The 144,179-nt window shown below is 35.1% G+C and overlaps 1 protein-coding gene and 2 non-coding genes across 4 annotated transcripts; 1 reads left to right on the forward strand and 2 right to left on the reverse strand.

Moving 5' to 3' along the window:
* Positions 1-1,891: 1,891 nt before the first annotated feature.
* Positions 1,892-121,206, forward strand: ADGRL4 (adhesion G protein-coupled receptor L4). 2 transcript variants are annotated; one of them, XM_030866033.3, is made up of 16 exons: positions 1,892-2,259; positions 3,610-3,759; positions 64,712-64,864; positions 74,550-74,696; positions 75,163-75,233; positions 76,179-76,358; positions 76,465-76,648; positions 78,083-78,199; positions 81,826-82,031; positions 87,592-87,765; positions 88,978-89,181; positions 91,240-91,460; positions 91,590-91,656; positions 117,577-117,668; positions 119,234-119,402; positions 119,767-121,206. In XM_030866033.3, the coding sequence occupies exons 1-16, from the start codon at positions 2,238-2,240 to the stop codon at positions 119,827-119,829; spliced, it is 2,220 nt and encodes a 739-aa protein (XP_030721893.2). In that variant the 5' UTR covers positions 1,892-2,237; the 3' UTR covers positions 119,830-121,206. The 2 variants fall into 2 exon arrangements, with proteins under 2 accessions (XP_030721893.2, XP_030721894.2); XM_030866034.3 differs by lacking the exon at positions 64,712-64,864.
* On the reverse strand, positions 23,217-23,323 carry LOC115858411 (U6 spliceosomal RNA). Its single transcript, XR_004041643.1, has one exon. It is a non-coding gene; the product is annotated as a U6 spliceosomal RNA (small nuclear RNA).
* LOC115858392 (U6 spliceosomal RNA) lies at positions 75,339-75,446 on the reverse strand. Its single transcript, XR_004041627.1, has one exon. It is a non-coding gene; the product is annotated as a U6 spliceosomal RNA (small nuclear RNA).
* Positions 121,207-144,179: the final 22,973 nt, after the last annotated feature.

Below are 144,179 nucleotides of genomic sequence, written 5' to 3' on the forward strand. Positions count from 1 at the left end.
TTTTAAACATAGGTACAGTGTTTCAGTTTATAACGTATCTTAGGAGATAATATATTTCTATATTTATGTCTTTTGAATGATGAGTATACACAATGACTTCATAAGTACAATGCAATGACTTTGGAAAAACTAGCTTCCCATAAATGGAGCCAGGTCTTCCGAACACCTCGAATTTTATATTATAAAACTGGGCTTGTTACTTTTTCCCCTTTGAAACCACTCTTCATCCTATCTTTCCTCTTTTTGTGAATGGTTCCAACCTTCTGCTTATACAATTAGAAAATCTTCACACTGTTTTAAACCTATCCCTCAACCTTAGCAAGTCAACCAGATGTCAATTTTCTTTATCTAATCCTTTCTTCAATCTGTCCCTATCTCCCTCATCCCAATACTCCTATCCTGGTTCAGGCATTTGTAGTCTATTTCCTGGACTATTCTGGCTTCCCTGCCTTTGTTGTCTCCATAACATCCCTCATTTAGACTGCTGCCAGAGAGTTTTATTCACTGAATCACTGTCTAGCTTATTAAAAAAAAAAAAAAAAAAAAGGAATTTAGGGCATTTAAATCACCTTTCCAGACTTCCTTGGTAGCAATAACTGATGACTACTCATTTTTGCAATACCCTTCTCAGGGTGGTACCACTATAGAAGGAATATAGCAGGGTGACTGAGGGCACCAACTCAGAAGCAAAATAGCCTGGGTTTGAATCAAACCGGTCAGCTAGACTAGCTGTGTGACTCTGGGCAAATCACACAACACCTCTGTTCCTCATTTCCCTCATTTATTGTGGGACCACACTCAGGAGCTTTTTGTAGGAATTAAATTAAGCTAGAAAGGGGTCCAGGAAAATGCAATAGAGAGCCAAGGAAATATGTCTATACATAAGTACTCGTATCATTGTGACTTGTGTCATTGTGACTAGTTTCAGCTGTTGCCCCACTATTTATAATCTTTTTGGAGTCCAAGGGCCATGACTTGATCATCTTTGTGAGCGTACTCTCTGTGCAAAGTAGATTCTTAGCAGATGTTTGTTCAATTAAACAGAACGTATATGAAATGTGACAAAGGTGTGCCCAACTGTTTTTAGGTGGAATGACTTGTGTCAGTGACACAAACATCCGTTATTTCTTTTCTTTAAATCAGCTTTATTGAGGTATAATTTCCATGTGATAAAAGGCACAATTTTAAGAGATGAGTTCTGCCAAATGCATGCATTTAGGTAACCAGCCTCCCAATCAAAATGAATAGTATTCCCATTACCCCCCGTTTCCCTCTGTGTCTTTCTGCAGTGAATCCTCACTCCCCACTCCAACCTCAAGTAACCACTGGTCTACTTTCTGTCTTATAGATCAGCCTTGCCTGCCAGTTATTTTAAATCTTTACACTAAAAATGTTTCCGTGTTTCAACCTGAACGATCCGTATCTATGTAATCAACTCATATGTAGTAACATGAAAGGAAAGCTATACACGATGCACCAGGTGTTCTGGGGAGGGCGCTGGTGAGGAGAGAGGTAAATTATAGTTGAAAGTGGAAAACAGCATCTAGTACTTTATAGCCATTTAATTCTCGACACTTGGCTTTTCTGTTTGCTTGTTTTTTACTCAGTCATTTTAGACACGATTCTAACCTGTAGGCTCTGTAGGCAAGACAGAGTATCTTTATTCTACACTCTGGAACCCTGAGTCCCCATAAGGTGCGGCCTCAGTGCTGGAAACCAAGGCCCTGTTGTTTGGATCCAAGTTTCCAGCCTACTTCTGGGCCCAGAGTTCTTTAGGGAAACGTGTTACTGAAAAAAGAAAGAAAAAAAAAAAAAGCTGTGTCCCGGAATTGAGGTTGTAGAAAGGACCCCTGATAGGCAGTTCAGCAGGTTCTCTCGGGGCGCGGTACGCTCCACTGAACTCTGGAACGCATTGTCTTTGAGGGCGACACCCTGAACGCTGCCCGCGGGAAGGGGACAGAATCCCCCCGAGGGGTGCGCGGAGCGCAGCGGGCCGGCAGCCCCGAAGCCAGGGGTGAGGTCAGGGTGGCCTGGGGGCCGGGCCCGGACGTGGCCTGCAGACTCAGCGCTGGACGAGCGCACTCACACAAAAGAGGCCGGAAAGTGGCGGGAGGAAGCGGGCGCGTCACGGGGGCCGCAGCCGGGAGCCTGGCGCGCCCGCCCCGCCGCGTCCCAGGTACACGGCCCGCTCGCCCCGCCGCTCCGCCACCGCCACCGCCACAACCGCGGCGCCGCCAATGAGACTCCTTCCGCTCCTAGGTGAGTGCCCGCGCCCCGGTCGCCCGGCTGCCCCGGGCCGGCACCTGTAGGGAATAGGCTATTTCCAAGGTGGAACTCACGTGCCGAGTGCATTTGACCAAGACTCCAGGGGGAATTGACACAGTCCTTCTCAGGATGTTTTTCTCTTTGGCCTTTCAACTCTGGAGTTCGATATTCAGTACCCAGGGACCAAGTCATCTTTTTATTCCTGCTGACAAAGTCCTCAAAGTCCCAGACTTTGACCTTTCTTCTGATCTTCCCCCAAGACATTTGGGAAATCCAAACCATTAACACTTGTGGGAGGTTTCCTGGCCTTTCAAGGGGACTGCTGGCCCAGACTTTGGGTTCCTTTAAAATACCATTTCGATGATACTGTGCGGAAAGAAAATAAATCACATCTTTGAAGCCGAATTAATTCTGGTTTAGACAGTATATACAGCCCTATGTGAGGCTAGGATTTAGAAATGAATGTTTAAGAATCTCTTGTTACCAGATGAGGACAATTTATCTCGGATGACTGTTTTCAGAGTAATGACTTGCATGATTCAAAACTGTCCATCCCAAGCGTGTTTGTCTTGAGAAGGCCTAGGACAACAATAAAAAAGGAACGTCCTACCCTTTTCCTTATCGTTTCCTAACAGCCCACAAAATACCATTGCCAACTTTGTTTTCAAAAACTCTGAAATAAAGGCTTGTTCTCTCTTATGCTGCATGTTATTGGTCATGTTTGTCTGGTGTTCCATTTCTGGAAGATCGATCTTTGACCAGTATGTTGAGTTGATTTTTTTCCCCTCTAATGGGAGAAAATGTAAAAGAAACTTTATTATGGAAAAGGCAGAATTTTAAAAGATAATTAGAACACAGAAAAAAAAATAATTGCATTTGTCCTCCTGAATGGTATGATATGTTTCTCTTCATCTTAAAATAACACAGATTTGACTTTGAAAAGACACAAATGCTCAGTTCACCTTGACTTCTTTCTGCACAGAATCATTCCCAGGGGAGGGATATTACTTTACAATCATGTAGCTACCTTTAAAAGTATCTCACCTCAAGGTGAAGGGTCCAGTGATGTAAGAATGCTGTTTTCTTTATAAAGCCAGGTTGCTTACTACATTTTAGCTTGGTTGAGGTTTACATGATAAACACTGAGACTGAAGAAAAACGTTACATTTTTTACTCACTTGGTCATGTCCTGTTATTTACCTAAATCCTCCTTTGGGAAATTCTCATAATGCATTTATCTAAATGGAAAGAAAGAAGGATAGTAATGTGTATGTCATCTAACTCAACAGTGGGAGAAGGTTTTTCTTTTTCTTTTTGAAAAAGTGTATTCTCTATTTTCTTTAGTGGGTTTTTCCACTTTGCTGAATTGTTGCTACACTCAGAATTGTACCAGGACACCTTGTCTCCCAAATGCAAAATGTGAAATACGGAATGGAGCTGAAGGCTGCTATTGCAACATTGGATTTTCAGGAAATGGTGTCACAATTTGTGAAGGTAGACAATCTTTATTACCTCTTTTGGAGTATATTGTAAGATTAAATTCTGATATGACTGCTTTTTTCTTATCGAGAAGTTAAGTTGTCTTACTTTATACTGTTTGGTTTCATGCTATTGATAAAAAAGCTTAATTAACGAAACGATAAGTTTAAACTTCCCAGGTCAAAATTTATACTTGATTATGGACTTTTGATGACTCCATGCATATCTTATTTTGGGTAAAGATTGCCCTTGAACTTAAGCTGGAAAACTAGGTTCTGAGAGCAGAGTCAATACCTTCGGGAACAGAAGAACAGAGAATTCATGAAGTCCAGGCTATATCCGCATGTGTTGCCCTCAGATACCTTCCTTAGTACTTGCCTATCTAAATTTGAGAATACCATTAAGAGATTCGAGGTTTTCTCCTGCATACCCTGGATATATACCCCGGAGAGAGAGAGAGAGAGAGAGAGAGAGAAAGAAAATTTTAAAATATATTCTTTTCTGAAAAAGTAGATCCCATTTATGGAACTTTAGGCTAGAGCCCAGAGCAAGAATGCCAGGAAAGTTCCTTCTAGGCTACAATTTAGCCCATTGACTTGATGAACAGAACACTATCCCATAATCAAATTTAAGTGATTTCTTGCCTGTGGTCTCCATCACCACCATGCCTCTTCTTTCCTCAAGCTTCACCCAGTCTTTATTTTCTCTTTCATTTTTAGTAGAATCTAGTTTAACTAGGTCAATAGAACAACATTCTATGTAGGAGAGAGTGAGGAAAAAAAAAGTTCCAAGCTATGTAAATTAGTTTTAAAATATAATTAAATGGAAGTCTCAGACTCGAACTGTGTGGTATTACACTCCTAAATGTATTTAAGATAACATGGACTTTTTCTAATTAAGCCAGGATATTGTACATTGTTAATATTGCATGTGTTTGCTTATAGCATAAACAAGTTGCGTCTTGTGATTCAATTTGATAGGCTCTTAAAAAAGATTAAATATGCAGTATATAGTAAGACCAGACCTCATCACAATTAGTTTAATGCTTAAAAATGTGGAGCAAAGCTACAGTTGCTTAATGGTGCATTAGATCAGGCATTTCTGCTTGTACATACAGCCGGGATTTGTAATTTACTATTCTACAAGCACTACAAAATTCTTTCCATAAATAGTCTTAGATTTTTATTGTGTATTTAATTGAATGGCATTATGGCAAGTTGATAGTTGAGTGACCTTCAAAATATGGCATCAAACATATTAGTGTGCTTTTCCACTAATCATTACAAATTGTACCAGAGTACTTCATAAGCAGTGTTGCCTTTTTGTTATTTAGATACTTTTCAAGTGTCATGATTACCATCATTAACATCAATAATTTTTCACAATTTGGACCTTCAGCAGCCAAGCAGTTCATAATCATGTTTTTAATGATTTCTTTTAAAAACACCTCTTCCATTATCCAATGCAATTGTTTTTCCCCCTGCTGTTTAGTCAATAGTCAGCTGAAGGGCAGAAAATATTGTCTGTTGAAAATAAAAATATTTCAAGAGCTTTGGCCCTGAAATTTCTTTTCACACAGAACACAGTTTGTAATGGGAATTTTTTTTCTTTTCAAGTTCTTCTTAAATTCCCTTCTTATTTGAAGAATGGTACATATACACTTGTGTTAATATTCACAATCTGATGTTTATAATATCCTCTTAAAACTGTTCAAACAGTGGTTTTCATCTTTTTCACATTTTATTAATCCACTGACAAATTTGGGACACTTTTTTCAGTAAATATATTTAATATGATTTTTGGAATGAAAACATTGTGTTTTCAACTGCTGACTCGTCTAGATTATATTTTGGGTTTGAAGACTCTTGTTGGCTTTTTTCATCTCTAAGGAGAGTCTCCATCTTTCCTTATCTTTCTTTAAGATTGTTAGTAGGTCTCTAAGAAATCACTGGACAGAATTTTTGTTACAGAAGATGCCTGCTTCTTGAGGAGTGAAAATTGTTGTTTTTTGGCATCATTAACATCATCTTCATCATCTTCATAAAATCTGGCTCCCTCCAAGGCATGCCAAATAAATGTCATGATAATAACCCAACCTTACTCAATGTATTCTGTTCCAAGAGCTAGTTTTGAACAAGTTATTTAGACTTTGGATTACGTGATCCCACAGAAACAAGTTTTAATAGTAGTGAATTTATTTCACTTAATTATCTTTTTATTGAACAAGTATTTGTTGAGCACTTTCATCATCATCATTATCATTATCACGATCATCATCAGGATAGTTAAGCTGTATTGTTCACTTAGTCCAAGATATTAATTAGCACAACATCTTCATCCGTTATTATTCCCATTTTATCTATAAGGAAATACAGTGTTAAGAAGGTAAGTGAAAATCTCAAGTGACACAACAAATAAGTAGTGGAGCCAAGATTTGAGCCCAAGTCTGTCTAATTCCAGTGCCTGTATTATTACTCACTGTGTTTGACCATAAGGCCTCTGCTTAACAGATATTGCTATGCCCTTGGGTTAAAATAATCAATAAGAATTGACCTTGATTTCTAATATATCTGAGGACAGTTACAGAACTATGTTAATAATTTGATACAATGTTATAAAAGAGGTAAGTTTGAGGTGTGCAGTCAACAGCAAGGAAGTTTTCCAAGTAGAGGTGACATTTATGCTCAGAATTGAGAATAAATAGATTTTAAGACGAACAAAGTGACAGAGAGAACTCAGGCAAAAGGAATCAGCAGTAACAAAGGCCTAGAAGTTGAACATGTGTGTGTTTTTTTTTAAGGAGCTCCAAGTATTTCATGCTGGATATATATCACAGGTATCTTAGTTGAGGGGTCAATGGCAATTAAGTCAAGATGTCAAAGGTATGGACTTTATTCTGTTAACAAAAGAAAGCCTTTGGCAGGTATTAAGTAGCTGAGTTACATGATAGATTGTATGTATTAGAAAGATAACCCCATTAGGTAGAGTAAGAACGGATTAGCAAGGGTCAACTCACAAAGGCCATTTACCCAACCTGTAAAACCAATAGTACAGTTCATTATACTTTATGCTCTATCTACCCAATGTACTTTAATCTTCATATCAAGCAGTTGAAATAAAAACTACAGATGCTGTCTTTTACTTACAAACAGTATTATTACTGGTTATAACTAGCTTCTGTTGAACTCCACACTACAGCCTTTTGCATATGAGAGAAGCAGGACTCTGAAAGCTTAAGTGAGTTCCCCAGTGTCCCAGGCTAAAGTGATACAGTTAGGACTCAAACCCTGGAATCTCAGCCTTCTCTAAATTACCAAAAATGTCAGCGTATTACCAGTCACCTGGTAATTAGTTTAGTACAGATTTTTAAACCAAATTGGTGGAACAGTATCATTTTAATAGGAATGTATTTATTACCACTTTATTGAGGTATTAATGGGAATTTATTACATACTTATCTTTATGCTGACATGTAAGTGTATTTTAAGATAGGAGGTGAAAAAGTGTGGAGAAATTTGGGGGTACCTTTAAAGGCTTTTGAAATTGTTGATGATGTTTAACTATAAAATGTAGGTTATTTTAGTTCTTTAAACATATATTACTATTGCCGTTCCTTATGGCTCTCAGTACATTTTTGACTACCTTCTAGTGCACAGTAGTTACAAATATAGGAAGTTAAAGATCCCTCCTCCCCCAGGTAATTATGAAAGTGTTAAAAAAGGGAAGGAAGGTTAGAAGGGCTGAAAGAATCTTTGGCTACACCTAAAACACTATATTGCTTGAGTTGGAATAAACTGAGCTGTGAGAAGCAAGAAGCAGGAACCAGTGGAAGGATGCAGTGCATTGCATGTTTGGGTGTAAGGATGGGGGGTGGTGAGAAAATAGTCTCCCTACTCTCATATCAGCACATTAAGTGGGGCTGTTTTTTGGGAAGTTTCATGGAATGAGAATGGGTAGGAGGAAAACAACTGCCCCAGGTAAGGAGAGGAATGGTCAGGAAGGATGTAATTAACTACCAGTACGCATGTATAAAAATCTTTTCAGAGCTTGAGACATGCCTATTATGCCTATTATGAACAACATCACAAGCACTTTACAGAAAATAATGAAGTCTTGGTGCCTGACTCAGGGAGACATACTGTATGATTAAAAAGTAGTTTTTCATTATTATCTAATAACCATACATATGCTTGTAAAATTCAACTGGAAGAATATCATAATAAACTAGAGAGCAGTATGAGGCTGGTAAAGGTAAAGAGAAGTGTCACAGTAGCTATCTAAAGAGCAGAATGTGAGAGAAATATTAATTAAAATAGTCCACTAGCATGAATCTGCCCAGGATAAAATAGAAGTGTTGAGGACATGTGATTGCTTCCATAACAATTTTTTCTTTAGTAATAAAGAGGATGCTCATCAAAATGGGCAAACCAATAGTCATCAGAACAGATGCAAAGCATACAAAATGTGTATGTCATGAATATACACATTGTTAACACAATTAGATATACTATCTAAACTATGTCCTACAAGTAATAACTGTAGCTGTAAATATTTAACAAAATGATAATATCCGTAATAGAAATGTGAACAGAAAAATAACTCTTATGTACTCTTCTTTGCATCACATCTCAATGATATTTCATATTTAATAATGATATATACATATAGTCAAAGCTATATAACATACATATACCTTTTCACTTTTATGAGGTATAGTCACATTCCGTATGTGAATGATTTTTCAGAACAAACATGCCAGAATAACAAACTAATTGGTATCACCCATTTCTCACTCAAGTAAATATCATTGTCTAAGATGGTTTAATTATGAAAATGATGCTACCAGTGCTTAAAATTTTATTAGAACTCTTACTTTATAATTTATATGTGTAATATAATAAATTAAATTTAAATAAATTATTTAAGTATATATATACAATGAGAATGAGATTTTGAGAGTGGATTTAATCTTCAGAAACAGCTAAAAGAAACTTTTAACCAAATCTGATGGGTGAAGTGGAAGATTAATTGCCAAAATGGTTTTAAGAAAATGGTGTGTGGTTATAAAGTAATATGAGATGAAATATTTTTCATGAGTAGCATGGAACAAAGATAGTTTTTTAAGTTTTGAAATGTTTTGATATTGCATATAATAGCGAGATCACTAGAATAAATGTACTGACTTTCAAGTTGTTAATTCTCATTGGGATGCTTAAGTTCTGTTATTTGCTTAAAGATAGTTGTATTATTTTCACGCATTCATTTCATAAGCATTATCTGTTCTTTATGAATCCGATTCCAAAGGGCATTGTTAATATCTCTAGCTCTAAAAGTAACAAAGATAAACCCAACACATTGTTGAACTAGATTCTAAGTGTATACCAGCTTACTTAGAAATATTTTCGTTAATACAAATATTTTATGAAATAAACCTTACAGTGTAGGACAAAAATGTCATAAAATGTATCAGTGCATTTTGGCGAACATGTCAAGCATTTTCTTATATGATAAACATCATCATTACCTTTTTAAAACATCATCATTACCTTTACTTATTTCAACAATTGGAATATTCATTTTGGCCCTGTCATTTTTGAAACCTATTCTAGCTTTGAAAATTTAGAATATGGTACCCTTAATAATTTAGCATACCAACATTTTATTTCTGTTACCAAAAGAGATGGTCCATCAGTTTAGTTCTGTCATGATCTGGCAAATTAAATAGTCTGGTTACCAAAGTTAGTCTATTTATTGAGTGAGACAGTTGGAACAAAAACAAGAAAAGTTAAAGTTTATAATCATCTTTAAATTGTACTGATATTTAACTTCTGTGGAGTTACATACCCAGAAGATAGAGTGCATCAAAACTGCCTGGATCAGGTCCCTCTAGAAAAGCGATTTTTCACAGCAGCTTCTAAATCATTTTTGTCTTAAGGCTGCAAATGGGTATCTTTTGAATATTTGTTTTCATTTCTCATCTGGCATCATCAGCTCTCCTAGTAGTTCATCTACAACTTTTCTTATCCTTTTACATTTATTACATTTTGTGGTATTGAAACTTAGGAGTACAGAATTGAGTAGCAGCCAGGGCTAGCATTTTCTTTAATTTTTCCCTTTCTCTCTCTCTTTTTCTCTCTGCCTCCCTCTCTATGTCTTTTTCTCTTTTCTTCTTGTTCCAGTCCATAGAAGGAGGTGTCTTCTGGTTTTTAAGGAATGTTTAAGGAATATTTGAAGATTTAGAAATCTATGTCTCAATAACATTACATCCACATCTTCCTTCATATGTAATATGTTACTAAAAACCCTTGAGGAAGCAAAATTTCTTTTGTAAAACAAGTGTATTTTTACATACTCCAGAGGAATTTCCTAGGAAAATGAATACTAATACAAACTTGAAAAAGTATGAACTCTAACATGCTTCTAGATAGCTGTGTATCAAATTTTTTTAAAGTGAGGTACATATTTCCTTGGGCCTTCTTGTACTGAATAGAAACTGTAACCTGTTTAAAAACTGATAGTCTATATTAACCCAAGGCTTACATTCCAGGATGCATGATTTCTGTGAACTTCATCCAAATAAATAAAATACCTTTGCCAATTTCAGAAATTCTTTTCCTTGTAACTAGAAATATGACCTCTTTCGTCTGTTGACAAGAAGGGTTACACAATAGAGAGAACAAACTCAAGCACAATATTTAAGTAGAACCTCCTCAAAAAATCTACTCTATAAGATTACAAATTCTTTTACCATATAAAAAGAGAAAAATAAAAGAATAAACCATTATAGAAACCATCTTTAAGCTAGTATCTTATTTTTAAAAAGAAAAAGAAAAAAGAACTTGTGTCATTTGAGTTTTGCTGATCAGCTCCACAGTTTTAAAACTAAAAACTTCTCCATATCTCCTCCCTCTATTTGTATAGCTGATTCACTTTGTTATAAAGCAGAAACTAACACACCATTGTAAAGCAATTATAGTCCAATAACAATGTTAAAAAACTAAAAACTTCTCTTATCTAACTTGACAAGGTCATTTTTTGCAGACTAAGTTTCAGGAATCATTTTTCTAAGTCATCCTGTTCCATGTTTATTTCACTGGACAGATATGACAATGAATGAGATACAAACTAAGAAGTATCCTGAGTTCTTAAAGAAAAGTTTAATATGAATATATGATTTTGGATTTTCCCAACTAATCTATAATGAAATGTGAAAATGTTTCTTCATGTAGAAGTCTCATTTATTTTTGATTACTTTTTAATCAGTATTATCTACATGGATTCATTGCATATTTAGAATCAGAAAAGTAATATCAGATAACTAATGGCACAGAGAATTAAACAGAAATAGTAAAAATCAACACAGAACTTCTGAGTTCTAATATCAATAATCAAAAATACTTACTCAAATTTCTGTCTTAAATCAATCCTAGGTAAGACTTACTATCTGATTTGACATTATCAGAGTGATGGGTTTTTTTTTCAAGTGAAGACTATCAATTTGTTTTTACTGTAGGCTAAAATGTTGATTCATCATATATATATATTTATATATATATACGTCATATAATACGTGTTGCTGATGATAAAGCATCAATAGCAATACAATTGGATATCATTTTTCTAGCATTAGTTTTCATTTTTTTCATGCAAAGTGAACATGGCAGTTGTACCATCTTATATTTTATGTTCAGTCATATCTTTAGGAGCTGCTAGGAAATTTAAATTAAGTGAAAATTGTGCTCTAAATGTGGAATTTTCAGACATTTTAGACCTCTGTTGCTTTTCAAGAAAATATTGGCATAAAGAAGAACAAAGGAATTTGGAGATAGCACCTTTAACACCGTAAAGTGACTCAATGAGTCTCAATTTTTTCACTTTGCTTATTAAAATTCTATTATTTTGTCAATATTTTAAGATTGCTAACTTCATTTTGCAAAATTGATGATATTTCTTTTGTTGTTGGAATGTCAATTTTCTATAGTCCCAGTTTTAATAGGGCATTAGCATACTTCATAGCCAACTCCCAGTTATTTTGGAAGCAAATTAACCAGTCTTCTGATTATCCATTTTTGCATTATTTCTCTTCATGCTTACTTAGTCTCTTTAATGCTTAAATAAGGAACTTCAGATTTACAGCTTATTCACAAAAAAAGAATAATAATAATGATATTAATTTGAGTGCTTTCTCTGAGCTACCATCTATTCTAAGCACTTTACATAAATTTGTAAATTTAATCCTCATAACAACTCTGAAGTAAAAGCTAGTATTATTCTCAATTTATAGGTTAAATAATTTTCCCAGAGAAAGTACCTTCAAACAGTCTTCTCATATGATCCTCAAACTACTATGTGAATTAAGTCTGCAAATAATGAAATTGAATCTCATTAAGAAAAAAATGAATTATTTTGGTTCTACCCCTCCTACCTCAATTCTGCTTTTTTTGTGCTACATTATCAAAACAACTGATAAAAAGAAAAAAGAATGTGTGGTGTGTATATTTATGATACCTTAGGAATAAGTACAGAGAAGTTAAAACTATTTACAAGTTTTAATAGCTTGATGAAAATCATAGGCCAGGAACAATTGTTTAACTCCTGCTTATCTATCTCTTTCAAGCCCAGTGAATTATTGAAAATAAAATCAGTGAAATCAAAGGAGGCTCATGAGACATCTACAAATTAAGAGTGAACTTCTCAAAATAGAATCCAGTGCTACGAATGGGGGTAGTTCAATGTACACAGAGAAGGCTTCAGTGAAGATGGTGTCTTTTCCCTGTGGTGGTCATATTCTTTACCCTTCCCAGAAAGGGAGTGGAAATCTAAGTGATTGGTTGAGACATTATTTTCCTAAAGCTGTACAGATTGGTCTCCCTATTTCCCATTGGTGTTTGCTCCCAAATAAAGCCAAGAAAATACTCTCAAAGGAAACTTTGTCATCTGCCTGTCATCACTTAAGGTGCAAATTAATACCACCTTTCTGCCCACTCCCCATCTATGCTACCTGGAATAATGCCTGAAACTTGCCCCACCCACGTATGCAGCAAACCCAGAACTCTTGCACTAAAGAGGTTGTAATTGTCAGGCAAAACCTGGGTCATGGTACCTGTGATAATCAACATTGTTCTTTAGTTATAAACATAAGGGTCTTTTAAGGATAACCAGTCATTGGAGAAAAGCCAAAAATACAAACACAAAGATGAATAAATAGAACTGGCCTGAAAAAGTTACTTTCTAGGGAGAGAAAGTTTGAAGGAAAAACTCTAGTTGATACCTTCAAAGAGATTCTCAAAAATTTTGCATCCTAACAAACAAAACAAATAGAATAGGCTTCTGTGTGTGAAAGAGCTATTATACCAGAAAAAATACTTTCTTCTTTGGTATATCCCATAACCTTTGTGCTACTCAATTCCTTGTACCTCCTTTATCCTTTTATTCATTTCCTTTTGTAGAAATCCATCAAGACAATAAACTGGTAAAATTGTCAGTAATGCAAGCAATTCTTAAAAATCACCAGAAGATTGAGACTAAAGTCTCTATTCCTGGGTTTTCTCTCCTATGAAAATGATCACACACCGAACAGGGAAACTACAAATTTCAAATTTTCTTACACATCAGTAGAAGATACCCCTGGACTGCATAAGTCAGGATATTCTTAAGTTCATCAGCTAAGCACAATCCCCCTTTTTATAATAACCCAATTTCACCCCCTTGTGATCTTTTCCATTATCTCTGCCTACAGCTCTCCCAAATTCCTCCCCTAGTTTATCTCAAAGGTAAAACAGGGTAGTCAATGTGTCTTTTGACCCTAATTCCATGATTTGCTGGTAATTTTTCACATTATAATGTCATTAATATGGGGATAGAGCCCATACTTGGTACCCAGGAATAGTGCATTGTTGTTGAAGAACCTCTGCTCCATTTGATTGAACTCAAACTTTGTTTTTGACTTACTTATAAATTCTGTGGTTATAATATTGTAATTATCTGCAATTTCCAACCTATGTTGTTTGTTTTCCCTGAGTAATTTCCTGAATTCACTGGCTAATACTCTTGAGAGTTCATACAAAAAGATCTATTTTTCTCCTCCAATAAAATATATTTATCTTCTGATCTATGTTACTCCCAAATTGAGACAATAACGTGCAATAAAGCAGCAGAAAAATAATACCCAGAGACTGTAGAACTAAAAGGCAAAGATGGAAAATACGAGAGCAACATGGAGAACCTAATATTCATCTAATAGAAGTCTTATTAAAGTAGGATCAGACAAGATTTAGCAAAGGAAATAACAAAAGATATAAGACAATTTCCCATAGCTTAAGAAACACCTGAGTCTTCAGTTAAAAGAGCCCTCTAATATTCAACTGTCTTTTGCGTAATATGTTTGTGCCTTGCTTCTCAGCTTATGTTTAAGGAATACCTATTGATATCATGCAATAAAAGAAGAGTATAGTTTACTTCATAACCTGTCATTTTTATTTATACATTCAAAATGTTTATTACCTTTGTGTACCTAAATAATAGAATATATAGACTTCTTCATTCCTGTAGCATAGGTGAAAACCTTCTCAAATCATGGGGACAGAGTGAGAAAAAGTACTTTTCAAGACGACAGTTGAGTGGCTCTTAGCATCAGGAGAGTGAATAGATGCGAAGCAGCCAAAAATCAACAATGACCACTACAAGAAGAGTTTCTATCAATCCTCTGGGCCTCCATGTCTACATCCATCTACTTTCATTTAACCCTTTTCTGAGACTAATTCTAGTTTAAGAAAGGAGGGGTATATTTTAGAAATACTGTGATATTACCCCATCATCTAAAAAAATAATTACTACATCAAAGTCTTATCTTCCAGGTGCCCATTATTGGATCCCTTTCTTATATCCTTGTATCTCAATAACTGGGAGCAGCCCTGTAATTTGAATACTCCTAGTATGCCATGCCCGAGTAACTAAATTCTCTGATAATAAATTCTCATATGACTGTGATGAGGTCTCCAAGCTTGTTATGTATATTCTAGTCCTGTTCAACTGGGACTGTTATGGTAATGGTTATTAATGTCTCTCTCAGCTTTAAAATTCTTTGATTCTGTTATTGTGAGACTTTTATTTGGACTGTAGTCAATATACAGTTCATCTACTTTTTGGGTAACTAATGGATTTTCGGCTCAATTTAAAACATGAAAATGAAACAGATATGGATTTTGGTCTCTTGCCTCTAACTATCCTTCTTTTTACTGCGATCTCTGGAGCTGGCATGACCAGTGCAGGTGAGGCTTTCATCTACTGCTTGTGCTACCTTCTCCCTATTCATGGCCATAACACCATCATGATATTCTTTTCTGCTGAACCAGGATGTGACCTCAAAGTTCTTCTCCAGGCAGATGTTACAAATCAGTAGAGGCAGGCACATAAATAAAACTTATTTTCCATTATTTCCATTATTGTTTTCTCTGGTGATTTCCTCCTTTGAAAGGAACTTCTGGACGAATCTTCAGTGAACCCCCTGTATTAGAGTGCTAAAAAGTAAGGTATTACATAGAAAATGATCAGCAGGAGAAGTGCTATATCAGAGTCACCTGAATCATAAAAAAAGAAACAAGAAGGCTATAAACCTTGATTTTTATATTTGGTCCCCTCTGGGAAAGGTTTAGTCACTGTTGTATACAGTTGAGAGAACCCCTTTTGAATAAAATGATACACATATTCGTTATGTGGGGAGGAGGGTTATGATTCATGTGATTTTATACGTACCATTTAATGAATAATCTGGAACAAAATGCTACAAAATAGAACTTGTCCTTGTGTTGCAATTTCAAAAGAACATTGATGATTGTTTATTTTTAACTGTGATGAGCCAGGGATGTTGAGAGTGGACTTGATCAGAGGGGCAGTCTTCTCAGCTGGAAACCTGTAGCTAAATTTCTCCATTCTGAGGATTTCATATAGTTCCAGGCATCAAAATACTTTGTGTCAGACAATAAATGGGACAGGATAATCAGCTGTGTGTGTGCTCAGGAAATAAATCAGGCACTTTCAATGTTGGAAAAATTATAAACTGAGATTCATTGTCTAAAACTCAATACACGTGTCACTTTCTTTGCAAGGCCTTTCTTATTTCTATATTTTAAGAATAATTGTTTGCTTTTTCATCTTCTCATAATTCATTTTTTATTTTTGCATCAATTCATGATATCGGAATAAGTGTTGATGGAGTTTGCCTGCTTTTTTTTTTTTTAACATCCTTTTTGGAGTATAATTGCTTTACAATGTTGTGTTAGTTTCCTCTGTATAACAAAGTGAATCAGCTATATGCATACGTCTATCCCCATATCCCTTCCTTCTTGCGCCTCCCTCTCACCCTCCTTATCCCACCCCTCTATGTGGTCGCAAAGCACTGAGCTGATCTCCCTGTGCTATGCAGCTGCTTCCCACTAGCTATCGATTTTACATTTGGTAGTGTATATATGTCCATGACACTCTCTCACTTCATCCCAGCTTGCCCTTCCCCCTCCCTGTGTCCTCAAGGACAGGAGTAAAGACACAGACATAGAGAATGCCTGCTTTTTAATAGTGCCTGGGGAATCCCAACAGTGACTGCTGTTTGAGGAGAGTAACTAATTCTTATTCTTGAGTGGATCTTTGGAAACTACCAAAATTCCTTGGATCCAATCTGTAAAATACTATGGATTGTTTTTGAGTGGTTACTCTGATTGGTTGGTGCCCCATTCTTATTGTTCCTTGCCTATGCTGAATTTATTAAGACATTGTGGGTGGTATTCCTGCTTGCATGAATCAGCACTTAGATTTGCTTGAATTCTATACATTGTAAGAGACCCATATAGCAAGATTACATTAGGTATAATCCCATCCCAAATATTTAGCTGTAAATAAAGACTATCCATTATAGCCAGATAGAAAATGTGCATGAATGATCAGTTTGCTTAATAAACTTCACATTGGTTTTCTCCAAACTGTCTTTCCCTATTTCATTTTGAGTGATCAACTGTGCAAGACTGAATTTCCATTAACTTATCTATTCCTCTTTTGAACATTTTCCTGAATTAGGAAGCAGTATGTCCTAAAGCAGGGACATTTGCAATATTGGCACTAATACCTTGTGATGACCTCCTGTTTTTGAAGCACCCTGGTCCTAATCTTCAGAGTCCCAGGAGTCACATTGACTATGGTATTTTTTTTCTGCATCTGATGTGTCACATATGCTGTTTTCATAGAAATCCTAGTAATTGTGAAATTATTAGCACTTAGAAAAATGATATTTTCATTTCTAAGCATATTAGTACTTTGTTCTTTCTTTAATTTCAAAACAGAATTTTATTCTGTGTTGTTGAAAATATCTGTCTCACATTTATCACTCTTTCCCATGAACTAATCTTTTTAAATACAACATTAAATGAAGCTGTAATTAGTATGTACAAAGTGAAGGACAAATTTTATTTTGTTTTTTATCAAACTCTAAATTTGATTAAATAGAATAAATTATCACATGAATGAATTGGGAAGAAAAAAATATTCTTAATCTCTGTAACTTTAAATTACTTCATTAGAATTTTAATACCTCCAATATATAAAGATTATGAAGAAAATATTGTCTTCATCTACAAAAATGTTGTGTTTAATTTTAAAAAATGTGTTGTAACCCTTCCTAAGAGTTATTCACTTCCTTGATTTAGGAAACATTCTTTTCATGCTCTCTAGCAGTGCTGAAATCAACTAAAAGAGCATATGTTTAGGAGGATGTGGGAAAAATGTTTTGAAAAACTCTGATGTATTATCTCAGATAATTTCTTCTTCTTGTCTTCTTGAGATATGATTTTATATCCCATATTTTACCAACCATCAAACTGGTGCCAAGAATCTGAATTTATAATTAATCGATTTTTTAATTTGTTGGTCAGCTGTATGAGATAATACCACTATGTAGTGTACATTATACAGCATCTGTATAAATGTATCAAGCATTTTGAATGTTAAAAAACAGAACAAATCATATTTGTCTGCCTTGAAAGTTGTGATTTTCTGGATATTAAAAAATTAAGGCAGTATTACTGATACATTTCAGCTGCTTTAACTATTTTGGTCCATTGCCATTGAGGGAAAAGGTACCAGGACTTAAATTACTGTAGTCTCATGTGTAGTTGTGGGTAGAGTGAGAATAAGGATTTTAGGAGGAAAAAAAATTCTGTTTAAAGAAATTGGAATATAGAGAAAGAACTCCAGCACCTGAATAATAGACGATGGTATCTTATATTCAAGTCAAAGAGTTTTCATTAAGAATGAGATTATTTTGAGTGTCATTGGCCTGAAAAGCTCGATTCCTGCCAAGTCCCTTTAAATGGAATTTACTGCACGGTAATGGTATTTCCCGTATTAACGTGATTTTTCCCACAATGTTATGTTCTGATAATTTATATTACCAAGAAATCTGGATTAATATACAGTATCAGAGATTCTCTTTATAACTGTTTAAAAGTTCCCAAACAAATTGCTAGAAGATAGAATGCCGGACTGTTCAAAGCCTGTACTTATTTTAAGGAGTAAATTAATACTTTGGTCCTTCATTTGCCATGGAAAAAGATAAAGACATTCTCTAGGAAGATTAGAATCCAGCCAAACATTGTAGGCTATATATAGCATACAAAGCCTTGTGCCATTTGTGAAAATGCTATCAGGGGGAAAACCCAATGAGTGAGTTTCTGTACTGTAAGTTTTAGGGACACAGATTTAATTTAGAGATTATGGTTTGAAAATAAAATTTACTGTAAGAGTGTTTTTAGCTGATAAGAAATTGATTTTGTGACCTTGTTACGCATTAATTGAAATATCTGGCAATATGCCTTGACAAGGTTAAGGAACCATACACACTTGGAACCATATCATTCCTTCATGTTGAACTTGCTAGTTAACATTCCTTCATGTTGAACTTGCTAGTTAATCACTTTGTTACCAATCACTTTGTTACCATTACGGGGAAGGAAACTACCTTTTGTGTGGGGTCTGAATAATCTTCTATGGCGTAACAAGTGGTTTTTATGTAATTGACATTATATTTAGTTGTTTCACTATATTGAAGTTGCAGTCATTTAAGAGTGTTATCCTTATAGATTAACGTGGTATTTTGTATTTTCTAATACTTTAAAGGTTATATTTATAAAATCAAAAATAAGAATGTGTGCCCATGAGCACAGACATAAAAATTATTTGTTATTTAAATTATTCAGTGAATTTTAGAATGTAGTTTTTAAGAACTTACAGTAGAATGAAGGTAGTCAGGTTATCAGTGTTCTACATGTCTTACATGCTAGCTTATTTAACAGGTGTTAACTCAGGATATATTTACAGAGGAAAAAATGAATTGCAGAGGAGAGTTCAAACAAATTGTGAAATTTGTAAAGTCTTACCAAAGAACACCAAAATATATATATTTTTTCCTTGAGATTCTTTGGGTTGACTCACCAGGTCAGTTATATATGCAATAATTACGCAGAAAAGTGGGCATCTCCACTTTATTTCTCTTTTGTGGATATAACCTCAGAACTAAAATTTGGGTCATGTTTCTTTAGTGATATCATGCTGTTAGCCCTCTGCAGATCAAGAACACATACTGAGTCTTAAAGAATTTGTAATTAAAAATGTCACTGGAGTCATGTTTAACATTTAAGTGGAAAGAAATGTGCTGTTTTTTGTACATTTTTGATAATTAAAGTTGACTTGTGCAGACAACTAAATCAATTTTGACGAGACTGAACAGAAGTTGAGGTGGTCCTGACACTTGCTTGATAGTTTTGTATTTGTGGAAAAATTTTGATATTTTGAAGTAAGAGAGTTCTATATCCTTTGTGTCAGAAAGGTTCTTATGCTAGGTTTCCTGGTGCCGTATGGAGGATCTGTTCTAAAGATAATTTCTGGACCTTTATAAACACAGAAATCTATTGAGAATACTAAAAATAGTACAACAAATCTCTGTTGTATATGCAATGCAGGAAAGCAAGCAGATGCTTGATTATAGTGTTGTGTTTGTTCAACGAATGTTATGTTCCCTGCAGCAGTTTCATAATGGAATACTATGTGGAGAAGACTGTTTTTTTAAATATGTTTTGGACTTTGAATTTCAGTTTATTAGTAGACAAATATGTCAGAAAATTTTCAATAGAGGCAGTAATTGTTGTTTTATAGTCAATAATCTCTTTATACTTATCCTTTTAAACAATCAGATGGTTGCTTTAAGAATAAAGAAGTATGAAGTTAATATGAATTTAAGCAAGGTTTTAGATTATAACCCATAATACACTTTATTGTGTTTAGAAAAGAAAACTTAAGTCTTATTGATTATTGGAGATACAGTTTTCAAAAAAAGATTCCAGCGATTCATAAATTATGATCCAAGGACTTACTACTACTAATGCCTTAATATTTGCAGATCAGTTCCTTTATTAATTGAAAAGAAATTGTCCTTACAACAATATTAAAACCGAATGACACACTTACAAATATGACACACTTAGAGAATAGAATTTAAAGCAAAATTTTGACATACGGTAAGTATTCAAATCTGGAATACCAAGTACAAATAATAAATACAGGAGGGGAAAAAATGGCTATAGTTTATTTCAAAGTAGATTACAGCAGAGGAAGGATTATAATGGAGACCTGCTTTGAAAATCTGTACCTCAACTTTTTAGATTCAGACACTATTGACACTTTGAACCAAGATCGATCCAAAGAAGCAGAGCTATAGAAGAAGCAGAGCTTCTGAGGAAGGCATCCCTGGGATCGAATCCTGGTTCCATCATTTGCTAGCTGTCATATTTGGACCAGTTGCTATGTCTTTGGTATATAAATAGTCTTATCAACTTCAAAATATTTTTGAGGATAAAGGAAGATAATAAAAATATAGCATTTAGTTATGATACTGGCCATATAGAAAGGCCTCAGTAAGTGAACTGTTATTAATGTAAATCTGTCAGTCACTTTCTGCCACATTGTTTTGGATAGGTTCATTCTTTTTCTACTTTCCCAAACTATCCAGAAAATCAGATGAAAATCATCTAGGCAGTTATGTTATAACAAGGTGCTCTTCTGCTTTTCCTAAATTCCACGAACAGCAACACATATGAGCACTTAACCATATACCTAGAATAAGGGTATATTAGTCCCTACTTGCTAATAGTTTATTAATCCTCAACTTACATTTTAGGCTTTCTGTGTCTGAAGGGAAAAAAAATAATCATTTACTTATTAGTAAGCTTTCTTTTTTTTTAAAATACATCTTTATTGGAGTATAATTGCTTCACAATGTGGTGTTAGTTTCTTCCGAACAACAAAGTGAATCAGCTGTATGCATACACATATACCTTCCCTTTTGAGCCTTCCTCCCACACTCCCTATTCCATGCCTCTAGGTGGTCACAAAGCACCGAGCTGATCTCCCTATGCAGCAGCTTCCACCAGCCATCCATTTTACATTTGTTAGTGTATGTATGTCAGTACTACTCTCTCACTTACATCCCAGCCTCCCCTTCCCCACTGTGCCCTCAAGTCCATTCTCAATGTCTCCATCTTTATTTCTGCCCTACCACTAGATTCATCACTACCATTTTTCTACATTCCATATACATGCATTAGCATACGGTATTTGTTTTTCTCTTTCTGACTTACTTTACTCTGTATAACAGACTCTAGGTCTATCCACCTCATTACAGATAACTCAATTTCGTTCCTTTTTATGGCTGAATAATATTCCATTGTATGTATGTGCCACATTTTCTTTATCCATTCTGTCGATGGACATTTAGGTTATTTCCATATCCTAGCTATTGTAAATAGTGCTGCAATGAACATTGTGTTACATGTATCTTTTTGAATTATGGTTTTCTCAGGTATATGCCCAGTAGTGGGATTGCTGGGTCATAGGGTAATTCTATTTTTAGTTTTTTAAGTAATCTCCAAATAGTTCTTCATAGTGACTGTATCAAGTTACATTCCCACCAACAGTGCATAAGGGTTCCCTTTTCTCCACACCTTCTCCAGCATTTATCCTTTTTAGGTTTTTTGATGATGGCCATTCTGACTGGTGGGAGGTAATACCTCATTGTGGTTTTGATTTCCATTTCTCTAATGATTAGAGATGTTGCACATCTTTTCATGTGTTTGTTGGCCATTTGTATGTCTTCTTTGGAGAAATGTCTATTTAGGCCTTCTGCCCATTTTTGGATTAGGTTGTTTTTTTCTTTTGATATTGAGCTTCATGAGCTGCTTGTATATTTTGGAAATTAATCAGTTGTCAGTTGCTTCATTTGCAAATATTTTCTCCCATACTGATGGTTGTCTTTTTGTCTTCTTTATGGTTTCCTTTGCTGTGCAAAAGCTTTGAAGTTTCACTGGGTCCCATTTGTTTAGTTTTGTTTTTATTTCCATTACTCTCGAAGGTGGGTGAAAAGGATCTTGGATTTATGGAAAAGGATTTATGGCATAGAGTGTTCTGCCTATGTTTTCCTCTAAGAGTTTTATACTGTCTATCCTTACATTTAGGTCTTTAATACAATTTGAGTTTATTTTTGTGTATAGTGTTAGGAAGTGTTCTGATTTCATCCTTTTAATGTAGCTGTCCAGTTTTCCCAGCACCACTTATTGAAGAGGCTGTCTTTGCTCCATTGTATATTCTTGCCTCCTTTGTCAAAGATAAGGTGACCATACGTGCATGAGTTTATCTCTGGGCTTTCTATCCTGTTCCACTGATCTATATTTCTGTTTTTGTGCCAGTACCATACTCTCTTGATTACTGTAGCTTTGTAGTATAATCTGAAGTCAGGGAGCCTGATTCCTCCAGCTCCGTTTTACTTTCTCAAGATTGTTTTGGCAATTCAGGTTCTTTTGTGTTCCCATACAAATTGCAAAAATTTTTGTTCTAGTTCTGTGAAAAATGCCATTGGTAATTTGATAGGGATTGCATTGAATCTGTAGATTGCTTTGGGGAGTATAGTCATTTTCACAGTGTTGATTCTTCCAATCCAGGAACATGGTATATCTCTCCATCTGTTTGTATCATCTTTAATTTCTTTCACCAGTGTCTTATAGTTTTCTGCATACAGATCTTTAGCCTCCTTAGTTTTTTTTTTTTTTTTGTACTTAATGTATTTATTTGAAACTTTGTACATGTCTTACTAAAGCATACTAATATTTTGTTAGAGTGTGATAGGCAGTATAGCAGGCACCTCTGTGCAGGGGAACAGAACATCTTTTACAAATATACCATGTTTCACTGCACTTTCCCCTGGAAGAGCAGACTCTTCACTTTTTGGCGGCACTTTTTTTTTTTAGTCCTGTTGGTATTATTTCCTCTAGAATATTTTCTTTTATTTTACCTGTTAGTCAACAAGGTGAATCTTTGCGGGGGTTTCTTTTAGAAATGCCACAAGGAGGACCAGGTGCAGACTACCACTATGGTCATCAAAAAATATGGAACGCTTCACAAATTTGCGTGTCATCCTTGCGCAGGGGCCATGCTAATCTTCTCTGTATCGTTCCAATTTTAGTATATGTGCTGCCGAAGCGAGCACTCCTTAGGTAGTTTTATTCCTAGGTATTTGATTCTTTTTGTTGCAATGGTAAATAGGAGTGTTTCCTTAATTTCTCTTTCAGATTTTTCATTGTTAGTGTATAGGAATGCAAGAGATTTCTGTGCATTAATTTTGTATCCTGCTACTTTACCAAATTCATTGATTAGCTCTAGTAGTTTTCTGGTGGCATCTTTAGGATTCACTATGTATAGTATCATGTCATCTGCAAACAGTGACAGTTTTACTTCTTCTTTTCCAATTTGGATTCCTTTTATTTCTTTTTCTTCTCTGATGGCCATGGCTAAAACTTCCAAAACTATGTTGAATAATAGTGGTGAGAGTGGGCAGTCTTGTCTTTTCCTGATATTAAAAGAAATGCTTTCAGTTTTTCACCATTGAGAATGATGGCAGTGGGTTTGTCATATATGGCCTTTAGTATGTTGAGGTAGGTTCCCTCTATGCCCACTTTCTGGAGGGTTTTTATCATAAATAGGTGTTAAATTTTGTCAAAACTTTTTTCTGCATCTATTGAGATTATCATATGGTTTTTCTCCTTCAATTTGTTAATATGGTGTATCACATTGATTGATTTGCATATATTGAAGAAACCTTGCATTCTTGGATAAACCCCTCTTGATCATGGTGTATGATCCTTTTAATGTGCTGTTGGATTCTGTTTACTAGTATTTTGTTGAGGGTTTTTGCATCTATGTTCATCAGGGATATTGGTCTGTAATTTTCTTTTTTTGTGACATCTTTTTTCTGGTTTCGGTATCAAGGTGATGGTGGCCTCGTGGAATGAGTTTGGGAGTATTCCTCCCTCTACTATATTTTGGAAGAATTTGAAAAGGATAGGTGTTAGCTCTTCTCTAAATGTTTGATAGAATTCACCTGTGAAGCCATCTGGCCGTGGGCTTTTGTTTATTGGAGGATTCTTAATCACTGCTTCAGTTTCAGTGCTTGTGATTTGTCTGTTCATATTTTCTATTTCTTCCTGATTCATTCTGGAAGGTGGTACTTTTATAAGTATTTGTCCATTTCTTCCAGGTTGTCCATTTTACTGGCATATAGTTGCTTGTAGTAGTCTCTTCTGATCTTTTGTATTTCTGCATTGTCAGTTGTTACTTCTTTTTCGTTTCTAATTCTGTTGATTTGAGTCTTCTCCCTTTTTTTCCTGATGAGTCTGGCTAATGGTTTACCAATTCTCAAGGAACCAGCTTATAGTTTTATTGATCTTTGCTATTGTTTCTTTCATTTCTTTTTCATTTATTTCTGGTCTGATCTTTATGATTTCTTTCCTTCTGTTAACTTTGAGGGTTTTTGTTCTTCTTTCTCTAATTGCTTTAGGTGTAAGCTTGGGTTATTTGAGATTTTTTCTTGTTTCTTGAGGTAGGATTGTATTGCTATAAACTTCCCTCTTAGAGCTGCTTTTGCTGCATCACATAATTTTTGGGTTGCCGTATTTCATTGTCATTTGTTTCTGGGTATTTTTTGATTTCCTCTTTGATTTCTTCAGTGATTTCTTGGTTATTTAGTAGCATGTTGTTTAGCCTCCATGTATTTGTATTTTTTACAGTTTTTTTTCCTATAATTGATATCTAGTCTCATAGCGTTGTGGTCGGAAAAGATGCTTGATGTGATTTCAGTTTTCTTAAATTTACCTATGCTTAATTTGTGACCCAAGATGTGATCTATCCTGCATAATGTTCCACATGCACTTGAGAAGAAAGTGTATTCTGTTGTTTTTGGATGGAATGTCCTATAAGTATCAATTAAGTCCATCTGGTCTAATGTGTCATTTAAACTTTGTGTTTCCTTATTTATTTTCTGTTTGGATAATCTGTCCGTTGTTGTAAGTGGGGTGTTAAAGTTCCCTACTATTATTTTGTTACTGTCAATTATCCTTGTGGTAATTTTTCAGACACCTCCTGCTTAAAACCCCAAAGGTCAGAAGAATTTTGAGGCCCCATCTTCATGCTCTGTATTCATACTGAAAATCAAGATCGAGTGAGCTTTTGCCCTTCTGCTCCACAAGAAGTTTCTGTCCTCCCTGAACTCCCCTTAGGACACCTACATTACCATTTGACAGTTGTACCACCCCAGTCAAACTCCCCACCTGGCACTGTCCCTGGAGTGGGTCACTCATGGCCAGAGTGTGGCCGGGCACTTGGTTCCAGAAGCAAAAGCCCCTCGGGGCTAGCCCCCCTCCCCCCCACCTCACCAGGTCAGTGAAAAAACAATCAGAGTAGTGGTATTTCACTGGCAGCCTGCAAGTCCGGTGGACCCCGCCCCACCCTCTCACAGGGACCAGAGTGTGCCAGGGGCCTCCCACTTATTCTACATCTCTCATTCTTTTCACCATGCCAGACTAGAGTTAAGCTCTACAGGGTCTTCTTTCTCCTCTGATTCCACCAAGCCTGTTCCCTTGGTTGTGTTTTCGCTGGATAGTAGGTAGGGACAGTGGGAATCTCATTCATCCATTCATGTGCACCACTAATTAGATGACAAGGTATTTGGCTACCTGAAGAGAGTCATAGCTACTCCCACCATTTACCCAAGCTTCTTTGAATTTCTTCACTTTGACATTCAGAGCACTGGGCAGAAATCACATCATGTCAACACCCATCACTGGCCTTTGTGAAGTAAGCTTTCTTTAAAGAGCAATTTTCATTAAATTACCTTTGTACCAATCACCTGGTCAGCTTGGTGGAAGACTGAATTTAAAGTAGAAGCACATTTAAAAAGAATATTTAGGAACTAATTACTTTCAAATTTATATATATATGCCAATAAATTATTTTTATAATTTATTGGCATATATAATATAAAATGTTTAGCATTGAAGATGTGGTACCTAGTGGAAGATGTTAAGTACAGTAAGAAACATTTAAAAGTGTAAATTCTGAGAAAACAGTTTAGTCCACTTACTATGAATATTTATCATAGTTGAGTAATAAATTAATATTGCTTGAAAACACAGGATTTACATGAAAACTTGAACAAATCTACATATTATGAAACTCTAAATATTTTTCTTTGGCTTAACAAATCTCCCATTGAAATTAGCTATTTAAAAGTATATGAAGATTGTATAAAATGTAAAGGATGTTAAAAGACCCCCCCCCAAAATAAAAAAATAATAAAGAGAGAGCTTCTCAACCCTGCTTACATATTAGAATACACTCTGGAGCTTCTAAATTGCCATTCCTGGGCCCCATCCATGGCCAATCAGAATCTCTGGTGGCAGTGGCACAGAAGCATTGGGAGTTGTTTAAACTCCCCAGGTGATTCTAAAGTGCATGAAGAATTGAGAACCTTTGTGGTAGATGAAGCTTTAAACCCTTATGACTCTTAACCTTCTGGAAGTGAAGCTGCTGGTATGGGAAATGAATATAAGATTTTGCCTGATCCTAATGTTAAGCTTTTGCAACTTTCAATTAAAAAAGAAAAATAAAATGGAAACAAACAAATAAAAACCCACAAGCATATAAGAGAACCAGAGAAAATGCTCTGGGGACATTCTCATAGCTTATGGAAAAGTGACCTTAAGAATGCTTATATTAAAAAAAAAAAAATGCTTAGGGCTTCCCTGGTGGTGCAGTGGTTGAGAGTCCGCCTGCCGATGCAGGGGACACGGGTTCATGCCCTGGTCCGGGAAGATCCCACATGCTGCGGAGCAGCTGGGCCCGTGAGCCATGGCCGCTGAGCCTGTGCGTCCGGAGCCTGTGCTCCACAACAGGAGAGGCCACAACAGTGAGAGGCCCACGTACCACAAAAAAAAAAAAAAAAAAAAAAAAAAAAAAAAAATATGAGGATTATAAATCAACTATATTTCAATAAAAATTAAAAAACAAAACAAAAAAATGAACACTGATAAACAGATACACAGAAAAATAGATATTTCTCTATATGAGGTTTCTTTTTTTAATTTAAATATTTATTTATTTAATTTATTTTGGCTGCACCAGGTCTTAGTTGTGGCACACTCAGTCTTCATTGCGGCATGCAGACGTCTTAGTTGAAGCATGCGGAATCTTATTTACAGCCTGTGGCCTCTTAGTTGAGACATGCATGCGGGACTTAATTCCCTAACCAGGGATTGAACCCGGCCCCCTGCATTGGGAGCATGGAGTCTTATCCACCGTGCCACCAGGGAAGTCCCAATATATGAGGTTTCTTTTAATTATTATTATGCAATTTTTAAAAAAGACTTGCAGGATACTTTAGCTTAAAGCTTATTTGAATAGAGAAATATATCTATGTGTGTATATGAACAATAAGATCATTATATATAATAACAAGATCACATATATATGATGCTTATATATAATAATAAGATTCATTTGCCATTGAATAAGATCATTCTGAAAGAAATATAAAGAAAATAATTCTGCAGAATGGAAAGATGAAATATTTGGCACAACTTTGTTTCAAGGATGGGAATTTCAATATAATCTCTAGGTAGAGTCTTAAACTCTGAGAGAAATCAAGGATCCATGGAATAACCTCCTAGGACAGCAGCTATCAGGATTTTCAGTGCTTTGGAGAAATGACATGTGTTCATTGACAAGAACTCGTTGAGAGGAATGATTTGAATTACTCTATTATGATTCTGCTCTTCCAAGGCTGTTCAAGCATTCATCAAATTAACATCTCATTCTGAATGAGGATAGATTTGAGTGAAAATGTGTCAAGACACCTTTATTCAGTTCAACATTTCTGAGTTATGGTTTAACTTATGTCACCCCAAGATGATCAAGTATTTACTCACTGCATTTGAACCATCTTTACTTTCTTGGAAAACTTTCCAACAAATGAAAAGTAAGCTAAATACAAATTCATTTGATTAAGAATGAAAAGTCATCTTTCTGAAACTAAATCTCAAATAAATATTTTTTAAAAGTCAAAACAGGGCTTCCCAGGTGGCGCAGTGGTTGAGAGTCCGCCTGCCGATGCAGGGGACACGGGTTCGTGCCCCGGTCTGGGAAGATCCCACATGCCACAGAGCGGCTGGGCCCGTGAGCCATGGAGGCTGAGCCTGCGTGTCCGGAGCCTGTGCTCCGCAGCGGGAGAGGCCATAACAGTGAGAGGCCCGCGTGTCGCGCAAAAAAAAAAAAGTCAAAACAAACATCATAGCACTTGGCCAGTGGTGAAAATCTCTATCAGTCTCTCCTAAGTCTAAATTTAATCCTCTCTATTTTTTTTAAACTTGTCATTTCAAAATTATTGTCAAGGAGCTGATGATGAATTTAACTTTTAAAAAATGTGATAAAGTGTTTAAACCCTTAATATAATAACATTTATTTTTTTATTACTTTTATTTTGTAACTTGGCAAGAAAGTATCAGGATATGTCATAATTCTTCACTTTTAATTTTTTTAAAATTTTAAGTTCTAATACATTTGTAACTTTCATTCTAATTTTTCAATATTTCTAAATTACAGACACACAAAAAATACAGCTGCTATTAAAAATATTTTAAAGAATATGATGATAGCTTATCATAAATTTAAAAATCCATACTGTAATTAATGTAGATTACCTTTTTTAATGATAGAGCAATAAGGTTGAATCAAATCATGTGCTCGTTTATATAGTTTACCATTCATTAATTCATGCATTCATTCACTCAAAAAATACGTGTTGAGCACCTATGATGTGATAGGCACTTTGTAGGGTTAAATATAAAGCAGTGAATAAGTATATGTGGCTGTTATGGATTCTAGAAAGATAGAGAAACATTAAAACCACTATTACACAATGATTACTTAATCATTTGAGTGGTTCCAGTGATCATGGAAGCTTCATAAGGAGACAATGTTTAAACTGAGAGTTGAGCTGGGAATTAGTTTGATGAAGCATGTGCTTGAGGATAGAAATGGCAGGTAGGAATGAGCATTGTATGCACATATGAAAGCTGTAATGAACGATAAGGAAATACAAATTCTAAGAACAAATATAAGTTGCTGAAGTAGTTAGTGAAATGCTATAGTTGTAGAACATGTATCTAAAATGTAGGTCAGTGGTCATATTATGTAGGGCCCTGATGTTATCCATAGAAAAAAATGGATTCTATTTTCAGATATTCACCTTTTCTTCTACAAAGTAAATGAATTGAAGGCCAGCAAAGTGTGGAAGCAGGCTCAGCAAGTGGAGGATATCTCATGGGTCGGGGATAGTGAATTTTGGCTTAGTCAAAATTAGTGACCAAAAAGATGGAAGAAAACAGATAGGAGTGATATTTAAAATATAGACATCTATAGGTCTTGATGATGAATTGGATGTTCCAGGTGAGAGACAGAGAGATGTGAAGGATATCTCTTAGGTTTGTAGTATGAACAATTGGGTGGATATTGATGCATTTGATGAGAAAAGGAAATATATATGGAGAAAAATCATTAGTTTTGTTTTGTATGGTATCACTGTCATGCTATTCATACATCTAAGTAGAGACAACAGTACATTTTGGTCTGGAACTTAGAGAAGTCTTGAATAGACAGAAAATTTTTGGAATCATTAGCAGAATGTTGGTGTTAATGGAAACCATGGAAGTAAATATGATTACCTATAGAGATGACATAAAAGAGATCATCGAATGAAAATAAAGAAGAACTAAGCTCAAATCTTTAATCAGCAGAGAAAGGAAAATTGACGTAAGGAATTTAGAAATGTGGCCTTACAGGAAGGGAGAACTTGTGTGTTATTGTTAAAACTAAGGGAATGGGTATTGCAAGAAAGAAGAAGAGTTCACAGTTTCAAATGCTACTGAAAGGCCCAATGAAAATTAAAAACACTCAATAACTGTTTTAATATAGAGATCAATGGTGGCATTAGCAAGAACTACTTTGGTGAAATTTTGGTGACTGAATCCAATCGAGAATGGGTTGAGTAGTGCCTGAGAAGTGAAGAAATTATTTTAAGTAGTATAGCTGTGAAAGTAAACAAAAAAGCCAGTGTGGAAATTGACCAAATATAAAGGCTGTTGGAAAGAATTGAGCAGAAAAAGAGTAGAAGATGAGAGAAAAGACTAGAAGAAAGAATAGGTTCAATGAAGATAAAAATGGGTGGGATTTTGAGCAGAGAAAACGTGAGGCTAAATGAGGGTTTAGAACAAAAGATTCTGGCTTACTTGTAGACACAGGCACAGGTTTGTCATCTAGAGCATCCTCATATGCTATTTCAAATCCTTGAGTGGTGGGGGACGGAAGAGGGAATAAATGTGGCTTATCTAGGAAAATGACAGGAGTCTTGGAATATTGAAAAGGAAATGATAGAAACAAAGAAATTATCCACATAAATTAAGCAAGCAGTATTATTTGCCAGTGCCTAGAGCAGGATGCCAGATTACCATTCCAATGATGCCATGCTTCCTGTTTTCTCCCATAGATAACTGTCATGATTTCTGTCTTAATCAATTCTGGCTGCCATAACAAATGCCATATACTGAGTGGCTTAAACATCAAACATTTATGCCAGAGGCTGGAAAATTCACGATCAGTGTGCCAGCAGAGTAGATGTTTGGAGAGAACACTCTTCCTGGTTTACAGATGGCCAGTTTTTGTTGATACTCTCACTTGGTAGAGAAGGGACACTCTAGTCCCTTCATCCAATTAAAAGAGTGCCAATCCCATTCGTGAGGGCTCCACCCTCATGAACTAATTACCTCCCCAAAGCCGCACATTCACATACCATCACACTGGGATTGGGGCTTCAATATATGAATTTTGGAGAGATACAAATATTCAATCCATAGCAGTATCCCTTACCGACACTAACTGAACATTGCCTTGGAATTTTCTCAAAACAGTGTACTGATCAACAACTACCAGATAATTAGAATTGACATGGAAATCAATCCCATTCTAATTAATAATGGTGATTTTTTTGACTCTGTTCATGCTGTAAATTAGAATTTTTAGACTGCACATCCAATATATATATACATTTACTTATAAATTATAGCCTTCTACATTATGATCAATAACTGCTGAACTGTAAAAAGGAAAAGGTATTTATAAGTGAAGAAATGTTAACAGTTTTCCTGTATATCAATGGATTGTTTTTCACGTGCTTTGCGGTGCATTTCCCCCACTGTAATTTGGAAACAACTGGTACTGATGAGGTCCTCTTTGACAAGTATACCGTGATAGCCTGTCTTATATATACCATGTAACTATCTGAAGTCATGCATGGAAATTATAATTATTGTACTTTCTGTTAAATATTGATTTAGATATTGAGATTTGAAGCTACTTTTAACTCATGTCCTTGGTAGTAAAAAAATTCATCTAAGATTGAAAATTTACTATTAAAAATAACACTGACAGCTCCTTCCAAAATATCCCTTTTAAATTATACCATCATGCCACCGTGATTTATCTGTTTTTGTCCTGTGACACATATATTGAGATTAAAGTGCCTTCAAAGCATCTTATTGCTACAGAATACCTCCCTTATGGTCAAATACATTTTTAGATTTTCTATCCAATCTCTTTTGCAAAATACATTTTTTTCTGTTTTGATAATCTTCTGAGGTGTTAACTTAAATTGTTTATAGTCATTTTGAAAAGGACACCAGCTGCTTTTTGTTATGATGAGTCAACAACTTGGAAAATATTTGAATTTGAGTAGAAACCTAGTTCACATTTGGATTTCAGTTGTATTTTATTAGTTGCAAATATTTCATATCACATCTTTTGAAATTCTGAATAAAAGAAGAAAAAATAATGAATACTGCTTTTTAAAAAAATTGATATCTTTGTTGCAGATTTCATTGCCAAAAAGACAGTCACTTAGTCATATTTCTGTCATATAAAAACTTAAATATGAACCATATTTTTCACATATTGTTTAAGCTTTGCCACTCATGTCTTCTGCCATCTGAGGATGTTATTATGTGTAATTTTTGTTTTTCATCTTCATTTACATGAGTAATGAGAGATTATATATGATAGCTATTAACCATCTGAAATTACCATTGGAGGAAGCATATTATGTTAGTTGTGCAAAACAACTAAAACAACAAAAAGATACTGCTCTTAAATTTATCAAATCAGGAACAAACTCTAATCTTTTGTTTATAAATATTATTTTTGTTTTATAAAAGTGATATATATATATATACATATACTCATTATAAAAATTTCAAGCCATTTAAAAAGTACAAAGGAGAAAGCAAAACATCACTAAAATCCCCAGCCCCCCAAGTCAGCCTTTATGTGTTTAATGAACACTATTCTGGAGATCTTTCTATAGGTACCTATAAAAGGACATGATAGATAAGGGAAGTGATTGATAAGTGATAGATAGATAGGTAGATAGATAGATAGATAGATAGATAGACAATTATAACAGTTGGATTATTATTTTACTGAAAGGTGTCCACTCTCATTTTACTAGATTTAACAGAAGAAAAAGAATAGACTGTTATAACTGAAAGTATATAATATACTATATACTGAAAGATGCTGACTCATTTTACTAGAAGTTAACAGAAGAAAAGGAAATTGAAATGAAACTGAAGGAATTGCTGATTGCAGATTTCTTTTTTTAACCACAAGAGAAATAAATTTTAAAGTAACTGTGTAAATATAAGAAAAAATATAAATAGAATCAGCGTGCTGAGATAATTTTTTAACTACTCATTTTAATTTCAAACAGTACTGGTTTGCCTGTTGCTATAAAAGATTAACTGATTATCACAGTAACACTTCTCCCTTACTTTCCCTTTTTACCTGGTTTTTCTTGCTTATCCTATCAAGGCTTATACTATTGATATTCTGTTCTACTACGATGCCCATAGAAGTTTAGTCTTGCTTTTATGTTTAAAAGCTTTTAGTGCTTCCCTTGAGGAATTTTCACTATCGATGCTGCATTTCTGGGGATTAAAAAATATCTTCTCTAATTAGCTGAATTTCATCATTGAATATATTTTTTCAAGAAGGTTTCTGACCGCTGTGTCCTTTATGCTCCTGTATATTTGAAAAGGTTTAATAGCTCCTTTCATACTTGAAAATCTTGTCTGGACATACTATCTTTAAACCAAACAGTCTTTTCTTTAGAATGTTGTACACCATTTTTTATATCTTCTGACACTGACTGCTCTCATGTCAAAGATTCAGGCTAGTGTGACTTTTAACTTCTCATAGATGACATGCATTTTCTGTCCAGATGGATACATTCAAAATTTATCCAGACTATTTGCTAGAAGACATTTTCCTTTTCTATGTATTTTCCTTTAGTAGTATCCTTAATCTTTAGCTTGCATAATTAACGAAACGAGACAAAGATAATCATTATCTCTACAGACATAGAGGACAGACATGTGGACACAGGTGAGAAGGGGAGGGTGGGACAAATTGGGAGATTAGGTTTGACATAAATACACTACCATGTATAAAATAGATAGCTACTGGGAACCTGCTGTATAGCACAGGGAGCACAGTTCAGTGCTCTGTGACAACCTAGAAGGGTGAGATGGGGGTGGGGGGTGGGAGAGAGGTCCAAGAGGGAGGGGATGTAGGTTTACATACAGGTGATTCACTTCATTGTACAGCAGAAACTAACACAACATTGTAAAGCAATTTTACTCCAATAAAAAAATTTTTTTAAACAACTACATTTAAAAATATATATATATGACTTTAATATTTCAACACCTGTCACTCACTCTTATCTGAATTATTACTATAGTCCTATGTTTTAGTTTGATATTTTTTGTCCCTTAAATTAGGCACTATTATTTTGAAATAATAGTGGTCATATTTACAGAAATATTAAGAGCTATAACTTGCTCATTTTGTGCCTGGAACTATTCTAAGATCTTAGCTTATATTAACTCATATAATCCTCGTGATGCCTATCTTTCAGATGTGGAAACTAATATATTGCCAAGGATGACCCAGCTAACTAATGACTGAATGGAATTCAAAACACAGGCAGGCCAGCTTCTGAAATGTTCTGAACCACTGCTCGGCTGTCTCTTTAAGTGTACTATTGTATTTACATAGTAATGTTGTTTTAAATTTACCTGGTTATTTGTCCATTTATTTCTCACCATTCTGTCATGTTTACCATTCCTTCTTTCTGGGTTCAGTATTCTTTGCCCTGAGGTTCACCATTGGTGTCACATTTTACAGTATTTATTTGAAAATGTCTGAATTTTGTCTTGTACTTTAACGTAACATTCTGAGTTAACATAATTTTCTTTAAGAAATTTGAAGGTATATGGTATAGGATTTGTTTGATGTCACTGTTTTACAAGTCTGTTGTCATTTATCTTTGTAGGTCATCTATCTTTTCTCTATAGTTGTATGTATGAGTCAACTCAGGCTGCCACAACAAAATATCATATACCGGTGGTTTAAACAGCAGAAATTTATTTTCTCACAGCTCTGGAGGCTGAAAATCAGAGATCAGGGTGTCAGTATGGTCACGTTCTGGTGAGAACTCTGTTGCTGGCTTGCCGATGGTCACCTTCTTGCTTTGTCCTCACATTCACCTGGTAGAAAAAGAGAGAGAGAGAGAGAGAGAGAGAGAGAGCTCTAGGATGTCCCTTCTTATAGGGGTCTAATTCCATTGGACCAGGGTTCCACTGTCATGACCTCATCCAACCCTAATTACCTCCCAAAACCCCATCTCCAAACATCATCACATTAGGGGTCAGGGCCTCAACATACGAATTTGGGGGCACACAAACATTCAATTTATTACACTGTTTATAAGAGCATCTGTTTATAAGATCACCTCCGATGTTTCACAGTGACGTGTCTGGGCTTAGATTTCTTTCATTTATCTGGCTTGGAATTTTATTTCCTGTATTTAAACATTCTTATCTTCAATTCTGTAACATTTTATTTACTAACTCTTAAAATAATGACTCTTCCTCATTTAACCTCATTGGAATTCCAGTAGAATGTTCTCTTTCTATCCTTCATGTCTCTTAAACTTTTTTTCATTACCCATATCTTTGTCTGTATACACCACCTGTTAGGTAACTTCATCGGATCTAGCTGTACATCAATATTTTTTACAGATAGAGCTAATCTGTTGTGCAACGGTCTGCTAAATTATTAACTCCAACTAGTATTTTTTATTCTAGAACTTCTACTTGATTCTTTTAAACTTTCTTGAGTCCTTAATAGAAATATTTTTATTGCTTTTAGATATTTTAAATTTCATCCCTTATCACTTTATGTTTTAAACATAGTTATTTTATATATGTATTCAATAATTCCATTTGTAAAAGTTCCTAAATTTCTTACTTGTTGGTGCTGATCCTCAGAAATGGTGTGTGTGCGTGCATGTGCGTGTGCATGTGGATGTGTGTGTGTTTAGTTTTAGTGGTAGAACTTATTTTAGCCGCAGTCATTATGTGTGGGGTCCTGTGATGCCTGTGTCAAGGATCTTTCTATGGAGGAAGAATATTCATTTTTGCTCCTTGCAGCTACCATGCCCCCATCACTGCCACCTCAGAGTCACTTTCTACTATTTTGTCAGCTTGGGGTTCCTGCAGACAGAGAGGCATGTAGCTACAGATTCTGAAATGTGTTTTTGCCCCCCACATATTGCCTAGGTCAAGACAGATAATTTTTTGTCTCCCCTTTTCCCTGGTGAAGACCTTGGTAAATCCATCCTATCACTGAGTATGCAGCCCTTTGATGATCCTGACTTTATGCAATGGTTTTAGTCCTGGCTTCCCCTTGCGCAGGCTCAGTCCTTTCCTCCCAGAGAAGTCATTGAAAATTATCACCCCTAAAAAGTGTTTTGAGGCTTAATTTTACATCCTAGTTTTTATCTTTCTCTTCATTTTTGTCTCTGAGGATTTCTTGTACTTTCTAGTATTCTCGGTTTTACCTTTAAGAGTACATTTGTTTTCTTTGTCATATTTTATCTAGTATTTCTATTGTTGGAGACAGATGTTAAGATTATCTAGTCTTTATATAGTTACAATAAAAATTCAAAATTCTTTGTAAGGCATCTTATGACTATGAAGAAATCTAGCCTGAGGGAAAAAGCATCAATTCTGGGAATGACAGAGCAGAATGAGGAAATAACCTTGTAGTCACTCTACTGCTGCACTTTTTCTTTTGTGAGATAATTAATTACCTTATGGTTTAAGTCACTTCGAAATGGGTTTTCTGTTACTTATAGTCAGAAGCACCTTACACGATCTATAATCAGTTTGTTTGCTTTGATTTCTCAACCCTCCTGACCTTGATTGTAAAGCCGTATTGGTGTGAGCTGTTGCCTTACCTTTCATAGAAGAATGTTAAAGCAAGGTGTTGTCTGGCTCTAACAGAAATGCACACATATTTTGAAATGGTGCTTGCAAATATGGGAAATATAAGTGAGATTTTCAAGGTAAACTGCTTAAGTTTAGAATTGCAAAATGAATCAGAAAAATATTCAAAAAATAATATTTTATTAAAATATATGAATGCAAAAATTATATAAAGCTTAAAAAGAAGAAAATTATGCCACTATTTTCTTAGAAGACCCTGAACTCAAGAGAAAGCAAAATAGACAGGTGAGGTAGATTGCAAAGAAGACTGAAAATAGAGGTAAAAGGTGAAAGTGCAAAATGAATTATAAGATATGTACAACACAAAGTGAAAATAGTGAAATCTTCTGTAATTAAGGACATTAAGGGACATAAAAGAATGTTTATGTAATGATTTAAATAATTTAATTTTATTAATTTTTAATTTTTGTTTTGCATTATTATATGAACATAATTCATAACACAAGAAAGAGACATTTTAATAAATTTTAGCAGCCACTTTTATAAAACCAGGGAAAACTAGGATATCAAATAGACTTTTATTTGTTCCTCTAAGACAATATCCCTAGTCTTTCAGGGCTTTTATGAGAATTAAAATTATATTATGTGGCTCATATGTTTAAAGAGAGTAAAAGATAATCAATAGTACTGTGAATATTACTAATAATAACCGCTAACAATTACTGAGCACCTACTCAATACAGTTACTTTCATTTCACTCATATCATCCTTATCAGTCATGTGAAGTAGGTGCTCTTATTGTAACCATTTTATAAGTGAAAAAATTGTTATAATTTAGCTTTTATACCTGAAGCAGCAGTGGAATAAGCAGACACAAAATAATTTGAAACATCATGAAGGGAATGGGCAGGATATAATCATGGCTTCCTTGTAACCAGTCTTTGTATTAGTCACTTCATATTCACCTTTTTTACTTTCAACAGACATTTTTTATACTGTCTTCTTTGAAGTTTGCATGTTAATGTGACTGCTTTTGGAGAAAGGGCTTGTTGAGGGGCAGGAGTGAAAATTAGAAGGCTGTGGTAGAGAGGCTGATGCCTTTGGCAAGAATTCTGAGAGGTGTCACAAAGATCAACACAATTTTGGAAAATGACTATTCAACCAGAGACAAAAGGAGTACTCAGGGCTCCAGTAGTAGGCTACAGTGTATAAGCTGCTTACATGGAAGAGATTAACCTACTGTTCTCAGGCTTAAACAGTGATGGTGCAAGTGGAAAGGGGTTTAAACTCTAGCAATAGAAATTTAGGTTACATTAAGGGAGAGATTGTCAGGGTAAGAGGTGTCATGTACTAGAATGAGTACAAAGAGAAGTTGTCATATCTACTTTTCTGGAGGTTTTTACAGATAGTTTAGCTCCTCATTTATCTGGGATGATTTAAACATGAGAGGTGAACTAAGTGACCCTTCTGGTTCGTTTCCAGCTTTGTACTTCTTTAAAGAAATAAAATATTTCTTCAGAACTGCTCATAAATTCCATTAGGCTGCAGTTAATACTCTCAGTGGTAAACTAGTTACTAAAGATTTCATCTAAATTTTCTGACTTTACTATATAAATAAAGCTTTAACTCCTCAGTGGCTATAAAATTTTGTTTTAAGAATATTAAGTAAAACTTTTATTTTATTTTTTTCGGTACGTGGGCCTCTCACTGTTGTGGCCTCCCCCGTTGCGGAGCACAGGCTGCTGACGCGCAGGCTCAGCGGCCATGGCTCACGGGCCCCGCAGCTCCACGGCATGTGGGATATTCCTGGACCGGGGCACGAACCTGTGTCCCCTGCATCGGGGGGTGGACTCTCAACAACTGCGCCACCAGGGAAGACCTAAGTAAAACTTTTTTAATTGTAGAAGTTAGAACTCTTTTTCAGTGGAACACTCAAATGGACTTGATATATAGGTCTCTATTGGAGACTGTTATATTGGGAAAAGCAGTGTTTTTTAAACTAAATATTTATTGTGTTCTTATCTGAAAAAGTTGGAAAGAAACAAAGATGTCTGTACTCTTCAGAAGAAAGGCCAAGTGAAAAAGTCTACAGTAAATAAAAAGGATTGAAACTCACTATGAATAAGCATTGGAAGAAGAGAGAGCACATGGGAGAAGGGAATGCCTTCCAACTGGGGACTGTGTGCCCATGAGTAGTTGAGAAATTAGCAAGGCTGGAAAAAGGTTAAATCTGATTTATGTCCGAAAATATTAGTACTTCTTGTTAAAGTGAGGTTAAGAAGAATAATGTGTCAGAAGTAATATGTTAAATGGTTCTGAAAATGAGAGATATGAGTTTGAAAATCTTCAAGTATTTTGTAGATCTGAAATATTGGCTGCAAGGGTAAGGTGAGAAGAGAGATATAGCCAAGGGCTGGATCGTGAAGGAACATCAGTATCAAACGATGGGGAATGGACTGAAATATCAAGCTATGGGATTTGAAGTTAGTTTTGAAAACAAGGCTTTTTAAGCAGGGAAAGGCCATGATGACATTTATATTTTGGGTCTGTAGCTCTCATGACTGTGAACGATGTTTATTCTTGAGGGTTATGTTAACCATTTAAATTATCATAAAAGTTCTGTTTCTACTTTCTTAGGAAGGCCAGCCACATTTGAGAGATAATTATGTGAGCTATAGATAAGACTATGGTGTTTTCTTGGTTTAAATTTTAGGTGTATTTGGACCTGTGTTTTTGTTAAATTTTACCCATAACTGACTCTAAAAATTGCTGTTGCTGCTAGTGGTAAATGATAAGTACTGACAGTCCAAAATTTATATTAAAATACTTAAAATATTAAACATTATAAAATAAATATTAATTTATTCATTTAAAAATATTAATGTTAAAACATTAAAATGTAGAACATCAACATTAGATTATCAATCTAATATATAGAATAGAATATGTTAGGATAGAGATGAAAAAAAGAATAAGATCTTTGGCATTCGATTAATTTAGTCCTAACTCCAAGCTTTCCAGGTTTGTAAACTTTGAAAAGTCAACCTCTTTGATTCTAATTTTACAACAGGTAAAATAGAACTAATAAAATCTAACCCACAGGAATTTTTGTGAGGATCAATTGAAACAACACATGTAAAGCACTTACAGATTTCAGTACCTGGAAAGTACTTGATAAATGTTAGTCTGCTCTTGTGCATATTTATAAATACTCTAAGGTTTCTTAGGAAATCCTTCTCAAAGGGAAGAATATATCATATACGTTGAAGAGGAAGGTTATAAGAAAAAGATGATAATAAAAACAGAAACATCTGGCAACAATGGCCCGAAGAATTACACGGGAGAGGAATTGAGGCATTGATTAGTGCAGGCAATTCTCTACTTGGAAATTGTAGCTTTTCATCTTCCATGTTATTGTGGGCAAAGATAGTGCCTTTCACTTTTACAGTGTCAGCTGTAGGGTAGGCAGTAATTTTTTTTTTTTTTTTTTTTTTTTTGCGGTACGCGGGCCTCTCACCCGCTTTGTGTTGTGGCTTCTCCCGTTGCGGAGCACAGGCTCAGTGGCCATGGCTCATGGGCCCAACCGCTCCGTGGCATGTAGGATCTTCCCACGGGACACAAACCCGTGTCCCCTGCATCGGCAGGCGGACTCTCAACCACTGCGCCACCAGGGAAGCCGGGCAGTACATTTTCAATACAAACATAGTTGTGTAGGTAACAGAACCAGTGATGCCAATAGATGGTCTGCCCTGATCCTTTGTAGAGGGCAAGAAAATTCCCCAGGAGTGCCCCAAGCTCCAGAAATCTAGAACCTGATTAATAGCACAGAGATTAGAGTCATGAATATAGATCACAATGGGTACTTTTAAACTTGAAGAGAACTGGAATGCTGATGATATGTGATTTAGGGTCCAAGAACCAAGTGGAAGTCTTAACTATTTTGGATGGCAAAGAAGCTGATCCCAAACTTTTTTCAAATGGCCATTGTAATAGAGGATGTAGAGCAGAGTGGGAATTGTTATGGAAATTTACATGGTTGCAAAGTTTGGTGGGGAGAATACTATTAATTTAGAAATGTTAGTTATTTGTTAATTTCTGATTTATTTAATGAGTTTATTTTCTGGTCTAGTGGCTTATACTTCTTAGGTAATATTTTCTACCACAAATACATGATAGGGGTGACTGTCTACTATTTTGATTATGTTAGTCTTTGCTAATTAATTCCAAGTAAAGGTTATACCTGTGTTGTAAAATGTAATCACTAGTATAAATAGTCTATAGCCAAATTCTAGTAGTACCACAGGAAAAATAGTACTTATTCTCCAAACTACCCACCAATCCACACACATAGTATTACTACTATTACTATTACTGCTACTACCTACACATATATTTGTACATGGATCTGTTTCTTGGTTCTCTGTTTCTTTGGTCTCTTTGTCTATTCTTGTATTAGCACCACATGGTCTTAATTACTGTAACTTAATTACTGTAAGTCTCTACTGATAAAGTCATTTTCTTCTCTTCAAGAGTATCTTAGAAGCATTTAGCCTTTTGCATTTTTAAAAATCAACTTTACTGAGGTATAATTTGCATACAGTAATAGTCACCCATTTAAAATTTATATTTGATAACTTTGATAAGTTTATAAAGCCACATACCCAACACCGCAATCAGTATATAAAATATTTTATCACCCCCAAAAGTTCCCATATAATCTATCATAGTCAATCTTGTCCCCACCCCCAAACCAGACCTGAGGCAATCACTGATTGACTTTCTGTCACTTTAGATCTGATCTATCTCAAATACATGCATTCTTAAATACATACTTTTTTGAATATGACTGCTATTTTTAACGTAATGATTGAGATTTATTCAAGTATCAGTAGTTTATTTCTTTCTCTTTCTGAGTAATATTTATAATTTATTAATCATTCACTTGATGGACATTTGGGTTGTTTATAGTTTGGGGTATGAATAAAACTGCTATGAAAATCCATACTCTAGTCTTATTATGAACATATGTTTACATCTCTCGTGAGTGCCTAGAAATTGAATTGCTGGTTCATTTGGTACATATATGTTTATAAGAAGTTGCCAAGATGTTTTGCAATATGATTGAACCATTTTACTTTCCCACAGATAATGAGAGATCCAGTTGTTCCACATTCTCATTGACATTTGCTGTGGTCCATCACTTTAATTTTAGCTTTTCTATTAGGTATGTAATGGTAGCTCATTGTGGTTTTAATTTGCATTTCCCAAGATACTAGCAATGTTGCACATCTTTTTACATGCTTCTTGTCAATCACTATCTTTGCTGAAGTGTCTGTTCAACTCTTTTACCCAATATTATTGTTTTTTCCTGATTATTGCATTTTGAGAGTTTTTAAAATATATTATGGATTGAAGTCTTTTCTGAGATATATTCTTTGCAAATATTTTCTCCCAATTTTTGACTTTACATTATCTTAACAGTGTCTTTCAAAAAGCAGACATTTAAATTTTTGGTGAACTTTAGTTTATCAGTTTGATCATTTATTGATTTTGCTCTTTGTGCTGTATCTAAAAAATATTCTTATAATTCAAGCCACAAAAATTCATCCTATGTTTTATATTGTGGTCTATTTTGAGTTATTTTTTTTAATATGGTGTGAAGTAGGGGTTAAAGTTCATTTTTTTTTTTTTACATATCAATATCCAACTATTTTGTCACCATTTTCTTAAAAAACTATCCTACAAATAAAAAGTGTAACTTCTTCCCCTTACTTTACCTCCTTTTACTTCTTTTTATTCCAACCTAAATGCCCTTTTTTCTTTTTCCTGCCTTATTACACAGGCTAGAACCTCTAATTTAATGTTGAATAAAAATAATGAGAGCAGATATCCTTATTTTGTTATTCACCTTAAAGAAGAACATTCAGTCTTTCACCATTAAATATAATTTAAGATTTTTTTTTGTAAAGTCCTTTATTAGATTGAGGAAGTTTCCTTCAATTGCCAGTTTGCTGAAGGTTAGTTTAGTTAGGTTAGGAATAGATTTTGAATTTTGTCAAATCCTTTATCTGCATTAATAGAAATAATCAGATTATTTTTCTTTTTTAGTTGGTTAATACAGTGAATTATATTGATTGTTTTCAAAAGTTAAACCACATTTATATTGCTAGGATAAACCCATCAAACCCAGGTCATGATGTGTTATGTTTTGTATGTATTATTGGATTAAATTTGCTACAGTGGTGTTTAGAATTTTTACATCTGTGTTCATGAGGGATATTGGCATGTAGTTTTCTTGTAATGCCTTTATCTGATTTTGGTATCTGGGTAATGGTGACCTCATAGAATTAATTGGAAATTATTTTCTTGGATTTTCTGAAAGAGTGTGTGTAGCATTGGTATTTATTTCTTAAGTTTTTGGAAGAATTTACCATTGAAGCCATTTAGGCCTGGAGTTGTTTTTCTGGGAAAGCTTTTAATTACAAATTCGCCTTTACCAATAGTTATAAGGCTACTCAGATTATCTTTTTTAGTGAGTTTTGATAGTTTGTGTTTTTTAAGCAATTTTTCCATTTTATCTAGGTCAAGGATTTGCAAACATTTTCATAAAGACCAGAAAGTAAACATTTTAAACTACACAGGACAAAATCGAGGCTTTTATGTATGAATAGTATTTATGTAATTATTTAACATGTACTCACTTTAGATTATAAAAACCATCCTTAGCTCATGGGAATACAAACAAAACTAAACTAAATTAAAATGAGAACAGACATGAAGTGTATTTTTCACCTCAAATACTGAAGATTTTATCTTGAGAATTTTTAAAATATTCTATATCTGTATGTCATTTTTGCACATATGGGAGAAACTGCTGAAGCCTAACACTATTAAACATACTCCCTAATGTCCTGTTTTCCATCTGGCTTGTGGGAACAGAACTGTTGCTATGTGAGCAAAGGATACTGTTCTTCTGCTCTCTCAGATGGTTTGTTCTTCACATGAAGCACTATTCAGTATTTTGCTAAATCCTCAACATGAACTTTGCAGTTCTTTAGGATTCTCTCTCTCTCTCTCTCTCTCTCTCTCTCTCTCTCTCTCTCTTCTTTACCTGTTCTGCAAACTCTAGCCACCTTGGTCTTCTGGCACTATTAGCTCCATCTGCTCAATTCAGGGAATTCATGAGGCTGCTCTGGGTCATGGCCAATAAATTTTCAAGGCAGTAAGCTTGCTTCACTTTTTTTACTCATCTCACAGGGATTACTGTCTTTTGATATCTGTTGTACAGTGCCTTGAAAACCATTTATTCATATGTTTTTCCTGTTTTGTTGTTGTTGTTGTGTTGTTATTAATGTTGGTTATTTCTGGCAGGAGAGTAATAGGATCTCTGATATTCATTTCTAGCTCTTTGTGTTTTTATGTAGATTGAAAGAACCAGCATAACTAGTTCCACAAAAGCTAATTTTCTGTGGTTGGGATTTTGTTTCAAAATGCAGTGAATCTATATATATTTGAAATGAATATTTTGGTAATGTTGATGTAACCAATCCATGGACATGGTATATGCCTGCTTTACAATAATTTAACATTTCTCAGTAGTGATTAATGATATTTGTAGTGAGCTTGCAAATTTTTTTAGATTTATTTCTAGATATCTGTTACTTTTCTGTATTTTAAATTATATTTTGATTTTATTGCCTATTTCTATAAAAAGGAATGCAAATGATTTTTTATCTTGATGTTTTATCTGATGAGCTTGATACATTTATTTATATTTCTGATAATTTATCAAGTCATCTACTATTTTATTTTGTTCTTTTAATACTTATACCTTTCATTTATTTTTATTGCCTCACTGTATCGCCAGTACAATGATGAATAGATGTGGTAAAAGCAGACATCTTTATCTCATTTCTCTTCTCAAAGGAAAACTTTCTTTTCACCATTAAATTTTGTGTTTATTGTATTATCCCTTTTATTACTTGCTTATAGAAATTTTCATCAGGAATAGATGCTGAATTCAATAAAGTCTTTATGCTTTATCTATTAAGATGACCATGCTCTTTTTTCTTTACATTACTAGTGTGGTAAATTACATTGATTTTCAAAGTTAAACCATCTTTGTATTCTTGTAACAAGTCAGAGTTAGCCATCATATGTTATCCACTTTTGTATTTTACTGGATTAGATTTGCTGCTATTTTTTTTTTTAGCATTTTGGCATTATTATTTATGAATGAAGTTGATCTGTAATTTTTCTTTCTCATAATGTCCTTATCAGTTTTTCAGATTTTTATATTTTTCTGGCTTCTTAGAATTAGTTAGATAGTATTCCATCTCTTCTGTTCACTGAAAGAATTTTTGAAATGGCATTATTTCATTATATTATCCAGATGGTGCACCATACAGGCCTGGTGTTTTGTTTATTTTTAATTACAGATTCAATTTCTGTAATAGTTAATTTTATATTTTTATACTTATTTTGGTTTACAATAACACAGGTATTACAGAAAATGGAGAAAGAATGGTCTTTTCAGTAAATGGTGATGAAAGAATTAAATATCCATATGGAAAAATGAAAAGCATACCCTCTATTTACATCATACATAATAGTTAGCTCTAGTTGAATTGTAAATCTTTATAAGAAATGAAAATCAGAACAGCTTGTAGAAGATTAAGAGGATGTTAAGAAATTATGTCTTCAACAGGACAAAATAGTAGTAACCATAAAAGTAAATATAAATGGGATTAGATGAAAATTAAATACATTTTTTTCTTCAAATGACATCATTAATGAAAAGGCAAGCCATATAGTGGGAGAAAATACATGCAACACATATAATTTGTCAATGACTGTTACATAGGATATGTAAAGAACTTCTACAAAATAATAATAAGGCAAAGAACCCAATAGAAAATGAGCAACAGACTTGCATAGGCAGTCCATGAAAGAAGATATTCAAATGCATTGTGAGCATAAGAAAATATGGTCACACTTATTAATAATCACAGAGATTAAAAGTAAGTCAATACTACACACCTACCAGGATGGGTAAAACGTTTAAAGATTGTCAATATCAAATGTTAATGAAATTTTTGGACAATGGGAACTCTCATCAGTGCTAGCATGAAAATAAATTGATATAACTACCTTGGGAAACAGTTTGGCATTTTCTAGTATGCTTGAAGGTAAGCATGACCTGTAACTCAACAGTTCTACTACTTATGCACCAAAAGACATAAAAATATTCATAGAGAAATATTTCTAATAGTTAAAACTGCAAACAATCCATTTGACCATTATCAGTAGAGTGTATAACTCAATTGAGGAATATTCATATAATGGAATAATTTTCACCATTGTTTCTATATTATAATTGTCATATCATTAAGTTATCATGAGATATTTATTCTAAGCAATCATTAGTGTTTCCTTCATCATAGTTACAACTCAGAAACCATTTTGGTCCTATTAATGAGAGATATCCAGAAACATAGTAGTCAAGAGTTAGGATTACTTTATAATCATATAAAGAAGCTTCCAATTTCAATTTGGAAGCTCCCAATTTCAATTTGGTGCTAGAGAGAAAAGTTGATCTATTTATTCATTTTTTTTCTCTCTATGATTGTATGATTGTAATAGGATCTGAAAAACAAATGTTTTCACATGCCCACTGCAGTCTATTTTCTAGTCTTGTTAGTGTTTCTTCAACATATTAAATAGGTGACTATTGGCAGGAAGAATAATGGCCTGCAAAGGTATCCATGCCCTAATCCTTGAAACCTGTAAGTATATTATATTACATGGCAAGAAGAAAGTAAGGTTGCAGGTGAAATTAAGGTTGCTGATCATGTGACCTTAAAGTAGGACAATTATCATGTAGTATCTGAGTGGGCCCAATGTAATCTCACAAGTGTCCCAAAATGTGGAAGAGGAAGGCAGAGGGTCAGTGTCAGAGTAATGAGATGAGAAAGACTCAATTAGCCATTTCTGGCTTTGACAATGGATGGGGGGGCATGAGCTAAGAAATGCTGATAGCCTCCAGAAGTCAGAAAAGGCAAGAAAATAGATTCTCTGCTAAGGCTTCCTAAGGGGAACTCACCCCCAGCAAAATATTTTAGCCCAGTGAGATCCATTGCCATTTGTGCCATTACCACCAAGTCTGTGGTAATTTGTTATAGCAGCAATAGGAAATTAATACAGTAACTGAGTATGTTTCCTTGGGTATAATATTACATAAAAGTGAAAAGCATAACTGAGTACATTATTCTTTTTTTTAACCTCACAGGATTTTGGAGCCATATTTTTAAAGAGACACTATAATTTTTTTTAAAAAAAACCAAATGGCACAATTGGATTGCCAAGAAATACCTGGAAGAGTAGAAGAAAATAGATCATGGTACTCAAATTCACCTGTATCTACAGGGAGACATAACACAAGGTTGTGATTTTTAGCCCCAATTTTGTAGGTAATTATTAAATAATAATTTAAATCAGAGTACTTACCTCAAGAGTGCACGTGTGTGTGTGTGTGTGTGTGTTCAATATGCTGATTGAGCTAGAAACGAGAGTGTATTTTTCTCTAAAAATTGTTGTCAATATACTTCAATAATTAAATAAATCAAAGTTAAAGCTCATGGATAACTACCTAAAGATTTTGTCAGTTGCCCTAAGCTTAATTTTTAATTAAATTAGTCAAAAGTCTTCTTGGAGTTGTTGAAAAGGAGAATTATAGAATATGAACATATATGAGGAAAACAACATAAAACAAAAATCCTTTAGTAGTAATGGATATTTTAGCACATTTTACAAGTGGCGAGGGATAACAAGCAGGTCAATTTATCATAAAGATTTTAGATGGCAAAATTTGTTGAAAAATGTGTTTTACGTGTTTAACATTATATAAATAGACTTCCTTCCTTACTTATTTCTTTTGACATTTAACTATTTTCATATAAGATACATCTCACATCACTTAGGAGAAATTGATATATGTTACATTTTATTCAAATTATAGTTTCCATATGTTGTACTTGCTCATAAAATATCCCTTATTTGAAACTTTAAATATAGTCGTAAGAATACCTTTTAAAACAATATACATTTACATGATAGGTTTTAAAATAATATTTTTAATTATAAGTAGAACAGTCACTCAGAATCTTTCATTTCTTTAGAAATGAAGGCCATCTCTCTCTATATATAGCTGATATATAATACCTACACATATATGAAAGGAGTTACTAGATATTTGCTCTGTTACATGGAGCAAAAATAAACTCATTTTTAAAAGGCATATAAATTAGGGGATAAAAAGAGTTCTTGGTTTAACTCTAAGATCTGAAACAAAATTAAAGAATCTGTTTTTTTTAAATGCTTTGAAACCAGCTCATAAAGAAAGAAAAGAAGACTAAATTTGGAAGTAAATCAAAGGAATAAAGTGGAGCAAACTGGATATATGAAAATGAAAATGCTAACCATCTAAGAATGCGACCTGTCTGGCTTCTTTTAAAACCACAGAAATATGTGCTTTGCCGATGAATTCAGTCTGACATTCAAAGCTGAGAGGCCCACACCTGGTGGCAACAGGGTCCGCGGGCAATCTGACTCCTCAGCCAGACTTCCCACACTTTTGGTGAACAAGTGAGGTGGCAACAACAGCTGGAGTGTCGTTGTGGAACAAAAAACATTTGGGGGGAAACGTGCAGATGTATGCCGGCCATGAAACTATGTGAAAGGTCTTACAATTTGAGACATTAATTAGAAAACAGAACCGTTGCAGAGAATTTGAAAAAGATTTGGCAATAAGATTACATTCGTGAAACCAAATAGCCAATACCATCCTCCTCATCTTCAAATAATGCATTTTATTTCCCAGCATGTTCCATTTCTAATTCAACAAACTCCTATCAGTGTGCTAGTTGTGAATATGTACAGTTCTTACATGATAAAGGTTTGGTATAGGAACAAAACTTTTTTTATATAAGTTCCTTGTTCTGGATTTTATTCTTTTTAACATATTTATAATTTCCATTTGTTCTAAATATGCTACATTAGAAAACTTATGAGTCAGTAAGATTTACAATGAAACCTACTAATTCTGATCTTAGAATTATGCAGTAATGTGTTTCTGTTTACTGTCTTAATGAAGATTTGGCCATAAATATTAGAACTTAGCATTCATACTGATATAAAATCCAGTCAGACTTGTCATCCTATTGGTACAGTATGGTGATAAATACATGCTTTATAGAAACAAAGGTAGGATCCCATAACCTAAGCAGTGGGCTAAAAATAATTATTTACTTTCCTACATATTTACTCAACAGTTAGAATGCTTTGTTATCCATAGTATTTGTACAGCACCTTCAATGTACCAGTTACTCCCGGAGGACATTTGCTGTTTTATTTTTAAAGTCTTTACATTTAAAGCAGATTTAGGTTCATAGCAGATTGAGAGGAAGATACAGAGATGTCCTGTCCACCCCCTAAGCAAACACTTGCACAGCCTTCTCCATTATCAACACCCCCCACCAGAGCGGGATGTTTCTTACAATTGGTGAACCTGCACTGACACATCATTACCACCCAGAGTCCATAGCTTATATTAAGGTTCACTCTTGGTGTTGTGCATTTTATGGGTTTGAAAAAATAAGTAATGAAATGTAGCCACCACTATATTATCATGTAGACCATTTTAACTGCCCTGAAAATCCTCTGTGCTCTGCCTATTCATCCCTCCCTCCCAACTTCAATGGATTTTTAATGCTTACAGTTACTCTTCAGTGGACATTATTAATTCCGTTTTGCTGATGGGGAATTTAAAGTGTGGACAAGTCACATAAGATTCAAACTTTATTATACATGACTTTTCAGTCTGTGTTTTTTCTCAATCTCTTATGGCTCTTTTCAACCAGGGTTCCAAATAACAGCTTCATTGTTTTGTTTTGTTTTTTTCTTTTTTTGATTCTGTGCTGTCATCACTGTTAAACTGAAATGAACTTTACTTTCTCATTGGAGAATAGTTTTTTTGGCACTATATTCATTGGAGATAATATAAATCTTGCTTAATATTTTAGAGTGTCATCTCAGCTGTCAGATTTATAACCCAACTCTGACCCTCCAGTGTTGTGCCCTTCAGCCTGCTGCTTAACGTCTGTCTCTGTGCTTTCAGTATTTGCATCTATAAAATGGGGGCAATAGTTTTCAAAGGTGTGTTTTAATATTTAAATGACACAGTTAATGTAACTGCCTAGCACAATCATTATTATAATATCATTATCATTATATGTCATTATATATCATTATATATATCATTGTGTAATCATTATTATAAGAGATAGATGGAAATGGGTATAGTAGTTTTAATGCTTACAGTCTCTTGTTCTTTCCAGCTATTGGTTTTTAGAGTAGGCTATTTAAAAGAGGATTCTGGTTATACTTGTTATTGGGAAATCATTTTATTGTTTGCTACAGAAATGTTGGACTGTGAGATAAGGAAGTGCTCCATTTTTTTCCTTAAATGAACACTTTATGGTTTGGGTATCTCCAAGAATACTATAAAAACTGAAATGTTAGCACATTGTTCTATATTATTTATTTTTATGTTAGCCTACAAGTTTTGCCGGCTATGAACAGGAAAGTACAAGGAGTTAGTTTCCAAATATCTCCTTTTCTAGCACAGTTAAAATTGAATCATCAGTTAATATTTCACTTACATTTTATTCTTATAACAAAGTAGTAAATATTATTCAGATTATAGGGGGTTTTAGTCATATTTAAGTGTGATTATTTTTAAAAATTAAAAATTTTAGCCTTTACATTAAAAAAGGAACCTCCAAAAATATATATTTGCATTTTATCAGAACTGTGGACTGTACTGTTATAAGCATCAATTAGATTTCTATACTATGACTTAGGTGAATTTCTGTTTTTAAAGGTTAAAATACTAGGAATAAAATAGCTTCACAGATTAACATTCAAATCCATTACAGTCACTATCTGATTTATTGCTGAAAACAATTCTACAGAAATTTTAAAAGAAGTAATTATAATATCACCCCTTTGTAGGTGAGAATACAGAGACACAAAGTAGTACTGAGTGACTTGCCTGGAAAAAAAGCCACTGGTGGTAAATAAATGTTTATCTTCTTGATTTAAAGTCTTCATACTTTTTAACACACCAACAAGCAGAACTGTATTCTGATTACACATCTTTTCTCTTCCAGAATATCTGGTACAAGTCATTTAGCCAGAACCAAGGAGTTCCCATTTTCAATGTCTGTACAACAAAGGCATTAGGCATAACTAACTGCTATCACAGGCATCTTTAAATGGGCTTTGAAAGAGACAGTTTTGATACTGTAACAGAAAACATCACAGAAGCAGAAAACAGTATTTTATTTGATGAGTTTAACAATATCTGAACTAATAAATTAGCTGTCATCCTTGCCCCGTGTGGCAAGGATGGGGCCACACATGTGGAATTTCTGTATTCCTTTCTTTTAAAAAATAAAAACTATGTATATTATATATTCACACATACATATATACATATATATTAGTTATAAAACAAAATACATAAATGACATATTTTTGAAGAAAGATCAATATGATTTATGGGAAATACTTAAAGAAAAAATGTCATCCTGACATTGTCAAGATAAAGTTTATTCTTGGTTGGAGAAGACAGGGAAGAGAAAGGAATCAAAGATATCTTCAACATAGGACTGCAGGAGGACTCATGAAATGATGGTGTAGATGCAAAGAACTTGAGGGAGGCAGAATGGCTGTCATCTTTGAAGAAGGAGATAATATATGAAAACTTCCCATGTTTAGTATAGGGAAATGCTGAGAGAGATAAGTGGGAGTATCTTGTAGCTGTTGAATTAAAATGCAGAGAAAGTTCAAGGATGTAGGGGAAAAAAATGTAAATCCCCAGGGGTAATAGTTGAACACAGAGAGTGAATGATGTCTAAGGAGAAGCACAAAGGCTGCTTGCTGACTGAGGCACTTTAGGGATGCATTAAATGTTGATTACAGCATAGCCTGAAGTCTTGCCCATGTTCTGCTCTCCAGGCCCTGTTCCAAGATGCAGGGCTGGTTTCACACGGAGGAGGGGATGCTTCTTACAAATTGGTGCAAAGCTTTCATGTGCTCACTTACTCCCATGCCTACAAAGCCGTGTCCACTCAGAGAGGGCACATTTTTCTAATACGTACAATGGCGCCGTATCAAGGACATATATACAGTGGTGCCATGTAAAGGCTATACATGCAGCCCTGATGGCCTGGCTCCAGGGTTGTTGTGACTGCCAGTAAAAAAAAAAAAAAAAAAAAAAAAAAACATTGCTTGGACTTTGGCATACAGTAGGTCATCAACACATGGTGTCATAAAATGTGGAACTGACACTAAACAGAATCAAGTGACTCTAGCCATCTGTGCTTGTTCAAAAGATAGTTTAAGGGGCTTCCCTGGTGGCGCAGTGGTTGAGAGTCCGCCTGCCGATGCAGGGGACACGGGTTCGTGCTGCCCTGGTCCGGGAAGATCCCACATGCCGTGGAGCGGCTGGGCCCGTGAGCCATGGCCGCTGAGCCTGTGCGTCCGGAGCCTGTGCTCTGCAACGGGAGAGGCCACAACAGTGAGAGGCCCGCGTACCACCAATATATATATATATATATATATATATATATATAGTTTATGTAGTTAAAAGGCGAAACAGTCGATGGAGTGGATCATGACCAGCTTTTTAAAACATACTGAAATAATATAGAATTGGAAATATCAAACGACGGTAAATGACAGAAGGGTAAATATTTTTTATGAAAAAGTTGTTTCACTGTATTTATAAATATATCCAGTCATGGGGATGTATGCATTTCCTACCATAGGCAACTGTAAAAAAAAAAAAAAAAAAAAAAAAGTTTGCAAACCTTAACCTAGGAAATATATAGTAAAGTAGAAGAGTTATGACAGTATCAAATTTTCTAACTCCACATCCAGATCACAGTTGGCTTTGCAATCTATATGGTCTGGGATAGAGGTAATTATGTTAGATCACTCAATATGGGTGTCAAGGTATAGTTAATGTTTCAAGAGCAAAGAGTCATTGTCAGATTTATGGTCTATTCCAAAGGCTTATGGTTGCCAGAAACCTGATTTAAATATTTACTATGGCATTTGTGTGATAATTTTAAACTCTAGGTATTATTTACAACATATATAAAATCATAAACTGCCCATGGGCACAGATATAGTTAAAAAAGTCTGAATAACTGTTGTAAAATTTAATAGCTTTAGAAAAATCATGGTGCAAGCAGATGCTTTACAAAAAAGCCACATTTTTATTTCAGTGAAATAATTCATATGAGGATATGCCTCCAAGTAAGCATCTTTCTTAAAAGGTGTCAGAGATATTTCAAATAATTAGTAAGCAATAGGAGGTGGGATTCATCATTGTGTTTTTCAGGATGTCTCACTTATTAAACTATAGATGTTATCTAAAGTTAGCCAGTATTCTTCAAAATATGATTTTGAATGGCTGTAAATTATCACATAATTCAAAATATTTGTAATGGGTATTTAGGTGCTTGCTTATTCTTACCATTATATAACTTCAGTGAAAGTTCTTGAACTAAATTTTGTCGTATCTTTGAACCTTAGAATTATTACCTAGAAGGGAAATTCCTGGGGAAAAAGATGTTGTCATTTTTTCAGGCTCTTGATTTAACAGTGAATATACTTCTGTTAGCAAGATATGTGAGTGCTCCACCTCTGGTTCAGTATTCTCTTAAGTTCCTCTATTTTTTTCTTTACAGTTATGGGAAATTGTTGAAATGTTAAAGTAATGTAAAAAGAGTTCAGACCAATAAAATCAAAGGGAATACAAGTTGAACTCCATTACTTCTGTAAATTGCTACTTTTTGAAAAAAAAAAAAAAAAGGTCATGATACCAGGTTGCCCACCAGTCCATACACTGTTCTAATACACTGTTCTAACACTTTTCCCAAGAGAAAAACAAATCAAAAAATCAGAGTGGAGGCAGAATCGGAGTAAGATGTTATGGAAGATGTTCATGGATCTTTGCTTTTTCTGCCCTATTGCCCCAGTCTAGTTTTAAAACTTTAGTAGTAGCAAATAAGGAATACAGTGTGGGATAGTGTCATAACCAATGACCATGGACTATTTATTGATCACGAAATAACAGCAAATCTCTAGCTTTAATAAAAATGGTGGTAAGAATTTTTAAAGGTATCATGCTAAATTTATAGATGATAATTGACCTTCATTTGCTCTTTAATTTGAGTTTCTTTATCAGTAAGGATAAATATTTATTTGCAATTTTATATGTTGAGTTTCTTTTGTGAATTATATACTCATTTCTAGTGTCAGAAAGGTACAAAATATCCATTATAATTTCTGATTTCTTCTGTCCTGTGCATTATTTAGAAGTTTTTGGGGTTTTGTTTTTGTTGTTTTCTAAAACTTTAGATAATTTTAATTAAAAAATTTCATTAACTTTTAATGCTGTTGATAACTAATTTAATTCACTGTTGTCAGCAATACTATTTTATATTATATATTTTGAAAAATAATAATGGGGAAACCTAATTTAGCATGAAAGAATTGAAAAATAAGGAAAAAGTAAATTAGATTGAGGAATCTGAAAAATGAGCGTTAAACTCTTGCCTTCCCCCAAATTAAAATGTAACATAGAATTGAACATTAGACAAATACTGCTTTTCATTGTTAGTTTGATATCAGGATGAACTTGTTGGCTGATAGAGAAATAAGTTTCAAGTCTGTTGCCATTTCTTGCTCAGATATTAACACATTTAGGAATGGATAATACAATGAGAAAACCTAGGAGAAGTTGGTATTACCAATGTGGGCATCAGGAACAAATATTACTCAGGCATGAGAAATCTGTCAGAGCCTAAAACTGAGTGCTGAGAAGTTATATAAATGTTCAGTGCATTACAATGCAACAGAAGCAAGCAAAATCCTAGTTTAGCTAACAAGAAAATGCAGGCAAAACTCTGATAGCTTTTGCATTTCAGTAACATCTGCCACATCTAAATGTAGTGAATATAGAGGTGAAGGTTATGATCACAAATTAGGGAAGGCATCATATTATCATAACATATGTACTGTTGGATACTAAAGGTAATTCCAAATTATATTAGAATATAATGTGTAAAAAGATTAGAGTCAATTTTATGATAAAGTACTATGTATTTGTAGGGTAAATGTTTAAACTTTTAATAAGTGTAGATTGGCTATAGTTTTTTCCCAAAATATTTTATCACATTGATGAAGTGACAAAATTTATGACATCTTAAAATTAAGGAAACAAGGTTTCATAATAATTAAATCAGGCTGGCAGTAATGTGGGTATTTTTGATATTAAATGTGCCATCCCTATTTTCTTTGTCCTCTGATTTATTTTCAAGGTTGCTTTAATTTAAAGTTTAAGTGTGTTTATTATTAACAAAATAGTTGGATTGCAACTGTAAACTAATCTAACAAGCTGTGTCTTATAATGGGGAAATATGAGTCTTTTCCACTTAGAATAACAGTTGATATATTTGATTGATATTTTTATTCCATCAAAATTATTTCATGTTAGCTGTTTTATTTTTACTTATAGTTTCATTTTTTCTTTTAATTTTTTCTTAATCAGTTTACTTTTCATCCCCTTTCCTCTTGTTTTTCTTTTAAAATTAAATTGTAAATTCTCAGTCCATTTCCTTTCTCTACTCATAATCAAATTCACATTTTTGTACTTTACCAAAATTAGGTGCACATTTTGTACTTTCTTTTCTACAGTGTGCTTTACTTGCCACTGTACTCTATCCTCAGCCTGACCATGGTAATATGAACCCACTATATCCAGACTCTTAGGTTTTCCTTTCAGTAAATTTTTATAAGAATCCTAATTATCTTTTATATTGCACATTCATAATCATACAGTCATCATTCATTTGAATTTACATATTGCAGGTTTTGCTGTCTACCATTGTTACATCTCCATCTCATTTTCCCTTGTTGAGCTCTGTCTCCTAAATTCATTATTATTTGATTCAAAGGTATCTCGAATGTTTTCTTCACAGAGTGCATGGGTGATCTACTCGTTGAATCCATGTATTTCTACAAATGTTTTTCATCCTGATGAGTAAAAGATTTCTTTGCCTGGTTAGAGAACTAGAGAACTGGTCTCACAGTCATTTTATCTCAGTGACTTACACATGGTATCCTACTGTCTCTCAGTTATGTTAGCAAGAACCTGATACTATTATAATTGTTTTTCCTTTGTAAACTGGCAAATTCTTTTGCAACTGAGAGCTTGTTACTGAACCAAACTTGGGTCATCTTGCCCAAAGTGTAGCAAATCCAATCTGCTGACACCAGGTTGTGGTGAAGGAAAGTACAGCGTTTATTGCAAGCAAGAGAATAGGCAGCTCATGCTCAAAAGACCTGAACTCTCTCATGGCTTTTAGACAAGGGTTTTTAAAGATAGTGATAGAGGAGAGGGTCGTACGATGCACGATCAGGGCTTCTGTACACAGAAAGGCCCCCCCGCACAGTCCTGCTTGGTTTACGTCCCCTCTTTTCTTTGATACTCATCAATCCTGAGGGGAACAGGGGTAGGACAAGAAGGGGATAGAGAAATTAATTGTAAACTCAGCAGGGGAACTCAGTTTTAGGGGGACTCAGTTTCAAGTTTGTAAGATTTTTCTATCATGGATTTGATTTTCCCCGGAATATGTATCATTTAATGATTAGAAACAAAAATCAATAAAACTAGTTTCTCAAAAACTATTTCATGGCCATCACTCAAGCACCAGAAGGACTATATATAAGAGTATTATTCATTTTTACTGTTACAGTTGATAGATACAATGAAATGAAAAAACTTTAGAATAGTTAATTTATAATGTGAAATAAATGTATGAGGATTTTTATCCTACCGTTTGTATCAAACGAACAAGAGAAGTGGTTTCCAGTGTCTAGTGATTTATTTTTCTCCTGTTTGCCTACTCTGATTACACTTGGTTTTGCTTGTTTGCTCTAAAATGTGTGTGTTAATAATTCCTACCAAGAATGGACTAAAAAAGTGACAGTAGTATAAAATGAGAATATTTTCTTAAGTGCTACATTTCCCTTGGAAAATAAGTAAATGCAAAAGCAGCAACAGAGACCATCCTATACGTTTGTTTGTTTGTTTGTTTTTCCTGGCTTATATAGCCTTTGCAAAATCTGTTCCATAGTCAAAGGCACACTTCTTTCATAAAATTTTCAAGTGATACTTGTTGCTTCAAACAATGAAAAAAACACACATTTCCACTAAATAATTTTTTTTCAAATAATAAATACCCAGCACGGACAATTTATTCTTATGTAATTCTACTTTCTTTACCATGGTAAATTCTAACATTTTGCATTTGATGTGTCTGACTTTTCCTTTACTAAATTGGACTTATTAATTTTACAGTTATGGAAAACATACATTTTATACTATGTGTTTTATAATCAACAGTGGTAACGTAGGAAGTATATCTTCAGCACTGGATTTATTTTTTTCTCTGTCTTCTTAATAATTCTGCATATGTCAGTATGTTTATGTGGAAGGGTGGGTTATGTGTGTATCATACTCATATTCTGGGCTGCACTTGAAGAGTCAGGTGCAGAAGAAATTCCCAGAGAGGAAGAAAGATATAATTCCAAGTGTCTCCTTTGATACCTTTCCTTGTCTTGTATAGCGGTTGGTAATGGCAGTTCCAGCGTGGAAACAATAACTCCATTACTTTTCTTGACTGACTGAACCCATTCTGGTTTCATTGCAGCTCTCCTTTTTTTCTTTCCCTTCTGCTGACCTTTTTCTCCCCCTTACCTCCATGACTATGTGTTTACCTTCATATTACCCAGAAAAATATAAACCATAGGAAGTCCATAATTCAGGGGGCTCGTAAGGATGATTCTTCTAAGTTCATTAAAGAATGCTGGATATGAGAAGAGAATTACCAGTGTTACTGAAAACAAATGAGCCCAGGAAACTGCCTTGGGGAGAAATAGGAAAAAAAGCGTGTGAGTTGCCCCATCTTTGACTTAGAGGGCCTGTTCCACAAGTAATCACACAATGGTTATAGTCATTTTAGTGTTCAAATTTACGGAGCAATACTGGCAATCATGTCCAGAGGGAAAATGTGTATAAGAGTGATGCTGCTGTTAAAGTTCTCTGACTTTCAAGTTGTTATAATCAATTTGAGCCCAGCCAATAATATTTCAAGTGCTAGAAAAAGAAAGGGGAATATTTTCTCTTTTTTAATTATTTTTCCCCATCTGTGGTCAATAGATTGAAAAATGGAAGAAAAACTAAAATCTTATTCAGATTCTGGAATGCCAGTGACCTATAAAGCTAGTAAAATTCTACATTATTGTACAGGAAGTAATATAATTCTATGCTTTGTTGCCAAAAACATGTCATTACTAGGGTACTCAATATCACTCTTGAATTTGGAGAATTATATACCCACTACTTATGCCTTGTTTAGAAGCACACTTTACAAAATACACCTCACTCTACAATACAAAGATATAACTTGGTCTTTAGAGCCAGGCATTCTTAAATATAAAAACCACATCCAACAGATTCTCTAAACTAGCATGATGTAATGCATCTGGGCTTTAATTTCCTAATAAATAGAATGGGGATAATATCAATTATTGTGTTATTGTAATGATTAAATAAACTAAAATGAGCCATCTAGCAGAATGCCTGAAAAATGTTTCCTCTCTTCTTTCAGATTATTCGGTATAAATCATGCTGATCTAGTTTTTAATGTAAGCCAATAACTAAATATAAGCCAATAACTAAATCAGTAACTAACCATCAACCACAGGAACAGGCTGCCCAAAAACATATTGACAGAAGATATTTCTGGTATATTCATCTGTGTATTATTTTAAAGATTTGTGTAGTTTTCCAATAGGCTGGACTGAAGCAAGTGGAACCCCAAGGAATTTTCTGGTCAACACTGAGACCAAACACAGGTTAAGGGGCTTCCTTGGTCCTTTCTCTCTACCCTCACATCCTAACCTCTGGACTTTATCACTCAGTTGGTAGGAAGAAGCAAACTCAAGTAAGTAGAAGCTACAAAGAACAACAACAAAAAAAAAAGGAAGAAAGAAAAGAAAAAGGAATAACAAGAGAGTGTATAATGCCCGAGGCAAAGTTCATTTAAACTACTGAGATCAAAGCAGGAGGAGTCAGGAGAAAGGGTCCATCTAGAGATAAGGGCAAAGGAAGACAGCAGGCTTGTTCCCTGCACTGGAGCCTAGTAAATGCCAGGCTCTTGCTTCTGACTCACCCTCTGGAAAAGAAGGGAGTCTTGAGCTCCACCTTGTGTTTAAACAAGTTATGGCTTCATGGTTGACTATCCAACTGTGGATACTCCCATCTGAATGTCCTAAAGGCACCTCAGTCTCTCCATGCTTAAAAGTGAGTTCACTCTCTTAGTCCCAAAGTAAGCTCCTCCTCTGCTTCTCTCTGTCCTCGTGAGTCAATGTAGCCAACAAATCCCTCCAAGTCAGAACCTGGGAGTCCTCACTTCCTCTCCAACTAACTCATATCCAGTTAGTCTCCAAGCTGCACTAATATTTTAAAATCATTTTATTATGAAAAATTTCAAAGTCACAAAAATAAAAATAAGAATGTAAAGACCCAGGGACTTCCCTGGTCGTCCAGTGGTTAAGACTTTGCCTTCCAGTGCAGGGGGTGGGGATTCAATCCCTGGTTGGGGAACTAAGACCCCACATGCCGCGCAGCATGGCCAAAATAAATAAATAAATGTAACTTTGAAAAAAAAATACAACCTTAAAAAAATATATAAAGATCCACATGTTAGTCATTATCCAGATGACACAGTTTTCAGTTCATGCCTAATCTAGGTGAATCCTACCCACTTTCCTTTCTCTCCCCAGATCACTGACTTTTAACATGAAAATATTTCTGATCTAGCCCACCCTCCCCCCTTTCTCCTTGACTCTGTTTTGTTAGTTTTTCATGTCTTACAGCGTTTTAGCAGGTCTACCTGGATCTTAGCTAATTTTCCTTATATTTCAAAAATTGTTTTGAAATTCAAGTCCAATCAGACTTCTCCACTACATAAAATCTGATGATGGCCATCCTTTACCCACTGAATTTAGTCTGAAATTCTTAGCAAGTGTTTTCCCAGTTTAGACCATATCTGTCTGCATAGATTCTGGCCCTACATCCTCTACCTTCATGGCCGGTGTTCCACAATATAGTTCTCCTCTAAAGTATGATGCTTCTGCAGGCTTCAGGCATTTGGGTGAGTTCTTTCCTTTGTCTGAATGGATCATTGGGGCCCCTTTTGTTTGTCTGAATTCTTCTTACACTTCAGTGCCTGGCTCAAGCATCTCTTCCTCTTTTAAACCTTCTGTGTGAATAACCTTCTCGCTTTTATCCTGAAAACTTGCTGAGGAAACCGTCTCTTCTCTGAGTTACTAGTGTACCGCTAAACACCTCATTTATTTGTTATACCTACCGCATCCTAATAATTTGGGTTTTTGTCTGTCTTCTTCAGCAGCCATGGATCCTGTTATGTGACAGGCTGTGTGTATGCCTTTGTTCTTGTAGTGCTCAACCTGGTGTATTAGGCTTGAGCCAGTAAGAATTTTTGCTGAAGGAATGCTGAATATTTCTCCTTATTAACATTTTTTGATAATTTTTAAATAATTTACCTTCTCTTTAATGGTGTTATAATGAATTTTTCAAGTGACATCCTAATCTAAATATTTATTTTATAATCCCACAAGAAGTATAAATATAGAGTCACAGAGAGTGGGTAACATAACTGCTAAATTGATTTAAACAATGGAAATAAGAACACAAAAGAAGCAGACATATATTTTCCTATATTGTACCCATTCAAAGAAACTTTCTCCTTGAAACTTAATTATTATGGAGTTAGACACTGGGAAGTTTAAAGCTATTTAAATAATTCAGATTTATATATTACTTCAGAAAGATAATTTTTTTGCCTGTCTCCACTATCTTGGGGGGAGAGAGGCAGTTACTTTCAGATAAGTGGTATTTCAAGGAACAAGATTGGAGTCAGACCATTTAGGGAATTCGCCTATATTGTATATCCAGTCCAGAAGATTAGGAGATAGATAAGAAAATGTTTTTATTTCCAAATTCTTGATAAGGAAGCTAAGAGGTCAAGTGCTCAAAACTACATAGTAAGGAGAAACACAAAAATCAGTGTCAATCTTTGTTTTTTTTTCTTCCAGTTAATGTGTTACCCAAGACTTAAAAATATATTGGAGTCAAATACCATATCGATACATTAATTTGTTTTTAGAAACACAATCAGGTGATATAAAGTGGCTCATTTTCTTAGACTCGACCAATAACTCAGACCTAGTGAATTCTTTTCCTCAGTATTTTTGCATATCATTTTTGCAGTTATAGACCACAGGGATACAATCTTCATCATTCTCTGTATTACCAATAACTGATCTGAGAGCACAATTTCTTTTAAAATTAATATAAACTTCTCCCAGTATGCAGTGAAGGGAGTCAAATTTTGAAATAAAAATGGAAACTTTTATTTTAATAAGAACTCAATTACATGCTCCTATGTTAACTTGCTTTAGAATGTGAACTCTGACAGCAGGGCACAGATCCTGACTTTTTGATTAATTTTTACTTATTTCCCAGTGTAGACATACTCACATTTGGGAACTGGGAAACTCCATAAATATTTGAGTAACTGAATGATTGAATCAAACCCAAAGTGTGTGAAATATTTTTCTTTAACTTGATTTAGGTTCTTGTGTGTCAATTTGTGAGATACTCTCAGGTAATTTTAATAAACTAGTCTAATTTATTTTGAATGCATACATAGACCTATATGTTTGCTTTCTCAGTATATATGTGCATATAGTCATATAGAGTTGCATAATATCTCTGTATACAGAATCGATAAATTAATAATACACACATGTTAATAAAGTATTAACTCTTCAACATTTTATATAATGGCCATTCATAATTTCTCTTACTTGATTATCATATTTTCAGCAATTTTCCTTAACTCCTCCAACATTTATACACTTTAACTTAGGGGTGACAAATGCCTAACCAAGTGCTGAATGTGAAAAAAAGTTTTAAATATGCTTTTCAAATTTAAAAAATTTTAAATCCTCTAAGTGAAGTATGTACTTCCTTATATCATAAGCCACACCACCTTCTATTGTTTGACACTTGGTGGAGTCAGACTTTAAGTTACCCGCCTGCCTGGCCTAAACAAGCTTTTTGAGAGCTCAACCTTTGCACTTACATGTCTCCAAGTAGTTGGCCTCTAAGGGGAGCTCAAAACTCTTCTCTTGCTGCTCTATCTTTCTACTCACCCAAGAATAAATCAGGTCACATGCTGGGAATTAGAACTTTCAAAGGGGCAAGGGATTGAACCCAAAAGAGGCGCCAGTGGGAAAGTGGAAAGAGACCTGATGCCATAACATGAAAAACTATTAGGTGAGAGCCTTGGCCTAGCTTTGCTCTAGACATTGGAGAAAATGATCTTGCTTCTTGGGGACTGACCAGTTTTCTCATGAACTGGTTTTTCCAAGCAATTGAAATGGTCTTGTACCAAAAGTAGAGTCTGGGTCCCTGAACCATTGTGGGAGAAGCCACACCATCGACCTGAACACTAACCTTGGCTTCTGACTAAAGCAGCAAATAATCTTTTATTGTGCTGAATCACTACATGTTGGGATATATTTGTAGCAGTTGGCCTATTATAATTAATGTAATAAGTGAAAGTGATAGAACATATAAATATTAAAATAAAATTATGGAATAGAGATGTATAGTTTGAATATATTGCAAGGATAGGATTTGCAAATCTTACCTGACTGTCCATAGTAATCATTAAAAAAAAAACAGAGAGAGAGGAATTCACCTCTAGTTGTCTGTCATATACTAACTTCTATACTTATATCTATAATGTTTGAAAATGATTAAGTGGAAATAAATTTTACATTAGAGATAGAATACCAATAGTTTTTATTTTCCTTCTGAAATCTCTACCTCAATATCTTTTCTTCTCTCAAAATAGACCCATAATCCATTAGATACATTCTTACCTTATATATTTGCTTTTTAAAATGATTCTCACAGAGGCAGCAGGATGCAACAGTTAGGAGAACAAGCTTTGGACCAAACTATTGGCTCTGTAACTAAATGGCTGTTTGACCTTGACAAGTTACATTTCCTCTCTATGGCTTATTGTCCTCATCAGTTAAGAGAATAATAATGGTACCTGCTTCCTGGAACTTATGTAAGGATTAAGTGAATTAGTATTTATATAACACTTAGGAAAATCTCCAACCCTTAGGTATCAATATACATGTTCAGTAAGCTGTGTTTAAATTAAATGTTATACAAATCATCCTTTTAAAATAAATTAACCTTAGTTTGATTAAAATGGAGAATAGAAATTCAAGACATTTTCCAAACTCAACTCGTACCACTATCCCCCTATGATTTCTCCCTGTGTCCCTGATTAGGGTTCCCTCTACCTTCAGAAACATCTCAATCACCCTTAGACTTGCATGTTTGCCCAAAATTTTGCTTTCCTCTTAGTGATTTTCTTCTCTCTGTCTAACAAATACTTATTTACCTAAAATTAGCCATTTCGGGTCTGTTAGTTTCCTAGGGCTGCCCTAAGAAACTAGCACAAACTTGGTGGCTGGAAACAACACAGATTTGTTCTCTCACAGTTCTAGAGGCCAGAGGTCTGAAATCCAGGGGTTGGAAGGTCCATGCTCCCTTCGAAGGGTCTAGGAAAGAATCTTTGCTTATGCCTTTCTAGCTTCTAGTGGTTGTTAGGTGTCCTTGGCTTTTCTTGGCTTGTAGCTACATCACTTCAGTTTCTGGCTCTGTCTTCACATCGTCTTCTCCTCTGTGGCTCCATGTCTGAATTTCCTACATAGTATAAGGACACCACTCTTGGGGCCCTGCTAATTTAGAATGACCTCATCTTAACTTGATGATATCTGCAAAGGTCCTATTTCCCAATAAGCTCACACTCACAGACACTGGGGATTTGGACTTGAGTATATCTTTTTGGGAGACACAGTTCAGCCCACAGGAGGATCTAATGTCTCCTCCAGCCCCTCATAATCACTTCTGAGAAACACTTGTTTTCTATTTCATTTATTTGACAGATAATATAGATCTGATTTTTAAAAATGGTTTATGAACCTATATATATATCTTTTCTGATAAATTACAGTATAAGAGTATAAGGGTAAGGACCATGGATCATCATGTAATTATTTTTGTATTTGTGTACTCTTCCATATACAGTACAATACATATGATAATGAATAAATGAAGGGATGCAAACCTAGTAACACAAAATTCTTCTGGGGAGTAAGTGACAAAAATAAATGGCACATGATTAGAGTATATCAATGTGTAATCTCTGATTTTTCATTTTTAACTTATGGTATGCTTTTGACTGATTATAAAAAGTATTATAATTTCACAAATAAGATATTCATTGACATAATAATTGAATTATGTGTAAAAATTTGAAAAATAATCCAATATAGATTCAATAGCTATGTTTAGTGTTTTTGAAGTAAGAGATTCTATTTTGCTTTGCAAGTGCAAAGGTTTCACATTTAAACAAGAATAACCAAGTATGGAATGTGGATTCTTTTTTTTTAATTAATTAATTAATTTATTTATTTATTTGGCTGTGTCAGGTCTCAGTTGCAGCACATTGGCTCTTCATTGCAGCATGCAGGCTTCTCTCTAGTTGTGGCACACAGGCTCTAGAGTGTGTGGGCTTAGTTGCCCCGCGGCATGTGGGAGTTTAGTTCCCCAACCAGGTATCAAACCCACGTCCCCTGCATTGGAAGGTGGATTCTTAACCACTGGACCACCAAGGAAGTACCTGGAATGTGGATTCTTATTATTAACTTCTCTTATAAATAAACATCACATACCTAAAACTATTTAACAGGCAAAATTCCCAAAAACTGATGGAAACTAGGAATTCATCTCAATTATATAAAAATAATGTTTTAAATTGATTTGTCCACAGATGATAATGAGTGTGGAAATTTAACGCAGTCCTGTGGTGAAAATGCTAACTGCACGAACACAGAAGGAAGTTACTACTGTATGTGTGCACCTGGTTTCAGATCCAGCAGTAAGCAAGACAAGTTTATTACTAATGATGGAACCATCTGCATAGGTAAATTCAACTATATAACTTAAAATTTGTACCTATCTCTTATTGCTTATACCTCCAGAGATTAAATAATATTCAAACCAAGTTCTGTCAGTCCTTGATTGTACCCCGTTGTTAATACTATCAAAAACTTCATTAATTCCCTTAATTCTCCAGTATGGTGTCAGTTACTATGGTATATTTATCCAAGGGTATAAGAAAAATATTTTTTTTTGAGAATATCAACCAGTTTACCAAAAAATAAATAAATAAATCGTGAAGTTATGAAATCTAGCATGGTGGCAAACAACACAATAAATGTTTACACTTTAAAGTAATATATTAACTCTAGAAAATTATCATTGGTATCACCAGATATTGATGCTTATATAAATATGAACTCTGAGATGGGCCCTACATTTTTCTAGAAGGTGCTCAGGAAAGCATTACTTGTGAAAAAATTGTCCTAGTGCTTTTACTGCTGCCTGCTGAAAGTTTGTCACACATAAAATCTGCATTCTGTTTTTCTAAACACTATAGTCCTATTTAGAAAATCATCTCAGATTCACTAAAATGTCTTCTGGAGGGTTATTAATTTCAATTCAATCCCTAAGTGAAATATTGTGAGTCTGAAGAGAGTATCTAGATTTTTTTTTAATGTCCTTCTGTTGTATTTTGGTCACACACTTGATTTATCAGATCCTATAGTCTGAGAAAAAAATAATTGCATAGAAATTTCAGAGACAAATTCTCTGGAGCCAAAGACTTTAACTTTGAAAATAAATTATGAATCATCTTAATCATGGTTTCTAAGAAACTGTCCAGTTTACCAACAGCTAGTGTAATTATGATTGATAATAATCTACAAAATTAACAGATGAACCAAGGCCCTGAGAGTTAATTACATAACCAGGGGTAGATATGAGACTTGAACTCAGGACTGTACATGCAACATGGGCAGGAGTAAGGTGCTGCTTCTACTTTCCATAGTTAGATGAATGAGAGATGTCTAAATCAATATAGATCACCCTAAAGCCTTTGATGAGCTTCTAGTGAGGTTCTCATCAGTGAGTTAAGGAGAAATCTCGCAATGTTATCATTAACACACATGATAGTCAGGAGATAATGTTCAAAGAGAATTTATCAGTGAAATGTCTGTATCAAAGAAATTATCCTGTCTTATGTACTTATGGTTCATAGCATTTTCTCTGCTACATAAACCAGGTAGATTTTATTCTCATATTATAGCCAAGGGAAGTGAAGAGCTATTCCAGATTCACACATTTAGGGTAAAGGGAAGATTAGAATCACAGTCTTGTATCTAGAAAGCCATTGGTATTTCCACAGGAGTCTTAAATGGGTGGCCATTTAAATCTCACATGAATCTGGATCATGCAAATGCAGTGGATCAACTTTGCAAGGGCATAAATGATTTAAAATATGAGAAAATAATGCTATTTCTGTTGAATTATAATTTTGTCTTTATTGTTTGCAGCAAAATTTTTATTGGATTATAACATTACAATATATGCAAGAAATTAGAATTTTCCCAGAAAACCTAGTACCCCACTCTTTGTTCTTCTCAAACCTAAACTCTTGTCTCTAGTTTTAGAATGTTATATAATGTGTGCCTATTTTATCTATAGTAGATAAGTTCGAAATATGTACCTGTATAAGCTTTATTAGAAAAGTTCTAGTTAATGAAGAAATGCAACTTATGACATCTTAATCACTGGTATTTAATACAAATTTAACTGTGCTCTCCATTCCCTCTTGTCTCTAGAAGACATCTGTCTTTTCATCTGATAATGTTTACTTTTAATATGCCTCAGTTCACAAAGGGATATATATTTCCCTCTCTGTATTCCTTGAAAGTAAAGAATTCCTGTTTAGAAAAAAATTAATCACAGATACAGAGAAAACACACACACAAAGATAATTGAAAGCCAACATTTTATGGGGTTGTAATATATTTGTAATATAAGACTCTTTCTCCCAGTACTCAATTATTATTGAGATACTGTGGAAGGGCCCTGCATTTTTGCTAATTCCCCTTTTAGCTATTTTAAGTAATCAGTAAACAATAACTTAGATTAAAACCCAATACCCAATATTGAGTCCTTCAATTTCCACCTGTTTTGTTTGATGGATTATTTGGTGAAAAAAGTCATTCTCTGGAAAATTGTTATTTCTCACCAGTTTTGTTTTCCTTAAAGATTAAACTTTTTTAAGAAGCAGAACAGCTATTTCTTTTCCTTTTTTTTCCCCAGTACTTTAGTAATTTTCCTTGTGCACTGTGATAATCCTCAGGGAATTTGAACAGAGAACCATAATTCTATTTCCTTTTTACATTAGTGTATCACCTTGTAGTATATTGTTTCTGATTTGAAAGTTTAGCTGATCCTTAAATTTGACATGTCTGGTAATTATAGTCATTAAGAACCTCTATAAAAACATAATGAGGAGGAACCAAGATGGCGGAGTAGAAGGATGTGCTCTCACTCCCTCTTGCGAGAACACCAGAATCACAACTAGCTGCTGGACAATCATCGACAGGAAGACACTGGAACTCACCAAAAAAGATACCCCACATCCAAACACAAAGGAGAAGCCACAATGAGATGGTAGGAGGGGCGCAATCACAGTAAAATCAAATCCCATAACTGGTGGGTGGGTGTCTCACAGACTGGCGAACACTTATACCACAGAAGTCCACCCACTGGAATGAAGGTTCTGAGCCCCACGCCAGGCTTCCCAACCCGGAGGTCTGGCAACGGGAGGAGGAATTCCTAGAGAATCAGACTTTGAAGCCTAGTGGGAATTGATTGCAGGACTTTGACAGGACTGGGGGAAACAGAGACTCCACTCTTGGAGGGCACACACAAAGTAGTGTGTGCATCGGGACCCAGGGGAAGGAGCAGTGACCCCAGGAGAGACTGAACCAGGCCTACCTGCTAGTTTTGGAGAGTCTTCTGCAGAAGCAGAATGTGGCTGTGGCTCACCGTGGGGACAAGGACACTGGCAGCAGAAGTTCTGGGAAGTACTCCTTGGCGTGAGCCCTCCCAGAGTCTGTCATTAACCCCAACAAGAGCCCAGGTAGGCTCCAGTGTTGGGTTGCCTTAGGCCAAACAACCAACAGGGAGGGAACCCAGGCCCACCCATCAACAGTCAAGTGGATTAAAGTTTTACTGAGCTCTGCCCACCAGAGAAACAGTCAGCTCTACCCACCACCAGTCCCTCCTATCAAGCCTCTTACATAGCCTCATCCAGCAGAGGGCAGACAGAAGAAGCAAGAAGAACTACAATCCTGCAGCCTGTGGAACAAAAACCACATTCACAGAAAGATAGACAAGATGAAAAGGCAGAGGGCTATATACCAGTTGAAGGAACACGATAAAACCCCAGAAAAACAACTAAATGAAGTGAAGATAGGCAACCGTCCAGAAAAAGAATTCAGAATGATAGTGAAGATGATCCAGGACCTTAGAAAAAGAATGGAGGCAAATATCGAGAAGATGCAAGAAATGTTTAACAAAGACGTAGAAGAATTAAAGAACAAACAAACAGAGATAAACAATACAATAACTGAAATGAAAACTACACTAGGAGGAATCAATAGCAGAATAACTGAGGCAGAAGAACGGATAAGTGACTTGGAAGACAGAATGGTGGAATTCACTGCTGTGGAACAGAATAAAGAAAAAAGAATGAAAAGAAATGAAGACAGCCTAAGAGACCTCTAGGACAACGTTAAATGCAGCAACATTCGCATTATAGAGGTCCCAGAAGGAGAAGAGAGAGAGAAAGGACCAGAGAAAATATTTGATGAGATTATAGTTGAAAACTTCCCTAACATGAGAAAGGAAATGGCCACACAAGTCCAGGAAGCGCAGCAAGTCCCATACAGGATAAACCCAAGGAGAAACACACCGAGACACATAGTAATCAAATTGGCAAAAATGAAAAGCAAAGAAAAATTATTGAAAGCAGCAAGGGAAAAAATGACAAATAACATACAAGGGAACTCCCATAAGGTTAACAGCTGATTTCTCAGCAGAAACTCTACAAGCCAGAAGGGAGTGGCATGATATACTTAAAGTGATGAAAGGGAAGAACCTACAACCAAGATTACTCTACCCTGAAAAGAACTCATTCAGATTCGATGGAGAAATCAAAGCTTTACAGACAAGCAAAAACTAAGAGAATTCAGCACCACCAAACCAGCTCTACAACAAATGCTAAGCGAAATTCTCTAAGTGGGAAACACAAGAGAAGAAAAGGACCGACAAAAACAAACGCAAAACAATTAAGAAAATGGTCATAGGAACATACATGTCGATAATTACCTTAAACATGAATAGATTAAATGCTCCAATCAAAAGACACAGGCTTGCTGAATGGATACAGAAACAAGACCCATATATATGCTGTCTACAAGAGACCCACTTCAGACCTAGGGACACATACAGACTGAAAGTGAGGGGATGGAAAAAGATATTCCGTGCAAATGGAAATCAAAAGAAAGCTGGAGTAGCTATACGCATATCAGATAAAATAGACTTAAAATAAAGAATGTTACAAGAGACAAGGAAGGACACTACATAATGATCAAGGGATCAATCCAAGAAGAAGATATAACAATTATAAATATATATGCACCCAACATAGGAGCACCTCAATACATAAGGCAAGTGCTAACAGCTCTAAAAGAGGAAATCGACAGTAACACAATAATAGTGGGGGACTTTAACACCTCACTTACACCAATGGACAGATCATCCAAAATGAAAATAAATAAGGAAACAAAGCTTTAAGTGACACAATAGACCAGGTAGATTTAATTGATATTTATAGGACATTCCATCCAAAAAACAGCAGATTACACTTTCTTCTCAAGTGCGCACAGAACATTCTCCAGGATAGATCACATCTTGGGTCACAAATCAAGCCTCAGTAAATTTAAGAAAATTGAAATCATATCAAGCATCTTTTCTGACCACAACATTATGAGATTAGAAATCAATTACAGGGAAAAAAATGTGAAAAACACAAACACGTGGAGGCTAAACAATACGTTACTAAATAACCAAGAGATCACTGAAGAAATCAAAAAGGAAATCAAAAAATACCTAGAGACAAATGACAATGAAAACACGATGATCCAAAACCTATGGGATGCAGCAAAAGCAGTTCTAAGAGGGAAGTTTATAACTAAGCCTACCTCAAGATACAAGAAAAATCTCAAGTAAACAATCTAACCTTACACCTAAAGGAACTAGAGAAAGAAGAAAACAAAAACCCAAAGTTAGCAGAAGGAAAGAAATCATAATGATCAGAACAGAAATAAATGAAATAGAAACAAAGAAAACAATAGCAAAGATCAATAAAACTAAAAGCTGGTTCTTTGAGAAGATAAACAAAATTGATAAACCATTAGCCAGACTCATCAGTAAAAAGAGGGAGAGGACTCAATAAAATTAGAAATGAAAAAGAAGTCACAACAGACACCACAGAAATACATAGCATCCTAAGAGACTACTACAAGCAACTCTATGACAACAAAATGGACAACGTGGAAGAAATGGACAAATTCTTAGAAAGGTATAAGCTTCCAAGACTGAACGAGGAAGAAACAGAAAATATGAACAAAACATAATGAAAAACTCCAGTACAGGGCAAGAAATGACCCTAGCAAAATTCTATATCTTTAGTCTATATTCAAATACTATTTTCCATGGATGAGGTAATTTCATTGCAGAAGGCTTTGAGTGAGATTTAGCATCCTGCCTATTTTCCTTCTCCTTGGAATCAGAGTAAAACAGAACGTCTGGTGCCCAGCTCCCAAGAGACCTTGTTCTAGACTCACATTTCACAAGTAGGGAAACTGAGGCATCCAGTGGTAAAGTGACTCTCCCAAAACCAAATGAGTAGAACCCAAGAACTTCTTCACGTTTTCTGTGTGCTTAAGAGCAGTGTTCACTACTTGTAATTTTTTATGTCCTATTGCCTTAGGTACCCTGATAAATACAGATTTTTTTTCTGGCTTTGAATAATATTAACATTCAATTTTGTTTTTGCAAATTGCTTCCACTACATTGTATCTTTTCTTTTCAGTGTATCAGTTAAACAACATTAGAAAATTCAGTTATTGGTGAAAATTATAAAAATTATAAAAATCAAAACAATCATATGATCATGTTTTGAAAGAAGATTATGATAAAATACTGCTGTGTTGGCTCATTGTAGACATGAAAAACAAGCATAACCTTATTAATGAAAAAGTAGCTAATGAATTTTTTGACATGCAAAACAAGGAAATGTGTGTTATGATGTACTTATATTTAGCGAAATCGAGTTATTAGTGTTGAGTGTTAGGTTGGTAGTGGAAAAAGTGGATCAGTTATTAAATATAGTTTGTCAGTTGTAGCCTGACTGAAATAATTATACAGCAGCAATTTAGCTTTCATGAAAATGGGGGAAGGGGTTCTTTTTCTCTTTTACAGCTCTAGGAGTACCAAAACATGGCAATTTAATGAGACACTCATTATCAATGTGTTTTCTCCAAATCTACATACTCACAGGGCTCCTGCTATTAAGAAAACACACAATATGAGTAGAATCACTGGACCTGATTCCCAATTACAATATCAGGTACCTACTATATCTTAGGCATCCCTCCAAACACCTTTACATACATTTCCTCATTGGTTATGAAAAAGAACTCTTCTGAGTTAAGAGTATTTTTATAATACTACCCAAGGTCACAGAGCTAATGAGTATTAGAATCAAGATTTGAATTAAGGTCTTCTACAGGGCCTTTGCCTGTAGGAAGGAGGATACATAGTGGTTTTATTAGATTTAATTAGGCCCTACAAGAAATTGCAAGAGATGTTAGTATGGATCTCAATGTAAAATGGCGGTCACATTCATTTTGGCTAAGCCAGTTTCATCCCTTTTGGGCCTGGGATACTCTTTCAGTATTTTATGAATCTCTTTATATTACTAGGTAGCAAGGAGGCATAGAGTGATATGCTAAGGATAGTGGAAGCTCTTTGACTACCCTGACACACAGCCAGTTGTGGTGGTCACACACACTGTACCTGTTACTAGGTTAAACTCAGTAAGTTCTAATACTGAGGCCAAAATTGAGAAGGATATCAAATTCAGCAAACCTCATGTCTACATTTTAGTAAAAAGTTAGAGAAACAATAATGTAAACAAGGAAAGTATAAACAATTTAGAAAACATGTCTTTCATTAAGGATGATTGAGGTTTGAAAAACATTACTTTGGTAGGGTGATTGATATTCTTTTAGAATATTTGGAGTCAGAATATAAAAATTTGCATAATCTTAATCTCAAATGTTTATTTCCCAGAGTATGACCTCATTATTTTTACAGATTAACATTCTGTCACTTGGTGAATTCAGAAGCTGAAATACCCTAGTTGGTCCAAAGCTGATGTGCTGGAATAGGAGACAGCTGAGCGGGTGCTGGGAGGGCTGGAACCAGAGGAGAGACCCCAACATAATGACCTCAGGGTATGGAGGATGCACAGGGGAAAGCTGAAACCGTCAAGAACACCAAGACTGTGTACATCTGTGTCCAAAGTGCACGAGGGAGGATGCAAATGGAGTTTGTAAAGCTAAGATCAGTATGTTGCTGAGAGATTGGGCTTAGGACAAAGTTCCCAAGAAAAGTTGTGCTTTTGAAATTGGGAGAAATCAACGCTTCATTTTCAGTTAGCCATAGAAGGTATCCGAAAATATGAAGTGGGTGTATTCAGAGAACACAGCTTTCTTTCCCATGAAATAAGTTTTTCTATTTATGATACTTCATGGATCTCTTCACACCTTCACTGGGGTATCATCCACATTTGGGTACTGCACAAATGACTTCTTCAACGCTGCTCCACAAAAGACTAGTCTTTTGCTTTCTCATATTTTTTTCTCACTTCATTGATCTCATGAAAAATAATAATTCTAGTCTGCCCTCCCACCTGACTTCTTTACTTCAGCCCAACCTGGAATGATTTTGCTAATGATTCTCCAGATCCCAAGAGCCAACCTGCTATCACCTCCTCCTTTATTTCTGTCCTTTTTTGGTGTGGAGTGGCAGTTTATGAACACATATATATATAGAAATTCAAGGAAGAGGGTGAGGGTGCTAGGGCAGCATTTGTTTATTTAAAAGTAGAGAACTTGGACTTCTAGGCAGTACAGATCATGACTATGAAGACTTGGCAGAAGAACAAGGGGTTTTCTACCTCTTTTTCAGGGAGTTAATAGTCTTTCTAAGTCCAGTACCTTCACCTTCTTAGCTAATGGAAATTTCTTCAAGAACTGGCAGGAGACTTGCTGTCAGTTCCAGTTTCTGGTGGTGTGAGGTTTAGTGTTTTTTTTTGTGCCATTATTGCATTTTTAAAATGAGAAATGAGGATCAGCTACATTTCAGATAGCTTGCTAGATGACATTTTAATTGGACTTTGATTACTCCCCCTTATTATGGCAAACAGGATTGTGCCACTCTATGAGTCTTTAAAAAATCAAATTGTATATGCAAGATTACAGATTAATGCATTAATCTAACATAGAGAAGCTCTAAGATGTCAGGGCTAGGCTAGGAGCACAAAAATCTTTACATTAGTTTAAGGTAATGATCTGGACTCTTCAGTTCCTTGGAATCATTCCCTATTGGAATGCCTCTGCCTACTGGCAGAGTATTTATTCTGTATTTATAACTTAAGACATATTTCACTATTCATTATAGTATGTAAAATTTTAAATTAAGAATACAAATTATGTGAGTTTATAACTTACCATTTTTATTGTAGCTTTGATATATAGCTACTGAAAATCTAAGACTTAATTCTGTACAGTTTGTTACTTTACCTTTGACGACCATGTATTAAGAATCATAGTAAAATATAACCTGAACAAAAGTAATAAGTTCTGGTAAAATTTTAAGGGAGTTGAATCATACATTCTGCTACATCTTAATTTTTAGGTTTACTTATATGGAAAAATGAGGCTTTGGAAAGAAAATGGGCTACTCCTTTTTGCCCTGCAGATTACTCTAAACTGAGTTGTTACAATTAGTTTAATTTAATACTAGAAAACAAAGAATTCTAAATGTATTTTTAAAATTAGATCTTTAATTAGGAATAAATATTACATCATCAATGATTGAAATTACTCTAATGACTTTGTTGATGAATCAAGCTATTTAGAAAACAATTCAAGCGTTGGTCTATGAATAACATTTTCAATATATTGTCAAAATGAATTGACCAAATCAAAGTTAAAAATATATATGCAGGGCTTCCCTGGTGGCGCAGTGGTTGAGAGTCCGCCTGCTGATGCAGGGGACACGGGTTCGTGCCCCGGTCTGGGAAGATACCACATGCCGGGGAGCGGCTGGGCCCGTGAGCCATGACCGCTGAGCCTGCGTGTCCGGAGCCTGTGCTCCGCAACGGGAAGGTCACAACAGTGAGAGGCCTGCGTACCACAAAAAAAAAAAAAAAAATATATATATATATATATATATATATATGCAGCTAAGTTTGCTCTGTCATTTTCCAAATGATGAAATTTTTCTTGCTATCTTGTAAAACTCGATATGAAATCACTAACTGTATGTAATACTATTATCAACAAGGTAGCAACTATATGAGCACTAAATTAAAATTTTAATTTTTCAAATATTCCCAGATATAGATGAATGCAATGAATCATTTGCCTGTGGAGATCATGCAATGTGTGAAAATGTGGTTGGTGGATATTACTGCTCCTGCAAGGAAGGTTATACATCCACAGGAAACTCACAGTTCACACCTAATGATGGCACTTATTGCCAAGGTAAATTATATTATTATATTTTATGTATTATCAAAGCACCATATAAAATATGTACTACATGCTTGTGAAGTATCAAAGAGCTACATCTTCCAAGAAATGTGCTAGTATTCCTTTATCTATAAAATGGAATAAGAAAAGTTACAGTTTTATTTAATGGAAGATGTAGACCACATGTTTTATGTAATTACCATACCCTGTTTCCTTAGGGTAACTACAATATTCTATTTTCCATAAAATATTGCATTTTAATGAATAAAAATAAATGAATTTTTATTATGAATAAAATTTTAAAATAATGAATAATGAAAAAAATTTAAATAAATGAATTTTCATGAATAAAATAAAAATGAAACTCAAATGATAGGAATGTTTTTAATGTCTAAATAAGTGAGCAAAATCACTGGAATCAATATTATCTTAGGAAAAATATTTTTTAAGACTTAATATATAATCTTTTTTTCTACAGAAATTGTGAATCCAGACTGCCATTTAGATAATATCTGTATTGCGGCGAATATTAATAAAACTTTAACAAAAGTGAGTAAAGGTATTGAATTAAAAATACGTTCTATTTTGACATTTTGGTTTCAGTTTAATTCTTTCCAAAGTCACTTCTTTTATTTTTTTTCTTTTATTTTTTTATAAAATATGGAACACTTCACGAATTTGCGTGTCATCCTTGCGCAGGGGCCATGCTAATCTTCTCTGTATCGTTCCAATTTTTAGTATATGTGCTGCCGAAGTGAGCACTCCAAAGTCACTTTTTTAAAAAGAGTAACAAGCAGTTGGTCTTCATGTAGAGTTGAAACTGTTTACATATAGAGATCTAAGTACTTGATAGGATTAATTTGAAAATCCCCAAAGTACTGAAGAAGACTTACATATTTAATTTAAGTTACTTTTTCACTATTCGGTAGACTGGAAAGTTATTTTCAACATGTAAAGAAATTGGATGGATAAAATAGTAAAAACACACTTTGACCCCAGGCCATTTTCAAATTCTAAGGAGACATAGCTGAATGCAACTAGATTTTGTACACCAAAATAAATACTATTTTAAAGAGTAAACAAAGTAGGACATTCATAAAATTACTGTCCTGAGATTAGAAGTGTGAGTCTCACATGACTCATTAACAATGAGGTAAAAGCAAATTGCCATTTTATCATGTAAAAAAATTTCTCTGGTTAATTAAAATCTAATTCAAATTAGTTATAATTTATTTTAATTAACTTTAAAATGATAAATTCAAACATGTATTGCCTTTCTGAAGTAAATTCTATGCCTTTTAAGCTATTTGCTAATCCTTTGTAAATAATTTCAGGTTTCATTGCTTTGTATTATGGTTTAGGTGTAATCTGATAACTTATTAATGTATAAGAGAAAAAAAAACTCAGACCATATTTATCATGCAACATTTATTCTTGAAAAGATCTAGTAGTGCTTTAAACTGGTTTCCTTTCTCTGGGCTCATTTTTGTTCAGATTAGGCACATAGAAGAACCTGTGGCTTTGCTACAAGAAGTCTATAGAAATTCTGTGAAAGATCTTTCACCGACGGATATAATTACATATATAGAAATATTAGCTGAATCATCCCCATTACTGGGTTATATGAATAGCACGAATTCAGCCAAGGACACCCTTTCTAATTCAACTCTTACTGTAAGTATGTTGAGCTTTAACTCATAATTGAGGCTTAAAATTTTCCTTACATTTGTGATTAATGTAAAAGTCCAACATTTTTAAAAGATACACTTTTTTTCAACAGGAATTTGTAAAAACTGTGAATAATTTTGTTCAAAAGGATACATTTATAGTTTGGGACAAGTTGTCTACAAACCATAGAAGAACTCATCTTACAAAACTGATACATGCTGTGGAGCAAGCTACCTTAAGGCTATCTCAGAACTTTCAAAAGACCACTCAGTTTGATACTAATTCAAGTGATATAGGTAAGAAGCCAAGGTCAATTTCAAAGCAATCGAGTTTTCCAAACAAGCCACTCTCAAAAGAGAAGAAAAGTCTTTAAAATATTGCTAATTAAACTGGCAGTTGTTTTATCAATGTAGACATGAATGGTGATGCATATCACAAGAATAGTTATGAATGAAGTGTGAATAAAAAGGATGAGTGCCTAAGATTTGCCACCTACTTATAGCCTCCACCTTTTTCTATCTCTGAACTGTTTAGCATTTAAATGCTCAGAGACCATTACTCCCTTGTCATCTCATGACTTGGTAGGATCTGTCTTGACCGATCATAGTACAGACAGATTTTCTGGATGTAGTATATTTCATTTTTTTAAGTTTAATTTTTTTTGAAGTATAACAGACAGAAAAGTGCACATGTCAAATGAATATAACTTGACAAATTTTCACAAAGTGAACATGTCTGTATAAACAGCACCCCAGAAGACCCCTCATCCCCCCGGCAGCCACTCCCTGCCCCATAAAGATTATACCATCCTGACTTCTAAAACCATACCATGAGCATAATTTTTAGTGTCTCTGCAATAGTCTATGGATAAATCATATTTTATGTAACCATTCCCTGTTTTTCTAATGTTGAACGTTGAAGATGTTTATTTTTAACGTTGAAATCCTTTGGGCGTATATCTTTGTCCTGAATGTAGTATATTTAAATTTCTCATTAGGAATCCTTTGCCTTTCGATAATATAAAGTAATTAGCATAGCAAATTGGAATGTTTCCTGCTTTATGAAATCTCATACTTAACACATTAAGAATCTGGATCAAATTGAGGCTGCCTGTAAGTTGTTCTGAGGAAACAAAGTACACTTTCTGCAGTAATCATTGCATATACACCCCTATTATATTTCTGGTTGTTATCCTGCTGTGCACCTATAGACATACAAAAATCATTAACTCATCGAGATTTACCAGTTACTCAAAATTAAGGTAGCAAGCATTGTGACCATATATAGGAGCCTAAATTTCTATGATGTTCCTGCATGAAAAAGGTGAAAATGCACCAGGTAAGGAAATTATTACTCAAGAATTTAAGTCAATCACTCTGTATATAATAAATTATATTGTAGATATCATCCTCTAATACATTGTAATTGCTTGTCTGCTTTAGTAATTATGATTTATAGCTTCTTTGTGTACATACATATTTTCTTTTATTTTATTCAATAAAGTTAGAATTAAGCCATGAATGCTATAGTGAAATCAAACAAATAAACTTGAATCAGATTTTTAAATACAAATTATAATGTCCAAACATCATGTTCAGAATATGTTCATTCTACCTGCCGTAATTAAGAAGTTGAAATATAACAATGATGGATGAAATTGTCTCTAACTAAATAAATACATTGATTAAACTAATTTCAGAGAATTTATTATTTTCATGATTTTGTTTCAGCTCTCAAAGTTTTCTCTTTTGATTCATATCACATGAAGCATATTCATCCCCATATGAATATGGACGGAGATAATATAAAGATATTTCCAAATAGAAAAGCTGCATATCATTCAAATGGTAGGACTTTGACAATCTTATATACAATATTTCAATGTTTTGCAATAAATACCATACATTTGATTGTATCATATGTGCATATAACTTGTGTGGTTTTCTATAGAAAAATATTTTATGTTTATACACAGAATTTCCGTATTTATATTTGAGATTTTCATTATGATAAAAATATCTGGGTAGAATTTTAGCTGATGATACCTAGATCCTTCTTGTCCTCGATCCTCCAACTCTGTAACTGTCTAATAATGTTAAGATCCCAGTGGAAATATACAAAGGAACTGTGATTTTATTCCTCATTTTGCAGCAGTCAGATGCTATAATTTTCATAGAGTTCTTCTAATATTTCGTCTTCAGTAATCCTTCATATTCCTCCTTGTAAGACTGAATTTGGGATTGTATGAGGAAGATGAATAGAGGTAGTGTTCAAAAAGGTAGAAAGTTATTGTTTAAGCATGGATTTCTCTTCCACTCATTTCTTAGTTTTTGTAGACTAAACTCTTCAGCTAAACTAAAGGCAGGATTTCTTAAGAAATGGGACCAGAGAATGCTAGTACTAGCAAGTGACTTTATGGTTATCTAACCTAATGGCCTCATTTTATGGATAATGGAACTAAGGCACAAGAAGCTAACGGGTTTGTCTCTATGTACATCAACAGATAATACAGAACTAAGACTTGAAGAGAAGGAGGTAACAAAGAAATCAGCCCTGACCAGCTTTCCCTTGTCGCCTAACCACAGGCAAACTAGCAGCTGCTATTTTAATTTAAACATTTATCTGCTCTCGTAGTGCAATGCACTTAGAAAAAAAAATCTCTGCTGATAATAGAATTGGTGCTGTTCACATATAGGTCAAATATATTAACTATAAAACATGAATTATAATATTTCCACAAAGCATTGTGGGTGGTCATACGTACAAACGGAAAATATATACAATAACACACATATGTCACTTTTACAGACATCACTTCATTAAAAAATATGTTGTCTTTATTGTTAAAAAGCTTGTTGAACATTCCCTCTCAGAATACCATCTTTTAAAAAAAATTTTTACAGCGCTAATGTGGGAATTTTTTTCTAATCCATTGATATTCTCCTTTCCATTTTTTCTTGTCATTATTTATTCAAAAGTAAGAAACAGATGGCCATGAAGAACAAAAATAACTAAGCCATACTGCCATTGAACCCATGGCTCTTACCCCATTACATCATATTCTAATTAACCAAGCACACACGTAATATTTAGGAGCAAATCCAAAGAATGTGTTAAACTGTTGTATTTTCAAAGACAATTTGAGTAGTATTTGGAAGTTGAGAATAAAGACATTGAAAATACTTATCATAGTGACAGATGATGAAATTGTCATGGAATTAATATCTCGAAGAGATCATGTCTTAGTGTATGGTAGTTTTGTTACATTTCATAATCACGCATGCAAACGCTGACATTTGAAAGGGACAGTAATATCAGCTCTCAAGAAAGCAGAGGGAGAAAATTTATTTTCCTCAAGGTTGAATCTTCAAAATAAGGACAAGTGTAAGAAACTGATCAAACCCACTCAATGATGTCTACATGTGATTATTCATTTATTGACAAACTTCCTTAATAAAAACATTCATTAGTTAAAAGCTGCATAGTATCATTAGGAGGAAAATAAGGGTGGCACAGATGGATTTTTAATCTTTTTTATATACTGAATTTTAGTGCTTATCATTAGTGAATGAACCCCTAGTTTATTGAAAATAGGTACAGACCTGATATGAGAGTTAAAAGCTAGATCAGGCCTAGAATTAGTGAGAAATCATGGGAATTAAAATAGGTTCCAAATGATTTAAAAAGAATGAACAAATACTGGATCAATATTCAGAAAAAGATTAAAAAGGGATTTTGGACCATTCTACGTGGCATGAGTCTCCTTTTACCCAAAGTCAAAAATTGATGTTAAATAAATATTTTCCTTTAGAAAGTATCAGAGTGATAGATTTTTAAATCCATGTTATCTCTTTGGTGCTTCATTTGATTTTGGACCACCCACTACTACAACCTCCGAGAAGTTGCTGTTGCATGAACTGGTTCATCAGCTGGACTAGGTCAAGTTCCCCTAAGAGGTTTCCAGGTTCTGCTTCCATCCCTGGTCTGTCCATAGCAAATGCTGGGCTAGTTGTCATCTGAAGCCATCACAATTTCACTAGCCCAACCATGTTATACTAACATTATTTTTTTGATATAAGTTTTCTGTGCTGGCAGTTTAGGAAAATATGTAATGTATCTGAATTTCAGCAAGGCTCTTAGCAGTATCTTGGGGTGCCTTTTTACACTAAGATAGAAAACGTGAATAGTGACACATTTTTGCAACTTCTAGCTCACATAACTATATCCAAAGAATGTTAGCTATTAGTGTGATATTGTGATGTGGATGGTTCCAGCATTATATCACAGACCTTTGTTTTTGATGACATTATCAACATTTGTATTAATGATTTTGATTAATTTATGCTTTTCAAATTATTTGCTGGTGTCACAAACTTGAGGGAAAATGAATATGATAGAGTTCTTCCTAATTTGTCCAAGTATCTAAAGCAAACATATCTAGTTAATAAGTATAACAATAATCATATTAATATAGCATCTTAAATTTTATAGAAGACTCGTATAATTTCATTTGGTCTCCACCTTATCCTAGTAAATAGCTGGAGGGAATATCACTACCATCATGTTATACATGAGAAAACTCAAGTTTACCCAGGGACACACAAGTAGGAGAAATGACTAAAACCAGAACTTCTAACTCCAAGAGTAAATTCTGAATATAAATTCCTCAATTTACTGTCCGTAATTCTGTACAACAGAGAAGGAATGTGACCTAAGTGACAACAGGAATTTTAAAAGATAATAGTTGTCCATGTTGAGTTGTTCACACACACTTAATATCAGTGATAATGAGCTGCTGATAATGATCTCAAAAACCAAGGCAATTTGAGATCCGTTAAAATAGGTGTGGTGTCCAGGCTAAGGGGAAAATAGGCATGTGATAGTCTATACTGATCAGGTAACATTTCTAGTATCTGGTTATGTGCTGATGTGCTGCATTTGGGGAGTGTCAGGGGTTCAGATAAATGGCTGCCTCGAAAGGCAATAAATTCCCTATGCTGTGTCGGCATAACTATATGTCATGAATTTAAAGAGGAAGCATTTCAGTGGGCATGAGGTTGAACTCAGTGGCATCTCACAACTCTTTCAATTCTAAACTTTCTTAATACTGTAAATCTGTGATAATTTTCTCCCAATATCTTTCTAATTCATATATTCGCCCAGCAAAGTAGTAAGTCAAAATTTTATTTTTCAAGTGAATATACTTTACTCCTTGGTTCTTAGTCAGCACTTGGATGTAAATTTGTCTAGGACTATTTTTCTCCTAAATATAGTCTGTGCCAAGGGAATGCTACAGTCCACAATCAGTTTCAGAGTCACAGAGGTCAGAGAATATGTCTTAATATGGTTGGATGATGTAAGCATAGATATATTATGACCCACATTTCAGTATCTGGGAATTTGTATGACTCCCTTTGGTCAATTTTTATGTTTATTTTAAGAATTTCACTGAATACACTTATTTGATTGACAGGCAGTGTTGCAGTTGCATTTTTATATTATAAGAGTATTGGTCCTCTATTTTCATCATCTGACAACATCTTATTGGAACCTCAAAGTTATGATAAAGCTGAAGAGGAGGGAAGAGTCATCTCTTCAGTAATTTCAGTCTCAATTAGCTCAAACCCACTCACATTGTATGAACTTGAAAAAATAACATTTACATTAAATCACATAAAGGTAAGTTGTGTTTCTGTTGACTATGGATTATAATTGTGAAGCATTCAGAGAAATGAACATGTTTTTGTAGTGTCACTTTAATTGTATGTGAGTTCTTGAGTTTAAAAATGCAAATTCAAAATTGAAATAAAAGAGTAAAGTGGTTTCAACTAATTTTTCTATAAAATATTTTTGTACTTTCAGTGCTCTTTAAATTTTATAATAAATACCAAAGAATTTTATGTATTTGATTATCTGAAATTAAGCTACATTTTAGTTTTATTTTTAAGTACATTGTTCATTTTGGAAGTCTCCAGCCCTTCGAGGAAGAAGTTATAAAAAAGTATTAAAGAGATAAATGTTACTTGTATAATGAGGGAGGTGTTTGGTTAATTGTCATATAAAATAATACTTGCAGGGATTTGGGTGCTGATTAAAATAAAATCATAGAGAAGTTCATAATATTTCATAAAGAAATTATCTGAGAACACTTTACTCTTTTATTGTTATTCTAAATCTTTTTTCAAACCCATGTATAATTAAAACTATACAATAAAAAAAATGATTAGAAATAACTAAGTATTTAGGGTTTCTATAGACCTAAAAGTGAAGGGGAAACTCAAAATCATATTGTTTGCTGCATTTTTACAGTTAATGGTTTATTGGGCTTTCAATTGAATTTCAATCTTAGTACATAATTAAAGTGCCTCAGAAACTCTATTTGGAGAACCTTGAAGCTGGGCAATTGTATTTGCATGTTTATGGAAAACAGGGGATTAAAAGAACATATAGTCAGCCCTCCGTATCCACAGGTTCCACATCCATGAATTCAACCAAACACAAATGGAAAATATTCAAGGGAAAAAATTCCAGAAAGTTCCAAAAAGCAAAACTTGAATTTACTGCAGCCCGTCAACTATTTACATAGCATTTACATTGTATTGAGTTTTATAAGTAATCTAGAGATGATTTAAAGTATACAAAAGGATGTGCATAGGTTATATGCAAATACTCCATTTTACAAAAGTAACTTGAGTATCCGTGGATTTTGGAATGCGCAGGGGTTCTGGAATCAATCCTCTGTGAATATCGAGGGGCCACTCTATATGCTTCCATACAGTACAAATGTGTCACTGTAAAGACAGACATCTGATGTAGAGAGAAACAAAATGTATAGAAATTGCAAGTAAATAGTAGGTCAAACCTAGACAATGGTGGGCATTCTGTTGAGGGAAAAAGAAGGTGTGAAATGTTTTAAGAATGGAAACTAAATTTAGATATTTTCAGGTGCTAAATGCAAATGACCTTTTGATACTAGAAAACAAACATTGTTCTTTTACATGGTCTTATGGTTTTTCTACAGTTTTTACCAGTGGAATGTTTTGGCAGCTGAAGAGGTGCCAAGGACAACCCACTTCTCCCATCTCTGTTTGACACAGCAACAAAACAAAACACACATTTACACAAGAGTTCTTCACCATACTTAATGAGAAAACTTGATTGTCCTTAATCTTCTTCTCTGTTCAAATTCTTTTCCCATTCAAAGCAATGACCACTCTGAAATTTCATCTCTTTCCTCTGACAATACATTTACCTAATCAATTGCTTCCCTCTCAGAATAAAATTTGGATACCATTTTATCCTCTAGGAAAATCGAAGTTATTTCATATCTAACACCTTCCACTTCCTGATTCCCTGATAATTGCAACTTCACCAACTAGTATATACTTCATTACTTTAGAGGAATATTAATTATAGTTGTTATAATAATACAGATAATAATAATGATAATAATTATAGCAACCAATACTTTAATAATGCTTATATGGAAACACGCTTTGTTCTAAGTTATTTACTTTAATTTTCACAAGAACCCTATGAGGTAGGTACTGTTATCTCCATTTCACAGATGAGGATACTGAGACTCTGAAAGATTAAATGCCTTGCCCGTGGTCACTCAGTAACAACTGGTAGAACAAAGTTTCATACCCACAGTTTTTCTCCAGAATCCATTCTTCCACAGCTAAGATACTCTCCTGCCTGATGCTATTCTCTGAATCACTCCCCCACCTACCTCCCAAGAAATTAAGCTTTGTCCATTACCTCAACTTTCCTGGATGTCTCCACATTGGTCCCAGTGTCTCAGCTAACAAATAGGCTGAAGTTTCTGGCCTCCTACAAAATGGGAAAGCATTTTCCATTGACCCTCTATCTCCTTCACCCCAAACTTAATAACTCCTCTTATTTTTTTAAGCTTTTAAAAAATAGATATGATCTATTGCCTTCATCTATAGAAAATGTGGATTTAATTTTCTTATACATGTCTTCCCCTGTGATCCACACACTCCCCCAACTATTCATCCTCCCATGCTTCATCAAATTTGGGGTTAAATCAGTTTTCAATGCGTTATACACAGCTGAATCATGAGGCTGAACAATTTTCCTGGTGTTAGTAAATTCCCTTCATTTAGCTTGCTTAGATTTCTATTTATCCATTACTAATTAGTCCCCAAACTTTCTGATAGTACTATAAATCTCCTTATAAAACATTCAAATACATAAGATTATCAGCTAAATTAATGTTCTGGAGACATCCTTGTTAGGCCTCTGTGAACTTGATCCTGTCTGGATGGTCTGTCCTTTGCCTTCTGTATAGCTATCAGCCTGGACATCTCTGTCACCATCATCCTGGGCATGCAACTCTCCTCTCTCCTGTGTCAGATTCAATGTTTCCTTGAACCAACGATTCCTCTTTCTTGGTTTATCTCTATATTTTGGTGGCATATTCTCCAGTGACTCTTGAGAAAGGTGCCCAGAAAGTCAAGTTTTTGAGCTCTTGCATTACCTTTTTAGCTAAGTATATACTATATTTCTATCTTATCCATACACTTAGATAAATTCCATGGTATAGAGTTATAAATTGTGAATAATTTTTTCTTCAGAATTTTCTAGACCTTGCTCATTTTTTTCTAGCTTTCCAGGTTAACCTGGGGAAGTTGCATGCAATTAATATTTTACTTAAAATTTGCATTCTTTTGCAAGTGATCTGTCTCTTTCTCTCAAACTTTTGAGATCTTATCTTTATTCTCAGGATTCAATCAAAGATGAACCTTGGTGTGGATCTTTATTAATTGTACTAGGCATTTATGTGAGTCTGTTCAGTCTGAAAATGTATGGTCTTCAGTTTTAGGGAATTTTCTATTATTATTTCTTTGCTAATTTCTTTCTCTCCAGTATCTCTTGTCTCTTCTCTTGTTATTCTTATGTAAATATTGGACTCTCCAGCTGAGCCTCTAAGGTCTTTTTTTTTTTTTTCATTTTAAGTTTTCCTTTACATTTTTTTTTCCTGCTAACATATTTTATTTCTACTTTATACTTAATTATAACAGAGCACCCTTATTTTTTGAACTCTACTTTTGTTTCATAGGTGCAGTATTTCTCTGTGGTAGTATTTATATTTTAAAAAAACCTGTGTTCTACTCCCTACATTATGTTCATGATTTCCTCTGTTTGGCTTGTTGGCTTTTTGTTCTTTGTCTTTCATGGTAGAGTGTGTCCTCGGAGGTCTAGTGGTTCATGGCCATCCATCCATATCTAATAATGAGACATTTGAAAGATGATTGTGTGTTCAGGTGGCTTGTGGCAGTGGTGTGCCTCCCTAGAGAGTTATCATCAGGCTAGTTTCTGGCCATTGCACTGGAAGATCCTGAAGATCACTACCTAAAAGTCATTTCTCTTCGGCCTTTAGTTTCTCAGAAACCTTTTAGTCTCATGTCTAAAGACAGAAGCTCACTGCAAGGATTAGGAGAATAAAAAGACAGTGGTGGGCAATGGTGGGTGCTCAGCATGTAGACAGACCCTCACTTAACCCCTGTTTTTTGAGTGATGCACTCTCAGCTGACTCTAGTTCCTCAATTCTAGAGTCCTTCTGGCTCCTCTAGCTTATCTGTTTGTTTGTTTTTTAACAAGAGTGGGATTGGGTATTTTCCTGGCAGTTTTGGGGCAACTGGATGTAGAGTTTCAATTTTCTTCACATAGCGTGACCTCTTTGAAAAATTTCTTGTCATCTCTCCAGTTTTAGTTCAATCACTGTCTTCCTAGACGTACTCCAGTCAAATTGGCCAGTGCTCCAACTATTGATCTAAGTGTTGGATTTTCTATATAGGCCATTAAAGCAACTGTCTAATTGTATTAAAATCATCTAGGCTTCTGTCATCCTTGAGGGCAGATGCTTTATCTTTTCAACTAAGAATCCGTGGCTCCTAGCACAGTGCCTATATTTGATACTCAACTAATATTTTCTTTAATGAATAGTTGTCTGAAGATTTGCATTTGGTTCTGTTTTACTCCACTTATCAATGATTAGTCTTGCATATATTTTTTGACATCTCTTGGTCTCTCAACACAATACCCACTCACAGGGCTCTTTTGAGGATCAAATTAAACAAAGTAGGTAAGAAAGCACCTAGTTAACTATAAATTGTTATATAATTGTAAACAGTTTTTATTTCTACAAGACACAAGCATAGGTATACAGCATTCTATGAGTAACTTATTAAAACTTACAGTGCATTAAGTATTGTGTTATGATTAGTTAATATTAATATATGATAAGGAGAACTCTACTATTTATTGAACAACCTTCCTGTAGTCTATTTGATCAGCCCCTGTCTATCTCTGACCTTACACTCAGTACCCTTTACCTCATTCATTGCTTGAACTGCACTGGCTTCTAGATGTTTCTGGAAGACCTTCATTGAGTCTCACTTCAGAGGTTTTCCATTTTCTATTCAAACTGTACGGAACCCTCTGTTCCCAAGTCTTTAGGACTCACACTCTCACTTAACTGAAGTATTTGCTTAAATGTCATTTCCTAGGAAAAGCCTCCTCAGATTACTTCTGTTCTCCTTTCCCTAGCTTATTTATTTTGTTTAATAATTTCTTATCTCCTCATTAGAATGTAAGGTCAATAACGGAAACACGGAGCTTCCCTGGTGGCACAGTGGTTGAGAGTCCGCCTGCCGATGCAGGGGACGCGGGTTCGTGCCCCGGTCCGGGAAGATCCCACATGCCGCGGAGCGGCTGGGCCCGTGAGCCATGGCCACTGAGCCTGTGCGTCCGGAGCCTGTGCTCCACAACGGGAGAGGCCACAGCAGTGAGAGGCCCGCGTACCGCAAAAAACAAAAACAAAAAAAAAACGCAAACACTTTTTTTGTTTTGTTCAGTGCTGTATTTTTAGCACCTGGATCAATGACTAATATCTAGTGCACATCCAATAAACATTTACTGAAGATAATGAGATATGTCATGCACCATTCTAAATGACATACATGATCTCAATTGACAATAATTCTCACAAATGCGTGACACAGGATTGATAAAATATAGCATGACTGCAGTATAAACTTCAATTTTTTCACACAACAGTAGCATTCACTTATTAGCATTGATTTTATGCTTTACTTTTTAGGCATGGTTTTAATTATATTGCTATGCAAAATGGTATTTTAAATATAACCAAAACGATGTCGTATGTATAAATTTTTCTCTTTTTCCTGTCAGTAAAATGTCTCTTTTTCAGACCACAGATAAGTATAGGAGTCAATGTGCATTTTGGAACTACTTACCTGACACCATGAATGGCAGCTGGTCTTCGGAGGGCTGTGAGGTGACATACTCAAATGAGACCCACACCTCATGCAGCTGTAACCACCTGACACATTTTGCAATTTTGATGTCTTCTGGTTCTTCTATTGTAAGCCAATTTTCCAATTCATATTTATAAATCTATTTTTTCTTCTTCTTTATGTCATTCAAGAGAATATTTAATTTTTTATGTTTTCTTTGGGTATAAATAGCATATTTAATTTACTGATACAATCTCAACATTACCTTTTTTTAGTCTTTCTTTTCTTACCTGCCTTCTATGACATATCTAGTTTGGATCTTTGGTTATTCTTAGTGTAAGACTTACCTAATCTATAATATCTAGTAGATTGTGTATTAAATATCTATCCATTGACTTAGTTTTTAATGTGGCTTTTAAGGACCTTTTATACATTTTAAAGTATCATGGACTTCAAGGGCTTTTGCCTTTGTATTGAAACTTTATTTTTACTGATGACAAATTCATTAAAAATATTTAATACCTGGTCAATAAGTATTAGCACATTCATAACAAATACCATGTTTTAATAATGTAGAACCCCACAAGATTTTTAAACATGAAAAATCTTTCTAAGGTGAATAGCTTCATATGTATTTTACATCAGTAATATCTTGCTGTTACATTATATAGGTTTTTATTTTATATCCTTGTATTGGAATCTTTAGATTACAGGCTCATTTCCATACAATACTTAAAATCCATCAAATACATATCATGACTAAATAAATCTGCCTAACCCTAATGTCAGTAACAAAGATGATTTTTTTTCTGAATGTTAAATAAACAAAGATGCCTCTTAAAACCATCTGGTTAGAGTGAAACCATCCTTTCCAATTTCAAAGTCTCGCAACTATACTCTTTTGTTATTCTACATATTCAGCATTTCTAATACCTTTGTTTAATGTGTTTAAATGAATTACTGCATAGAAATTACTTGTTCTTACCACTGATAAAGCTGCTTTAATTAACCATTTTCACATTACAATAATGAATTGCCTTTCTAATATCAAGAAACTGATGGTGATAACATTGTTAAACCATGTACTAATATATACTATGCTTAGGGAAAAAAATCACTAATTACAGAACTTTTAAAGTGCTACATGATTTATATCAGATTTTCTGAATGTTGAACATTTTCAAAAGTACAAAATGTTCTCATCTAAATGCACATTTGTATTTTTACATTTTAGAAACAGTTTAATGTTTCACCAAAAAGGGAAGTTCATTATATGTTGTAGTTCCTTTGACGAGCTACTGAGTTATTCTTTTAACAGTTGTATTATTATTTTCCCTTAGGGTATTAAAGATTATAATATTCTTACAAGGATCACTCAACTAGGAATAATTATTTCACTGATTTGCCTTGCCATATGCATTTTTACGTTCTGGTTCTTCAGTGAAATTCAAAGCACCAGGACAACAATTCACAAAAATCTCTGCTGTAGCCTATTCCTTGCTGAACTTGTTTTTCTTGTTGGGATCAATACAAATACTAATAAGGTATGTAGATCTCCCTTACTCTCTATTTTTATTTTCTAAATTTTTACTTTCCTAAATGTATATGTCATAGAAACATGAATTGGAATTAAGGGCTTAATGGGGCAAATACACGATATACTTTGTTCTTAAGGTGTTTCTAAGTTTGAGAATGCTAATATATCTGAACAACTTGCTTAGTAATTCCATTAACCACAGTGGCCCTCATTATGATGAACTGCAAAAACTTGTCAACAAACTGAAGAAATAACCTTATTTTGTCTTTTTGTTTTGTTTTGGTTTGTTTTTCCATGGGCGTTAAACAAAAAGAGGGGAGAGAGAGGGGAAAGAGAGAGAGTTGGAAAAAATGTTTATCTCAAGACAGGGACGGAACACAAAAGTGGCTAAGGTTCATAGGTTGAAATATGATGAATTAGCTCAACCTAGTAAATGCACTTTTCTAACCATTTTCCACTATTATTGATTTAGAGCCTTATCAAATAGTTCCCCTCTTGAGCTAGTCTGGGTCATGCTCGAAGCAGACACTAAAGTGGGATAAAACAATATAAATTTATTAAGCGAAATGGCTGTGAGAGAAAACGGGAAGAGAGAGACTCGGAGAGCCATCAGATCAAGATGCAGGCCTGAGCCTGAGTGAAGGAAGGAAAGGTGAAAGGATGAGTGAGTAGAAGCGCTTTACACAGCAGTGCAGTTCTAAGGAAAGCCCAGTTTGCCTGTCAAGGAGTCCTTTGAGAAGACCCTCAGCCAAAGTCACCTGGCAGGTCTCTCAAGAACAGGAATGTCTTGCTGTGCTCAGTCAATGGCTGTCAGCAGCCATCAGGGAACGTGAGCACATCAGTGGCTTTCCTGTATAGCAGCTGCAGCCTGCCCTGCCGCTGGAGACCAGAGAAGTGCATCAACATGGCCACAACACATTAAATTGCCTCCATATTTCCATTCTTACTAGTCATCTTTCAAGTACTGAGACTAACCATCAGTTATCAAGGTTTTCTTCTGAAGTAGATGCCACAAAGCACCTATTTTAAATAGCCTACAGAAGACTGTAAACTCCGTATGTTTTTGTTTGTTTGTTTGTTTTGCAGTGGTATTTATAACACGTGTCAATTCTGTGTACCTCCCACTATCCTCCAAAGCCCAATTCCTCCTTCAGCTTCACCCCACCATCATCCTCACCACAAAACTATTCGTTACAGTGTTTATTTTCAATTCTATTTCACCTATCAAATTCTTCCCATTTTAAAGCCGTATTTCAAATCTCACTTCCTCACTGCAGTGGTTCCCAAATTTTAATCACCATCCCCAACCTTATATAGTACTCTCGAATATATTTTAGTAGGTAATCTCATTATGTTTCAATTATACTCTATTTTATTAAGTGCAGTAAGTATGTAAATGTTGTGTTATCCCACCAGTAATAGATTGTGTTAGTTCTGTTACTACAGAAGTGTATAACTATTACATTTTGTTATTTCTTATAAGTCTAACTCTAGTTCTAAGTGTGAAGTCAATACTAATAAATAATATTTAACTGAAATCCATCTCAAATTTACCTGATAATCAAGTGATCATATAATGGATATTTTTGTAAAATATATCATCATTTGTCTGTTTTGTAACTTCAGTGCCTTCTCTTAATTATTTATAATGTTTTGTTTAACATAGTATTAGCAGTAATTTTCATTCTTTGAGCATGATTAAGATAAAGGAAAGTAAAGGCAGCTCCAAAACAGAAATCAACTCAAATCATAACAGTTACTGTGAGATAATCATGTGACTAATCCACAATTTATCACATAATATAAGTGTATAAAAAGTATAAATCTCTGGACGAGAACAGCAACTTAGTTCTATTACAGGACTGGTGAATGTTTCACATTGATGAAGCACAGTTCTTTTAAATCAGTCGGAAATGGTACAATTTAAAAAACTGACACTTGACAAGGATATTTTAATGTGACCAAGCATTATAGAAAATGGCATAATTTATGGAGAAAGTCAAGATTTTATGTTGCAATAATGTTAAAGTACACATTGCTTATGGTTTCTTTCTTTGCTTTCTAGCTCTTCTGTTCCATCATTGCCGGGCTGCTGCATTACTTCTTTTTAGCTGCCTTTGCATGGATGTGCATTGAAGGCATCCACCTCTATCTCATTGTTGTAGGAGTCATCTACAACAAGGGATTTTTGCACAAGAATTTTTATATCTTTGGCTATCTCAGCCCAGCTGTGGTAGTTGGATTTTCAGCATCATTAGGATATAGGTATTATGGCACCACCAAAGTGTAAGTTAAGATGATCTCGTAAATATTTGGAATGCAATTCTGAATAAGCTTTGTATATCATTGAAAATTTTGCTTTGTTGAAGTACGTACAAGCATATATGTAGATTTTATCTCTTATTTACTTTTCAGATGTTGGCTTAGCACAGAAAACAACTTTATTTGGAGTTTTATAGGACCAGCATGTCTAATCATCCTTGTAAGTATACATAAAATTGCGGCTAGAATTCAAAAAAAGTTACAGTTTAAAGGTGCTTAAAATTCTCAACAATCAGGCATTACTTTGAGGGGAAAAATAATTTTGAGCACTTTACAATAAATCATTTATTAATACTGGACATATATTGCATCACTATTGAGAAAAAATATACATTTTAAACTCAAAGCTATTATAATTAATTTGCCCCTCTTGGGAGGCTGTATTTTTGCATTACATGTAGAAAAAGAATTTTTCACTTATCAGTAGTATCTCAGCATACTTCAATACTGAGAGTGTGCCAACCAGCTGATAATGTGGCATTTCAGATGTTTATGTTATTTAATCTTTTATCAATGATCAGTGATCTTTGAAGATTAGACTGTCATCTTTATAGTTTTATCATCCTTATGTACCCTGTCATCACGAAAGTGATTTTAAACTAAATTGCGACATCAGAGACAAGAACCCACTATTCCCCATGAGCAGGCAAGTCATGTATTGATAGCCCTATTTCAGCTGGGAAGAGGGCCTTTTAATTCTTATTGGAAGTGGTTTCAAACCTACAAATTTGGCAGGTGTTATATGTTCCATTCTAAATAAAGACATTTTTATGTGTCTCCAGAGCATTTCTAAGTGCCGTAAGTTTTCAAAGCCTCTCTGAATATAATAGTCTGTCAATGAATCTGGGAGGTCTGACAAGGCTCTACAATAGAATGAATTGTCAATGGAGGAGTTGTGACAGTATTTTGGACAACTTTGTCCCATATGTTTTGACCATCAGCTAGCTATCTTTTTTGAATTTTTTTCTTCTCCCCATGTGTTTTTTTTTGGTTTTCTTTTGGTTTTTTTTGTGGTTCGCGGGCCTCTCACTGTTGTGGCCTCTCCCGTTGCGGAGCACAGGCTCCGGATGCGCAGGCTCAGTGGCCATGGCTCACAGGCCCAGCCGCTCCGCGGCATGTGGGATCCTTCCGGACTGGGGCACGAACCCGTGTCCCCTACATCAGCAGGCGGACTCTCAACCACTGCGCCACCAGGGAAGCCCCTCCCCATGTGTTTTTATGGGTGTGAGGAAGCTGCTAAATGGAGAAAGACTTGAAATGCAAAGCAGAGAATTTTCTTCAAGGTTTACTTTTTAATGGTGTGGGTGAAATAAAGTGCATTCAGTAACTGTATTTCCTAATCATCACAGAAAATTGTTTATAATTCTCACAGTGAATCTAGTAATATAAAAAGAAAACATTGGCAAGATTTCAGCTAAAACAGTTTCAGAGTTAGTTTATTTAGAATTCCAAAATTTTCAACCCACATGAGAATAGAGGCTGAATGTGTCCCATCCATATATTTTCATGTGTTGCCCTGATATGAGTATTTTGTGTGAAAGCACTGTCTAAATTTTCTAATTTTACTGATTCCTTCTCTACAGAGTGGACCATCTCTCATATTGTTTTGTATAAGTGAAAGTTCTTTGGATCAGTGATTCTTAGAGTTTAGAGGAAAGTAGTGGGCTAGAAAGTTCCTGAAAACAGGAAAAATAGGAGCGTATTTCTCTAAAGTAAGAAATAGAAAGTGTTCCCTGAAATTATTTTTTTTTACTTTTGCTTCTATAAGGGAAAAGATAACTTTGGATTATCTTATAGTAAGATGGACAGACTTTAGATGGGCTTATCTAAAAATGAGTCCTGTAAACTTTCCTAGAAGCCTAAATGAACAATGTCACACTGTCCTAGTCTGAAATTAATGAACCAATATATCTTCCATATGGTTTCTGTATGATAATCATTCATTTAACTAGAGGGTCAGGCTACTTAAGAAATGGATAAGGCCTTTCGGTTGAGTCTAAAACTGAATACTGTTTATCTTTTTTATATCTTTGAAAACAGCAGAAATTCTTTAATTATTGAATGAAAGTGAATTCCTTTACTCTAGTGATCTCTGGATTTCTGTGCTAATGCTGGCCTATTATTACTATTATTATTATTATTGTTATTCAGCTGCATGATACAACATTAAGTAAAAGTTTTCCTGTTGTCCCAGAATAGTATTGCATTCAAAGATAAAGTAAAAGAAATATTGAGCACCCAGACATTTGAAAAAGAGCCACCAATAGTTTGGACCTGACACTTCCCATGGGTCTTTCAAAGAAACAGTAGGACCAGCTGTAGCCCAGTAAGGGGACTAAAGAGTGGGGCTGAGAGGGTCGTGTCTCAGAGTTAGGAGTCCTTGGCCTTTGAGGGAGTGCATTGTTCTCTAGAAAAGCTTTTCCTTACCCTGTCAGTCAAAAAAAAAAAAAAAGTACTCCCCCATCTCCATGAAGACAAGTTCAAATTGTGAAGGAGTACTCCAAAAGGTCTGTAAAGAATGCAATCAGAAATAGTAAGAGTAAAACTCTCATCTTGATCCCGGATTGATGTGACTGTGGAATTTTCATGTCTCCTTGATATACAAGAGCAATATATGAACAATTTTTATGACAGCTTGACATATGTCCCCTGACTTTGGGTCAAGTGTGAACATAGAGCCCAGACTTGCTTTTAGTTTTCTGCAGGCTGCATGCTTATTGGACTATCCCCTTGACAGCAGGGAGGAAAAGGATTATTATAGAGTGTGCCTGGGAATAAAATGACGGGGCGAACGCACAAAGGCTTCAGCTATCCTATAAGCACAAAAAAGTTAGAGAGGGGAAGAAAAGTTGTAGTGCTGCCCAGAAGGTTGTCAGCTCAAATGAAGTTATACACAGCAAGAAAATAGTCTGAGCACAGGTGATGTTGAATGGTGGCATGGCTGGCCCTCTCTGAAAAATGGAAGGGGCCAAGATGGAAATGAAATACTATAAACACTAAAAAAAATCGCATATACCATCTAAGTGTAAGCCATCACATAAGCCAAGATTACCGGCAGTAATAGAACCAACCTAAACCACAGTGATGTCGTGAAGCTCTCTCCATCCAAAAGAGCTGATCAGACCCTTCCAGCCCCCAGCAGCAGAGGAGCTGAGCTTTACCAATGAAGGAACATATCCTAGAATCAACCATGCCACCCCAACAGTCATCTATACAGATTTACTGAATTGAAAATTGTCATCCTATGTTTGGGGATATTCTGGTAGGACAGGATGCCAGTCCATATCATTAAGGTCACCATGTTAATTGGGTGGTCTGGGCATGATGGGAGCACAAAGGAAATATAAGAATTACCCCCTGCCCACTATAGTATCAATGAGGAGAAAGCAAGATGAAACAAATGACAAAGAATATCATATAATAAAATATAAGTGATACCAGTGAGATGTGGAAGAGGAAGTCGTCATGGAGATGAGGAACTCGTTTGTGGATGGGGAGAGAAGCAGAGTATACTTTCCATGAAGTAGATTCTTAGTGTGAACTTAAGTATCTCCCAAGCAGCCCTGTAAGCGTGCCAGATTCCTTTTGAAGGAAAACAAAGGGCACAGAAAAAATGTAAATAAGGCAGTACCAGAAATCACAAAATTATCATAATCTGTCTTTTATTAAGAATATTCAAGAATCATATTTTCATAGACTCATCACTCCCTAGTCTACATGTCATTAACTATTTACCAAATTTTTACCTCCATAAACTTATCCATTTCTTCTCTACTTTCACAGTCAGGCCTTTTTTATCCCTTTGAGTCATTGTTATTCCTTACTAAGATTATAGTATTAATAACAATAATAGGGATTTTTTTAAATTCACAGTTTGTTGAGCAGCTACTAATTTTAAAAACAGACAGCTAATACTTCAATACTCAGTCTCCTTAAATCACCTACATTGTCATCATCCCATTTTATGAAAAATAGAATTTGATTCAAAATGTTAGGTGATTGGCCCAAGGCACTGAAATCTACAAATAAATAATGAGGCTAGAACTTTAAACTAGTTCTGTCTTAATCTAAAGCTCACCTTTTCATTTTAACTTGCCACTTTTTCAGTTGCCTTCTAATCTGTGTTTCTGCTGCCATTCTGTACCATTTCATTTTAATCTATCCAGAATAAACTGCTCCAAACTCAGCTCACATAATGAGAGCAATTAATAAGAAAAATAAGAACATTAATATTAAGCTCTTGTATATTCCTGGTACTAAGCTAAACATTCTCCATATATTAGCACATTTAGTTTAATCCTTCAACAACTCAAAAATCTGTGTGTGTGTGTGTGTGTGTGTGGTTTATTTTATTTTGAAGTTGGAGAAATTGGGGCATAGAGCGGTTACACAGTTTGCCGAACAATTAGTAAGTACCTGAGCTGGAACTCACGTTCATGAAGTTGAGTCTATGACCTACCTTCTTCATCCCGTTGCTGATAGTTCCCCATTGCCTATAGTCCAAATACCATAGGTTGGTGTATAAGGTTCTCAGTACTTTAGCTGAACCCTGCCTATTTTCAGCCTTTTCTTACACTGCATATCTCCACAAAACAACTCACCTAAGAGCTTTAGAATATTTGCCGTTCCTTGGATATTTTCTTGGTTCTTTGCACTCAATAATCCTACAACCTTGTGTAAAACTCTGCTACCTGAAATCTTATCATTAATTACTGCACAACTTCATGAAAACCTTTCCAGATTTGTAGCTAATCTCTTTCTTCAACCTGCTCCCATAGAATTTTGAGTCAAACCCAAAATAGTACTTTTAATGCTTTGTTTTGTTTCACATGATAATTTTCTGTCTGCATTACACTACTCATCTCCCACATCCAAATACCCAACATAGAGCTGTGAGTCTCTTGATTCACAGACCATAACTTGTTCAATAATCAATGCCACTTATTGCATGACCTTAGGGGCCACAGCCCAATGAGTTGCAAATGAATTTTCTACACAGCCACATTCACAATGCATTCTCTATGTATGAGTGGACTCTACACTGTAAAACTACCAGCCCTCTTACTGATCACCCCAGAACACAGATGGTAGCAAATCCTTAATAATTATCTGTGTATTTTAATTGATCCATTAATAAAGACCATGGTAATAAATAAGGCAAGAAGAAACACCCTGTGATCTTTCTTAAGCTATATGACTGTTCTGTGTTCTGGATTCCTAACATGTAAGATGAAGATAATGATGCCAGCCCAACACAACAAAGATACAGTAAATACAAAACAATTTTTTTAGAAAAAGCATCTATTCTTTAAAAATTAAAAAAGGAAAATACACAATAATTTGGAGGACAATCTTCGGCTTTCTTAGCTTTACCTTTTGTATTAAAAATTAAGTTAAAACACTAATTTTAAAACCATAATTTGCACAGCAAAATTTTGTATGCAAGGTACTATATGTTCAGCCAGTATAATGTGTGTGTGTGTGTGTGTGTGTGTGTCTGTATACATATATATAAGCATAGGTCCTAATTTTTTAAATATTGGTGAAGATATGACAGCACTTGTTTAATTACAGCAAGATATTATTATGATAACCGTGCTTGTACATGGAATTTGTTAAAAGTCTCTAGTACACTCTGCTGGAAAACGTTAACTGAAATGAAACAAAGTGTGAAATGTCTTAAAGAGAAGCAATAGAAATTTAATAGAATAAATAGTATTTACTTTCCAGAATAAAGATAAAAAAGTAAGTGAGCCTTCAAATTTAAATAGATAATTAGTGGTGACTTTGTTATGCCTGGCTTTAAATGAGAGATAAAATTGCTTTCTCAGCTTTCTCTGAATAAATCTGGGAAGACTTGTACTTGGAAAAGACATTTTTATCGAACAACTGGCAATGAGTTTAATTCTTACATGGAATCCTTGCATTTCTTCTGTAGAGTAAGAACCAATTCCCAGTAAATGCTATTTGCTTGTTTTTATGAATGGAGCCCTGGGGCATGTCTGGTTTGGAGTTATAATGATGATGCCTTTAAGATAATATGTAAATGAATAAGCACTGAATTAGTTCGCACTGGTGGCTTTTTCTACCCCTAGGTATGTTGTTTCAAAGGAAGATTCAAGCTTTCAATCTACTCTGTTAAGTGTTAACTACTTAGGTATTTGAGCAGCAACATTTTTGGCATTGATCAAATAAAAGTACTCCTCAGGTGTTTACTCATTAATATTAAGGATCTCTTAGAATTCTGAAGTGTGAACCACTGACCCCACTGATTCTATCTACGAATCACTACATTTAGAATGTTAAGATTATAACTATACATGAAAAGACCTAGCCATGCTTTTGAAAGATTGAGCTGTACAAGAAAGAGATTTCTAAATCTTTGTAAAGCAAGCTGCAAACTGAAGATAATTTACATAATTTATTTCTTTTCTTCAGTATTTTTAATCTTTCATGCTGAATTCTTTCAACTAAAACTGTGCAAATGATTAGATTCAAGTACACAAATATAAAGAAGAGTTTGTGAAAATAATTTAACTTTTAAGTAGAAATTGAAGTTTCTCATAGATATGTTCAGTACTGAAGAATTTAATTTGCTGGATTGAGGCAAATACTAATTAAGCTGTGTCCAAATAAGGCATTTTCTTTAAAAAATGAGAGCTTTCATTTCAATTTAAATCACAACTCTTATAATTCAGTGTTTCTATATTGCTCCTTTACCCATGTCTTTTTAGGTTGCCCAGAATTCCACTCAGTTTTTTGTGATGGTCTCCTCTAATTGTTCTAAATTATGTCTACAATCTCTTAATTCCCTTTCACTAGGAAATAACTATTAAAACCCACTCAAAACTGAACTCCTCACATAAGCCTTACAAGACAGACCATGTCTATGTATATTTATTATTATGTGATGTATTCTTATTACTTTTTTTTAAATTTTGCAAATTGCCCAAGCTTGAAACAAATGCAAATATTACAAGACTATGTAAAGTAAAAAGTGAACATTTCAAAACATAGTCATATTCTTCATGACTGACTACTCTTTTGCTTAATATTTGCTTTGTATCTTTCCAGACCTTTGCTATGCATACAGACACACACACAAATACATATATACCACACATAAATATGCATATACATATGTATAAATGTAAGCAAGAAATTTGATTATAAATTCAAATAACCCAAATTATTTATAACCTACAATGTATCATATTCATCCTTCCTTGTTAGAACATACAATTCTACCATTTTTTATCATTGCATATTATGAGTATGATCTAATTTATTTAATCACTTTCTTATTGATTTTCTTCTTACAAATAATACTGCAAGAGAATCGTTTCAATACAGTTACATATACCCATTATATAAATTTGTTATGAAGTGCTTTTTAGAAGTATAATGTACAGCACAGGGAATATAGTCAATAATATTGTAATAACTTTGTATAGTACATAATGTATAAAAATATCAAATCACTCTGTTGTACACCTGAAACTAATGTAATATTGTAAGTCAACTAAACTTCAATTTTTTAAAAAGGTACAAATGCAAGTAGAGGCAGATTTTTAAATTTCCAAATTGCCTCCGAAACACTTACTTCAATTGATACTTCCATTGACAATATATAAGAATGTCTGTTTTCTGACATTTTTGCCAACACTAGATAATTTTATCTACTGTGGTGTCTAATGGCTAAATAGGAATATATAAACTGAAAGGAAGAATTATGATAGACCAAGATTCTGCAACAGTGGCATCATTAACACATAGGACCAAATCTTTGTTGTGGCACCTGTGCTGTATGGAAGTTTAGCCGCATCTCTGACTTCTATCATCACGACCAGCTCCACCATCACCACCTGGGTATGACAACCAAAACTGTCTCCGGACACAACCAAATGTCCCATGGGGGGCAATACTCCTAAATCTCTTGACTGGGAGCTACTAGTGTAGACTTGGTTTTTAAGTATCTTTTATAGGAGTGCATTTGCAGCTTTCTTTAAATGGCACAAATATAAGGAAGAGAATTAAAATCATAGTTTGGGCAATATCCTTTAGATGACCCCATTGAAGTTATATTAGAAACACTATTCATTGTAAATTTTAAATTGTGGATAACAATTTTAATTACATGGATAACATTTTAATTACATGTGTTAATTTAATGGCATCATATTTGTTAGATGCATCTTTAGTGACCTCTGTGGTTCAAGGCACTTCAGTATTCTACCCTTTTCTCCATATTATGTATTAATAAGAACTTCAGAGCCTATAACATTTAGCTACTTTTTCATATTATTCTGACCTTCTTGAAACAGGTAGCTGGAATTTTAAAAAAGGAAAAGTGGTGCTAAAAAAGAACTTAACATAAATAATACATTTGTAGTTTCCTGTGTATTCCCATTCATGGGAGTTATATTCTTATCAGAAATACCTTCACAGATAATCTTCTTGGAACTTGTTCTAAAAAATTTCATAAAATTTGAATAACTTCATAAAACTTATCAATCCAAAAAAATATCGAAAAAGAAACCCCTTGGTTCTCTCAAGGCCAATAAGAAATAACCAGCTCAATTAGAATTTCACCAGCCAAGGTGAAATTCATCCCTGGTATTTTCGTATAAATGCAGCTTTACATTGAGGGATGTTACATAATGAAATGGTGAGAGGGAAACACTAGGGATGTTGGTAGAGCAAGACAGTCAATTAGAATTATTGTTCACTTTACGTTTGTGTAGTCTTTTAATCTTTACAAAATCCTTTTAGCATCTCAGTTAATCTTCCCAAAAGCTTCAGTAATACATCGAAATTAAGGTAGGAATAGCATGTAGTAAGAGATAATGTTTTACTAGATTTTCACTAGATCTAGTAACTATAATCTTGACTTATCTATTTATAAATACCTATGGGGGTTCTACTATTTATAGCTTTTTAAAGAAGTGTACCAATTCCTTGAGAACTGGTTAAACTAAAGCTAATTATGTACATTCTTATGTAGCTAACAGATGAAATCTTCAAGCTACTACTCAGCAAGAATACATAAAAATCCTTAACCTTAGCCAAGAGCACACTACATATTCTGATCATTCTTCTACTTCTGCTCATCCTCTTAGTGTAACACAGCGTCCTTACCCAAGTTGGTCTGCAACAAGAGTGAGCCCTTATTTGAATCAGTCTTTGTTAGCATTTGCTGAGCTCTTGTTCTACACATCTGAAAATATTTAATCTTCCCTGTAAGTATGTATCATGTCCCTCTGTCCCCTTCAGTACTCTCTGCAAAATATAAACTACTCATTCTGAGAGAATGGACTATCTGTGTGGCTCTGTCTTGATTTCTGTTTCTCATATAAAAATGTTGTGTCTAGTTTCAGGGCTTCCCAAGAAAGGAACATTTAACAATTCCTTCTGATGAAAAAAACATGTCTCCTGATGGTTTCTGTTCAAAAAGAGAGCCCAAGTTGTTCAGTGTTAGTGCACAACCTTTATTCATTAGAGATTCATTCACACTCATTTGGGTAAGAGCCACCATTTTGACTGTATTTCAAATAAGTGGGAATTTATTTTAAGGCTTATAGAGATTAAGAAGTTTACTCAGGGTCACCCAGCTACTGAATGGTAGAGGCAAGCTCATGCTTTCCAAGTTTACATTCTGTGCTGTTTCCCTGTCATATATTCTTTCATCTTGCCTTGCCCAAGAGACCGAAGGGAGTAGATCTTTGTTAGGTCCATGAAAAACTTGTTCCCATCTCCCAGATTCCACAAATGGTTTCAAGGTGGGTCATCGGAGACGCAGCAACTACATTCCTTCTAAAAATTATTCATAAACTTTCAATTCTTTGTTTTACTTAGTGAAGATGTCAAAATAAATTATTTTTCACTGAAAATGATGGAGATCTCATCTACTATAGATGTCTCTTTCCCCATTTTGTATTGCCTTATCTAAATACTTGCCAAGCATATCTAACAACTAATCAAAAAATCCTACCTGAAATCCTGACTATACCAGACTATAGATCAGTATATGGAATACAGATAGTCTGGATGTATTCCAGACAGCTCTATTCAAAAAACTATTTTCAAAAGTAATTTTTTTTCTACAGAGTAACACTTATTTGGAACAGAGCACCACGTGCCTGATAGACATTTTGAATGATAATAATAGATTCCCAATGATAGACATTTTGAATCCTTCTTCCACTACCCCGATACACGAAGGAGGTGGCTGTCCTTAGCCACCTGTGCCTGAGCATATTTGGGTGAAAGGTGATGCTTACATCATACCTGGATAAGGTCTGGAAAGAGGTGACTTATTGCTGGTTATCTTCCATATTTAGACACATTTGAAAGTTAGAATGGTCACTACACACATGATTCTCACACGGTACCCCAGGAGCCATGGCAGAAGCTGGAGGTGGAGCTTGCCAAACATATCTGAGCTTATCTTAATAAGATGAAAACAAAAAACTCAAGTAAATTCTAAACTGAGCAGAACACTGGGCAACAGGAGTAACAAATACTGGGCCTCAACAAACATGGATAAAGTGGACACTGTCCCTTGCAGGCACTGCGTGTTCTGGCCCCTGTCTGCTGATCCGCCTCATCTCTCATGACCCTCCCATGGGCTTTTGTGTTTTAATAACATTGGCTGCTTTACAGTTTCTCAGAAGTTCTATGTACTGCCCATGTCAGCATCTCCACACTAAAACACTCCTCGTGGCTTTCCTCTGTCTGTCCTTCATCCAGTTAACTCCTTTCAGATATCAATTCAAACAACACTTTCTGAGGAAAGTCATCCCTGACTCACTGGTCTATAATGAATGTTTTTGTTATATGCCTACAAAGAAGCCTTTTTTTTTTTTTCTTTTTGAAGACTTTCCTCTATTTATAATTACACGGGAGTTAGTTTGAATGACTGATCAATAACTGATTCGTATCTGTCTCCCCCAGGAGACTGTAAGCTCTATAAGAGTAAAACCTTATGGATTTTCTCTCACTATATTATCCTTGAAGTTTGCCAAGTAGTAATCACTCAAGTAATATTGTTGGATGAATAAATAAATGATGCACCAAGTACAGTAGTTAGTCAAAAATGTTAATTCTTTTCTCCAAAGGAAATTTAAAGAAAGAAATCATCATCGTGGAAGTGGGGTTATTTGGGGAAGACTTCTCAGAAGAGATAACATGTGAAGCAGTCATTATAGCATATCACTTTTTTAATTGAAATATAGTTGATTTTCAGTGTCGTGTTTCAGATGTACAGAACAGTGATTCAGTTATACATATATTATATATATGTATATTTGTGTATACTCAGATTCTTTTCCTTTATAGGTTGTTACAAAACATTGAGTATAGTTCCCTGTGCTATATAGTAGGTCCTTGTTGGTTATCTATTTTATATATAGTAGTGTGTATATGTTAATCCCAACCTCCTAATTTATCCTCCCCCATAAATTTGTTTTCTGTGTGTGTGTCTCTTGCTGTTTTGTAAATAAGTTCATCTGTATCTTTTATTTTTTTTAGATTCCACATATAATCGGTATTGTATATTTTTCTTTCTCTGTCTGGCTTACTTCGCTTAGTATGATAATCTCTAGGTCCATCCATGTTGCTGCAAATGGCATTATTTCATTCATTTTTTACTTTATTTCTTTTCACCTTAGGAATAATTGCTATATCTATCTATCTACCTAGATCTATCTTCATTGGCATTTTAGGTTTAACTGAATAAAATGAGGTCCTAGCCAAATAATGTCAGAGTTTTTAAAAAGTAGTATGATTAGTAAAAAGCACATATTATGGAGTCCTTTCTATGCCCTGGATTTCTAATATGTACATGAGGATAGCAATGCCAACTCTATATATAGAGTTACGGTTAAAAAAAAAAAATTAAAAAGATAAAAACATCCTTTAAAAGTTAAAAAAGGAAAACTTTTAATAATTTGGGGGACAGTCTTATGTCCCTCTTCTATTTTTATCTTTTATATTGGTGATAACTAGATACATCTTTGAATTTAATTGTTAAAGTTCTATCAGATGCTAAATAACAGCTTAATGATTTATATGTTTGTATAAACTTTTTGACTGTTACTAACCTCTATCCTCATTTTATACAGTAAGCATATACAAGGAACATTTTTCCTTGCTTATATCTTAAATTTCATTATTCAGTTTTCATTGTCACATTAAACCGAACAATTGTTGTAAATACTCTTCACATATAGTTTTTCTCTTTCACCTTTGTTTTCTAGTATCTTTCTATGGCTTATAACCATCTGCAGTTGAAACCAGCCATAAAAATAAGCTCATGAAATTCACTTACACCCACGGAGGCCACTTTACCCTTCGTGTTTATAAATTTCTAGTTCTCTCCACCTTTTAATTCTGTCTGGAGACTAGTAAATTATTCTTTCAAACATTGAAAATATCCAACTATTAAAATATTCCCAGTGGAAACATATTAAAAATATGAAGTGTGAATATTTTTTTAATTCATAAGATGATTATATATTGCTATGGAATTTTAGCCGTAATAAAATAGAGCAATTATTTAACTATTACCTCAGGGGGGATGTGGGAAGATATTTTCCTAATGAGGCAGTTTTCTGCCCACTTGTTGATTAAGACTTTTGTGTGCCCAAGTCTGATTAATGAATATACCTCATAAAGTCCATAGGTCTGTGGTTTCTGTTAGATGCAAAATGTTGCATATATCCCAAGGTATCCATTCATAAAATGAAGGAGATGTAACTTAATTCTTTCCCTTTTCTCAAAATTATTCCTAGAGGGTCATTATACTTTGATAACTGTTTCTCTCAGTTTCCATTGGTATATCTATCTACAGATTATAGATTTCTAGTGAGATACTGTTTTGTCAAAATCTGCAAGATGTAACAAAATATAAATTTTTAAATGTTTAGTCAGATTAATGGTTGAATGTTCCTTTACATAAGCCATTAAGGATACCTGGGATTGGGGCATACCACTCTTCATCCTCTTATTCATTCAACAAATGTTTATTGAGCATCTTTTATATGTCAGACTTTGTGCTATACCTTGGGAATACATCAGTGAATAAAATATTAAAAAGTCCTTACCCTTATGGATCTTGGATTCTAGACCAGGAGTCTACAATAGCCATAGCCTGTTTTAATAAATAAAGTTTTTTTGGGATACAGTCACATTCATTTGTTTCAGTATTGTTTAATGCTGTTATTTTTTTTTAACATCTTTATTGGAGTATAATTGCCTTACAATGGTGTGTTAGTTTCTGCTTTATAACAAAGTGAATCAGTTATACATGTACATATGTTCCCATATCTCTTCCCTCTTGCGTCTCCCTCCCTCCTACCCTCCCTATCCCACCCCTCTAGGTGGTCACAGAGCACCGAGCTGATCTCCCTGTGCTATGCGACTGCTTCCCACTAGCTATCTATTTTACATTTGGTAGTGTATATATATCCATGGCACTCTCTCACTTTGTCCCAGCTTACCCTTCCCCCTCCCTGTATCCTCAAGTCCATTCTCTAGTAGGTCTGCATCTTTATTCCCATCTTGCCCCAACGTTCTTCATGACTGTTTTTTTTGTTTGTTTTTTAGATTCCATATTGGTATTTGTTTTCCTCTTTCTGACTTACTTCACTCTGTATGACAGACTCTAGGTCCATCCACCTCACAACAAATAACTCAATTTAGTTTCTTTTTATGGCCGAGTAATATTCCATTGTATATATGTGCCATATCTTCTTTATCCATTCATCAGTCGATGGACACATAGGTTGCTTCCATGTCCTGGCTATTGTAAATAGAGCTGTAATGAACATTGTGATACATGACTCTTTTTGAATTATGGTTTTCTCAGGGTATATGCCCAGTAGTGGGATTGCTGGGTCGTATGGTAGTTCTATTTTTAATTTTTGAAGGACTCTCCATACTGTTCTCCATAGTGGCTGTATCAATTTACATTCCCATCAACAGTGCAAGAGGGTTCCCTTTTCTCCACACCCTCTCCAGCATTTATTGTTTGTAGATTTTTTGATGATGGCCATTCTGACCGGTGTGAGATGATATCTCATTGTAGTTTTTTTGTGTTTATTTTGTTTATTTGTTTGTTTGGTTTTTTGCGGTACGCGGGCCTCTCACTGTTGTGGCCTCTCCCGTTGCGGAGCACAGGCTCCGCACGCGCAGGCTCAGCGGCCATGGCTCAGGGGCCTAGCTGCTCCACAGCATGTGGCATTTTCCCAGACCGGGGCACGAACCCGTGTCCCCTCCATAGGCAGGCGGACTCAACCACTGCGCCACGAGGGAAGCTCTCATTGTAGTTTTGATTTGCATTTCTCTAATGATTAATGATGTTGAGCATTCTTTCATGTGTTTGTTGGCAATCTGTATATCTTCTTTGGAGAAATGTGTGTTTAGATCTTCTGCCCATTTTTGGATTGGGTTGTTTGTTTTTTTGATATTGAGCTGAATGAGCTGCTTGTAAATTTTGGAGGTTAATCCTTTGTCAGTTGCTTCATTTGCAAATATTTTCTCCCATTCTGAGGGTTGTCTTTTTGTCTTGTTTATGGTTTCCTTTGCTGTGCAAAAACTTTTAAGTTTTATTAGGTCCCATTTGTTTATTTTTGTTTTTATTTCCGTTTCTCTAGGAGGTGGGTCAAAAAGGATCTTGCTGTGATTTATGTCATAGAGTGTTCTGCCTATGTTTTCCTCTAGGAGTTTGATAGTGTCTGGCCTTATATTTAGGTCTTTAATCCATTTTGAGTTTATTTTTGTGTATGGTGTTAGGGAGTGTTCTAATTTCATTCTTTTACATGTAGCTGTCCAGTTTTCCCAGCACCATTTATTGAAGAGGCTGTTTTTTCTTCACTGTATATTCTTGTAAGGCTGTTTTAATGGTAGGAAGAATTGAGTAGTTATGATAGAGACCATATGGCCCTCAAAATCTAAACTATTTACTATCTGGCCCTTTACAGAAAAAGTATGCTAATCCCTGTTCTACACTAGAGTGATGTAAGAAAAGATAACTATCCTCTCCCATAAAATATCCTAGAATATCATATTGGATTTATTAAGAATATATTTCTTATATTAAGGTATCTGGTAATTTTATATATTGATTGCCCTTTAAAATACAATTAGTTACTCCTTCCTTTTCTTTTCTTTTTTTTTTTTCAAACATCTTTATTGGAGTATAATTGCTTTACAATGGTATGTTAGTTTCAGCTTCACAACAAAATGAATCATTTATATATATACATATGTTCCCATATCTCTTCCCGCTTGCGTCTCCCTCCCTCCCTCCCACCCTCCCTATCCCACCCCTCCAGGCGGTCACAAAGCACCGAGCTGATCTCCCTGTGCTATGCGGCTGCTTCCCAAACGTAAGGTAGATAGCTACTCCTTCCTTTTCTATAAAATTCTTAAAGATAGCTAGCTTTTTGACCCTGAAATTTCAATTCTACCCTAGAGATGTTTTAACAAAAATGAGAAATTGTTTACATGAACAATAAAGAATTGACTTATTGTTGAATTATATCTAAGTATTTATTTTCCTGACATTATTTTAGAGGAAAATCCTGAAAGTGGAAAAAAAGATCTTAAATTTTCTGTTGAAGACATATTGCCTAAAATAAAGACTGACAGATAAAAGTTCTGTTTTTTTAAGGTGCTATTTATAGGTCCAGTGAGACTATGACACAAAATAATGCTTATCCAATTGTTAATAAATATTCACTATATTTATTGTTAGACACTTCAAATATTTGAGACAATTTGGAATAACATCTTTCCATATAAATTAATAACTATTAGTGATAATAATTGATGTTTGTTGGGAATGTATATATTGAACACTATTCTAAGTACTTTACATTAATTATGTAATTTAATACATGCAAAAACCCTGTGAAATAAGTACTAATATTATCCATGTTTTACAGACAAGGAACATGCAATACAAGGAATTAAGTAAATAAATGTCAGAGCTGGAATTTGAATCCATTTGTGGATTTTAACTTGACTGACTTACATGGACTTGCAACTTTTCTGGCAAATAACTCAGTCTAGGAGTAGGAAAAAAGTCAGTTGTGTCATTTTTTCCTTCATGTATACTTTAGCAGTATTCATTTTAATCCAGAGTTGCACTTGGAGACATTAGATCTTACTTTTTTCATTTTATTAGGGTTACTTTATTAAACTACATAATGTGATCTGGAAATCCACCTAGCAGATACACATACCATATGCTGCAGGAGGCTGAAAGATAACAAAGGGCACAGCAGGAGAGGGGGGACTCTGCTACCTTTGGTAACAAGCACTTATCCCTCCCAATGGCTTATATCTGATGTGTGACATGTGATGTAGAAAAAGTGAGGGCACCAGTGTCCTTTGTATTTTAAGTAGTAAACCTTAATTTTTCCTTGGAAAAATATCAATAGGAATTCCAATGTGTTTTTCCTGTGCAACAATAGATTATTTTGCATTCCACTTAGACCACTGACATGAACCCGATAACCATATTTGAACTCTAAAGGATATAAAGCTTTGTTATTGACCAGCACAGGAAAAACTATCACTTTCTTAGATCCTTGACCACAGAGAACAGAAGGCAGGTGTCTCCATTAAGGGATCATTGGCATAAAACACTACATCCTGTTCAGTGTTACTGGTTTCTTGACTAAGTTCAATGAACACTAACGCCTAATAGCTAACCAAGTCACTACTCAATAATGTTTTCCTCTTCTACTTTTAACCGTTTCTAAAATAAAGTTACTATTAGTAGTCAAAATAAATAAATGTCTAAACAAATTCTTAAACTTTTAGATGTCAATTTAACTTCTCTTTACCTATCCTTCATCTGTAGTTTGGTAGTTCTTAGGAGCATAAACTGTAGAATCTGTCTACTAGGTATGAATCTTGGCTCTGCTACATCCTAACCGTTTCACTTTGGGCCAATTATTTAACTTCTCTATGCCTCTGTTGCCATAAATGTGAAATAAATGTAATGATGCAGATCTTACTCGACTTACAATGGGGTTATGGCTCAGTAAACCCATCCTAAGTCGAAATGCATCTACTACAGCCAACCCACCAAACATCATAGCTTAGCCTAGCCTACCTTAAACATGCTTAGAACAATTACATTAGCCTACAATTGGGCAAATATTTTAACACAAAGCCTATTTTATAATAAAGTGTTGAATATCTCATGTAATTTATTGAATACTGTACTGAAAGTGAAAAACAGAGTGGTTGTATGGGTACAGATATTTGTCAGTGTACTGGTTGTTTACCCTGGTGACAGCGGTGCTGACTGGGAGCTGAGGCTCGCTGCTGCTGCCCAGCATCAAGAGAATATCATACCATATATCACAAGACTGGGAAAAACCAAAATTCAAAATTTGAAGTACAGTTTCTACTGAAACTGTACTTCATTCATATCATTTTCACACCACCGTAAAGTCGAAAAATCCTAAATCAAGCCATCGTAAATCAGGGACCATCTGTAATAATAATATTAAGAAGACTAAGAAAACCTACCCCATAAAGTTCATGTACGGGTTAAATAAATAAATAAGGAAAACTTGGAATAGTGTCTGGCACATAGAAAACAATAAATATTAGTTATTATTATTTTTGTTATTGATCTGAGCCTCAATTTTATAGTAGTTATTGAGTACATGAAAAATGCTATTTTATACCAGAACAACTATTCATCCAGTTGTATATCCAAACAGTCAAGGCCTGGTAGGAGAGTATTGCTGTGTTTTAAAGTGTAAACCTCAAGAGATTGATTAGTGAAGTATCAGGAATACTGTTAATACCCCAGAGTAATCTATGAGGGATATTCTCCTCTCATGATATTTAGAACCTACTTAAATATGTTGTTTTCAGATTTTTTCAGATGTTTCAATATGTTTCAGATTACTTTTTTTTCATATAATTTGTAGACTACATTCCCATTTCTCTGTAGTCTATGCCCTCCTGATGCAGGTGCTAATAATTTCAGGAGAGAAGCATCTCTTAGCTCTGTAGATATTCCCAAGCTGCTCAGTTCTGAGCCTCAGGAATGTTAAACAAGATGAGGCTCGTGATGTTAGGAGAGAAATGCTTCCTAGCAGTGTCATGCAGGTATATGTAGAGGAAAAGTTATTCCACTCCACAGTTCTGACAAAAGGTCAACAAACACGGTAGCGTCATAATTTCTGTGGGTTTTCCCTAAATGTATATTAAAGCAATTTCGCATCTAAACTTTGGAAATTTAGTTTCTAAATATTAATTTATTAGCAAAAAGCTTTTAACAGGTGCCAACCCAATCCATTGCTTCCTGGCACAGCTTCACCATGCAGATCTTGGGCTTTCCAGGGGGAGTTCTGCCGAGCCTGGGTATATTCCTTATTGGGCTCAAACCTTTTATATGTGCTTTCAGCCCCTATATACCTTCAGGGTATTTTATCAGTCTTAGCACATACACACATGTTCAGGCTCCACAATGGTTGCAACTTCTGAAAATTGACCCCCTCTTCTTTTGAGATCTCTTTTCAAACAGTTATAGATCAGCCTTCATCGAGAGGATAATGTCCTTGGGGTTTTCTACTAGGAAGTCAGTGCCCTCAAAGTATGAAAAAGATCAGATGTGAAAATAACTTGAAAGCTAAGAAGTCAGAGTTGTCAAACAAACGTCCGAATGCCCACATACTTTGACTTTCAGATAAACAAAAAATTATTTTTTAAGTATAAGCATGTCCCCAATATTGTATGGAACATACTTATACTAAAAAATTAATTTGTTGTTTATCTGAAATTCAACTTTCACTGGCATCCTATATTTTTATTTACTAATCTGGCAGCACTATGAGAAAGGCCTATAAGGGCAGGTATTATAATGAAGAAAATGTGACAGGTACCTGAAAGTACAAACTGCATTTGTGACTTGCTGGAAAGGAAGTCTTTTACAAGTTATAACTTGTCTTGATCTTTTTATTTTAGGAAACAAAGAAGCAGAATCCACAAATAATAAATGCTTTCATATAATTGACTACCCATCAAATATCTGGAACATCAATAATATTTATGAGTTATTGATAAATTAATATTTATTTTAAGCTGGATTTAAAATTTTTATTTTAAAAATAAGAAACACTGTAATTATAGGGTGTTTCATGTCTATACCTCTATAATTAGCAATAGAAACACCCTGTATTAGTGTTCTAATGCTGTCATAACAAATTATTGCAAACTTAGTGGCTTAAAACACCCCAAATCTGTGAGTTCACAGCGCGGTAGGTCAGAGATCTGGGCACAGTGCAGCTCAGCTGATTCCTGTGCTCAGAGTCTCACTGGGCTAAAATCAAGGCGTCAGCTCTTCTGGAGGCTTTGGGGGAGAATTTGTTTCTGTGTTTATTCAGATTGTTGGCCAAATTCAGTTTCATGCGATTGATTTCTTTGCTGACTGTTAGACAGAGGTCAGTCTCAATCTGTAAAGCCTTCCACATTTCCTGACACATGGTCCGCTTGGTCTTCCGTCTCTCAGACCTTCACTTATGCCTCATCTCTCCTGCCTTCTGTGGCATCTCTGCTGAATCTTTTCTGCCTTCCTCTTTCGTTTTTAAGGGCTCACATATTTACATTGAGCCGTTATTTTATCCAGGATAACTTTCTTATCCTAAAGTCTTTCTATCCTAAGGATAGAATTATAACCTTAATTCTATCTGTAAAATCCCTTTTGCTATATTCACAGGGTCCCAGACATTAGGGAGTAGACATTTTTTTTTGGAAGAGGCATATTATTCCACTTACCACATACCCCAATACTATATGAATATACTGTAACTAAGGCATGTAAAGAAGTGATTCCAGCTGGGAAATAATTTAAAAAAACAATCAGACAGAAGACAAAACTCTAACTACTTAATTCCAATCTAGCTAGTAGACAATTTTTTTATTTAATAGATTATATCTTTTCACTTTAAAGCTTAAATTAAAAGCTACTCAGCCATCTCTGCAGTGGCCTAGGGATTGAGAATGGGTCTTTTTTTATGGCCTCTTGGTAAGCCAGTAGAAACCCACCTTTTGTCCTTGGCAGAAGCAGTTTTGTTCTAGGCCAGTTAATTTAAAGGTAATAAAACTATTTGAAAGGATATAGCAGTTGTGATCATGACACATTCTTAAATGAACCAGATCCTATTTGATATATATGAAAAATTAAAGCATGAGACTAAAAGTGCTGTAAGAGAAATTTTCTCATTCTTTCTGGTGAGATCTGACATCAGCATATAGATGGCTTCATCAATTATTGAGAAAAAGACTAAGAAAAAAAATGACTGATTGGGATGCTTTATTCTGAAGTCTGAATTTGAGGCCCTTGGGTTGAATGTACCTGTAGGTCTAAATCTTTCAGAATTAGCTCTCGCTCTCTCACCAGCCCATCTATTTAAATTTCTAGTTTAAAAAACTAAGGCACTTAAAAATTTTTAATGCACTCTGTCGAACATGTGTGCCAAACTTTGAAGTAACTGCATGCATCAATGAAGTGAAGAAACAAATCTCTGTATAGATAAACATCCCTTAAGATGAAGCAAGGGAACTGATTTTAAGCTTCCAGGACTTTGAATGATTTTTTTTTCCACAGCTATTTTCATTCTCTTCTGTAATCTAAAGTACAGCAATGAATTTCAGAGTTCTTATGTTTGCCATGTAATGTCCTTGTCCTGTTTATTCCTAGAAAAGTATTATGGGCTCCTGGTTGACAAACTACAACTGTGTTTTAAAAATTGAGACAAAAGTCATAATGAGTGACTCTGTTGATTCACAAGTCATTAATTAGACCCTGTGCTTTTTTGTGACACTAATGTTAGAGATAAGTAATAAGAGAACCACAGCTTATAAAATCAGTACACATAGGTAAGCACTAATGAGCAAAAGTGTGAATCATTTTAAAGGCAACATTTTGCTAATTAAGGTTAATATTAATGATTTATATTATATTTTAAAGACTTACTGAAGTATTCAAGTATTTTATTGTTGCTGTAGCCATTGCTTGTAAACACAGTGTTAATAGTATCTTCCCAACTATTTAACCTAAAATACAGATATTTCTGTATCAGTTCTCAAAGTCATTACTTCTGGAATAATTGCAAACTATTTCTTATTATTAGAAATACTTTTTAATTCTACATAATCTTGTTCTGAGCTTTTGTTTTTATCTCATCTCAGACTGTTCATGATTACTTCATAAAACATTTCCTCCCAAAAGATACTTTTCTGTACCATGTAAAATGCATAGAGTTTCAACTTAATTTCCACCTCTAAGTAAAGTCATGTGCCTTTAGGTGATGCTAATTCTTTGTTTAAGTTGTTTTTGTTTTTTTTACTCTATTAGAAAAAGAAGTTTAAGTAGCTTATATATTTATGGATAAAGAGAGAATGCAGGCAGTGTAAAAAGAGTAAATTTAGGTTTTTCCAGTTATACCAAATTTGCTTAATATTATAATATGACCTTGGATTTGACTCTGAGTTTGGTTAAGGAAAAATTTATTCTGACACTTGTTAAAATGGTAAGGAAGACTTTATTCCAGACTATTGTGAGACGTGGCAAAACTATCAAAATAGGGGAGATTGAGCTCAACTCTGAATACAATAAGGGCAACTGGGAATTTACAGCCAAGGAACAGGTTATGTGTGAGGGAGTGGGTGGGGATGGCAGATGAAAAACTACTAAGAGGAGACATCAAGTGTAGGGAGAATTCTTTTTTTTTTTTTTTTTTTTTTTGCGGTATTCTTTTTTTTTTTTTTTGCGGTACGCGGACCCCTCACTGCTGCGGCCCCTCCCGCCGCGGAGCAACAGGCTCCGGACGCGCAGGCCCAGCAGCCACGGCACACAGGCGCAGCCGCTCCGCGGCACGCGGGATCCTTCCGGACCGGGGCAGGAACCCGCACCCCTGCACCGGCAGGCGGACTCTCAACCACTGCGCCACCAGGGAAGCCCAAGTGTAGGGAGAATTCTTGCTAAACTTATTTTAAGAGCTTTCTTACTGAATGGCAGGCCAGGGTGATCAGATATCAAGGATGGGAGATGAGGAATTTGAAAATGATCACATATCAAGAGTGGGAAAAATCCTCTCTAAGCTGATTCAGCAGGATTCTTGATAAAACTGGGCACTGCAAGGTTGTCACTGAAGCTCAGGGTCGAGGCCTAGATGAGAAGAGGGCTCAGAGGAACTTGACTGCGATTTAATTAAGGAAAGTCTTTGTCAGTTTCCTACTGACTAAGGCAAGGGAAGAACATGTTGACATACAGAATTTTCATTGTCCAAAACAGTAAAGAGTAAGATCATGCTCTGCATTTCCGTAGAATTGAATTCGGGTCTGATTTTATCATTTGGGTTTCAGTTTTTCACAAAGGTACACTGGGAGGCAGTACGTAGATAAAGAGCATTTAAACAGAGGTGGTGAGGGAATGAGCTAAGGGGATATCTAAAGGTCCAGCAAGGACAATGGCCTGAAGTCATGCTTTGCGTGCTGGAGGAAGAACAGAGAATCCAATGTGAGTGGAGTGAGGTGATCAAAGCACAGAGAAGTAGGACTTGAGGGAAGAAGTATGTCATTTCAGACCTTAGAATTTATTGTGAGATCCTCAGGTTTAACTCTGAGATGGGAAGCCATTAGAGGGTTCCGACTAGAGAAGTGGTCTGCCTTACATTTTAAAAGGCTCAATCTTACGGCTGTAATGAGAAAAGATTGTAGGAAGGCAAGGATGCAAGCAGAGAGACCAATTAGGAGGCTTTTGCAATAACCCAGAAGAGGCATGATGGTGGCCTCTTCCAGGATAAGAGCTGTGAAGACGGTACATGGTGGTCATATTCCGAATATGTTTTGAAGGTAGAGATGAAAGGTTTGCTGATGAATAAACTTGATCTGCTAGAAAATGAGATAACTTTTTTTTCGTGAGGTGGGATATGTTACAACAAAACTAGGTTCTTTAGGAGAAGAACAGCAGTTTAACTTTTGACATTTTAACTCATGATGCCCATTAGATTTCCAAGCAGAAATGTTAGATGGGGCCTAAGGATATTCTTTGGAGCCACTGAGTCTGAGGCAGTGAGTATATATAGACAGGTCCAGCAACTGAGATTCAGACAAATCACTTATTTTCTTTGTGTTTCACTCCTTTGGCTCTACTGGTCACTCAAGACTGGCTTAGAAATCATACATTAGGGTATCATCACCTGTGTCCTTCTACTCTACTCTGCAAACAACTGCATGGCCCTTCCTAAGTAATGTTGTACTTGCCTGTGGACTGGCCATCTCCTCCACTGTACTGTAAGTTCCTTGAGGAAAAGGACTATAGTGCATAAGTGATTCTTGAGTGAAAGAATAAATTTAAAAACCTTTGCATTTAAGATAAAATCTAAGAACTCTTCATCTTTTGTCTACCTTGTCTCCAGCTACCCTTCCCTATGTTTACTACACTTCAGCCACCACTGCTGGTAACTCCTTAAAGGCATACCATATTCTTAAGCCTCATGGCTTTTTTCTGTGCCATTTTGCTTCATAGAATGCTTTTCTCCCTCATTTTTGATCTGCTAATGCATTATCAGTCGTCACGTCTGGTTTAAAATGCTAAATCTTAAGAGACATACTTCCCAAACCTTCATTCTAGTCCACCTTCATTTTGTGTCTCCTAACAGTCTAAATTTATGACTTAGTAGCATTTTTCACAGTTGGTAGAATTGTAAGTATTTGTATGATTTTTTTTTACTATCTATTTTCTTAATAAGTTTATGAGAACAAAGGGCAGTGTCTGTTTTGTTCATTAATATGTACCCAGACCTCACCAATATACCAGACACTTAGTTGACCCTTTATAAAATGTTTTGAATATATGCAAATAAAAAGCTCCATATATTTTTGTTATTGTCATTGATAATACAATCAATGTATTTGTGATTGTTTTCATTGCATAAAACCATAATACCTTTTGATTAAAATGCTTTAATCTGTTTTATCTTACAATTGCAAAAATATAAGTTTATGGACTAAGAATTGTCTCTTGTTTGTCTAGCAGCACCTGGTTTTTATAAGTATGCAAACATTTTCGCTTCTATATAGAAAACATGTACTTTCCACAGCTAGATCACCCATAAAGAATGTTCCATTTTTACTCTTCACTATTTTAGCATATGACGTAAAAGCATATCCAAAATGTATATGCATTTCTGAGAAACCATAACAATATAAGCAACTATTTTTCAAATTTGTTTTATCAATAACAGAAGTTTAAGAAACTTTATTTAATAAATATTATAAATTTAAATCACTAACTTAGGAAATTTATGCATTAGTGAACAATTATTTTAACACTTAAAGTTATTTTATCTTATAACTCTTCTGTTGAGTTAACAAGTTCAATATAAACACCTCATAAAACTTCTTTGAAAATTTTCAAACCAATAATATTTGGGGTATATTATTTATACTAACCAAATTTTAATACTTTTTATTATTTTAAAAAACATATATATGTTTATAAAATTAAATACAAGTGTTGTTCCCAAATTTATTTAAAGAAGTTATAGCTATAGAAGCCTAGAAAATGCTATGCATCTCTCTTTCATAAGTAGCAGAGACTATTTATAAAATTAAATATTATTAAATTGTCATTTCAGTTAGTTATTTGAGCATACAATAGGGCAAAACTTGTCAACTAAATCAATTTAAATATATTTTATCTCCCCTCTGCAATTGCTGAAGTCTTTCTTTGTATGGAAACCTTACTGTAATTAGAATTAATTAATCGTATAATTGAAGTAAATAAACATTTGGAAGCAGGAAGAAGGGACTAGATCCATATTCCTCTAAGAGTTTCTCTCAAGGACCTCTCCATGGAGATATGACAACATGAAATCATCTGATCCATTATTTTATATTGCTTTTTATAATAGTAACTAGTAAATTTCATTTTTAGAAGCTATATAAAGTCCTTAGAATATGGAAGAAAAAACAGAATTTTTCTATTAATTTCTGAAATCCTAGTATAAGAATTAGCTGAAAATTAAAATATTGCACTTTGCTACTGTTGTTACAAAATGGCTTTTGAAAAATTTGTTTGGATTAATAAAATATATTCAATAAAGGATTAACCTACAAATTATTTCTATAATTTTAATATTTTTAATTATTAGTATGCTTATGTTAAAATAGATATACATTTAAAATATACCCCTCAATTAATCCTCTGACACTGCACATATAACTTACAAGTCTCCAAAAGTATAAGAAAAGGAAAGAAAAGAAGAGTAAGTTTTTCATAATGCAGTCATTTTAGAAGGGGTAAAAATTCTGTGCATTCTATATAACCGATATTGTGGAATATATATAATAGAATATAAATGTTCATCAAAATGCATATGCCTTTAAACATATATTTCACTGATTAATATTTTGAAAGTTTATGAGATTAAATTTAGGGAAAGGAAATCTCAACATAATATTAGGAGAGATAGCTAGATGAACCATACAAAAGAAAGTGCATTCAAACATTTTCTAACAGTAGAAATTAAGGGTGTTTTGTTGTTTTCAAATTTCCTTTCAATTTCTCTTTTCCAGTTTAAATTTTCAAAGGATTGACAGAAGTATCACTAAAACTTCTTTTCAAAGAAGCAGCACACAATTTCATGAACAAAAATTTGATTTCTCAAGTGTTCGTAAAGTTTTTTAAACCAAAATTTATCTTAATATGTATATTAACCATATTGTTGGCAGAAGATGATAATTCATCAATCTGTAGAAGTGATTATAACATCTGAAGAAGTTCTTGAACAGGTGCTTAATACAATCTGGCAAATTGTACTAACTGTGATTTGTACTGACAATTTTCAGTGATATTGTAAAGATCAACCACATATTTGTTTGCATATGTCTACCGGAGGGTTTGTACTTCTTAATATGCATAAAAGTGCCATGATTTACTGGTTTCTATTTATTTGATATCTTTGCTATTTGTTTATTTCCTTTTATGTATCTAGTTTACTATGAAAATTATCTCTTTGTTGAAATTAATTTATATTCCCAGGTTAATCTCTTGGCATTTGGAGTTATCATATACAAAGTTTTTCGTCACACTGCGGGGTTGAAACCAGAAGTTAGTTGCTGTGAGAACATAAGGTAAGTATTTCTTCAACTGTATTTTCTTTAGTGATTAAAACCTTTAGTAACTTAAAGCAGAAATAATTTTTGGAAGGAAAATTTTTAAATGATTTTTCACACTTTCCCCCATCATATTTAAAATACTAAATAGTATTGCTAAATAGTATTTAATATGTTTAATAAGCCTATAATCACCACAGATTAAATGGTAAGTAAAGCAATCTTTTTGAACATATTTCCCTTTGAAAGAAAAGATGATGACTGCATTTTAAGACAAAAGTTGGCCTTAGTGATCTGCTTTTGCAAAGCACTTCTCAGCGCTTAGTAACTGTGTTTCTTCCTTGTGATTTCTAGTTTGCATTCCGCCATGATTTTTCCTCAGCTCCCTCCCTTTAAAACTGATTTATTGAGACCTTGAAAATGGTTTATTCAGGAAAAACTGAAGTGTACTGTAGGGAACATTAGAAACAACTGACGTTTGGGTCTCTTGGGAACACTCCTGTAGTTTCAATATCTTGCACAAGATTTATAGTTAGGATTTAGCAAATGTTTGATTGATTACTTTCTTTTACTCCTCACCATTCATAGTTACATGTAGTTTGCTGGCTTTAATAAAGTTGAGAATGACTCATTTTCTGTGGTACACTGCAAAAACATCTTCTGCAGTAAAGAATGATTGCACTGAGAATGAATGAGAAAATAAGTATTAGTTGCCTCATTTTCAAGGCAGGGTCCTCAGTGAGCAGGATTGAATATTATTTTACCAAAACTCACAGGCAATAAGTTGAAAATGTGTAAAAGTGAGTATGTGCCTGTATTTTTTAAGAAATAAGCATTCTAACATGAATTTACTTTGAGGTAACTGTATTGCAAAAGCAAAAAAAAAAAAAAAAACTTGTTTTATATTTTACATGTTCTCTACTAAGCCTGAAAGGAAAGCAGAAGTATCCTTTGATGTCCTGCCCATGTGCTGACCTAAATCCACATGGTATACTCTTCAAGGTTTCTTAGGGAGAATACTTCCTAACAGCTATCTGTCTTACCTTTGGGAGTTCCTGCAACATTAGATTTGAGATCAAAGCATACACACAGGGCTTCCCTGGTGGTGCAGTGGTTGAGAGTCCGCCTGCCGATGCAGGAGACACGGGTTCGTGCCCCGGTCTGGGAAGATACCACATGCCGCGGAGCGGCTGGGCCCGTGAGCCATGGCCGCTGAGCCTGCACGTCCAGAGCCTGTGCTCTGCAACGGAATAGGGCACAACAGTGAGAGGCCCGCGTACCGCAAAAAAAAAAAAAAAGCATACACACAGATGAAAATATTTTAGGATTAAGGAAATTCCTTGAAAAATAGCAGATTTTAAAAATGCTGCCTTGAATTTGGAAGCACATCCCAGCCAGAGTACGCTAGTATACCCTAGCCTGTCCCATGCAGCTATAGCATAATTTGTCAGTTTCAAAATTATTGGTCTTTACCGAAGATTTCTTGGTTATTCAAAAACTGACTTCCCACATAATTTGAGGAATTTGAGGATACGTTAAGTATGCATAGCTTTCTTAGCTGGAACATTGCAAATTTGTTCTAGGTCTTGTGCCAGAGGAGCCCTTGCTCTCCTGTTCCTCCTTGGCACCACCTGGATCTTTGGAGTGCTCCATGTTGTACACGCATCGGTGGTGACAGCTTACCTCTTCACCGTCAGCAATGCCTTCCAGGGGATGTTCATCTTCTTATTCCTGTGTGTTTTATCTAGAAAGGTAAGCAATTTGTTATTTTTGTCAACCTTATAGCATATTTATGTAGCATCAGTTACCAAATTGATAAAAATTCTCATTCTCATAGATTCATGACTTGTGCCTTTATTGCCTAAGTGCAGTACATTTTAGTGTCAAAATAATCAGAATGCTTAGCTGTTCATAGGGAAATGTGCTTTTAAAAAACTTGCTAGTAGGAGTATAAATACAGCTTACATTCACTTGAGCGTATTCTGACAGATAATCAGAAAGCAACAATAATTTAGAAAACTAAATATAACAATTTGTTGTGATTTGAAAATAATTTGATGTCATTGTTACAGTTATGTTTCGCGTTTCTTACTTTCTTCTTTTTCTTTTTTTTTAGATCCAAGAAGAATATTATAGATTGTTCAAAAATGTCCCTTGTTGTTTCGGATGTTTGAGGTAAACAGAGAGAACTCTGGATCATTATTGCTACACAGAAATAAAGAAGCCAAGCTGTGGATGGCCAGTGTATAAAAATGACTCAAACAAATTGTCCAATTGTTAATACTAATCAAATATTTTAAGTCCATTTTTCTGTTTACTGTGTAAGAAATGTAGATAATACGAGATAAAATTATGTACCATATAGCTATAGTAAGCTTTCCTACGTGACTTAGTTAGCTATGTCAAAAATAGTATTGCAGATATTTGGAAAGTAATTGGTTTCTCAGAGTGATATCACTGCACCCAAGGAAAGATTTTCTTTCTAACACAAAAAATATATGAATGTCCTGAAGGAAACCACTGGCTTGATATTTTCTTGATTCATGTTGCCTTTGAAACTAGTTCCCTATCACCTTGGTAATGAGCTCCGTTACAGAAAGTGGAACATAAGAGAATGAAGAGGTAGAATATAAAACAGTAAAAAGGGAATGACGGTTGTAACAATGAGAAATATTTTGAACAAGCTCGTTGTTTTGTAAACTAGATGGGAAATTAGAGATAAAACGAACAATTGAATAAACACATCTTACCATTCTGTGAATTGTTCTGAACTTAAATTTCTACCAAAACAACTTAGACCTGTATTTGTTATATCCATTTTCTATTCTAATAGTCTATAAAAACACAAAACTTCACAAAAAAAAAAAAAACTAAACATTTCTGTTCTGTTTTTAGGTTAACATCAGAATGAGGTATATGCTCTTTCTATACTTATTTCACAGATTGTGATTTCAAATGCTTATTCAGTAGTACATAAATGTGTCAAAATATAATATTGTTCATGCCTGTAAATGTAAAAATTGTGTATATAAACCTGAAGTACTCTGTTCCATAACCTTTCAGTGTAGTGAAAAATATTGTATCTCATTAGACTAGCATATTTGAGTTCTTTATTTCTTTTTAATTTTAGAAATATTGTAGTTCACATCACAATATTCTCTTTCAATTTACTATTTTTAAAAGGGCATTGTAAATATGAAAGTATTCATAAAGTTAATTGCTATTTTTTTCTTTGCAGAAAAGTACACATTTAAAAATGTTATTTATAACAAAGAAATCACTGGGAACTGTATAAACTTTCACACTGGATCTATTTTCTGACAGTTTTCCTCTATTAAGGCATATCTGCTAAAATGTAAGGCTTCTATCTATCTTCAAGTTTTCTCATTAAAATGTAGAAGCAGTGATTTTACTTCAAAAAATATGTAATTGTTCTACACCTACCTGTAAAAGTGTGCCAATACACTAAATGTTGTGATTTGAACTTAATTTCTCCAGCTGTTCAAGTGAAGTCTGTCACATCTTACACTAACAAATAAAATGATATCTGAATGAATCTTTCTACTGCTTGACTGAGGCATTTCTCTAGAAAGATGAGCTGCCTGCCAATGTCTTAAACATTTTTAGAGTATTTGTGATAACTTTTTATTTGATCTTTTGATCTCTTATATGACCTATTATTATAATTATCATTATAGGACAGTGCTATTGGAATAAGATACTAAAAAAGTAATCTGTTCAATCAATGTATACAAATTATGTGTGGTGGGCAGAATAATGGTCTTCCCAAAATGCCCACACCCTAATCTTCAGAACACATGAATATGTTAGGTTACGTGGAGAGGAGAATTAACCAGCTAACAGCTAGTCCTCTAACTTTAACGTGAGGAAATTATCCTGGATTTTTCAGGTTGGTCCCATGTAATCACAAGTTTCCTTATAAACAAAAGATGGAGGCAGAAGAGGGAGCCTGTTAAAGCAGTGCCGTACGAGGCATACTCAACCACACATTGCTGGCTTTGAAGATGGAAACAGTCCACAAGCCAAAGAACATGGGCAGCTCCTGTAATCTGAGAAAGGCAAGGAAATGGATTCTCCCCCAGAGCTCCTAGAAGGAAGTCAGCCCTGCTGTACTTTTGTTTTAGCCCAGGGAGACCCAGTTTGGACTTCTAACATCTAAAACTGTAAAACAATAAATGTATATTGCTTTAACCACCAAGTTTGTTGATAATTTGTCACAAGATTATTGATATTTTTTTTGAAAATTTGTTACAGCAACTATAGGAACTAATACTATGGAAATATATACATAATAACATCTTTAGATATAAGCAAGTATTCATATCAGTAGGGAAAACCTTAAAATCCTGAATCTTGTTTTCACTAACCCTCCCATAGACATCATTGGGTGAAACTTGTATTCTTTAGTATGAGATTTCAGACCTTTTCATAACTGCTCACTTACCTTTTTATTAGGTAAGGATCTCTCTTTAAAAAAAAAAAAAAATCAGGTGTGTGCACACGTATAAATATATATTTATTGCATAAATGCCTCATAGCATTTGCCCCCTGTTTTTATAATCAACAAGAGAAAGGGCTCAAAAAAGGTTTTCACTGGGCTCGGTTTAAAAAAATACAAAAATGGGGCTTCCCTGGTGGCGCAGTGGTTGAGAGTCTGCCTGCCGATGCAGGGGACACGGGTTCGTACCCCGGTCCGGGAAGATCCCACGTACCGCAGAGCGGCTGGGCCCGTGAGCCATGGCCGCTGAGCCTGCGTGTCCGGAGCCTGTGCTCCGCAACGGGAGAGGCCACAACAGTGAGAGGCCCGCGTACCGCAAAAAAAAAAAAACAACAACCACAAAAACAAAAATGAACATTACAATGACAGGAATGTGTTAAGATGCTGAACTGAAAGGTACATACAAAAGTACATACAGCTGCTGGAAACACACTTCCAATGTGCGGCTCCCGAGCCCTCAGATGGAGGAGTGCAATGAAGCCATGTCCCCTGAGGCCCAGCAGCTCTGCCTCAGCAGGACCCAGTGTGACCCGCTGCCTGAGGGCTCACCCCATCCCCAAGTGACACTGCCCCACGGTGTGGACATCACCCACACCTTCAAATGCCCACACACGACACACTTAATTAACATGAAAAAATTTAAACCCACTCAAAGTCTGTGAGATAAAGAGATCCTACCCCCCTGGTTCTCACGTTTGCCCTATGAGTTTCTTCAGTTCTGCTAAACTGTTTATTTTTCCCAAGACTTTCTATGCTTTACCAAATCCCCTATTTCTGGAGCTTCCTCCTTGTTATCATCATTACTCTGACAAACATCTGCTTATACCTAATGTATCTTTCTCTATGAAGCCTTTCTGGTTTCACACAAGGAATTAATCAGCTCTACTTTTGTGTCATCAATCCATCCAGTACTTACCTGTTTTGACATTTATCACATTGTATTGCAATTATTTATCCGAGCTCAAGATATTCATTGTACCAAGTTATGTTCTTCCTTTAAGGCAGATACCTTTTCTTTTTTGCTTCGTGAATCAATGTCACTGCCTTCTTCTGTTTTGTGACCTTGTGGTTGAGGTGATAAGACAGTCTGGACCCTCTGAACAGCCTGGCTTTTGCTCTTTTGCTTTAGATACTCCATACTGGAAGCATATTGGGTGAGCCAGCTTTCTCAGGTAAAGCCCTCCATGCTTATCTCTAACGTCATGCAGTTTAGGTGGAAGAGATGGCCCAGCAATCTCAAATTGATGAAGTAGAGCAAGGAGAGGAATTAGGCTACCAATGTAGCCTTGAGCTCGTAATATGGCTTCAACTCAGTTTTTCCAGGGAAGATCTTTGGGGATTTGTAAGGAACTTGCCAAAGAAGTAATAAAGTAGTGCTTTATTTTCCATTTGTCTGTTATTCCTCATGTACCATTTGATAGTGAGAGGAATAAATATTAGGATTTTAAATTCAGTCTCCTCAACCTCTAAAATGTATTACAAATTCATTAATAAATATTAATTTGCAAACTCTTCTGCATGAGCAGCTGGGGTTGGGAGAAGGGTTATCGTATTTCAAGGGATTCAATCAAAGAACTTAATACTTTAAGGTGCGTCTCAAACAATGAGATGGACACCAAAGAAGTGTAAGATAAATTCCCTTACTGTGTATAAACTTGTTATTAACTGGAGACACTATAATCCCCTAATTAAAAAATCTGTTAGTTGATTGATTACACTGTGGTTAGAAAAAATATATTTGCACACAATATAGCAATTAAAAAACGTACGAGAAAGTCTCTAAGCAGATACTCCACAATCTTCATGCTAGGCATAACCAACAGTCTATACATACTCATTTGATGATGGCATCATTTCTTCAGTCCTTTTTAATTTAATGCCCCCCAATTAAATGATAATCCTGCATTTCTTAATTTTCCATATATTTAAAGTTATTGCACCCATCTTCAATTACTTACAAAGTATGAGCCTTTTCTATGTGTCAAGATTATCCTCTAATTTTTCCAACATGAAGTCTTTGAGGAGTATGTGAATTATTGATTCAGTATGGATCAGAAAGAGTATCTATTGTTCAGATTTTTCTGCTACCTAGAACATCTTCTCCCGTGCAAATTCTGCCCATGATTCAAGACCTCTAGTATGAAGCCTCTCAGATCAATTTGGTGCATATTAATTTCCCCAGTCACTACAACTATAGCACTTACAAAGTGTACGAAATAACATAACACTTAATAGGGGTTGTTAAGTCATCATGCTTAAAACTTAAAACTTTTAGGTTTTAGACTACAGATATGAGAGAAATAACTGGAAGATGGCATTTAAAGGGAAAAAAAGACTTCTTCCTGAAATTTGATATAGATTTCAATTGTTAAACTGTGTGATCTCATTTAATTCTTACAGTAATATATGCAATTTTATCCTCATTTTTTAATGTGAAAAGTGCTCAGTGTCACACAGCTAGGAAATTGAACAATCAGTGTTTAAACTGAAAGTCGTAGCTGCTTCTGCTCCCCGCATGGAAACTCTGAGGAACTTGCTCAGACTCTCTCAGATAGGAAGTTAAAGGGACTGGATTCATACCCAAGCTTTCTGCCTCTCAGTCTAGAGCATATTCCACTGTTCCGTAGCTATAAACTCATATCATATAAGGATAATATTCCTGTTTACAATTATGTTCTTTTGGGTATAGAGGAAGTGTGACATTCTTTTTTAACATGTCTTTTCTACATTGCATATGCAATTTGAAATGTGTATTTCATATGTTTTAAGGTGAAGTATTTTTCTTCTTTTCTCTTTGCTTTGCTGCCCTTTCTCTGCACATTTATTCCTATCCCCATGCCCACTTACACCCCCAACCAGGCAATTTATTTTAACTAGCTGTTATATATTCTTCCATTTTTTTCTTCCTGTTCATATCATCATATTCAAATGATTAGTATTAGATCACATTTTAAAAGCATCTCTATTATCACGTGGAAAGCTAATGGGTACATTTCATTCATTCCTTTTAAGTGACTGAATAATAGTCCATACTAAGGATGGACCATAAATTGCACAGCTGGTATGCAATAATACATTAGAAGACATCAGTATCTTTCAGGAGTAATGTTCTCCATGCTATGTGGCTTGGTTTTGTTGTTTAAAACACCCAATGCCAATAGTTATTTTTTTTCTTATGATGGATGTGGACCCATGTTGATAAGCTAAAGCACTATAAACCTTTCATTGATATAGAAGTTGCTTGTTATTTCTTGTAACTATTCAGTGAAAATCATGCCATGGATTTGAGATCCACAAAGCTCCTTGAGCATTTTCATTTAAGTGAAAAGGATTTGAATTACTTACGCTAGATAGAAGGCTTGAGCAAACATTAAGATCAGTAGGCAATCTGAAAGTACAGAACAATTTACTCAGTATTTCATTCAGACGTTATACGTCATAGGTTTGTATGGTAGTTATGATTAATATAAAATGAGAGGGTTAGTTTAGCTGCAATGGATCTCTTCTGGTGTCAATGTACCACGATTCTAATTTCAACCCCCCACTTTGAGGCATTGTAAATAATAAAATCTATAAAGTATATTACAATTTTATACACTCAAAAGGGGAAAATTAATAGCTTTCTTGCAAAATTGTTTTTAAGAAATGTGGTTTCATTTCCTATTGGGTTGCAATTTGCCATATATCAGCATCCAAGGGCCAGGCTGCCCAACCTGAAAATGATTATTTTCTTTCTTTTCCTTAATGTATCGGAAGTGGATCTAAAAGAACCTCCAGTACGCAGGGGGGTTAATTATCCTGGAAGTCAGTTAAGTTTTGTAAGTTTTAGGTGTTATGAGCAGAGCCCTAAAAAAGACTCCACGCTACTGCTGCCAGCTGTGAAGAAAGAGCCTTATGCTGCCACCACTGAAAATATTGTTCAAATTACCCTAAAATTCCCCTGGTTTTCAATGCATCTGGCTCCTGGAGAGCGACACAGCTCCAGTGAGGTCATTTATTCTGTCACTTCAGCCCACTCGGCAATCATGACAACTATATCTTCCACTCAATCTGATGCAGGAGGCTTTTGTGCAAGACCTTCTATGACCCGAGTAAGGAAAGTAATTATTCAAAACAACATCACTTCTTGTTTCTCAAGTGCCACCCACTCCTTTGCAGAACTACCTAAATGCTCCCCAATTTGATCTTCCCACTCAGATCAATCTCTCCAATTCTCCTTAAGGAATGTGTAAATAAACAGCCACCTCTCACATCTTAGAACTTTACTTTCCGAAAGGCAACGCGGTGTGGCCGGTCTCTCTGCAGTCAGAGTGTCTGGGCTAGAATTCCTTTTCTACCTCTAGTGAGATATGGGATCTCAGCTTAGTTATGCCCTGTGACTCAGTTTCTCATCTAGGAAATGGGGATAACAACAGGACCTACTTCATCACGTTGTCGTGACAATTAAATCAACTAATATATGGAAGATAATTACTACAGTGCTTAGCACATAGCAATTGACATTGAAGGATTAGCTATGATTATTATAACCTGGGTGAACAGATATTGACTGTGCACCTACTAAGTGCCAGGGACTGTTATAGGTATGTGGTGGAATTCACTAATAAAAAGCAAATTAATAAAAAATAGACATACATTTCTTGTATAAAGTGAAGATTTCCACATTATTGATTTATCAGCAAGTTATTTCTGAAAGAGGTGAGGAAACAGTAAAAACAGAAATCAGTCACGATGAAGTCAAATTGTAGGTTCACTTTCCTGTCTACCACCTCCCAACTTACCTTTCCATCTCCACCCTGCCCCATTCAAAACCTGAAGTTCCACTCTAAAGCTGGTAGGATGTTAGAGAGAATTTCAAATGTTCAACATTGCTGACACGCCCTTTGGAGTACTGGTGCAGCCCAGGCCCATGCACTGCTCTGGACATATAAAATCTCTGCCCCTGCAGGGCTAAATGCCCCACAATTTTATTAAACATTTGATTAAATGTTTTCCTGTACAAAGGTGCATTGATATATTTTTATTTAAGTATAAATACTATGAGCATTTATATGAACTTGAAAAATACAATCTCTTCTTTAAACAGTTACATATACGCGAAGATAATTTGACATTCTCAGCTTTCCATATATTCCTATAAAAGACCGAGAGATTCATTCTGGCATCATTTGGGTACTTCATCTTCTTTGTGCAGGACAATTTGCAGTCATTTCATTTGCTCTTGCCTAATGTAAAACTATAGAAACCATGCTCCTTTAAAACATAGTCTTGATTTCTTTAAAGGCAAAAGCAAATGAGCTATTTTAATACTTGAAAAAAAATAAAAAGGAATCTTCAGTAGAAAGGAAGAAATATTCTTTAATAAATGCCTCATAGTCATATGTAAAATGCATTTGTTTTTACCTATTTTTATGTTATTTAAATTTTCTGCATTGTTTCCTGAACAATAAGATGTCTTTGTTATTATATAAAGGCAATTTCTAGTTTCCATATTTAGTAAACTAGATATTGCAAATTTTTGAGATAAATGAGCCAGGAATTCTATTAGTTACTAATATAAGAATTCAGACATTTTATTTTATATGTCACCGTCACCTTATACCTCATCATTCTGAAAAAGAATGCCTCAGAGGTCAGAAGCATAGTTCTTTATTCTTTTATGTGCTAAAGTGTAAGACCTGTTTAGCATTGTGTGAATTTTTTTTTTCTCAAGTAGATTTGCATGCATAGCTTGGATAAGCTGAATAACTCTATACAACCAAACTTTTTTTTTTCTACTTGTTGGGACTCTTTCTCACCAAATCTCTATTTCTTTGAGACCAAGAGTATAATGCTGTTTCTTAGTATCCTTCTGTTTTCTTTTTAAATCTCAGAAAAGGTAAGTGGATTAATATATATTTTTGGACTTGGACATGATGTGATTTTATACATGAAGCATTATGTACATTCAACCTTTTTACAAAATAACTTTAAGGCACTTTACAAACATGGATAAAATATAAATTAGATATTTTAATGCAAAACACATACGAGAATTGAGTCAAAGGAGAAATAAGGGTACAGCCATAAAATGGAGTTAAAACATGAGTGCTTTATTCATTCAGGTTCTGTCCTGTTACCTGCTGCAGTGTAACCACACCACTCCAAAACCTAGTGGCTTCGAAAAATAATTTATTATTGTTTCTCACATTGTTGTTGGTTGATTGAACGCAGTAGGGTAGCTCTCACGCAGGGTTTCTCGTGAAACTGCACTCAGATGTTCACTGGGGCTACAGCCATCTGAGATGGCCATCCACCACCACTTCACAGGGGCTGCCAGCCAAACACCATTCATGGTCTCTCCATGTCATTTGGGTTTCACACAGCATGGATTCTGGGGTCTTTGTTATAGCATGTCCAAAGCAAACATTCCAAAAGACCCTGGTAGAGGCTGAAAGGCTTCTTACCATCTGGCCTCTGAAGGCATAATGTTTACTTCTACTAAAGCAGTCACAAATCCCACCCAGATTTATGGGGTTGGAGAAATAGATCCACCTTTTAATGGAGTGAAAAAGTCACATGCATAAAAGTATATGGAATTGGGAAATATTATTGAGGTCATTTTAGGAAAATATAATCTGCCATAAGTTTTATGCTCTTGCTAATGTCTATGTATCCTTTCATTAGACAAAGTAAAGAACTCAATAGGACTGTTCCTTGAAGTGTCCTTGAATACAGTCCAACGAAGTCACACCAAAGAACAATTCAGTGAAAACAATAAAAGCCATAAACGTCCCAAATTATATGATGCAGGTAACTATGTTTTGCTATTATATCTGAATCCAGAGGTAGCTTTAAAAATCCATGTCTATATCAGTATTTCCATACTGTATCCAAACACCAGTATTCTGATTAAAGTTAATAGGGCCTATTTGAAAAAATAAAATAATATAAGTATTCCATAAGTAAAAATTTTTGAGAAATCCTGCATAGTTTACCCATAACCACTGCCCAACTCTACCACTGACTGAGTCAGCCTGTCAATTCTTTTAGTATATAAAATATTCTAAGAATTACTGTTTTGATCTGCTCGGTGGTTTGTGACCACCTAGAGGGGTGGGATAGGGAGGGTGGGAGGGAGATGCAAGAGGGAGGAGATATGGGGATATATGTATATGTATAGCTGATTTACTTTGTTATAAAGTGGAAACTAACACAATTGTAAAGCAATTATACTCCAATAAAGATGTTAAAAAAAAAAGAATTACTGCTGTTTTAAAAAAACACACAAACAAAAATGTTGATGCTAGCTTAACGTAATTTTGCCATACCTTTTTAAACTCAGAACCCTTCTTTCTTTCCCTTGAGTACACTAACCAAGATCTGAGAGATCACACAGCACATAGATCGGGAAGTACTGATGTGATACAGTGCAGAGTTTCCACATCCTTCCACTGTCACTCATCCATAATTATTGACTCCATCAGTAGAGTTGGTCAGAAATATTGAGTAGCACTCTGTTTGACAATAAACTCTAAGTCAAGTACCTGTCAGTTGTGAAATGAAACTCCTTTGCATTCAATTAATTCAGGAATGTAGTTAATAATTTTTCTGTGAAAACAACAACAAAAGAGGACACAGTAGCTTTATTAAGTAGCAAACCAAGGGCACACCTCCCTCATACAACATAACAAATGATTGGGTGATGGAGAGCCCAGACAACTCCCGATCTGTGGCATAATGAGGGTAATTTAGTTAAAGTTCTCCCTGGCCAATATACAGGCAAATATCCACCTAAATGAACTTTATAAATACATTGATCTTAATATTAAATTTCAAGGTTATTAGTGTAAAATCCAAAGTCAGTGTGAAAATCTACTGTTTTTTTTTTCATTCACTTGATAACTTTCAGAGCAGCTTCAAGTTTAGAACATACTTGCAAATATTTAGCTCTCAAAAAATACTATTATCCTAAAATTTAGATGAACATATTTTCATTTTGTAAAATGGCACATAAATTATTTTGTATTACAAGTATTATTCTATATTTAATCATTGTGTAACTAGTAAGAATGTAGCATTTTCTAAACAAATATGAAGTCACTAATATATAGTAAGTGAATGCATAATCAAGTAATTTTTTATTGAAGTATAGTTGATTTACAATGGTGTGTTAATTTCTGCTGTACAGCAAAGTGATTCAGCTATACATATATATGCATTCTTTTCTTATATTCTTTTCCATTATGGTTTATCATAGGATAATGAATATAGTTCCCTGTGCTATACAGTAGGAACTTGTTGTTTATCCATATTCAAGTTTTGTTTTTTTTTTTTTTTCCGCGGTACGCTGGCCTCTCACTGTTGTGGCCTCTCCCGTTGCGGAGCACAGGCTCCAGATGCGCAGGCCCAGCGGCCATGGCTCACGGGCCCAGCCGCTCTGCGGCATGTGGGATCTTCCCGGACCAGGGCACGAACCCGCATCCCCTGCATCGACAGGCGGACTCTCAACCACTGCACCACCAGGGAAGTCCCGCAAGTATTTTTAAGGTTATATAATGGTATCCAGTTCTGACTCTGCTCTAGGAAGTTGAGACTATTTACAGAATAATATTTCTACATAGTGCTCTGACTAGAAAAAAAAGAAGACAAATATTTAATATCAGAAAAATTAGGAAGCAAGTTTACATATACAAGGAATCTATTTCAGAAGTTTGGTATATTTAGTGAGATCAAACTTAAACTACTTCCTATTTTCTCTTTCTGTGACAACCTGAGTCAAAAAGCTATGACCTAAAACATATTGTACACTAAGACTGTATTTCATCTCACCCAGATCTAGTTGTGGAACTTTTGCACAACAAAATGACAGATTCAAAAATAAAATGGTGCTACCCATGACATTAAAGAAATTTTGAGTCTCTGATTTACTATGACGGTGTACAAAAGAGAAAGGGAAATAATGAAGTTGTGTTTAAGGAAAAATGAATTTATGAATTAGTGAGGAAGTTAAAGACATTTTTAAAGGAAAGTAGTTTGCAGGGATGCCTTCCCTGAAGCTACACAAAACTGAAAATCATCTACTGAATCTGAAAACAGCATTCAATGATATCTTCTTGTCTACCCTTTTAATGGATGATTTGTATGCAACACTTCCAAGTGCAATGAGAGTATTACAGACTACTGAATCAGACACAATCACCCGATAGACCCAGCAGGGGAAGCTTGAGATAATAGGGAAAGGGTGAAAAATCCCATGTTCAAAAAGTATTTTTCTCTGAAACCACACAAGCAACACAGCCTGTGAACACTGAACACATCATTACGAAGCCTTAGCTGCAGCCTACACCTCTCATTTTTAAAGGGAAAATAACCACGACCAAGAATTAACCTGCTTCCTTTAGCACTCTGTCTCTAATAAGCTAAATCGCAAAGTGAGTGATAATTGCCTTTTGGTGGCACTACAGGCACTAATATGCTTGAAATGAAGACAGATATCTTGGTTTTAGTTAAATTCGTTTGCAAGAGGTGACACTCCAAAAGTATTGTATGCTAATGAAAACCAATAAGGAGACCTGTATACAGTAACCTGATCACTGAATAACAAACACACAAAGAAATAATACCAGTTTATAAGCGAGAAATGATAGCTAAATTTAAAGAATTGCCTCCCTTATTGAAAGAACACATCCATGGGGATTCCCAAAGTCATAATCCCAGTCTAATAATGAGAAAAACATAGTCACATCCCAAGTGAAAGACATGCTACAAAAACTCCTCAAAACTGTCAAAGGCATCAAAAACATGGAAAATCTGAGAACTTATCGTAGTCACTGGAGCTAAGGAGACCATAACTAAATATAGTGTGGTGCCCTCAATGGAATTCTAGAACAGAAAAAGGATATTAGATAAAAACTAAGGAAATCTGAATAAGTTAAAAACTTTACTTAATAATAATGCACCAGTGTTTGTTCATTGATTGTGACAAATGTACTAGGCTTGGGTATACAGGAACTCTGTACTAGCTTCACAATTTTTCTGTAAATCTAAAATTTTTCTTCTAAAATAGAAAATATTATTTTAAACATTTAATATTTTTTAAAAATTCACCTTGAAATATAATTCAATTCTCATGCCAGAAAGTGAAATTATATTGGCAAGTGGAAAAGATTTCTTTTGCATTCTTTATTTATAAGCTGCACCCACCATGCAATCTCTGTTTACTTTCAAATACACTGTGTTACTTGGTACTGATAAAGTTCTGCACCATCACTCAAATAACATGAAAACAGGAGATAACCTCAATGTTTGACCTGAAATAAAAGTGACCACATTAACACCTACCTAACAGCATATGTAATTGCCCTGGCTGACTAATAATCTCTTTCAGGTTTTGACCCTGACAACAAACACTAAATTAAAATGCTTGAGTACAGCAAGGGTGGCCTCTGGCTCTGGAGCATGGAATCAAAAAATGCTGGACATTTTCTAAGGTCAGAAAAAGGGTGAAGACCCAAGCTGATAGAATGAACAATCCAAAGAAGAAGGGCAAGGTGGTAGAACAACTTCTGAGGCAATAGGGTTTCAAAAGGGAAAAAAGGAAATTATAGTAGCTGCATTTGGGAGTCATGATACAAAATAGAGGCTTTATACAGGGTGCTTTAGTGTCACCTGCCCTCGTATTTGGAGGGCACCGTCAATGAGGAGGAATCTGAGCCAACTAGGACAACAGTTTTTATATCCCTTAGCTTTCAGAGTCTAAGCATGAGACATGAATAGGAATTGTCTAAGTTAAAGTATCAGGTATTGCAATTTTGAGAACTGAAAGAATGAAGCCCTTAATAATTAAGTAATCCTATGTGAGAATGCCCCCATTAAACCCTAGGCAAAGAAGCCCCACACCAAGAGGACCATCAATAAAGGAAACTGTCGATAGAGGAAACTGACATACCAGTGTCTCTGCCCCTCCTACAGAAACCCACTGAAATCTTTCTAACTTCCTTCCTTCAGTCTATTCAAATCTGTTTCTCTGATTCATCTCATTGACTTCTCATTTCTCACCTTTGGACTTATCATGGTCTTACCTCCACACCCATTTCTGGCTCCTTGCCCTAGAGTATGAGTCTATTCTGATCCAACATCCAGTTGTGTTCCCCAATCTTCAGTCTGGGCTGAACCATTCCTCTTTGTAGCCCCACATAGAATCCAAGACACCAGCACAGTATATATACCTCTCAGGGACTTTACCCTATAACATACTCCTTTGATATAGCTGAAACATTTTAATCTACTCTAGTTTCATCTCAAGAATTTTTATGTGTATATGGTTTGATAGTGTACAAAAACACTTCCACATATATGTATTCATCTGATTCTTCCACAGACTCAATGAAATAGTCAAATAACAGTTTCCCAATGTTAAAAGTAAATTCTAGGAATGTTACTTGCTCTAAATGCCATAGCTAGTGACTGGGATTTTGAGTACTAAACCAAAAGTACACACATCAGGTACAACACATTCTGTTAGTGAGGTTTACGACCTATGATTGACAAGACTAGAGTGAAAAGTCTAAGATCACAAATATGCCAAATGAAAATAAAATTTTTCCAATGCTATTTTTGAAAACTACATCTCTATACTAACCACTAACACTTGAAAATCCCTCAAAATAAGCCTCTTTTCTCAGCTGTCCCTCACTACAAACTATAGTCATGTTCTGGAATTGTTTGGGGGATTAATCATTTATAGGAAGCAAGAATTTATAATTATAATTAACCCCTAACTATAATTGGTCACACAATTATTCTATTTATCTTCCACCATTTCTACATGCTCTTCATGTTTTCTACCAGACTCTCTACTACATCATGGGATTGTTACTCACTCTAAGTCATCTGAAACACAGCTATGATAACAAATTTACCATTTGGGGTATGTAACTTTCAAACAGAATATATTTTAACACCCTCCTATTATTCCTTATCTAAAGCTAAACTTAGCAGAACATTCAAGACCCCAATAAATTACCCAGCTTTGAAATTCATCTCTATTGCCTTGCATACATTTCAGTCATCAATTTCTTATTATCCCAAGTAGGTGCTGATCACTAAACTCTCTATCCCTGGATTTTATTTTACATTTCTCTCCCTTAATTAATATCTTTCAGTGACTTTAAGATCTCAGAATCCACCTCTTTTAAAGAATGTACCTGATCGTCATTATACTATCAGTTAAATCCCTCTCTGATAGTATTATTTTCAGACTATGTTTTTCATCTGGAGTAATGGTGTTTCAGATGTCAGGGAGAAAATATGTTCTCTATCCTCTGCCAAAACCCATGCTGGGTACTGAGAGCATGGATTATGCTCTAGTTATTTATTGCTGCATAACAAACTAACCAAACTTAGTATAAAACAACTGAGGTGTGTTTGTTTGTTTGTTTTGTGCCACGTAATTTAGGGTCAGAAATTCTACCAGGACACAGTGGTGTGGCTCATCTTTTCTCCTTTATGTCTAGAGCCTCCTCTGTGAGTGACACAAATGGCTGGGAGCTGAAACAACTGGGGCTATAGGATACACTTCCAAGACAGTTAATTTACTTGCATGGCTGGTGCCAGGGCTGGGATGACTCAAAGGCCAAGCTTAGCTAGGACTGCCGATCAGAACATCTACATGCAGCCAAGTCACTGTGGCTTCTGGGCTCTAAGATAGACCATCCCAAGCAGAAGCATTCCAGGAGACCATGGCAGAAACTGCAATACTGCTTTTAACCTGGCTTCAGAAGCCCTGCAGCATCACTTCTGCCATCTTCTGTTAGCTACAGCCCAGATTTGGGGGCAGAGGGAAGGAGTTAGACTCCACCTCTTGATCAGAAACTGGTAAGATCATATTGAAGAAAACACATGGGATAGAAGATTTGTTGCAGTCATCTTTGTAGGATACAGTCTTAAAAATGATCATAAGGCAAAAATAAATTTCGTTAGGATGGCGTTCTATGTCAAGATATGTGCTGCTTACCTCATTGTTTCCAATCTAGAAAACATAATCTCCACTATTAGGTCAAAATTGTAGTCATATGTTGAATGGCCAACATCACTTTCTTTCTGAGAATTCTCCCTTCAATACCTGTAATCTTGCAGTGCTATTACATGGGGTGCCCAGCCCACCCTGGCCACTGAAGGTGAGGGAGTCAGGGAGGGAAGGGATATGACGAAAATCAAACTAATCATACAACCCAACTTTGCAAATCATTCACGGGAACTACATGCCTTGTTGGACCAATCAGTCTTTTCTGAAGACAAACATTAGAGAGAGAATATCTATGTCCTCTAGTTCTATTAAGCTGGAAACATGGAGAATTGGACCCACTAGAAGCCTCCTTAGCAACCACATGTGAAAAGTTCATCTGGAGTAGAAAAAATGCAAACTGATACACAGCAAGAAGCAGAGTCACGGGGTGAAGATAAAGGCCTGATAACGTCATTAGAGCCCTAGGTTTTAATGTGCATGAATCTAGATCCACCCTTGACTTCCAGGTTACCCAAGTTTTTACTCATGGTATTTAAATTGAGTTTCCAGTACGTGTGCTGAAAAAGTCCTGCTGATTTGAGTAAAGTCCACCTACTCTGTCACATATGTATAAGAATACTTGAAAGAAAATCTCTAACAAGGAATAAAATTCAATCGAAAAACTTAATGTGAGAAGAAACATATAGAACAAAAGAAATTCTTATATAGATGACCAAGGCACAAATTAACAAAGCAACTTTGAGTACAACAACATGAATTACAATGTCAATTTGCTCACTTAGAAACTGGTAAGAAAAAGGAAATTTTTTTTCACGAGGAAAGCCAAAAGAAAATCTTTGTATTTTTTGAATCAATTAAACCTGGTTACTTTTTACTTACGCATGTCACAGATCTACGGTTCATTTTCTGTATACCTGGTAGAAATCTCACTCCATAGCATTTGGTGCTAGAAGAATCAATATTTGCTTTAGTGCCTTCATTATTAAATCTTTTTAATTGCTTGCTCTCAAATGATCAGTTGACTTTCATTACTAGTCAATGGTAGTTATAATATTGAACAATAAGTACACATTCCTTTATACTTCTATGTATGTTTTGCATTCACTCAGGATGCTCTGTAGAATAATTTCTCTTCTTTTTTTTAATTCTTCTTCATTCTAACCTGAGTCATCTTGCAACAAATGTTTAGTGAGGACATACCATATGCCAGCTGTGTTAAACACTGAAGATACAAAGTTGTGCAGGATAAATTCCTTACCACCCAGTCTAGAGGTGGGAATTATGCTGAATTTACTACTTCAGTAAAACTGAACTCCAGATCAAATCATGAATGTCCTTGTTTCCATGCTTCTATTTAAGCCATTTTCTCTGCCTTAAATGTCTTTTTCTCCCTATTTCGTGTCCATGAGCTAAGTCCTCTACTTCATTCAAAGAACTCTCTAGTTTCTGGACTTGAATCAGATCGAGATTTTTTTGTTTGATTTTGAGGTTATGAAGAAAGATTTTAAAAATCCCCCTTTTTTTTTTTTTTGCGGTACACGGGCCTCTCACTGTTGTGGCCTATCCCATTGCGGAGCACAGGCTCCGGACGCACAGGCTCAGCGGCCATGGCTCACGGGCCTAGCCGCTCCACGGCATGTGGGAATCTTCCCGGACCGGGGCACAAACCCATGTCCCCTGCATCGGCAGGTGGACTCAACCACTGCGCCACCAGGGAAGCCCAAAAAATCCCCTTTCTTTAGTTAAAAAGAACCACTCAATGATTAATTCATACAGAAAAGAAGTTTCCCGTTTACCAAATACGTGATATTTTCTGGGTAATATTGCTAATCATCACCCTTGTAGCAATCATTTAGGGAATTTCCTGTTTAATGATTGCTTATTCTGTTTCACATTGTCTTTACAACAATGAACACCAATTATGTGTATAGAACTGGGCTGGGCACTATGTCACAAAACACAGTGGTATGTGGCCCTACCACATAGGAGGACAGTGCTAGCCAATATGACACAAGGAAGCCAATTAGAGAGCAAAGTATTGTGTAAAAAACACACGAAATAAACAACCTGAATAATAAATCATAGATAATAGGACAGTACTTATAATGTTCAAAAAGATGACAAAAAGGGAGGATCAACATAGGACAAAATCCTTGAAGAGGCTGGATAAAGGTGATAGAACATGATTCTTATAGAATGAGTGAGCTGTAGCTAAATGAGTAAGGTGTCAATAGAGGGAAGGTGCATGGCTTTTGCGGAATAAGCATTACAGACTAGGGTGTAGAGGTGGGACCATGCACAGTATATGGAAGCACTTGAAGGAAACTGGTCTACTATGGCAGTGAGCACACATTAAAGTAGTCAGCAATAAAACTGAAAAGTTAGGGAAGCATCCTGTTATCAGGGAAACTGAAATCCAGAGAGAGAAAGTTTAAACATTTTAAACATCCTGTTATCAGGGAAACTGAAATCCAGAGAGAGAAAGTTTAAACATTTTTATGGTCATAACAGAGAGTCACTTTAGGTTCTTGAGCTGGAAAGTTACAGGTGCCCTCAACCAGAGGTTGTGGCTCAGGAAGCAAAGATGGACAATTCTTGGCACTGAGCTGATAACTAACTGGGTCAGAGTGGGTACGCAGCCCAGGGATAGAGAATCTGCCCACTGTGAATGATGACGATTATTATTAGTTAAGGCAATCAGACTGACTGCATAAAGGACTGTTCAGGGGAGAGAAAGAGTTAGAGGAAACTTGTAGTCAGAAGCATATCATGAAACCATATAGTACATATGGGAGACCAAGAGAGAAGACAGTTGCCTCCAGTAACCTCCTTGTATGTAAGGTGATCAGAGCAAAACTCCATTCTTTGGTTCTAGAAGCCTAACTAACACATTGGCATCATGAAAGTGATACTTTAGGCATATTTATCAAGCATCACTGCTGAATCTTGAAGCTAGGTAACAGAAAAGCAAAGGGAACCACTAGGAATATATTGTAATATGTAAGCAAGCTGGACTTGGGAACACGAGGGCTAGAGACTGAGGTCATGGAGATGAGTATAGGAATAAAGAAACATAGGGCTTCCCTGGTGGCACAGTGGTTGAGAGTCCGCCTGCCGATGCAGGGACACGGGTTCGTGCCCCGGTCCGGGAAGATCCCACATGCCGTGGAGCTGCTGGGCACGTGAGCCATGGCTGCTGAGCCTGCGCGTGCAGAGCCTGTGCTCCACAACGGGAGAGGCCATGACAGTGAGAGGCCCACGTACCGCAAAAAAAAAAAAAAAAGGACTAAAGAAACACAAATGTGTGATGATCTGACCATCATCAGAGCCAATTCTCTAATTGAGTTACATAGATAAATAATTTGTGGGGGGAATAATAAGTAAGGCTTATGTTCAAAATTGTAACAAGAGAGAGAGTTTTCTTTGGTTTCCTCCTTTGATTTCCTCCCTTCCTTCCTCCTTTTCTTCCTTTCCTTTCTTTCTGTAATGTAAAGAATGTATTGGTTGAACCACCAGCTCTCAATCATGCAATCAGATTAACTTGGATAACTGTGTCTATTTGTCCTGAGGAAAACAACAGTCGCTTATCAGCAAAGAATGGCTTTCTCAAAAGCCTAGTGTTTTTAAAAATAATTAACTCACAATGGACAAAAAATAATAATAATAATGAAGTGTATCACCCACGGTAATACTTGGGTTCTAAACACAGGCAACCACAGCAATGGCTTAAAATCTGAAGAGTGTTTTGGGGGCCTGTGCTTCTCTATTTTCAGTGCTGAATTTTCAGATCTGTGTACCTTGTGGCAGAGTGACTACCATGCTAATTCCCCTGCGACTCTGCTGAGCTGTAAACCAGCTCATTGCAGCTGGTTTTGTGCTTAGCACTGTTACCAGGGAGCATTGGAGGAAAGAAAAAATATATGGCAGTTGCTCTCAAATTTTAGTGTGGGTAAGAATTGTTAGGAGGCTTGTTATAATATAAAAGCAGATTCCTAAACCCTATCCCTAGAGATTCTGATTCAGTAGGTCTGGGGTAGGGCCCAGACACCTGCATTTTATTTTATTTTTTTATTTTTTTTTGCGGTACGCGAGCCTCTCACTGTTGTGGCCTCTCCTGTTGCGGAGCACAGGCTCCAGATGCGCAGGCTCAGTGGCCCAACCGCTCTGGGGCACATGGGATCCTCCCAGACCGGGGCACGAACCCGCATCCCCTGCATCGGCAGGCAGACTCCCAACCACTGCGCTACAAGGGAAGCCCTACCTGCATTTTAATGAATACTCCCCAGGTGGTTCTGATACAGGCAGTCCTTGGACAATGCTTTGTGAAACTGAATTGTGAAAATAACGTTCTAAGCGATCCATCCAGCATGACCCCATAGCAGGCAGTGCATCCTCCATTATATCAAGGAACACGTCGTATTATTGTGATTTGTTTATATTTTGTCTCACTAGGGTGTGAGCTTCTTGAGAGCATGTCTTGGTCAATTAATTTTATGTCCCCAGTGCCTGGAACAGTGAGTTTAATGAAAGATGATCTAAAGTTGATGCCACAAGTTCAAACAGAATGTTTCCCAATGACTGAAACAGATAAAAGAACATTACAAATTAGAATCTACTGTTTGCCAGGTTATTTCCTTACTAAAATTTACTGTCCCAAGACATATCTGGGATACCACTCTGACTTTGGGGGGAACTGTACCCTCTCTTCCAACCAAACTAAATATTACAAAACTAAATCACCACCTTCTCATATAAACTTACCTTTCTATCCACAGTGATTTTTTTTTAAGTGGGCAACTGAATTTGAGCTAACCGTGTGATCGAGGCTCATGGTCAATGTCATGGGATTTGTTCAGAAATAGACACAAGCCCAAAGCAGAACTGTTCAGTAATGTCAAAGACTTTTTATTTTTTTTAAGTGGAGCTAATGTAATACATTTTTCCCTTTTTATAATCACTCATTTATTTATTCATCCAGTAAACTCATGTCACTTCTCTGTTCAAATACCAAATACTGACAGTGAACCTCAAGTCTCTTGGTGACCTGACCCATTTCCTTCTCTCCTGCCTCTGAGTTCCTTCACCTCAACTCCTCTGACTTCCACCTCACTCCACTCAGCCACGGCAGAGACAACTCTCCAGTCCAACTCCAGACTCAGGGCCTTTGCACTGACTGTATTCTCTGCCCCAAATACTCTTTTCACCCCCCATATTAACATGGTTCACCCCCTCACCTTCAAGTCTTCATTTGGAACTTGCAACTGCCTATCTTGAGAGCATTCCTCACCTCCTTTTTCCCTGCTCTACTTCCGTCTCATTTCATAGAATTTCTCACCATCAAACATAGTAAAAATTTTGCTTTTACAATTTACTTTTATATTATAAAATTTACTTTTATATTATAATTTGCTTTCATACTTTATAGCTTCCTTTTACATTATAATTATTATTTGTTTTCTTCCCGTAAATCCTCATCTAATATGAATTCCACAAAATCAAGGATCTTTGATGCATTTTAAGTATCTAGGATAGTGCTTGGCACACACTAAGCACATAATAATTCAATAATTTAATTTGTCCAAGCAATATTGGAATGTTTCTATGTGCCAGGTAGTTAAGTAAACAGATCAAGCCACTGTTCTCATGGAACTCATATGATAGTGATGAATACAGGTAACAACCAATAAATACATAATATAATGTCAAGTGCTGATAAAATGCTTAGAAGAAAATAGAACATAAAAGAGGGAGAATACCAGGGGTACTATATTAGAGAGGGTGGTCAGGTCTTTGAGATGGGCTTTGAACAGAATCCTGAAGGAAATGAGAGAATGAAAATGTAAAGACTCTGAAGCCAAGTTTCTAGGGCTTGAATTTGGCTGTGCTATTGATTCACTGTGTGACATTGAGTAAGAAACCTTTCCATGAATTAGTTTCCTTCATCTGTATAACAGGGATAAAAGTAGTATCTTTCTCAGAGGTTTGACACTGAGTATTAATTTATAGGTAAAGTCCACAGAACCATACCCAAACACAATAATTACTCTATAATTGGCTATTACTATTGTTATCTTGAGGTGGAGAATTCCAGAAGAGGACTTGCAATGGTAGCATGTTTGGTAGGTCCAATGAACAGCAAGGAGACTTAGTATGAATGGTTGGAGGAGCCAGCGGTATACTGGAAGAAAATAAGATTGGAGAAATATCCATGGGCCAAATCATGGGTTTGTACTCATGAAGGTGACAGAGAAGAGCACAAGAAGTCCAAAATACCATGTTCCCCCACTGAATGGATGGAGGGAGACATTCTTCTGTAGGAGAGGACAAATTTCATATGCTGATGAATGTAGGGATGAGAAGAAAAAAAATTTGATGACACTCGAATTGCTGGGATCCCCAGAGATAGCTGGGTTTCTCTCCTTACCAAGAGTGATGCTCTTTCTATCTGAGGACCACCTCATAACCCTTCCAATAAGTCCACCTTTCTTATTCTCATGGAATGAGAGGGCAGTTTCTGTTTGTCTGAGTTGGGTTTCTATCATTTGCAGCCAATAGTGTCCAGAATAGTACACCTCCTAGTGGCCGTACAAAATAGGTACCGCTATTATTATGTTTACTTTAAAAACAAAAAAAGGAAGGGCAAAAAGTATTTTAAAAATCTACTAAATGGATTAACAAAGAACTGAAATCACAATGGTCTTATTTCTTCATATTTCTCTTAAATATCTACCTGCATTGGGGTTAGGAAATATAGACGTTGCTCCAGACTGCCTGGGTTCTTAGCTTTTTCATTTAAAATTCTGCTTTGTCATAAATAATTTCCTCATTTACAAAACCAAGCTAACAGTAGTGCATACCTTAGTGGGTTGTTGCAGTGTTCAGAAGTATAAACAAATGTAAAGCACTTAGAACAGTGCCCAGCATATGGTAAACTGTCAATCATATGTTGCTGTTTTTATTGTTGGTATTAGTAGTAGTAGTAGTAGTAGCGAGCTGGCTGGACCAGAGCTCCATACAAGTATGTCCTATTTTTCTTAGTTTTTTTATTGTTATGATTGGTCTATGAATCAATTTCACCATTCCTTCCAGAGATGGCAGCACCAAACTCACAGCAGATCTATAACTATCCCACTTCTGGCTCTCCTCCTCTAGAGCTGCCCATTTTCTATCTTGACATTGACTGTATCCTCCTCCCTTGTGTTCCCCTTGAAGAGAATTTATAATTGTTCAAAGTCCAGTATTTAGTCCTTCTCATTTCACTTTACGTTCCTTATCTGGACAATCTTACCACCTGCCCAGCATCAACTATCAAGTTGCTTTAGATGAATCCCCAAATCTACTATTATTGTTGTATTAGTTTCCCATCACTACTCTAATAAATTACCACAAACTTAGTGGCTTAAAACAACAGAGATTTATTATCTTAGAGTACTGGAGTCAGGAGTTCAAAATGAGTTGACAGAGCTGCATTCCTTTTGTAGGGTCTAGAGGAAAATTTGTTTCCTTGCCTTTTCCAGCTTCTAGAGGCCATCTGCTTTCCCTGGCTCACAGCCCCTTCCTCCACCTTGAAAGCTGGCACTTGTGCATCTTCCAATCTTTTTCTGACTCCAAGACCTCTACTTGCTTCCATCATCACATCTGCTTTCTTTCCCGTACAGAATTTTGTGATTAATTTGGGCACACTCAGAAATTCCAGGATAATCTCCCATCTCAAGATTTTAACTTAATCACACCTGCAAAATCCTTTTCTATGTAAGAACACATATCCAAAGATTCTGGGGATTAAGACATGGACATCTTGGGGTGGGGACTACTGTTCTGTCTACCACACTAGTTTTGATTTTCCCCCAAGTGTTATATTTACATAAAATTGCCCAATCTTCTGCTTCCAAAAGTTCCAACTCTACTTAAAAAATATATTAAAATGTAATAATTTCTCAACACATGTTTAAGGAACCTACTCCCTCTCTTTCAACTAACGTTGCATAATCATTATTCCAGTCATCCTGACCAGAAAACACAATGAAAGGGTAAGATGATATTCAAAATGTGGTCACTCGGGGGAATTCTGGCTTGAGTATTCAGCTAAGAAACCTGTAGCCAATCTCTTTTAACAGCAATACATCTCAGATCCTCACCTAAATATAGGGATAATAACGATAACTACTTAATAGATTTCCTTTTGAGAACTAAATAAGATAATTAATGAACAGAGCATATCACATCATAAGTGCTCAATAAATGTTAGCTAGTTCCCTCATCCCCTGTATTAGTTGAGACAGTCTAGGTTTGCTGCAGTAACAAATAAACCTAAAATTTCAGTGGTTTACAGTCACAGAGATTTCTTTGTCATTCACAGATCATGCCTTTCATGGATCAAAGGGCTCTCTGCTCTGTATAAGCATTCAAGAACCAGGCTGAAAGAGAAGACACCTTTTCAGATACTGCAAGTTGCAATGATAAGAGGAAAAGAGAGAGCTCTGGAGGGTCATACATTGGTGATTAAGTACTCAGGCAAGAAATTACACACTTCATTTCCATGTACAACTTATTGTCTCAAATTAACCACATGACCCCATCCAACTACAGGAAGACAGAAAGTTCACTTAATGTGTTTGGAAAGAGAAAGAACTGGAATTTTTTGACTAATAACACTAATAATAGCCATATCACCAAATTCAAACTATTTGAGCCCTTTTTAGATTACTTTTGACATTACTTTTATATCCAGGCCCTATTTTCACTTCAACTGCCATTTTTAGAGTTATGCTTTAAATGATAGTTTGCCTGGACTGTGGCAATAATCTTCCTGGTTTTACCAAAGCAGTTTCACTTCCATTCTCTCGTATCTTTAATGCATACTTCAAAGTGATGGTATTGTCCTAATCATATCACTTCCTCCTCCAAAAGCTTTTGACAAAAAGCAGCTTAATATAATAGTTAATAGTTCTGGCCCTGGGGTCAGATCTAGATTCAGACAGATATGCTATCAGCCAGATAG

The sequence above is a fragment of the Globicephala melas genome, chromosome 1 (assembly GCF_963455315.2).
Source record: "Globicephala melas chromosome 1, mGloMel1.2, whole genome shotgun sequence".
In the NCBI taxonomy this organism is placed as follows: domain Eukaryota; kingdom Metazoa; phylum Chordata; class Mammalia; order Artiodactyla; family Delphinidae; genus Globicephala; species Globicephala melas.

Bases quoted from the DNA above. Each gene is read 5' to 3' on its own strand.
- ADGRL4 (XM_030866033.3), top strand. From the start codon at position 2,238: ATGAGACTCCTTCCGCTCCTAG. The intron at 78,200-81,825 runs GTAGGACTTTGA...TTTGATTGACAG, and splicing joins AGCTGCATATCATTCAAATG to GCAGTGTTGCAGTTGCATTT. The intron at 119,403-119,766 runs GTAAGCAATTTG...CTTTTTTTTTAG, and splicing joins TGTGTGTTTTATCTAGAAAG to ATCCAAGAAGAATATTATAG.